This window comes from Hyperolius riggenbachi, chromosome 5 (genome assembly GCF_040937935.1).
Source record: "Hyperolius riggenbachi isolate aHypRig1 chromosome 5, aHypRig1.pri, whole genome shotgun sequence".
NCBI classification, from domain to species: domain Eukaryota; kingdom Metazoa; phylum Chordata; class Amphibia; order Anura; family Hyperoliidae; genus Hyperolius; species Hyperolius riggenbachi.
This window is the reverse complement of record NC_090650.1, coordinates 271,657,102-271,769,601: the sequence shown is the minus strand read 5'-3', so window position 1 is coordinate 271,769,601 and position 112,500 is coordinate 271,657,102. Positions and strand designations below refer to the sequence as shown.

The window sequence follows — 112,500 nt, the reverse complement described above, 5'->3', positions numbered from 1 at the left end:
CAACTGGGACAACACAGTTTTCAACCCGGGCACCTCCGAAAAATTAAACCTTTTTTTTTTTTTTAATGGTTTTTTGGTTTTGTTTGTACAACCAATTACACAGATATATAGCTATTGTTTGACGTAATAGCTGGTGGCAGAGTGGCAGCAGAATGTAATTCTGTGTACCCTGGCAGTGGGAAACACAGACCGACAGCAGCAGCAGCAGGAGGAATGGAGGAGTAATGTGAGCAGCTATTGTTTGACGTAATAGCTGGTGGCAGAGTGGCAGCAGAAGGTAATTCTGTGTACCCTGGCAGTGGGAAACACAGACAGACAGCAGCAGCAGGTGGAATGGAGGAGTAGTGTGAGTGTGGCAGCAGGCAGGCAGCGTGACATAATAGCCCTGGTACCTAGCGGTGATAACAGGGCTGTAAATAAACACAACAGGAGGTCCCAGACAGCGGTCGTGCAGCCCACATCGTGTCCAATACACAACTGGGACAACACAGTTTTCAACCCGGGCACCTCAGAAAAATTAAACCTTCTTTTTTTTTTTTTTTAATGGTTTTTTGGTTTTGTTTGTACAACCAATTACACAGATATATAGCTATTGTTTGACGTAATAGCTGGTGGCAGTGTGGCAGCAGAAGGTAATTCTGTGTACCCTGGCAGTGGGAAGCACAGACAGACAGCAGCAGCAGGAGGAATGGAGGAGTAGTGTGAGTGTGGCAGCAGGCAGGCAGCGTGACATAATAGCCCTGGTACCTAGCGGTGATAACAGGGCTGTAAATAAACACAACAGGAGGTCCCAGACAGCGGTCGTGCAGCCCACATCGTGTCCAATACACAACTGGGACAACACAGTTTTCAACCCGGGCACCTCAGAAAAATTAATTAAACCTTTTTTTTTTTTTTTTAATGGTTTTTTGGTTTTGTTTGTACAACCAATTACACAGATATATAGCTATTGTTTGACGTAATAGCTGGTGGCAGAGTGGCAGCAGAATGTAATTCTGTGTACCCTGGCAGTGGGAAACACAGACCGACAGCAGCAGCAGCAGGAGGAATGGAGGAGTAATGTGAGCAGCTATTGTTTGACGTAATAGCTGGTGGCAGAGTGGCAGCAGAAGGTAATTCTGTGTACCCTGGCAGTGGGAAACACAGACAGACAGCAGCAGCAGGTGGAATGGAGGAGTAGTGTGAGTGTGGCAGCAGGCAGGCAGCGTGACATAATAGCCCTGGTACCTAGCGGTGATAACAGGGCTGTAAATAAACACAACAGGAGGTCCCAGACAGCGGTCGTGCAGCCCACATCGTGTCCAATACACAACTGGGACAACACAGTTTTCAACCCGGGCACCTCAGAAAAATTAAACCTTTTTTTTTTTTTTTAATGGTTTTTTGGTTTTGTTTGTACAACCAATTACACAGATATATAGCTATTGTTTGACGTAATAGCTGGTAGCAGTGTGGCAGCAGAAGGTAATTCTGTGTACCCTGGCAGTGGGAAACACAGACAGACAGCAGCAGCAGGAGGAATGGAGGAGTAGTGTGAGTGTGGCAGCAGGCAGGCAGCCCTGGTACCTAGCCCTGGTACCTAGCGGTGATACCAAGGCTGTAAATAAACACAACAGGAGGTCCCAGACAGCGGTCGTGCAGCCCACATCGTGTCCAATACACAACTGGGACAACACAGTTTTCAACCCGGGCACCTCAGAAAAATTAAACCTTTTTTTTTTTTTATGGTTTTTTGGTTTTGTTTGTACAACCAATTACACAGATATATAGCTATTGTTTGACGTAATAGCTGGTGGCAGAGTGGAAGCAGAATGTAATTCTGTGTACCCTGGCAGTGGGAAACACAGACCGACAGCAGCAGGAGCAGGAGGAATGGAGGAGTAATGTGAGCAGCTATTGTTTGACGTAATAGCTGGTGGCAGAGTGGCAGCAGAAGGTAATTCTGTGTACCCTGGCAGTGGGAAACACAGACAGACAGCAGCAGCAGGAGGAATGGAGGAGTAGTGTGAGTGTGGCAGCAGGCAGGCAGCGTGACATAATAGCCCTGGTACCTAGCGGTGATAACAGGGCTGTAAATAAACACAACAGGAGGTCCCAGACAGCGGTCGTGCAGCCCACATCGTGTCCAATACACAACTGGGACAACACAGTTTTCAACCCGGGCACCTCAGAAAAATTGAAAAATTAAACCTTTTTTTTTTTTTTTTAATGGTTTTTTGGTTTTGTTTGTACAACCAATTACACAGATATATAGCTATTGTTTGACGTAATAGCTGGTGGCAGTGTGGCAGCAGAAGGTAATTCTGTGTACCCTGGCAGTGGGAAACACAGACAGACAGCAGAAGGGCAGTACACAGCAGCCCACTGTAGGTGAAAAATGTGTGGCTGCAGGCGACGTAATAGTCAAACTGAACCAGGCTGGCTTAGTGAGCAGGAGCCAGGAGGTGGTAAAGGGTGGTAAGGCACATTAACGATGGTTCTTAGCCAGTTCATGTCCCCCTCTCGCCGACAACAGGGGCCAGGAACTCGCCTTCCACCCACGCCTGGTTCATCTTGAGAAACGTCAGTCTGTCCACAGACTTGTGAGACAGACGTGAGCGTTTCTCGGTGACCACGCCACCAGCTGCACTGAAGCAGCGCTCGGACAGCACGCTGGAAGGGGGCAGGACAGCACTTCCAGGGCGTACTGCGCCAGCTCGCTCCAGATCTCCAGGCGCTTGACCCAATACTCCATGGGATCAACAGGGGCATCGCTGTCAAGCCCGCTGTAGGACCCCATGTAGTCAGCCACCATGCGGGTCAGGCGCTGGCTGTGACCGGAGGAGGATGCTGCTGCATCATGCACCTCCTCTCTAGTCACTGCTGCCGGAGCCTCTACAGTCCTGTAGAGCTCGTGGCTGAGAGACAGCAGGTCTGTGGGGCGCTTGCTGCTGGATGCAGGCACCTGCTGCTGCCTCTGTGCTGGCTGCTGGACAGTGGGGGTGGAAGGCTGGGGGAAGGCTTCCTCCAAGCGCTCAACAAGGGCCTGCTGCAAGCTCCTTATTTGTTGCGCTGGGTCTCCTCCTGCAGGCGGCAGGAACTGGCTCAACTTCCCCTTGAGGCGTGGGTCCAACACCATGCTGATCCAGATGTCCTCCCTCTGCTTCATCTGGATCACCCTGGGGTCCTTGCGCAGGCACGCCAGCATGTGCGCTGCCATTGGGAAGAGGCGGGCCATGTGTGCTGGCACATCGACGGCAGTGCTGTCCTCCTCATCCTCCTCCTCTGCCGCCTCATCCTCTCTCCACCCCCGCACCAACTCAGCTGCGCTGTGCTGATCCCCCTCATCAGCAGCAAGGTCAGGGACCTCCACCAAGTCCTCCTCCTCCTCCCCCTCAGAGGTGGACTGTGCAGCTGCTTGCCGCTCCTGCTGGTCCAAGGCTGCCGCTCCCTGTTCCAGCAAAGCATCGAGGGCCCTGTTCAGCAGACAAACCAGGGGCACCCACTCGCAGACCATAGCATGGTCCCTGCTCACCATGTTAGTGGCCTGCAGAAAGGGAGCCAGCACTAAGCAAACCTGCTGCATGTGCCTCCAGTCATCATCGGGGACGATGGACGGGATGTTGCTGGTCTTGTCCCTTCTCTGAGCGGCGGAAACAGTGGCCAGGGCAAGGTACTGGTTGACAGCGTGCTTCTGTTCAACCAGACGCTCCAACATCGCCAGGGTGGAGTTCCAGCGAGTCGGAACGTCAAGGATCAGCCGATGGCGTGGCAGCTCCAGCTCCTTTTGCACGTCTTCCAGGCTCGCACAGGCTGCAGCCGAGCGCCGGAAGTGACGCACAACGTTCCTTGCCGTTTCCAGAAGTTCGCCCATCCCCTGGTAGGTGCGCAAGAACTTTTGCACCACCAGGTTCAGCACGTGGGCAAGACAGGGGATGTGGGTCAGGTTTCCCCTGTCTATTGCGGCAACCAGATTGGCCCCATTGTCGGCCACCACCTCTCCGACTCTGAGGCCTCTGGGGGTCAGCCAAATCCTCTCCTGCTCCTGGAGTTTGGCCAACACATGGGTTGCCGTCAGCTTGGTCTTCCCAAGGCTGACCAAATGCAGCAGCGCTTGGCAGTGGCGGGCCTTCACGCTGCTGCTGAGGCGGGGGGTTTGGCCAGGTGTGCCGGAGGATGGCAGAGGATCGGAGGAACCTGATGCAGTTCCCCTGACCCTGCGGGGGGGGGGCACCACCCACTGTGTTGCTGCTGCTGTGCCCGCTGCTGCTCTCCCATCCTCACCCCCTTCCACCAAGCTGACCCAGTGGACAGTGAAAGACAGGTAGCGGCCTGTCCCGAAGCGGCTGCTCCAGGAGTCCATGGTGACGTGGACCCTTTCACCAACCGCGTGCTCCAGCCCTCGCTCCACATTGGCCATAACAAAGCGGTGCAGTGCAGGAATGGCCTTGCGGGCGAAGAAGTGTCTGCTGGGGAGCTGCCAGTCTGGGGCTGCACAAGCAAGCAGCGCACGCATGTCGCTCCCCTCCTGCACAAGCGTGTACGGCAGGAGTTGGGAGCACATGGCCCGTGCCAGCAAGCCGTTCAGCTGCCGCACGCGACGGCTGCTGGGAGGCAGAGCCCTAACCACCCCCTGGAAGGACTCGCTCAAAAGGCTCTGGCGTGGCCTTTTGCTGGCACGGGAATCAGCAGACACAGCAGAGGAGGCCACTGAGGACTGGCTGCCAGAACAGGCCTCAGTGTCGGCAGCAGGAGTTGCAGAGGGGGGAGGAGCAGTGCGTTTCCGCACTCCTGCTGGTGCTGCTGGAGGAGCAGGAGGGTGGGTGGCTGCTGTTGCTGCTGCTGCTGCTGCTGAAGGCTGTGCAGTGATGGGTGTGGTGCCACTGCCAGCACCAGATGCCTTCAGCCTCTGGAACTCCTCATGCTGGTGGATGCTCAGCAAGGTGGTTGATGAGCGAGCTGGTGCTGAACTTTAAGGGGTCTGCACCTCTGCTCAACTTCCGCTGACAGTGGTTGCAAGTGGCGTACTTGCTGTACACTGTGGGCATGGTGAAAAAACGCCAGATTGGTGACAAAAACGACCCCCTACGGCATGGAACCGCTGCTGCCTGTCTCCCTGTGGTGGTTGGGGGGGGGGGCTTGGGTGCGGCTGGTGGTGGTACTGGCAGATGCTGCTGCTGCTGCTGCTGAGCCTGAGACACCAGCAGGCTGTGGGACCTGCCTACTGCTGCCAATGCTTGCAATGATGCGCCTCCTTGCAAGGCCCACAAGCGCATCCTCCTCCTCCTCCTCAGAGCTGCTGAGGACGACATCCCCTGGAGGTGGTGGCACCCAGTCTCTGTCTGTCACCGTGTCATCATCAGCCTCCCCCTCCTGAAACATGTCCTGCTGGGATGATGACCCCCCAAACTCCTCTCCTGATGCATGGATGGGCTGCTTGACTGTCGCCACAGTCTTGCTGTCCAATCCCTCATCCCCCAAAGTGCCCATCAGCATCTCCTCCTTCAAATCGCCAACAACAGCAGACAATTGACGCATCATGCCTGGGGTCAAAAGAGTGCTGAGTGACAGGTCGGCGACTGACGGTGAACTGGCCTCCTCCCCAGGCCCTGCTGGGCGGCTGCTGCGAACAGGGGTGGTGGTGGTGGTGGTGAGGGTGGAGGCCTCGGATGCAGAGCTGATGGCGGGCTGCTCATCCTCCGTCATCAGTTGCACCACAGTGTCTGCATCCTTTTCCTCAATGGGACGTTTCCGACCCGGCTGGAGGAAAATCAGAGCAGGTGCTACACGCTGCTGCTGCTGCTGTGTCTCTGCAGCGTGAGTTGCAGATGCTCCTGCTGGGCGGCGCCCAAGGCGTCCACGGCCAGTGTCTATGGGAGGAATGTTAGCCACTGACGCTGCTGCTGCTGCTTCGGAACTGTGCATGGTGGCGCGGCCGCGCCCGCGGCTTGCCACAATGCTGCTCCCTCTCCTCCTGATTCCCTTGCTGCCCTTCCCCTTGCCCAAACCGCGCTGGCTGCCACTTCCAGACATCTTCGATGTTTTGGGTGTAAACACAAAAGTTTCTGAAAAGGGCGGGTGAAAAGTGGGGTACTTTAATGGAGTGGGTTGGTGGGTGAGGTGACTGAGTGAGTGTCCCGACTCCCTAGTACAGTAAGTAAGTAGTAACAGTCAGGAAGTACAACTAGCAGTTACAATAATCAGTAGTAATCACAAGGAAATAGAGTGTGTGTACACTACAGACAGTGAGTGCACGCATGCGCAAACACGCGCAGGAGCTGGCCTATGAACAGAGAGTGAGTGAGTGTCCCTAGTACAGTAAGTAAGTAGTAACAGTCAGGAAGTACAACTAGAAGTTACAATTATCAGTAGTAATCACAAGGAAATAGAGTGTGTGTACACTACAGACAGTGAGTGCACGCACGCGCAAACACGCGCAGGAGCTGGCCTATGAACAGAGAGTGAGTGAGTGTCCCTAGTACAGTAAGTAAGTAGTAACAGTCAGGAAGTACAACTAGAAGTTACAATAATCAGTAGTAATCACAAGGAAATAGAGTGTGTGTACACTACAGACAGTGAGTGCACGCACGCGCACACACGTGCAGGAGCTAGCCTATGAACAGTGACTGAGTGAGTGTCCCTACTACAGTAAGTAAGTAGTAACTGTCAGGAAGTAGAATTTACAATAATCAATCAGTAATCAGAAGGAAATAGAGTGTGTGTACAGTACACAGACAGTGAGTGAGTGCACGCACACGCAGGAGCTAGCCTATGAACAGTGACAGTCAGTGAGTGTCCTAGTACAGTTACAGTATATAACTATTCAGAAGGAAATAGAGTGTGTGTACAGTACACAGACAGTGAGTGCACGCACACGCAGGAGCTAGCCTATGAACAGTGACAGTCAGTGAGTGTCCTAGTACAGTTACAGTATATAACTATTCAGAAGGAAATAGAGTGTGTGTACAGTACACAGACAGTGAGTGAGTGCACGCACACGCAGGAGCTAGCCTATGAACAGTGACAGTCAGTGAGTGTCCTAGTACAGTTACAGTATATAACTATTCAGAAGGAGAGTGTGTGTACAGTACACAGACAGTGAGTGAGTGCACGCACACGCAGGAGCTAGCCTATGAACAGTGACAGTCAGTGAGTGTCCTAGTACAGTTACAGTATATAACTATTCAGAAGGAAATAGAGTGTGTGTACAGTACACAGACAGTGAGTGCACGCACACGCAGGAGCTAGTAGCCTATGAACAGTGACAGTCAGTGAGTGTCCTAGTACAGTTACAGTATATAACTATTCAGAAGGAAATAGAGTGTGTGTACAGTACACAGACAGTGAGTGAGTGCACGCACACGCAGGAGCTAGCCTATGAACAGTGACAGTCAGTGAGTGTCCTAGTACAGTTACAGTATATAACTATTCAGAAGGAAATAGAGTGTGTGTACAGTACACAGACAGTGAGTGAGTGCACGCACACGCAGGAGCTAGCCTATGAACAGTGACAGTCAGTGAGTGTCCTAGTACAGTTACAGTATATAACTATTCAGAAGGAAATAGAGTGTGTGTACAGTACACAGACAGTGAGTGCACGCACACGCAGGAGCTAGTAGCCTATGAACAGTGACAGTCAGTGAGTGTCCTAGTACAGTTACAGTATATAACTATTCAGAAGGAAATAGAGTGTGTGTACACAGACAGTGAGTGCAAGCACACGCAGGAGCTAGTAGCCTATGAACAGTGACAGTGAGTGTCCTAGTACAGTTACAGTATATAACTATTCAGAAGGAAATAGAGTGTGTGTACACAGACAGTGAGTGCAAGCACACGCAGGAGCTAGTAGCCTATGAACAGTGACAGTGAGTGTCCTAGTACAGTTACAGTATATAACTACAATACAAAATACAATCACTAAGTAGTAAAGGACAGCAGAAATACTGTCTAATACTATCTAATACTGTCTAATACTGTCTAATACTAATGAGAAATAAACTAACAGAGGACAGGAGGACAGCTGCCCACACAGGCAGGCCCTGAGGCCTAAAGCTGTAAGCTTGCCTGCAGCAGCTGGCCTGTCTCTATGTAACACAAAAGCTACTAACTAAAATACAACGTCTATCTAAGTAACAACAATATAGGTGTGTATAGGAGGTGTATGTGAGCAAAAACGCTAGGTAAATGACCACAATAGAGCTCTTGCTAAGCCAAAGCACAAAGGAGCAACTCTCTCTCTATGCAAGTCTCAGGCAAGGACGGAGAAACGGAACATGGCGGCCGCTATTTATAGGGTAGGGGCTGGCCAGGGTCCCCCTCTGTGATTGGCTGCCATCAGAGGGCCTGGGAGCCCTCTGATTGGCTCTAAGGACATCAATCTGGGCTATGACGCTATTCGAGCTCGGTATTCGAGCTCGAATAGCGCCGTTTGCTCGAATAGCTCGAATAGTGAATGGGCTATTCGCGTTTACTCGAATAGCCCATTCGAATAGCTGCAGCTATTCGGAGCTCGAATACCGAGCTCGAATAGCTGAAAAAGAGCTCGAATATTCGAGCTACTCGAATATTCGAGCTCTGCTGAGCACCACTGATTGTATATAAAACAGCCAAGCCAGATCCTGTTTAAGTGCTCTGGGAATAAACTGACAGGATCAGCTGTGCCATTGAGTCCAAGATGGGTACATAACGTGAAGATGGACGGTACAGTAAGATTAGCGTGAGTTGTGTACGCTGATAATAGAAGGCTGCTATTCTTGTTTGTCTGTCAGGTAAGCACAGCTAGGTGTGTGCCAGATTTTTCTCACCCTTCTGTCTATTAAACAAAGATGTTCTAGAACAGGAAGTACATGGAAGTCTATTCTGCTATGATTTGGGTGAATGTTCTGTATTCAGCAGCAACACATTATTGATTAACGTGTCCCAGGTACAGTACATTTACAGGTGCAGGAGGCAAGGCCCTAGGTTCTATAAAAATAAACTCATTTGTGTTTATTCTTAACACATTGTGCTTCCGCACTACAAATATAGGATCATTAGCATCATAATTACTGGTATGCACAAGGAGTCTGCCCTGTCTGTAATTATTGTTTGCATTATCGCGACTGCGTAATGTAAATTAAAAGCAGGTTATTTTTAGTGCTCACTTTGTGCCTCTTACAGAATAATATGACATTCTAAATGCTAAATTATTTAATAAGTATGAATCATATCCTATTGCATAATAAGACATATTAATATAACGGAAAAGTGCACATATGCTACAATAAGCATGTGGTGGTGTCATTTCAGTAGATATTATATTTAGTTTTCCCTCTAGGTTTCTTTATTGATGTTAATGGGAATGAATTACATTTAACTTAAAAGTGTTGCCTGAATAACCCTTTTAAGTTTGAATTGCTATTTAAAAGTAAGTATGAAGAATAGAAAGTTTAATTGTCTGCAGTGTGGACATGAATTTAACTACTTTCCAGTTAGTAGGCCCTGGTGCAGCAATACTGTTATCAAGCCTGCAGCTATCATTATACAGCACATAGCGACGTGCTTCTGTGCTATGTATGCTATGGATAGCTCATATTCTGTGACCTCTCTGTGGATGTAAAACAAATTAGAGAGGGGAATATTTTAACCTTGATAAAAAGTGAGTCAGAGCCCATAACATTTCTTCAGGATCAGTAACAATTTCTATAAATGGTTCACAGAATACAATAAAGTTTCAAGAATGTGCTAATAAGTACTGGTACTAATACAGTAATGATGCTTTCTTTTGGTGCAAACAAGGGAAAATAAACAAACCTGGCTGAATTGGGTTAGTGCTGACAGATGGGTCATTCAAGAGGGATATATAGTGAAACAATGGCAGTGCAGGACCTGCTCATGGCATTATGGGTTATAGAACTATAGTTATGGATTTATCCAGTAAGATTTGTTTTGATACTTTTAGGAAGGTCAAGGCAGAAGATTAGTGTTATGGTAAACAAGGGTTAAGATTAGTATTAAGGTAGCCAAACACAATACTTTTTTTTGTCCAATTAGACATTCAATTAGACAAAACGTGAAATCAATCTTAAATGGAAGTGGATATTGGGAATGCTGTAGATGTGATATACTTGGACTTTGCAAAGGCCTTCGATACTGTTCCCCACAGAAGTCTGGTGCAAAAGTTGAGGATGCAAGGACTGGGGAAGAGTTTGTGTGCATGGATAGGGAACTGGCTAATGGACAGAAAACAAAGAGTTGTGGTCAATGGATCGTACTCAAAATGGGAGACTGTTAGCAGTGGGGTCCCACAGGGGTCTGTACTGGGTCCAGTGCTCTTCAATTTATTTATTAATGACCTAGTAGATGCAGTAGTGAGCAATGTTGCTATTTTTGCAGATGATACAAAATTGTGCAGAATCATCAACTCTCAGGAAGATAGTGTCATATTGCAACAGGATCTGGATAGGATGGCTATATGGGCACATACATGGCAGATGAAATTCAATGTTGACAAATGTAAAGTCATGCATTTTGGTCGTACCAATGGTCTAGCACCATACAAAATAAATGGGATACAGTTGGGAACATCAAACTTGGAGAAGGACTTAGGAGTACTCATCGACAACAAGTTAAATAATCATACTCAATGCCAAGCCGCTGCAGCTAAAGCGAACAAAATTTTGGGATGCATTAAAAGGGAAATAAAAACTCGAGATGCTAGCATAATATTGCCCCTGTTTAACTCTCTAGTAAGGCCACATCTGGAATATGGAATTCAGTTCTGGGCACCACATTACAAAAAAGATATTGCAGTTTTAGAGCAGGTACAGAGACGAGCTACAAAATTGATACGTGGGATGGAAGGTCTCGCTTACCAAGAAAGGTTATATAAACTGGGTTTATTTAGTCTAGAGAAAAGACACCTTAGAGGAGATCTAATTAACATGTATAAATACATCAGAGGGCAATATAATAGCTTGGCGGATGAGCTTTTTGTCCCTAGGCCTTCTCAAAGGACTAGAGGACATGAGATGCGCATGGAGGAAAAACGTTTTAGCCATTTATTTAGGAAAGGGTTCTTTACAGTAAGAGTGATTAAGATGTGGAATGCATTGCCACAGGAAGTCGTTATGGCAAACTCTATACCTGCATTTAAAGGGGGCTTAGATGCTTTCCTTGCGTTGAAAGACATCCATGGCTACAATTACTAGGTTATGCCTAATGATGTTGATCCAGGGATTTTATCTGATTGCCATCTGGAGTCAGGAAGGAATTTTTCCCTTTTGGGGCTAATTGGACCATGCCTTGTGGGGTTTTTTCGCCTTCCTCTGGATCAACAGGGGTATGTGGGGGACGGGCTGGAGATGTACTTTGTACTGGTTGAACTCGATGGACGTATGTCTTTTTTCAACCAAAATAACTATGTAACTATGTAACTATGGATTTAAATATATGTGATTGGTAATACAATGATATTAAGGGTTCATATCGATCGAATGATTGATAGACAAAGTTGGTCTTTAGATGGTCGTAAAGTAATCAGTTTATGAACTGCCCAAACCCAGTGAAACAGAGTGCTGTGCTCATCTTCCTTCTTTTGTGCTCAAGCGATTCCTGTTACTGGTCATGCACAGTCCGGAACTCACACATGGACAGTCCAGATTCGCTTGTGCACGGCCACAGACACTTCCTGCAGATTATTAGACTGACAAACCTACTGAATATTGAAAAGTCATGAGCAGAATGAGGGTGTCAGGATTAAGTTATTTAAAAATATATCTGCCCAATATATAACGTCACTGTTATTCATACAATAGAAAAAAAAGGCTCCAGTTAAGGAAAAGCAAGGAAACAAGGTTACTATTGGAGTAGGTAAAGAGTTCAGGGTCATGGCAGGAGATTAATAGAAGATTTTTAGATTTATTTATTTTTTAAGATAGGTTCAGATGGGTAGTTGGGGAGCACTGCATCATTTAATTTCTAACGACTGGAGCCCACCCACTGGAACTGGGTATGTGACTGTATAGTCTACAGCAAGCATTTATCAAAAACCTGGTGTAAGCACATAACATATTGAGCACGCCACAACCACCCACACATTAAAGTGGACCCAAATTAAAAATACAAGATTTCAAAAATAAAATATATTTTCTAAATTATAATAATAAATAGCAGCTTTTTTTCAGCTGCATGATGACAAATATAAAATATTTTATATTTATTGGAGGAACCCCTCCCTTCCTTTCAAATTGCCAGGACAGAATCCGGCAGACTGGTGGAGAAGGAGGTGTCCAGCAAAGGAGGAATTGCTAATGGCTGCCACCTGTATAACCCTAGTTATGAAAAGAGAAGGGTGAAAAGCATACACTGAAATGCTCATAGGCTTGAAGGAGTGTTTATTTATCTTTGTATGTGTCAGAGTGGTGCAACTAAATATTTTGAATTAAAAAAATGTTTGGTTTGGGTCCGCTTTAATTTAATTCACCATTTTTCCAGCATTCCAGTGCAAGTCTAATAAGATGTTCAAAGACATCCAAACAAAAATAGAGGGCTATCAGAAGTGGTACACTGCATCTGCCTAATGCACCTTACTTTGGTGTCCATGTGTCACCACAGTTACATGGGTACAGATATAGACTTCTGACTTTATATTCGAAAAAGCTACTTGTATGGCTGGTGATTCACTAAAGTAGTTAGCATGAGTAACCTCCTGTTACTCACTTGACAGGCAGCCCATTGGGCCAATGTTAGTGCGGGGATCACGTCCTTTAAAGCCACTGGACCCGAAGGGGCTCAGGGCGGGATGAATGGAGCGCCCGTTATTGGCAAGGAGCAGGCAGAACTACCACATCATAGTGTGCACTGAGCATGCACTCCTCTGATTGAGCTTAATTACACACGCTACACTGCCACTAGCGCGAGTAGCGTGCAGCGACTAAAATGTAAGGCGTGCTGCTGTAATAGCACGTGTAACAGGAGGTTACTAGTGCTAATTACCGGTACTTTAGCGAATCAACCACCAAGTGTTCTACATATACAAGCTCTACGCTTGTTGCAGTTTAAAAATTGTGAAAACAAAATAGTTTATGTCAGGAATATAGCAGCTAGTTATGAGGCTGATGATGTTAGGAATACAGGAACATATTTCGTTCATTTTCCCATTTTTATATCTGCTATGTTATGTCAAAGGTGTAGATATGCCATGCTAGATTCATGGACTGTTCATGTGATTGTGTGTGTGGGTCAATAGACCTACATTTGCATCTAAAGATGACTTCAGTAAATAGAGCTGGGGTAATCAGACAATGGCAGAAGTGAAGTGTTGAAGTCATTGACACTTGAAACATTTACACTTCTGTTGAGGAAGGCTGGTAAAGCATTGTGAAGAACTCTAGACTAGTCAGGAAGAGTCTCTTCACCAAAAGTTGACATGTGTGTTAAACACTATTTCATTGTGAGGAAATTAAATTATTGGTGGAGGTGCAAACTATACCCTGTAAATTACATCTATTGGAAGGGGTTGGAAATCTCTGCAGACTTTAAAAACGGAGACAGGACAAAGCCCTAATCAAGTTTTCACCTGGAGTTGAAAAGCCTCACTTCACAATCTTTTGATGTATAGACTTTTACCTGGAAATGGAATTATGTCTGAGATTTAATTAAAAACTAGTTCCTCCCCTCCCCAAGGAAGTTGCAGCCTCCAGGCGTATCTCACAGTATAAAACAGCAGCTAGGATAGCCACAACTGGTAATTCTTGGAGACAGCACACACGGCTAGAACTAACCTGGTTCCTGACCAGAAAGTGCATACTCCCGCAACAACGCCAGATCGATACACTGGTACGTTTATTTCCCCGTTTATTTTGGTAAGCAAATCGCTTTGTGTGTATTTTTGTAACTTTTATCTTTGTAACTTTTTACTTTGTTCTATTGTAATCTTTTGTATATATTCTGTTCTGCATTGTTCCACTTTTTGCCCTGGAATATTAAATGATTAAGCTTGACTTCTGCTGTACTAAACTAACACTCATAGCCTAGAAGAGATTGAAGTGCAACTGTGTATAAATCCATGCCTAATTGTATGCTTGAGCAACACTACCATATAAGATTGTAATTGCATTGTGTGTGGGGCGTTTGTCATACGTTGGCCTAAAGCGCGCAGCTGACCCAACGTACGAAAACGCCAGTGCGAGTAGCTCAACAGCTGAGTGGCTAACAGTATCGTTCGGAACGACTGTTAGTGGTTTTGCTTCACTACAGTGTCAGATTGCAACTGTGTGTGTGTGTGGGTGCGTGGCGTTCCCGTATTCGGCCTAAGCGCAAAGCTGACCCGAATATGAAAACGCAGATTGCGCACTGAGGACTCGACAGCAGAGTGGAAGTGTCTAGCGAACCACTAGTGGTGGCAGTGAGAGGTGTTCTGAGGGGTCCCAGCCTTGTTTTAGCTCGAATAAGGCTGCTCCCTGCTTGATCTGGTCAAACCCGCAGTCGGGAACCGTATACACAGGCGTGCCGCGGGCCAGTTCTTGACATAATTGGCTGGCAGTGGTGGGATCGTTTGGTACATTAGTATGCAGTTTAGCTCGCTATTCTGAGTACTAAAGGCTGGAAGCTTGCTAGAAGCAACTAGCCTACAGAAGTCTACTCAGTGCAGAATCTATATACGTTTTTTTTTGTTCAAAGATACACACTTGGCATTTTGCTTCCCTTCCCCCCTTTTTTCTTTTTCTTTTTGCAACACGATGGCTCAAAAAGCATCCAGCTATGCAAGGCAAAGCAAAGAGATACTACTCAACCTGTGTGAGCACAAAGGCATCGAGACGGTGAGCGGCCAGACTAAGGAGCAGTTAGTTTGTGCCCTCGAGGAGTATGATGAGGCAGAGCAAGCCCGTGCTTCAACGTCAGCAGATGCAGCTCATGACACGCCAAAGGAGGAATCGCTCCTGCTGCAGAATGCGAGTGGAGACGATGTCCTGGACGATCCACTGAGCAGGGAGATGCCATCTCTGGAAGCTGATCTACAGCTACTGAACTCGGCTGATCCGGAACTGCGCCTAAAGCTGATCCTACTGCACCGACAAGCAGAGGAGGGAAGAGCTGAACAGCGACACCAGGCCGAGAGGGAACAAGCTGCCCAGTGACTCCAGGCAGAGGAGGGAAGAGCTGAACAGCAACACCAGCTGGAGCTGGCTAAACTTCAGCAGCAGAACCGGCCTCCTGGACCCGCAGAACGCGAAGGTGAGCGAGTCCACAGAATCCCCCTGGATAAGTTCCCCGCTATGGACAAGGACTCTGACATAGACACTTTCCTACAGGGGTTTGAAAGGACTTGTCGGCAGTATGGGGTGCCCCGTGAGCAGTGGGCAAGATACCTCACACCAGGGCTGAGAGGCAAGGCCCTGGAGGCGTTTGTGAGTCTCCCCCAGGAGGAAGAAACAGACTTTGAGGCGATTTAGAAAGCCATCATTGCGCGATACCACCACCTCATGCCAGAGGTATATCGAAAACGTTTCAGGACAGTGCAGCGGGGTCCTAATGACAGTTACCTGGATCATGCGTGCAACCTGCGCACTGCCTTCCAGCAGTGGGTAAAAGGACTGGCTGTTGAAACCTTTGATGCCCTGCAGGAACTGATAATAATGACCAGTTCCTCCACACTTGTCCTGTTGAGGTCCGGCAGTTTGTACGGGACCGAGAGCCGAAGACCGTGTATGAGGCCGCGAAAGTTGTTGATGCCTACACGTCCAATCGAGCATCTGATTTTCGGAGTACTACGGCGCCCAGCTGGAAGGGAGAAAATACTGCGAGACCTTCTTCTCTGAGCACCCAGCGAAGCCAAGTCCTGCAGCCGCCTGGAGGTAGAACAGCCACCGTTGACACTCGGAGATGTTTTGCCTGTAACAAACCGGGTCACATCAGTGCTACGTGCCCAGAAAAGAAGAAGGAAGCCCCAAACTCTGGCGGGGCCCGAAATGCGTTGTGTGCCACCAGGAATGCAGGTAGCTATGCAGAGAATCTGCAACCTGTCACGGTTGGGGATACAGTTACCACCGGTCTGAGAGACACTGGAGCAGAGGTGACTCTAGTGCACCCCCAGCTTGTGAACCCCGAGGAGTACATTCCTGGCAAGACTATGGCTGTCAAAGGAGTTGGGGGTGTCACCCCCGCCATACCCACCGCCTTGGTCCACCTGGATTGGGGGGGCCGGCAGCGGAATGAAAGAAGTGGGGGTAACGGACGCCATCCCCATGAACGTTTTGTTGGGTACTGACCTGGGACGGTTAGTGGCCCGGGATGAGCCTACTCCAAACCCTGTGGAGCCTGCATCCCCAGCAGAAGTTCAGGACTCTTGCAAGGTACTGTGTGATAATGCTGTGCAAGTGGGGAGTGCTGGCGAGGCCCCAGGGGCTACGGACTGTGTACTAGGAGCCAGCCCTAGTGATTCTCCAGGGCCTAGGCCTGGAGTGGGACATGTTGATACAAAGAATGCAGAAACTGATGATGTCATTTATGACGCACGGACTATCGAGGCGATCGATGCAAGAACTGTTGATGCTACTTGTGAAGTGCTGAGTAGCACTGTGTATAATGCTTCAGATAATGTTGATGGGGGATGTGATGTTCTCAATGTCAATATGTGTAAGACGGATAATGCTGATGTCATATGTGTTGTGCTACATAATGCTGTGTGTCATGTGGACACTCCATCAGCTGCAGGAGTAACCAGCAGTGCTCGCTGGGCTGCAGCAGATGGATTGCCCACTGAAGGGGCAGACGGCACCAGGCCAGATCTTCCCCCTTCAGATGTTTTTAAGACCAAATGTGACGTGATTTATGATGTGTGTAATGTGGGCGCTCCCTCAGCTGCCGTGGTAACCCGCAGCGCTAGCGAGTCTACAGCAGAGGGACTGTCCACTGAAGTGATAAATGTTGCTGGGTCAGCAACATCCACTTCGGAACCTGGCCCTGAGGGCACAGGAGCCTCTCTCCGTCTGCAGCCTTCCTGGAATGTGTGACAGGCAGCACTGAGCTCTCTGGGGCTGTTCGATTTGACAGCAGCCTGGAAGAGCTCAGGGGGCTAGCCAGCAGGTCACCAGCTGGGAGGGGCGGGCTGAGAGGGTTCTGGGAAGTTATTCCCTCGGAGCTGTCCGAAGGGGAAGAGGCAGACGAGCAGATAATCGTTCCCCAAAGGGACCGAGAGATAGCTCCTGCCACTATAGAGAAAGTGCGTGTAGCAACGGTTGGAACCCTTCCCTAGCTGCAGCACTGTCTCTATGGTCGCGAATTCACGGTTGTCACTGACTCGCATTCCCCTGGTTGGTTACGTCAGGTTGCCAAGGGCAACGACATCGCAGAAACCTGACCTAGCTTTCCATTCGTGTAGCTTGGAGCTAACTGACAGGTGGGGAACCCTCCTAAGGATGCGAAGGGGTTATCCCACCCGGCCAGGCCGACAATGTAGGCTTTGGCAGGACGATTAGTTAGAATCATCTGCCAGCGCCATCTGGAAGAGGGGGCGTGTCAGGAATATAGCAGCTAGTTATAAGGCTGATGATGTTAGGAATACAGGAACATATTTCTTTCATTTTCCCATTTTTATATCTGCTATGTTATGTCAAAGGATTCATAGACTGTTCATGTGATTGTGTGTGTGGGTCAATAGACCTACATTTGCATCTAAAGAGGACTTCAGTGAATAGAGCTGGGGTAATCAGACAATGGCAGAAGTGAAGTGTTGAAGTCATTGACACTTGAAACATTTACACTTCTGTTGAGGAAGGCTGGTAAAGTATTGTGAAGAACTCTAGACTAGTCAGGAAGAGTCTCTTCACCAAAAGTTGACATGTGTGTTAAACACTATTTCATTGTGAGGAAATTAAATTATTGGTGGAGGTGCAAACTATACCCTGTAAATTACATCTATTGGAAGGGGTTGGAAATCTCTGCAGACTTTAAAAACGGAGACAGGACAAAGCCCTAATCAAGTTTTCACCTGGAGTTGAAAAGCCTCACTTCACAATCTTTTGATGTATAGACTTTTACCTGGAAATGGAATTATGTCTGAGATTTAATTAAAAACTAGTTCCTCTCCTCCCCAAGGAAGTTGCAGCCTCCAGGCGTATCTCACAGTATAAAACAGCAGCTAGGATAGCCACAACTGGTAGTTCTTGAAGATAGCACACACAGCTAGAACTAACCTGGTTCCTGACCAGAAAGTGCGTACTCCCGCAACAACGCCAGATCGATACACTGGTACGTTTATTTCCCCGTTTATTTTGGTAAGCAAATCGCTTTGTGTGTACTTTTGTAACTTTTATCTTTGTAACTTTTTACTTTGTTTTTTTGTAATCTTTTGTATATATTCTGTTCTGCATTGTTCCACTTTTTTCCCTGGAATATTAAATTATTAGCAACACTACCATATAAGATTGTAATTGCATTGTGTGTAGGGCGTTTGTCATACGTTGGCCTAAAGCGCGCAGCTGACCCAACGTACGAAAACACCAGTGCGAGTAGCTCAACAGCTGTGTGGCTAACAGTATCGTTCGGAACGACTGTTAGTGGTTTTGCTTCACTACAGTGTAAGATTGCAACTGTGTGTGTGTGTGTGGGTGCGTGGCGTTCCCGTATTCGGCCTAAGCGCAAAGCTGACCCGAATACGAAAACGCGGATTGCGCGCTGAGGACTCGACAGCAGAGTGGAAGTGTCTAGCGAACCGCTATTGGTGGCAGTGAGAGGTGTTCTGAGGGGTCCCAGTCTTGTTTTAGCTCGAATAAGGCTGCTCCCCGCTTGATCTTGTCAAACCCGCAGTCGGGAACCGTATACGCAGGCGTGCCGCGGGCCGGTTCTTGACAGTTTGCATTGAAAATTTTTGAACAGGCCCCTAGCAAGACACTGGTCCATTGAGAATGCTTGTTTGTTTACTGTTCTCCAATCCAGAAAGGTTTGTTTAATGCCAGAGTTAGTTTCACAAAGTGTCACTTAATGTAAACAATAATTTGCAAAAAAGCTAACATCAATAAGGGTAACATTAATATGTCTAAACTTTGCATAGTGTTTTCAGATCTCTTTAGTCAATGAACTACAAAGCAACTATTCTTTTTAACTACATTTATTGACCAGTATCAGTAAGCGGTAGGGGGTGATTGGCTGTGTAGTCCAGCAGAAAAGTGCCATATACTTTTTTAACAAAAAATAAGTCACAAAACTAAGTGTTTCCACTATTATGTATACGCCATCCATGTCTATATCAGGACAGAAGCCTCTTTCTGATAATTGTGGAGAGGCCACTGTAGTAAGGCGCTGGGTCATGCTCTTGTTGGATGGTAGCCTGCCAAACAGAACCTTTGTCTGCATTAGTGGCTAGTCAGAGGTTTTCTGTATCTCTGATTCAAAAATCAATTTATTGGGTAGACAACGTGTAATTGATTGCACTACTCAATTCCAGGAGAGACTTTGGTAACCTAGACACCTACACAAAACCATATAAAACCTCCGTCTCTACATCTGCTTGTACAAAATTATTTCTTAATGGCATACAAAATAATCCAGCAGCTGAAAAAAACGTCAACCCTCCCTTTTAAAACCATTGAAAACCCTGGTCACAAACTGAGAGCGCTATGCTTATTACTGTATATCCCACTGTCACAGCGATGGTAATAACCAAGTCAGATTGCCCTGTTAGCTGGGCAATATGATTTGGTTATTACCATCGCAGTGACAATGGGATATAATAAGCATAGCGCTCTCAGTTTGTGACCAGGGTTTTTGAATGGTTTTAAAAGAGAGAGTTGATTTTTTTTTTCAGCTGCTGGATTATTTTGTATGCCATCAATAAAGAATTTTGTACAAGCACGTGTCTCTGTATCTCTGATTGGCCATTTCTGGATAAAAAGGAGATCTGATTCTGTTAGTACCACTGAGGGGGTGGCTAGAGTAACAGTGATTATTGCAATAGTCCTGCGAATGCCTTTGCAGAAATTGATACAGGACCTCAAAATCACCATGGAAGGTGCCAACTTCTGGGTCCACAGTAATAGGAGGCATTCATAAAATACTATGTATACCCCTTAGGAGGCATACGTATTATAACGTTGCCAGTGAGCTGGGTGCAGGGTGAGTGGAATGACGGCTCACCCTGCTGCCACTCAAATCCCTGGCGGTGTTAAATATTATTCCCCCTCCCAGTGGCAGCTACTTGGAGGGAGAAGAAATTCTGGGTCTGGCGATTGCCGATACCCCAAATTACCTTTGCGCGGGGCACGACTATAGCATTAGTTTAACCGACCTGCTTTACTTTGGTGTCCCTCAAAAAAAAATGCAAAAATTGAAATGGCAGGACTTTTGGCAGTTGGCAAAGCAGATTTCACGTTGCCTTTAAAACAATTTCAGTCAGTCAGATCTCAAGAGATGTGTCTGATTCAACAGATGCCGAAACAAAATTCACATTTTTTTTTGCTCAGCAATACTAACAAGCTATCTGTCTGTAACTACCGCGCCATCTTTGTGTACCACAGCATCTCCGTAATTACATTTATAAACTACATAACACACATCAATGGTAAAATGATTTGAGAATAGAGAAAATACACAGTCGTGAGAATGAACAAATTCCATGTTTTTTAGCTGAGCTCAAAAATCAATATGAGAACTTTGATACAATACAGCTTCCCTGCTGTCTCCATAAATGTGTGTACTGCTTGTACCTGGTGATAAGCCTCTATCAGCAGCAGCACAACATACTTATACAGCATCACATCTAATCTGCGGTGTCTAACACCATGGTACACACTGGCCTCAGATACATACCTTTGTAAAGTATTATCTTTAGTTCTTTGCATCTTAGGTAAAGATAATTTAGTTATCGGTTTCAAAATTTGACATATTTCTTTTGTACAGGGCCTATTTTGTAATTGAATGTTATGAAAAAAAACTACCTTCCTGTCATAGGCCTAGTGCAGACCAAAAACCTCTAGCAGATCCGCAAAACGCTAGGTTTTTAAAGCAGATTTCAGAGCGATTCTAGGCATGTTTAGAGAGGTTGTCTAAACATGCCTAGTGTTTTTTGGAGCGTTTTTGTGTAGCAGATTTCAAATATTGTTACAGTAAAGCTGTTAATGAACAGCTTCTGTAACAAAAGCGCCTAGAAAACCGCTCTGATCTAGCATTTTTCAGAGCTGTTTTACACTTTCCTATACTTTAACATTGAGGCAGAAACACCTTAGAATTGAAATCTAAAAAATGCTGCAGCCCCCGAGTTTGCGTTTGTGGAAAAAACGAACCGCTCTGGTGTGTACCATCCCATTCACTTTCATTAGCCAAGCGGTTTTCCCCCTGCAAGCATTTTAAAAAGCGCACCAGAACCGCTCTGGTGTGCCCAAGCCCTTACTTTGTAGCCTTCCTCGAAGTGTAGGTTGCAGAGTGTGGTTCCGGGCATTGTAAGCACCCTGGACCCTGCCCATTCTGGACCTCATAATGCTGAAAGGGTCTAGTACTGACTACTGAATGCCTTTGCATGCAAACCATTTTGGAAGCGAATATCCTCTGTTAGTGCAACTGAATGCAAACTTATGCAAATAGTGCAATTAACTTTCATATTGTTTTTATCATTACTAGAGATATACCTATTATGCGTCGTTGAGGGTCTCCATTTATTTTGAGGCCACAGTGGGGTCAGCTTAGCCCTTGCATAGTTTTGTACTGCAGTTTGAATGCACATAGTGTGCCTTTCATTTTATGGTGGGCATCTACAGACAATTTATAAGGCAGGTGCTGCTTTGAAGTGAGGTCTTACCTATCCAGTGCTTATTGTATGCCTGTGGGAGGAGATTTTGTAGGACATCCCCTAAGGCCTCTTTTCCACGGACTGTTGATAGCCAGCGAAATGCCTCTTAAACTGCTCACTGCTGCCTGGTAACTACTTGTTGCTGCCTGGTTACTACTCACTGTTGCCTGGTAACTACTTGCTGAGCACACAGTTCAACAGTCTGTGGAAAAGAGGCCTAATGCTGGGTACACACGATTAGATTTCCCGTTCGATTCCCGGATCGATTCGATTAAATCAAACATGTTCGATTGGATTTCGATCGTTTTTCCCGTCGATTTTGCATACCTATCATGAAAAAATCGATCGAAATCCAATCGAACATGTTTGATTTAATCGAATCGATCCGGGAATCGAACGGGAAATCTCATCGTGTGTACCCAGCATTAGTGGTGGGAGCAGTTGTGGATGGTCCCCTCAGGCGGTGAGAGCAGGTTTTGTGGGTATTTTTGTACAGTTTCTCCCCCTTCGAAGTGTAGCTTGCAGAGTTCATTTAGTCAATGCAAAAAAGAACAAATTTGGACAGAGGCGCCAGGCAGGTTAAAATGATCTAAAAACAACTAAAAAGGAGGAGTACAGGTGGACTCTGACAGAGGCGCATTGCTACTATTGGACCTTTTTGAGCTTGCACTCCTTGCCTGATGAAGCGGGTTATACCTGCGAAACGCGTTGCGGAGTGCCAAAATAAATTGTTATTTGTGATTTGAACAATCTCGATTGTCCATCATTTCAGGAGGTAAGTCCACCTGTACTCCTCCTTTGTAGTTGTTTTTAGATAATTTTAACCTGCCTGGCGCCTCTGTCCAAATTTGCACAGTATATAGTCCACCTTGGGTGGAGGGGACTGTCCCCTTCTTTCTATCTACAGAGAGCGACTTCTTAAACCTGAGTGGGGTCAGGTTCTAATGCTCCCCACCTGCATTTCAAGTGGTTGCCTATGTGGTAACCCGTGTTTGTGAGTATATCCACATCTGTTAATTATTTCGCCAACAATTGTTAGACTTACTGCACTTTATTGGGCTCTCGGTTTTTCTTTTTGTTTCAAGTGCAAAAAAAAGGAGGCACTGTGGATTGCAATACTAGTACCTTTAATCACAGTGAACATCGGGGTATTCAGTGGGGGTGCAGGAGGCCTGACTGCTGTTTCGCTTAACAAAAACTTTCCTCAGAGGCCAAAAGGATATACAACATAAACCAAGTATACCTGGCTTTAAATAGTTTCACTTACCTCCATTACACGGTTCAGACAGCCCATACACGCTATCCACGGCATCCCATCACCTGAGCTTTGCCCCCGGAAGTGATCTGAGTGCTGCTCAAACCAATCGGTGAGTGGCAGATCTCTCCGCGATCAACTTCCCTCAGGGGATATCATCGTGCGCCCGCCTATTAGGTTACAGTGTAGGTTGGTTTCCATAGTGATCATCAACACAAGCCAGTATATACAAGGGGACACTATCTTCTGCGATACACCTGACAACAATGGAGAATCATAAACTATTACATTAAATAAAGAATACACATTTAAAACTATATTAGAGAGGCAAGTGAGTCAGATCAATACTTTGAAAGGAAACAATGAAGTTCATTCCTCTCATTAACCACTTGCCGACCGCGCACTCATACCGCGCGTCGGCAAAGTGGCAGCTGCAGGACCAGCGGCAGCAGTTCTGCGTCTCCGGCTGCAGGCTAATTAATCAGGAAGCAGCCGCTTGCGCAAGCGGCTGCTTCCTGTCAATTCACGGCGGGGGGCTCCGTGAATAGCCTGCGGGCCGCCGATCGCGGCTCGCAGGCTAAATGTAAACACAAGTGGAAATAATCCGCTTTGTTTACATTGTACGGCGCTGCTGCTGCGCAGCGCCGTAAGGCAGATCGGCGATCCCTGGCCAATCAGCGGCCGGGGATCGCCGCCATGTGACAGGGGACAGCCTGTCACTGGCTGCACAGGATGGATAGCGTCCTGTGCAGCCCAGATCACCAGGGGGGACAGGGAGGAGAGGGAGGGGGGGAATCTCACCGCGGAGGGGGGGCTTTGAGGTGCCCCCCACCGCAACACCCAACAGGCAGGAGCGATCAGACCCCCCCAGCACATCATCCCCCTTGTGGGGAAAAAAGGGGGGCGATCTGGTCGCTCTGCCTGCACCCTGATCTGTGCTGGGGGCTGTAGAGCCCACCCAGCACAGATCAGCTAAAACAGCGCTGGTCCTTAAGGGGGGGTAAAGGGTGGGTCCTCAAGAGGTTAAAGTGAACCTCCGGACTAAAAATCGACTCAGCAGCACTGAAAAGGCCTGGTGTTTAACAGTTTCACAGCATCAGAACTTTGTTTCTTTTATCCAAGCCTCATTTTTAGCTGCACAGAAGAAAACTGCCTGGGCCTTTTTCCCCTGATGCTGTGCAAAGCATGATGGGATTTCTGATGTTGTTGCTCTCGTTCTGCTGTTTTGGTGCAAAAAAATTTTTTTACATTTTGAATTTGACATTTGAAGCCTAGCATGTGCAGCTGGGAGGGGTAATCAGGAGACCGGACAGTTGGAACTGTCTCCTGCTCCTTGTCACCTCCTTTCAACCAAAAAGATGGCTGCCCCCATGACAAAGATGGCAGCCCCCATGAATCATAAACATTTGCCTGTTCTTTTAAAACAGGGTGGGTAAGAGATTATATTACCTATCTATTCTAATTAACATAACTAATATAACTTAATGACTGTATGTTTGTTTAGGCTGAAGTTCCCCTTTAAGTCCTAATAAGCCACACACTTTAGGCCTGGAACCCACTACAAAGCGCTATCACTAATCGGAATCACTAGCGTTTTTAATAAGCATCTTGTAAGCGATTTCATAAGCGTTTACTGGGAATTTTGGTAGCGATTTTAAAAAGTGTAAGCTTTTAGTCAGCGATTGTGTATTTGCGATTAGCATTTTTAATTCTAATCGGTCCTTTCAATTATTTTTTTTTACAACGTACAATAATTTAAAAACGCTAGCGAATCGCTCTCTATAGTGAATCATGAGTAATTACGCCACAGTTATATACTTTACATTGCAGAAACACGAACGCTCAAAAATGCTGCATGTCCCGCATTTGCGATTTTGGTAATCGCAATCGCCCCAGTGGAATTTGGCCCATCAATTAACATTAGCTGAGCGTTTAGGGAAATCACTAGCGTTTTAAAAAAACCTCCCTAAACGCTCAAAAAAAATCGCTCTAGTGGGTTCCAGCCCTTAGTCTCAGAAATTAATCTGGCCTCATGTTGTAACAAAACCTGTTCATGGTTATCTCCCGTGTGGAATTGGAATTTGTGTCAAGCCCATAAACATCTAATTTCGTGCATTCCCGATATGACAGTCTTTTACTCCATTAATCTGCGCTATTAATCTGCCTGCCCATATGCCTGTCTCTAATGATTTTACGTGTTCCTGAAATCTGGTACAAATCATGCGAGTAGTCTGACCTATGTAAAAATGATTACACAAGCAGATTATCGCATACACAGTATACTTAGAGTGGCAATGCAAGAACTGATTAAAATGAAATGTTTTTGCGCCTTTTTCCAGTCTTAAATTGATGACAGCGGTTGCAATTCCCGCATCTAAAATTACCAACTGGTATGTGTTTCTGCAACCAGTTCTGCTCATGTATCATTCTGAATTCACTACTCGTCACCATATCGCCAATTGTTTGTGCTCTCCTAAAGGATATAAGGGGTTTGTTATTGGCAAGACTCAATGATCCCACATTCTCCTGAAATTCCCACCAGTGTTTATAAATTATGGCTTTGATTTTATCCGCCATTGGAGAAAAGTAAAAAACACAAGTAAGGGCATGTCTTTTTTGCCCCTGATCCCGTCTAGCCCTGCTTCTATTGATCATCAAATCATTACGTTCTAGGGCATCCGCCCTTTTGAATGCATGATTTAGGTCATTCATAGAATACCCCTAAAGGACAGTCTGACAGCAAGTTCTCTACTCTGAAGGACAAAGTCCTCCCTTTTAGAGTTGTTGCGCTTGAGACAAACTGCCCATAGGGGATGGCTTGAATGGCTCCAGGTCAAACTGTCAAAAATATAAAGAAAAATCCACTTTTTGTATTAAAAAAAAATTGTATCTATATATATTGCATTTCAGACCAAAATTAAGAATTGCAGAGTGGCTGCATCATTAAAGAATACCGGGTCCTTGTAATTGCTGGAGGAGATATCCAGCACCACCGCCGTCAATACTGAGATGGAGGCTTTCAGCAAAGAAGTCTAGATCGGCCCGTCACGGGAGGAGCTGCGCTGCCTGTATGGATGCTGGTGACAGCACCAGATCACTGGTGCAAATGGAGGAGCTCCACATACAGGGCAGTAGCAGAGCAGGGGAAGATACATTTAAAGCATGTGTTGGTAAAATTAAGATCGAATTCTCAATTTACCAACATGCTTTAACAGCGACAGAGTACTCAGCGAATTAGCGGTACTTAATGTACTGAACACAGTGCAGTAGATTTGGGAACAGCCGGCGCCACCATAGAACGTAATCGGGATTACGGCTATAGCGGCGCACAGAGTGCAACTTCGGAGCCGTCAGAAGACGGAGCTGATCAGGGGAAGCACACTGTAACAAGGGTTCTATAGGCTGTATTCCCCTGTGATCGATCAGAGTTAGTTTATTTTCAGCTCCACTATCATTACTATTGTTTTGTACATCGCAGGTTTCAGACTTTTAGTAACGTTTATTAAGATGGTACTTACCCCCATCTTGATGGGTGCAGCCGGGCGGCGGACTAAGCTCCTGGCATACGTCCCTTACAGAGACAACAGCTAATTCAGTTTGTTGTTTGGGGTCTCTGTTTCTTTAGATTTAAGTTAGGGTGCAGACACCTTAAAGAGAATCTGTATTGTTAAAATCGCACAAAAGTAAACATACCAGTGCGTTAGGGGACATCTCCTATTACCCTCTGTCACAATTTTGCCGCACCTCGCCGCATTAAAAGTGGTTAAAAACAGTTTTAAAAAGTTTGTTTATAAACAAACAAAATGGCCACCAAAACAGGAAGTAGGTTGATGTACTTTATGTCCACACATAGAAAATACAACCATACACAAGCAGGCTGTATACAGCCTTCCTTTTGAATCTCAAGAGATCATTTGTGTGTTTCTTTCTCCCTGCAGTTCTCATGCACTGTAGTTTCAGGCTGCTCTTTTTTCTCCTGCAAACAGCTTTGCCGTTGTCTGTAATTCTTCAGTATGTGAAAGCCCAGCCAGCTCAGAGGACGATTTATCCAGCTTGTAAAAGATAAGAGAGAAGAGAGAAGCTGCTCTAATCTAAATAATACACAGGCAGTGTGCATAGAGGGGCCTGGAAGGGGGAATTCATAGCAGAACCACAACACTGAAGAACTTGGCAGCCTTCCAGACACAGGCTGACAAGTCTGACAGGGGAAAGATACATTGATTTATTACAGAGACTGTGATAGCAGAAAGTGCTGCAGTAAGCCAGAACACATTAGAATAGCTTTTGGAACTTGTAGGATAATAAAAAACAGGATGCAATTTTTGTGACGGAGTCTCTTTAAGCATCCTTATGATGTATGGTGTAGGGTGGGGGGTTGGGATGTTTGTTTTTTTCTTGTTGGTGGTTAACTTTTCTTTTACAGCTACCCCACGGCTCCTGCAGGACCCTCTAATGCCGGATCACTATACCTTCCTTCTCTGTCTTCTGCCCTCTTCTCTCTTTTCTTCCTTCCTTACAAACCTCTCTTCCAGTGCTTACCTCCAACCAAAAACTACACGGGCCTCATTTGGTAAATATTATCGCTACCTTACTCATGTCGACACTTAAATGTATCTCTTGGAACGTGAGGGGTCTAGGGTCTAAAATTAAAAGAACATTGGTATTAAACTATCTTAAAAAATACCCCCCACATATTTGTGTTTTACTAGAAACTCACTTAACTGGGAACAAGGTTATGGAATTAAAACGCCCTTGGGTAGCTCATCATTTCCATGCTACATTCTCTACATACCTCAGAGGTGTTTCGGTCCTCATACACAAGTCCCTCCCAATCACAATTTTGCACAATTTTTGTGATGACAAGGGCAGGTATGTACTACTTCATTTTCAGCTATATGGCACTGATTATGCCCTGGCGGGCCTATACCTTCCTCCCCCTGCTGATAAGCAAATACTCTATCAAATTCTTAGCAAATTAGCCCAATGGCAATGTGACAAACTAATCCTAATGGGCGACTTTAATATGACAATGAATCCACTGGTGGACCGAACCAATACTTCTACTAGAGAGGGTAGAGATCTTGCTACGTGGGCTGACTGCTACCAACTACAGGACTTATGGCGATGGAAATATCAGGCGGTTACTAGTTTCACATGCTACTCAGCGGCTCATAAATCAATGTCTAGAATTGATATGGCCTTTGGGTCTCCTGCGCTACTTCCAATGTTACAATCTGTAGAGACACTCCCCTTGGGTATTTCCGATCATGCACCTATACTTCTGACACTTATGGCTCATCAAGCTCCAAAGGATCGCTTGTGGCATATCTCTAGGTTTTATATACAGGAACCTCAAATTCATGCTAAAATAACAAGTCACATTACAGATTACTGGGAGTTAAATCTAAATTCCTCTTCGTCTAGTATAGTATGGGATGCGGGCAAGGCAGTTGTCAGGGGCTGCTATATGTCAGCTATCAAAGAGTGTTAGGCCAATCTTTGTAAACACATTGCCGATTTGGAACAAAAAACTATAGAGACTGAACATATTTTTAACCAAACTCGCACAATAGAATAGAAACATGGCGTTCATGGCAAGCGGCCCTTAGACAGTGGAAATTGGCTCTGGTGGATGAGACTAAAAACACATTACTCCACCAATCGCAAAGAATTTTTGAATTTGGAGAGAAAAATAGTAAATTACTGGCTTGGTTATCTAAAGAAGGCAACGGCTCTCCAGCTATAGCATCTATTATGAATGGTGAATTATTAGTGGACCCCGTGACAATCAACCAAACTTTTGTCTCCTTTTATACACAACTATATGCCTCTAAAGCCACATACTCTAATGATGATCTTCTTGACTATTTACATAATATTAATATTCCAAACTTTTAAGAAGAGACTACCACTGAGCTAGACAAGGCTATTTCTGTAGAAGAGATCCAACAGGCTATTTTTGAACTAAAACCGAACAAGTCCCCGGGCCCCGACGGACTCCCCGCTGAATTTTATCAATCCTATTCCACTCTACTAGTAGAGAAGCTATGTACAATATTTAACCTCCCTGGCTGAGCTCGGGCTATGCCGCGCAGGGGGAGATCTCAGCCCCTGGTGGGGCGATTTGTGTGCTGTAAATTGCTGTGCGCGCAGTCAGCACTTTGCTAGCCGCGCGCACAGCTTGATCGCCGCCGCTCTGCGGCGATCGGCCGCACGCAGCGGCTGAAGAGGGCCCCCCCCGCCAGAGCCCTGCGCTGCCCGGATCAATGAGTTCCGGGCAGCGCTATGGGCTGGATCGGGTGTGCCTGACGTCAGGACGTCGGCTGACGTCCATGACATCATCCCGGTCGTCGCCATGGCGACAGGAGAAGCCAAACAGGGGAACGCGTTATATACGCGTTCCCCTGTTTACTATAGATGCCGGCGACGATCGGACTAGAGGGCCACATACGCCCTCTAGTGGTGTTTCATGTAGCTACCACTCTGGTAGCTTTACATGAAACAAAAAAAATATTTTTTTTTAAAAAAAGGATTTTTTCAATTAGGAAAAAAAAAATTAACCGCCAGGGAGGTTAATGAGGTTCTGGAAGGTAGTACTTTGCCAAATACATTTAATGAAGCAAGAATTATAGTACTTTTAAAACACAATAAGGATCCTAATCAGTGCGGTTCCTATAGACCTATATCATTACTTAACTCAGATGCAAAAATACTTGCAAGAATTTTAGCTAATAGATTAAAAAGGGTCATCACTGATGTGATACACTGCGACCAGACTGGTTTTATGCCAGGGCGCAGCACTGACATTAACATATGTAGACTTTTCACTAATATTTCCCTGCCAGTACAGGACAAAGGTAGACGCACTGTTGCCTCCTTGGATACAGAAAAAGCTTTCGATTCCGTAGAATGGTCATACCTCTGGCAATTACTAAATTTATATGGGTTTGGAACTAATTTTACATCATGGGTTAAAGCCTTATATCACTCTCCAATAGCTGGGATAAAATCCGGCAGCTCCATCTCTCCTCCTTTTCCACTGTCTCGGGGTACGCCCCAGGGATACCCATTATCGCCCTATCTTTTTGCGTTAGCCATTGAACCACTGGCAATTTTGTTGAGAGAATCAGATGATGTTGAGGGCATACAGGTTGGCTCCCTTACTGAGAAAGTCTCCTTGTATGCAGACGACACTTTGCTGTACTTGGGGGACCCGGAGGCTTCCCTACAAACAGCACTCCATATTATTGACTGTTTTGGGAGGTTCTCGGGCCTCAGAGTCAACTGGGGAAAATCAGTTTTGATGCCATTAGACAACTTTGATACCAATTGCTATCCTAGCCCGCTACAGTGGGTCAAACAATTGAAATACCTGGGGATCCAAGTAACTACGCAATTATCTGACTTTCACAAACTAAATATACAGCCAACAGTTGATAAATTTCAACAAAAATCCTTAATATGGAAGACTCTCCCCCTTTCTCTAATTGGTAAAATTAATATATTTAAAATGATATTCTTGCCTAAATTTCTTTATATTTTTCGCCAAACTCCAATACTTATACCTAAGGCATTTTTTAAGAAATTACATTCACTGATTTCAAGTTTTATCTGGGGAAGCTGTGTACTGAGGATTGGTCTTGCCACTCTACAGCTCCCAGAAGACCAGGGAGGTCTAGCACTTCCAAATATGTACCTCTATTACTGTGCTGCTGTCTTGGTCACCATAAGATGGTGGTTTTCTCAAGACAAATGCAACGCCGCAGTTGCAGTGGAGGCAGCGAGGTTGGGCTCTTACGAGAGAGACTAACCCTGCTGGCGTTCAGGGGCACCAGGGGAGATCCTAGATGCACGATTCCTATGTCCACCACAACTAAAATATGGAAAGACATGCTCGCCTAAACAGGTAACGCGGGTAAACTCTCTCCTCACACACCACTCTGGGACAACCCCTCTCTGCTTCATTTTTCACAAATACCAGATCCAGGCTTGTGGGCCCGCCAGGGTATAAAAGCCATCCAACATATAATGGGGAATGATGGACTTTTACCTTTTAATTCCCTTAAAAGTGCCTTTGATCTACCTAATAAAATGTTCTTCAGATATCTACAACTTCGCCACGCTTATAATGCTCAATTTAAGGACAGTAGGCCACTTTTAGTCTCCTGTGATATAGAGCAAACACTAATGGTAGAGGACCTGGAAAAACCTCTTTCGGTAATATATTTTGGTCTTATGAATAATAATACTCATAGTCTTTCAAGATGCCAATCCATATGGAAAGAGGAAGTTCCGGGATTGGATGACAAGGACTGGGAGGAAATCTTAGAAAACTTTGTTAAAGTACCGATATCTGCTAGAGACAGATTAATACAATTTAAATTTCTCCATCGTACTTATCTTACTCCTGTACGTATGCACAAAATCTCTACCTCCAATACTCCCAATTGTCCTAGGTGCAACGTCAATCCTGGAACTTTCTTCCATCTGTTTTGGGACTGCCCTCATATATATTCATTTTGGTCTAAAATTAATAACTTAATTAATGAAATTCTGCAAACACAACTAATACTTACTCCCCGGGCATTTCTGCTGGGATTGTTAGACGATACCCCACCAGGTAAACACCCCCAATACTTAATTAGAATCCTATGTTTCTATGGTCGTAGGGAAATTCTCCGCACCTGGAAATCTGATAACCCTCCCTCCTTTAACTACTGGAAATGTACTATCATGAAGGCCCTGCCTTTATATCGTTTAACGTATAAAAGCCGCAACTGTCCCAGTAGATTTGACAAAATCTGGGCCCCCTGGTATAACAATGTGGAAGCCCTCCCCTCTGCTCTGGCCCAGAGGAATGACCTCACTAGCAAATTGGTATTCTTCTTGTTCTTCTCCCCCCCCCCTTTTTTTTTCTCCTCTTTCTCTCCCTAATTCCTCTCAACTTTTTATACAGTTGGCATAGCTCAAGCAACTCTGACCAACTCAGGAGATGTAATAATGCTGGATATCCGTGCATATGTCTCAAAGACCTTAATATGTAATCCTGTTTTGTTCATACTGTATTGAATATATGTATATACTGCATAAGATGCTCACAGCTTTCCTTCCTTTATGCTTTACTTCCCATGTAATTTCTTATTGTATATTACTGTATAATTACTGTCCTTTTGGGTACCTGCGTGTACTTGTTTGTACGTGTTTTCTTGAAACTCAAAATTGAATTGTTAAAAAAAAAAAAAAAAAAGAAGACGGAGCTGAAGTTACATTTATAAAACTGTAATTCGGCCGCCAGCAATAGCTGGAAGCCGAATTACATCATTCCCCCACTATCCACGTGGACCTAGAGGGGGAATAGTATTTAACGCGTCCAGGGCTTGTGCAGCAGCAGGATAAGCCATATACCGGCTGTATCCTGCGCCCAAGTCTCCCGGCAGCCAGTTATCTCATACGCCAATGTACATGGTATCGTTAAACCATGAACGGAAAAACGATATTAGCCAGAATTACTGATAGATACAGAATCACATTCATGTCAGTACTTTGTGGAACCACCTTTTGCTTGAGTTTTTTGGGATACTTTTCTACCAATTTTGAAAATCTATACTGTACAATATTTGCCACCACTTCTTAACTACTTAAGGACCAAGGTAATTAAAATCTACGCCCTGTTTTGATGGAACATATGACACTGGATGGCCCTGCATGTGCTTGAAAAACCTTTATTAATACAAAAAACTGTCAGACAACATAGCAGCCGGATGCCCCCTAATTAAAATGCTAAAACCATATACAGAACTGGTTAGTAGAAATAGTAGTCTGCAGCTATGCAGAAAGAACAAAGGTCTTTAGAAATGCAAAAAAAAAAAAAAACCTAAAACATATGAAATTAGGGACCTAATAACCTGTGCAATAGAACGGGTAGTTTACTGCATAGAGTGCCCCTGTGGCCTGTTGTATATTGGAAAGACAAAGAGAAAGCTAGGGAAACGTATTGGTGAGCACCTAACCAACATAGAGGAAGCTGACAAAGAGAGCCTGCTTGGGCAGCATTGGCATGGGGGAAAACCTACTGGACTCCGCTCTAAAGGCAGAATAAAGCAAAAAGTTCCAAACAGGGGTGGTGATGTGGAAAATGACCTCTTTAAAATAGAAACCACATGGATATATAGACTGGGCACAAGAATTCTGCATGGTGTAAATTCAGATTTAAATTTAGCATACTTTTTGTAGCCCCAGAAATAAGAAGAGTTGTGTTTCTCTAATACGATAGTGTGAAACAGGTCTCCCTTAAGTAAAATGGACCTTTTTCCCTTTAAGGCTTGCAAGTTTAAGGCAAATGCTCTCCTATAAGTGACAAAGTAAAAATGAGAAGTAATACTTTGGGTTGAAGAATAAAACTATTTTTTCTTGAATCTTTGAATGAGCTGATACCAATGAGAATGGTGCAGGCTGATGTACATTAAATGAAGAAGTGTTTGTCTTTCCTCCCCTTGAGATGATCCGGCCCCCGCAATATGGGAATAAAAGGACTAGCGTGGCCGTAAGGCACAACCCTACATAGCTTTAAGAAAGCCCTGCGGGTGGGGTAAAACGCGTCAGCAGGAGGAGCCAGTACTGGAGTGAGCGCTCACGTGACACCAAGACGCCGGAGTTGATTTTACAGTCACCGTCGCAAGCCGCAACTGGCGGAGTACGGAAGCTAGACGCTGAAGCTGGGTTAAGTGACAGCAGAATCTCGCTCTCACAAGCTGGAGCTCTGCGAACAAGCCAGCAAGCGATCCCGCAAAGGGCCGCGGCTGAGAGACGGGGAGACACTGCCGGAGGCATTTCTAACAAGGAGCCGTGTGTTTTACACATGCCTTATGGGGAACTGAGACGCAGTACAACAAGCCTAAATGTTATGCACAGGTTACCTGGTTTGCACTCCATGTTTGCACAGCTTGCGATCCACCTGTCCAGAGGACATTTGTCCACAACAGAGTAACTATTTACTGCATGGAGTTGAGCTATCAGTGCAGTTTCAAGCAGCATTCATTTTAGGGCTCAAGTTCATGGCCATTTAAACATTGCTCATAACGCAGCTAAGTGGCTGTAAGTGGCTGACTCAGTCCTGACTCAGACAGGAAGTGACTACAGTGTGACAGTCACTGATAAGAAATTCCAACTATAAGACACTTTCCTAGCAGAAAATGGTTTCTGAGAGCAAGAAAGAGGAAAAAAAGGGAGAATTTCTTATCAGTGAGGGTCACACTGTAGTCACTTCCTGTCTGAGTCAGGACCGAGTCAGCCACTTACATACCTGATATTTAACTTTTTCAGGCAGAGAAAGATAAAAAAGGAACACAGCATAGTTATGTGTGTGCTTGGCACTGTACATGTCTATCTCATCATGTCACTTCAGATATCTTTTAACATTGAGGCTGAACCGCCTCAGAAAAGTGCAGAAATGCTGCAGGACCCATGTTTGCATTTGGGAGAAAATCACATCGCTCTGGTGTGATCCATCCCATTAAAATACATTAGCCAACCACTTTTCAAAGTGCTAGGGTTTTTAAGCACTCAGAAGCGCTCTTGGTGTGCACCAGCCCATAATCAAATGACAAGATTACCTTTGATCAGCTGTAGAAAGAAGCAAAGCTAGAAAACAATTATTTTTGCCTCAGCAGTGTGGCTGAGCTAAGGACAGGCTCATTACAACTGAAGCGAGAAGAATATGGAGGCTGCCATTTATTTCCTATTAAACAATATCAGTTGCCTGGCAGCCCTGCTGATCTATTTGGCTGCAGTAGTGGCTGAACAACACCAGAAGCAAGCATACAGCTGATCTTGTCACATCTGACAATGTCAGAAACACCTGATCTGCATATGCCTGTTCAGGGTCTATGGCTAAAAAGTATTAGAGGTAGAGGATCCGCAGGACAAAAAGAAACAAAAAAAAAAAGAAACAAGGGAAAAAAAAAAAAAAAAAGGATCAGCAGGACAGCCAGCCAACTGGTATTGCTTAAAAGGAAATAAACATGGCAGCCTCCATATACAACTCTCACTTCATTTGTCCTTGAATTAAATGAAGATCATAAATAATAAACAATGTTATGTATTATCTTCTCTACAGTTCCTCTTTAAGAAATTAGAATAAAAAAATAATTGTTAGGTAAAATACCAAAGCATAACGTCTCTGGTCACCATTTTCCTCTCATATAAAAACATACTTGTAGTTTATTTGGCCTCTGTCCAAGTTAGCCTAATGCTGGGCATACATGGTAAGTTTTTGCGCCGGAATCGAGATGCTGGCTTAATGCCGGCGCGTCACTGTTTGTCCACGCGGATCGATTCCTGTTCGTCCCCGTGGGCGCTGCTCATCAGCCGCTTATTTTTTTTCTGTTGTCTGCCCGCGGGGATCAAGCACAGAATCGATCCGCCGCGGTGATCGGACACGTCAGATATTATCAATTAAGCCATCAGCGGCTCGATTGATAACAAGAAACTTACCATGTATGCCCAGCATAATGCTTGGAATACACCATGCAATTTCCCGTCAAATAGATAATTTCTACAGATCCGATCTGATTTTGTTTTTCTGATCGCTTCTATATAAATTGATCAGAAAAATCAGATCAGACCTGTCTGAAATTATCTGATGGAAAATTGCATGATGTATTCCCAGCATTAGACAAAGTCTATGATAGGGATTGCATTGTGAGCTCCCCAAAGGGACAGTCAGTGACAGGACTATGTACTTTGTAAAGTGTTGCTCAGAAAGGTCAGCTCTATATAAATGCATAGTAGTAATAATATTTTAATTGCATTCAACTGTCTGCATGGAGAGCTCAACAATTTGTCTATTTTCTATTTATCCTGTCACTTGGAATATAGTTGTTTAAGCCCCATCTACACGATACGATTCTTTGTGCGATTCGATTAATATTCTATTTACGATCCGATTAAATCCGGCAGGTCCGATCGGGACTCGATTTGATTCAATTCGATTTGCCATTGTTTTGCAATTTGAATCGAATCCCGATCAGACGTTGGATTTAATCAGATCGTAAATAGAATCGTAATCAAATCGCACAAAGAATCGTATAGTGTAGATTGGGCTTAAGACTACTTGCATAATTCGATTCCAATTTACAATGAAGGAGCTGAATTCCAGGAGTCATTACTTTGCAGAACTGCAGATATTCTTACATGATTGTAGAACTTATCTCTGCTATGTGTCTTCCAAAGGTCATGGTCAGAGTTCCAGGTAAATCACTGCAAACTGGAAATTAACTTGAGTGAAGAAAATAATGATTTCTGGTTTTAGAACTGTAATGGGAAGCATGTCCAAGACCACTCTGCCATTCCCGCGCAAGGCAATTTTGTAAATAAAAATGAAACCCCCTTTTTGCACCATTTTTTCCCTCCTTTTTTTAAAAGTTAAACCCCAATTCAGACTTGGATTATATTTAAGCAAATATCCCTATCTTCCTTCTCCTACACATACACTATTCATGAAACATAACACTTAAAAAAAAAAAAGTTCCAATTACTATTAATCACCAATATATAATCTTCCAGATGAGTAGGGCTGAGCTCTCGGAATTGGAACAGTTCCAAATTTCGCATCAGAATTCAGCAGTCCCAAGCAAAAAATTGCTCTGCTCCGAGTACCATGTTCCGTTCTGCGATTGAAGTCAATAGCACTGACTTCCACTATTAATAGCAAAGCCTACGTACAACGTACATGCCATTGTCACCAAATTGCCACACATGTTCGAGAGTTTAGTAAGAGCAACAAAACAAACAAAAAAAAAAAAAAAAAAAAAAAAAAAAGGGGGAAGAGACCATGTATTTTTTGAGAAAAGTTTTTTATATTTTCATAGGAATTTTTTTTCTCTAAAAAAAAAAAAAAAAAAAAGGAACCCGAGGTGTGAGACCTATGGAGACTGTCATATTTATTTCCTTTTAAACAATACCAGAAGTCTGGCTGTCTTGCTGATCTTTCTGGTCAGTAGTGTCTAATGCTGGGCATACACGGGTCGATCCGGCGGCTAATTAGCCGCCGGATCGACTCCCGCCGCGTCCCCGCTCGTCCGTGCGGATCGAGGCGCGGACTCTATCCGGCAGGTCATCGGACCTGTTGGACATCAATCGAGCCATCAGCAGCTCGATTGATAACAGCACACCTCGCCGTGTATGCCCAGCATAAATCATGCACCTCAAACAAGCATGCAGCTAATCTTGTCAGGTTTGTCAGACATCTGATCTGGAAGCTTGTTCAGTGTCTACCACCTGCATGTGGTAATAGACTTGCATTTTATTCTACAGAGCTTCCACCTCGGGAGAGCAATCCCATCCTGTACTGTATTTTTCTTAAAAGCAGAAGCATTGTAATCTTCGTCACAGAAAATTCCTTTCTTGCCTCACTCATCCCATTTAACATACATGAAATCAAATGAACATTGGTTCTGCTTGTTTAACAAGCTTACTACATAGATGGGAATGTTGTAGGTACAGTAACAAAAACATCAGCAGAAGCTGGTCAACATTCTTTAGTGTATCATGTTAGTACAAGTCATGAGCTACCTTACTATGATCATATTATAGTTTTAGGTGGCATGGGAAAGAGTTTAAGTTTCAGTATTTTTGTTGCTTTTCTGCTTATGTTGAGAGTCACCAGTACAAAAGTAAATGGAAAAAAATCCAGAGATACAGACAGCTGTAAAACTATTATACGCTAATCAATTCCTAAACTAGGAATGGTCAGAGGCAAATACTGAGCGGATGCAGGATTATTCAGCTTGAAAATGGACCAAATCAAGTGAAGCAGAAGTCACTTGGTCAATTTTCAAGCTATATATATTTGCATAGTCCTCCAACTCATTCTTCATACCTTCCCTAAACTACTATTTTCCCCCACGTTTATCTCTCTAGAGATTTCACTTCCAACTTTGTAAAGTAGAGTACACACTTACGATAACGATCGTTCGAAAACAAACGATAACGACAATCAGACCGATAATCGTGCGCTCCAAATTTTCCAACGATCTTTTTTTGGACGATAACGACCGTTATCGTTCAATCCGGGCCGATCCAACCCGGCGGATTTTTTCGAAAGACAATCGTTCAATCGTTGCAGTGTGTACAAAGATCGTCCGATAATGATTATCTGTGGAGTAGTACGCATGTTCTTATTGCCTGTCATGACGTCACTTCCTTTTGCGCACGCATTTTTTTATCATTTGTCGTTCAGTACTTTATACTTATATCGTTCACGTGTGTACACAATCGTTCATTACGAACGATCTTTTCGGTCTAATTTGAATATCGTGTAAACGTCACAAATCGTTCGTAACGAACGATCTTTATCGGACGTGTATACGAACCTTAAGTATCTCACTAGAACAGGAATAAAGATGAAGTGAACCTGAGGTGAGTGATAGAGGCTGCCATATTATTCCCTTTTAAGCAATACCAGTTGCCTGGCTGTCCTGATGAATCCTCTGCCTCTAATACTTTCAGCCATAAACCCTGAACAAGTATATGCAGATGGGGTGTTTGACAATAATTGTCAGAACTGATAAGATTAGCTGCATGCTTGTTTCTGGGATAATTGAGGGTAAGTGCACACATAACAGGTTGCGTTTTATGTCGTGTGCATATTTTTTTTTTGTGTGCGCTTGTGTTTTTTTTTTTTTTTTACCGCACATGCATTTTAATGCATTTGTGGTTCGCATATACAAAACGCATACACGTTTTACAATTGCATTTTATGCAAATGAATAGGAAGACAACAGGAAGCGGAAATGCATCACAAAATATTTAACAAAAAAAAATAAAAATAGAAAAAACGCATACCATTGCGTTTCCATTGACTTTCATTATATGAGTTTTTGCATATTATGCAACAAAACCAGTTTTTGAAAACGCATATGCATTTTTACTATGAGTTTTTTTCCTGTGACCCATAGACTTCCATTAGCGGCAAAAACGCAACATTTTCTGCAACGCTAGTGTTTCTGCCAAGTGTGCACCTAGCCTCAGACACTACTGCAGCCAAATAGATCAGCAGGGCTGCCAGGAAACTGGTATGGTTTTAAAAGGAAATAAATATGGCAGTTTCCATATCACTCACCTCAGGTTCACTTTAAGCTCTACCTACATAAAACTAAGGTATTCAATCTGCCAGATATTCAAAACTTTCAATCATGAAGGAAACTAAAATTGGAAGCCCAGTTTAACCTTACTGTGGTTAAGTTTAGCACAATAAAAAAAAAAAAAAAAAAAAGTATTACTTTATAAATTCTCTAACCTCCCTGGCGGTATGATTATTTCCAAATTTATAGTCCAAAAGCGGTGCAATTCTCCCTCAAGCTTTTAGACCCCCCCCCCCCCCCCCAAAAAAAAACATACAAAAAAAAAAAAAAAGTGCGGCAGCCCTGCACATTCCACACCTCTGATGGATCCAATTCAGGATTATCACTCTGAGCTGTGCTTTCCTTCCCGAGCCTGACTCGGGGTTACTGCTAAGGAGGTTAAGTGCATGAGCACACATGTAAGATGTACATTTCTCACTATAAACTTTTTTTTTCCTCTTTCAAAGATCTGTCACTTAAAGAAGATCTGAAATAAACGCCATTTCAGGTTCTATACTTACCTGGGGCTTCCTTAAGCCTCCTTGAGGCCGCTCAGTCCCTCGCTGTCTCCCAGGGAGGCTCCTGTCACCCGCAATACTGTCCGAAAGCCTGACAGAATTGCATTTCTTCACACATGTGTGGCCCGGCACGCTTCAGTCACTGGGAACGTGACAGGGAGCACATCTGGCCAGGCCACGCATGCGCAATGAAGCCCGACTAGGCCAGGCTTTTTCGGGCAGTATTGTGGATGACAGGAGCCATCCAGGGACACAGCGAGGGACTGAGCAGCCTCAGGAGGGCTAAAGGAAGCCCCAGGTAAGTATGGTATCTGAGATAGCTTTCATCTCAGGTATACTAAAGTAGTACAAATCTGAAAGGTTTTGGACTAGTCCAAATCCTCCTGGGAAATTCTAATTTCCTCTTATTTACAAATGCACATTCTGGAAAGGGTATATACGAAGATGCTGGCCAGCATCCCTACTCACTTGCACACCATTTTGTCAGTTGGACTGCATAGTTGCCCTTCTTGTTGGAAACCATAGGCAAGAGTTCTTAGAATGGCGTGCATCATTGGTTTGGTGTTTAAGCAGACTGATGCGGCAAAGTAAAATTTCACGCATTCCAGGGTCTATGTTTAAACGCAATTATCCTTTAATATCAAAGGGAAGTAGTGAACATGCCCATTTGGTATGTTTTCTACCCCTCTGCTCAAACCAAGAAGCAGAGGGGGAAAAAAAAAACAAAACAAAACAAAAAAACACACACACACCTAACGGAAGCAGAGTGTCTACCTGCTGCATTTTTTCACAATGGACCACAAACCACTAGGTGCACGAACACAACGAAAGCCTATGTTAACAGATAGTGTCAGTTCTCAGTGTTCACCGCATTCAAAATACAATACTTTCGTGTCCTTGTTCCACCGCCGACTCATCCGCTCAGGCTCCAATCTGTTTACCAGTTTCGGGACCAACAGAAGCATGCGGCTCCCCGCTGTTTTGCAAATGACCAATGGGAAATAATCAACAGGGAGGATTCTCATTAGTTCGTGGTGGACAAATGAAAATATTCCCTGTTGCTATGGAGAATTGGTCTATTGTAGAGCAATGTGGGCTGTACCGGCTATTTCCTGGACCAAGCAGAGGTGTTGTGACGGTGGAGAGCAGCGGGCAAAATGGAGGCAAAATGGCAGGTAATTTGAATTATGGGGCGGACGTGTGAGAGCGCAGCACACCCTTAAGTGGAAGCACTTTTACCATGCCATTTTGCATCCACTTAAGTGGGAAATGAGCCAGACACAGTAATCACAATAGTTCTGGAAAAGGTATCCACTATATTACAGTCATCTACAGATGATACAAATGTCCAACAACTTGTGAAAATTCTTGCCATGTATACAACCAAGAGTTAGCAAGAGTGCAGATACTAAATAAGGAACACTTCTGCTTAATTTTCGTGTCTAGGTAGATTTCCTACAAATTTTCTGCAATCATTCTGCAGATTGGCTATGCAATAATATGTGCAACACTGCAAGTCCTTCCTACAGATTGTGAATGGACCCCCAGCTTTCTGCAAACATTTGTGCTGTTCACATTAAGGGAGAGAAGAAGCAAACATCTAAAATTTGGACAGAAAGAGCAATTCTCAGCATGCAGATTTGCAGGATCTGGATTGGCCACCTGAATGGATTAGCAAGTAACCAGGATATTCAAGATGGCATAATCCGTTACCTTTTTGGCTTGTACCTAAACTCTGGAGGCAGTTTCTACAACTCATAGCTTGTCCAAAAACTCTACAGGAAATTCCTGAATACAGTGTTACAATGTCTCAGTGTAAAAACATAACTATAAAAATTAACTCATACAATACAATATTTTCAGAAATACTTTATTTCACTATATAAAAAGATATTGTCTACCACACTATACAGGAAATCGTCCCAGTGCTGAATGTGGAAGCAAAATCCATTTTTTTTTTAAATTTTATTATTTTTTTACAAGTGAAAAAATAAATACCTCTTTGAAACTGAGGATGTACAATGTGCCATAAAAAAGTAGAGTAATCTAATCAGTTTAGACAATAGGTCTGTGCAAAGAAACAAAATGCATAAGGAACAAATCACTGCTACATTAAGGCAATAAGAAAGGTATATAAAGAACATTTCCATAAAGTGACAGTGTACATTTCTTTCCAGCTTTTTTGAGGTGGCTGGGTATTGCACCAAAATGGCCATCTAGGGTTTACTATACAGCAGAATTGCTTTTACCTTATGGCAAGAGTCTGGCTCATTACAGTGTCAGGCCCTACATGGGCTATTTTACAAAGCACATCCATACTGCACAATACCTAGATAGCCATAATGCCCAAGAAGGGAAATGAGGGGTGAGGGGAACAGACAAACATAGTAGCAGACAGAAGAAAAGCATGAACAAACAAGTTGTCTCAATACTATTGTATAAACTTTTCAATGAATTCATTCAAAACAAGTAGAACGCATACTAGGTTACCAAATTGTTCAGTAAAAAGTGGCATTTGAAAGGAGTGGTCAGTATCTACACTGTAGACTTGAAGTCACACCCATAAGATCTGCACAATTTGACCTGTACTATATATCTGCTGTATATAGTTTATAGAAGATGGAGTTGTAAAGGTTTACCTAAAGCCATTAACTCTTAAAAACAAACATTATCACTCAAAATAATGTTTCCCCTACAGCTATAGGAATATTTTCTAATACTGTTTAAGAGTAGATTATGAGAAACTATGAAATAAATAAGACAGCTAAATGCAATAAAATCATTTTTACATAAAATATTCTACCATAAAACACCCCCCAAAAAAGTAGGCGTAAGGTGGCCCATAGTAGGGAGTACTGAACCTCCATGCTAAAAACTAGGAACTTTTTTGGCTTCTTTTGCTTCAATCCTAACAGTTAAAAACTTAGACAATATTTATAATTGTGCAAGGGAAATCTTAAAGGATATCAAAGGTAAACAACCCCTCCAAAAGAGTATATACATGAAGAACAGAGCATCAATACCAGAGGTCCCCAAATGTCTTCGGTCAAGGGCCGGGTCAACATACGTCAGACTACCGGGGGCCCGGAACATGCATAAAATGGATGCTGAAAATCTAGGTATATATTTCCCCCAATTATACCCAGAGGAGAACTCCCGGCAGCAGCCAGTCATGAGGCGCCCAAAAAACCGTCTTTGTGCACCAGACAGTGAAGCACACTCAAGTGACAGCCTGCCATCCAGTTGGACAGCAGTGTCACCTGATGCAGAATTGGATTGGAAGCCAGAAAATGACTGCTTACTGGCTTCTACAGTATGTGGATGGGTGAAAACCAACACTGCTATTCTATATTTTGGCAGCCAATATTTAAAGGTAAAGTGGTTTACATCTATAAGTCATACATTTTGTGTTTGGGGGGCCAGTGAAAAAGCCTCGGTGGGTCGCACTCAGCCCGCCGGCCTTAGTTTGAGGACCACTGATCAATACCAACCTTTGCCCCCCCCCCCCCCCCCATTATCCACCAGCTGTCCCGTACTATGCCCTGACTAGGAGTTGTAGGGACCTTTGAATCTGATGTTCGACTTGCACATGCCCAGTTGGCTCCTTGTGGCCACTGTGTTCCCACACGGCTGAAAGTGCTGTGAGCATGCGCCGCAATAAGGTAGACGCTGGGAGCACAGTATATACTTTTACCTTGGATATCCTTTAGTGTTATCTGAAATTTATATTACCTAGCCAATTCAGATAAAAATAAAGCACTTTTAACCTTATTTTTGTAAATGTAGCTTTTAACGCATAATTGTCAGATAGAATATAAGGTGGCAATAGCTGGCGCCAACACTGAGCATTTCAGCTCAAAGGCTTTGAGACATGGGAATTCTTAAATCCATTACACAGTATTCGTCCTACATTTCCTAAGCCTTCTACGTTTGGTTCAATAAAATGGCCATATTCTTGTCATGTGCAAACATGGTTATATATGCAAATAAACTTAAAATCAATAATTAAAATTGAACTTTAAAAAAAAAACGGATTTAAAACTATATAGTCCTAAATATTTGGAGTATAACCATGGGATAGGTGCCATTTTTAGCTTAAATATTAGAAAGGAGTAGAAAATGGGAACATGACAATTTACAAGGCAAAATTAATTGGGCAAAGAAAAAAAAAAAAGGAAAAAAAAGAATCCACCCATTCTGTAAAGTCTGTATTTCTGCAGAAAGTTGGTCTCTTTCTTCATCTTTAGTTGCAGCAAAGTCAATGGTTGTAGCACTTGTAGTGAAGTCCATGATACTGTACATAAATACAGTTCTTAAAGTGTCAATTATTTCTTCTCAAATGACAGTCAAATTTAACAAGCTTGTGTGGGTTGGTAAATAGACATGCTGTACATGATCCACGGATGCCCTGCATACTGGACATGACTGTGGAGAAAGGAGAGAAGGCCGTTAGAACACACTTAGTCTGCACTTGTTTTTTACTCCTACTGCACAGCCTCAGGACAAACAGCCTTTAAAGAATGCAAATTTTTCATATGTCTGCACATGAATGTCTCATCTGTTACTTCACTGCTTTACAAAAAACATTTTCTTATAGTACAAACTACTACTTTTTTTGCTTGCTACAAAAGAAAAACAGGCAGGCAAGCACCCAACCCAAATGTGGTGGGTTCTGCGTTTTACAGGGAAAAAAAAAAAATAAAAAAAATAGATACAAGTACACACCACGGCCCATATGCAATTAACATTTTTTCCTGAGTTTCCTCCTAAGTGATAATTTTTCATCTTTCGATTTAGAATAACTATTTAGCACTTAGCAATGGAAAAAAGTATGTTGGCTGCCCGATCCAGTAGGACGCTTATGTAATCACGCATCATACAGGAAACAGGAAGGAGGATGCCTTCTGGTATATCTGGTACATGCTTGGCAGGGAAAGAGTTAAAATGAACTTTATTGAAGTTTGAAAATGTCACGTAGGAGAAAACTAAGAAAAAAAGTTAACTGCATATGGGCCCATGTAATTTTAACCACTTTACCCCCGCCCGTACGGATTTCTCCGTCCCTTTTTCCATCCTTTAACCCCCAGGGATGGAGAAATCCGTCCTTTGCGCACTCCCGCCGCTGCCCGCGATCCCAAACACCCCGCCCGCCGCTAGTAAACACGCCGCCGCCCGCTCGCCCGGAGATCAATGAACGGGAAAATCCATTCCCGTTCGTTGATCTAAGCCCCACAATGATCCGCTGCTCTCCTATGGGCAGCGCGATCATTGTGAGAAAAAACAAACACTCACAGCCTCCTTGTACTTCCTGCGAGCGTCCGGAAGGACGCTCGCAGGTCGCAATAAACAAAAAGTTACTGTTGCCATCTTGTGGCCAAACAGTAAAACTACACCCTTAGCATTTTTTACATAGAAATAAATTAGTTTTACACTAAAAATTAACTCATTACCTCCCACACTCCATTTTTTTTTGTGTAATTAAAAAAAAAATTAAATTTACAATTAAAAAAAAATACATAAATAGTTACTTAAGGGACTGAACTTTTTAAATATTTACGTCAAGAGGGTATAACACTGTTACTTTATAAACTATGGGCTTGTAATTAGGGATGGACGCAAAACTGAAAAAAATGCACCTTTATTTCCAAATAAAATATTGGCGCCAAACATTGTGATAGGGACATAATTTAAACTGTTTTATAACCGGGACAAAAGGGCACATAAATTTCATGGGTTTTAATTACAGTAGCATGCATTATTTAAAAACTATAATGGCCGGAAACTGAAAAACTTTTCCCCACATATTTCCTATTTTCCCATTAAAACACATTTAGAATAAAATAATTCTTGGCATAATGTCCCACCTAAAGAAAGCCTAATTGGTGGCGGAAAAAACAAGATATAGTTCATTTCAATGTGATAAGTTATGATAAAGTTATAGACGAATGAATGGATGGAGCGCTGAAAGGTGAAAATTGCTCTGGTGGTCAGGGGGTAAAACCCCTCAGTGGTGAAGTGGTTAACATCAGATCCTACTTCTGCTGGAGGAAAAAAAAAAAAAAAAAAAAAAAAAAGAGAAGAAGAATTCCCAGCAACCAATCTCAAAATAGATATCTCTCGATCGGAAGCAGATCGGATATGCTGGAAAAGGACAATTGAAATACAGGCTTTTATTATGTGCTTTCAATTTTGAATTATTATTATTATTATTATTATTTAGTATTTATATAGCGCCGACATATTACGCAGCGCTGTACAGTGTATATATATATATATATATATATATATATATATATATATATATATATATATATATATATATATATATATATATATATATATATATATATATATATAGTCTTGTCACTAACTGTCCCTCAAAGGAGCTCACAATCTAATCCCTACCATTGCCATATGTCTATATTATGTAGTGTAAGTACTGTAGTCTACGGCCAATTTTTAGGGGGAGCCAATTAACTTATCTGTATGTTTTTGGAATGTGGGAGGAAACCGGAGTGCCCGGAGGAAACCCACGCAAACACGGAGAGAACATACAAACTCTTTGCAGATAGTGCCCTGGCTGAGATTCGAACCAGGGACCCAGCGCTGCAAGGCGAGAGAGCTAACCACTACGCCACCGTGCTGCCCCTGGATTGATGTCCATTCGGAAAAAAAGGTTTGAAAAGCCAATTGGAATTTAATAAAAGAAAAGAAGAAAAAAAAAAATGCTGCATACGTGTTTAACGGTATATTGGATCAATGTCAGATCTGAATAGGAATATCGATATCACTTCCTTGAATAGTTTGTGAAGTGAAAATTGCACCAGGCTTCATAGGAAAGTGTCAAACTACTGCACGCATGAGTTTTGAAAAGTAGGCTTTAGCAAACCACATCTCATAGGATTTAACACAATAATGCCAGCATGCACTTTAAAATGCAAAATGTATGTTTGGAATGGGCAGAAATGGATGACTAAGTTATTAGTAAATAGTTGTTCGCCACCAAACATACCAGTTCTGTATGGAAATACCCTTTATACAGCAGCACAAGGTGTTTTAAATGTGGGGAAAAAGCTAGGTGCTACTCTGGATGTTTCGGCTATAAAAAAAGAGGACTGGGCATTAAGAAGTTAAATGTAACTGCCTGTGAAAGGTTTCCAGGATGTTAATATTTGCAATAGCATGGTAGTTGGCTACATTTTTTCCCCAGAAACTATAGGATTGCCTCAAGTCAGGGTTTTATTTCAACTTACCTGTAATTGGTTAGCGCATCCCTCGCAGCAGACCATATGCCCACATGGGCAGAAGGCAGAATTTATTTCCTCCTCACAGCACACCATGCACAGCATGGCTTCCTTCAGTTTCCTCAGCTTCTCCTGCAGAGTCTTTGTTTGCTGACAGCTGAGGCTCTCACAGCTGTTACAGTTCAGAGAACTTTCAGACGTCTTCAGCGGAGAACTCGGCTCACTATGGTCACTTCTTGGCACCAGATCCATAATACCGGCATTGTACAAGGCTCGCCTTGCGTGGTCGTAAACTTCCTTTGATGTCCTTTTGATGTCAAACACATACTTTTTGCCAACATTGATATTGTCATTTAAGAAAAGTGATGCCAAGTGACCTTTAAGATCTCTGCTGTACTGCATCATAACAGCGCTGGTGACCGTGTCACATCTTAAATAGAAGAGAAGGATACGCATTAAATTTCATCCATTCATACAGAATCAACACCACATAGTAAGTGAATGGGCCTGCTTATTTCTCCAAGTCACACAGCAGCTTTCTGCTGTTACTATAACTATTTCCCCATTTAATGCAGAGCTGTGCAAAAAGTAAATACAGAATATCATTGCAATAAGTATGACTGAACTCTTAACAGTTGAGGGTGTGTTTTTTTCCCCCACACAGAATGTGACAATTTTGTCAAGCTTCAAACTAACTACAGCCAGAGCAAAAGGAACAGCAGGTGTCAGCACGGCAAGTCAGGGGGCGCGGGGGGGGACAAAAGAGATCAACTCACCTCTGGGATCCAGGGCTGCAATTCTCCCTCTGTCCTCCGGATGGCGCTTAAACCCTGTAGTGAGATTAGCATGACTACAAACTGATCTCACCAGAGGGAATGCAGAGTCTCTGAAGACAGGAAAGAGAATGGCTTCCTGTGTCTTAAAAACGCCCGCTGCGCATAAGGCTCCTGATGGCTACCCAGAGTCAGGCTCAAGATTACCGCTCCTGGCTGCTTTTCTCCACCCCAAGCCTGACTCAGGGATACTGCCAGGGAGTTTTAATCAGGCTTATTATGCAGTAGCCTAACAATACTTCTAACAATACTCCAGCTTATTAAAGCGTGTGAACATCACCCATGCTTTCTTGTAGAGATTGCGAAGGTGATGCATACAATTCTGGCTTCCTGAGATCGTATGCAACTTTTATTTGAAACAATCCAATGCACTACCAGTAAATTTTGAGTGGCCCACTTGCAAGCTGCATACAATTTGCATGAACTTTGAATACAAGTCTTATTAGCTGCATCACATTTACCATCTCTACCAACAATTCCACAGCTTACAAAATGCATATAAAGATTGCCTGTGCTTTGTAGAGTTGGACAAGGCCATGCAAATTTCATGAAAATCGTATGCAATTTGCATTTGGCTAGTCAAGTGGCCTTTGAAATTTGGTGCAGTCAGAACCAAAACAATCTGCATGGAAATTACATGCAAGCCAGAATTATTTGCATCTTTAAAAAGGTCAGCCACAGTGGACATTAAATTTACACTAGCTTGTTTTCTCTATTCTGAATTGCAAACATTGAGTGAACATGAAAGAAGAGAGGATTTCAGACACTGTCACAAACATGGTCTGGCAGGACGGGGAAATAAAAAAAAAAAAAAAAAAAAAAAAAAGAGATCCCATAGCTGGGGTGCACTAGCCTGCAGGTATGACTTACTGTAGGACCATGGTGGTCCGAAATATGTAAGCTGTTGGAGTCTGATTTGCAGTCTACTATTTTCGACAGTGGACTGGCTGTCTGGTCGGGCACTTTCCAGAGCCTATGAGTTACAGCGGTACACATTGATCTACCTATTGCCTGCAGGTAGGACTGTAGTGGCACTGGCCACCTGACTATCTACTGCCAATTCCACTGAGCATCAGCTAAAAAAACTATTTGGTGGCATTATTTCAGTACACAAAAACTTGTACGAGGATTTTGGTGAAGTGAAAGCAAAACTCAATTTATCACTGGGACCAACATAATGCTTTCCCAGCACTCTATTGAAGTTATCTGGGTCACATGGCCATTTTTTGACTGATAAATATTATATGTGCTGGGGATAGTCAGTTGAGCAAAGCAGATGTGTGGATGCCTAACAAAAAAAAAAAACTAAAAAAAAAAACAAACCACCTGACATACCATGGATCATCTGATAAGAGTTAGAACAGTTTAAAAATATTGGTAGTTTATATTTTTAAAAGGAGTCATTTCATTTGTACCAACCTGTAAAATGCATGCGTTTCAGTTATTGCTCTGTACAGTCCACTAGCTGCTCTGGTGCTGACCACTTTAAAGAGAAGAACCAAACTATTTGCAGACTCCTTTGTTATAGTCAAGTAAACATTCTTTCCAGACTGCGTCGCCATTTGGATCACTGGGTACGTAATCCTGTGGGTGAAAATTTTAGGAATGTAATTGTGAATACTATTAGATCATGAATACTTTTAGGGATTAGCATGAATAAATTATACTTTATGAAGTACTGATTAATACAATTGACTGCTGCATAAAATCTGTACACCACCCAGGAATAAATGTTTTTTCATGCATTTTAAGACATTTTGGCACATATGCAATTTTCTTCTGAGTTTTCTCCTTGGTGACATTTTTACACCGTAAATAAAATGCCTTTTAAACCAGTAAGCAAGAAAATACTCAAAATCATTTGATAGTACTTTTTCACCTACTTTTGGGTATTCTTTTTTAATTGTAAAATACTGAAGCTATTTTAAAGAAAAGGTAAAAATTATCTCCTAGGAGATAACTCAGGAGAAAAGGTTAACTGCATATGGCCCCTTGTCAGTTATACTGCATTTAGAAAGTTTTACTCAGTTAGCTCAGGTCTGAGCCAATTCATTTTGGCCCACTTCACACTGGCACAATTGAAAAAATTATCTGTGTAAAAACTGATCCATGGCACAGGACCAATGTGATCCATTGGCTAACATTCGATCAGTTTGCATCAGCTAAACCTTCTGTTTTAGGCTAAAACTTGGGCCTATTGTGCTCCCCCACATCCCATATCGATACAGTGGCAGATTTGAGGACACATTTTCCTCATACGCAGATGCCAACTGTTGCAATTTTCAGGGACAAAACAAAACAAAACAAAAAAAAAGAAGAAGAAGAAGAAGAAGAAGAAGAAGAAGAAGAAGAAGAAGCACACACACACACACACACACACAGAGTCTAGAAAACCTCACCAGACTTTAAATCTTGTGAAACATACAGAGCGAAGGTTTTCTGAATTAAAACAGGAAACAGCTGTAGAAATACCATTACATGTTAGTCTACCCTTGATAATTTAATACCATTATATGTTGTGCATAGACAATTTTTTAGCCCACTATAGTCTTGCAGGTAGGAGACCGTATGTTTACCTGTTGATTAGGGTGAAGTCTTCTTTGCAGATGGAAACCCCTTCAGGCCCAATGCCTACTATAAGCTTTTGTCCTTCAGCATCTCTCACAGAATGCCACTCTACTCCATAATTTTCCAATGTAGATACGATCTGCAGAACCTGGTACTCTCCAGACGCCTGGCTTAAGCCTTCTAAACTTTTATGCTTCTCAATAATACTGAAAAAATTAGAACAAACAAAAATCAGGTTAAAGTTTGTTCTGACTTGGACATATACACTAAACAAAATTTGGCAAGTTCGTCATTAAGCATTTGGCATGTTAGTTCCCCACAGCAGACATTTCCTATATATAAAAAAAAAAAGCAAAAAAAAAAAAAGCAGTGAATTGTGACCATGGACCTGCAACAGATGGTGGAAAGATATGCTGATCTGTTACTGTTCATAAACCTTTTGTAGCTTCAGTTTTCATCAGTCCCTCCACCCCCTTCTTTAACTTAGATACAAAATGAATGAACATAACTAAACAATACAAGACATAAAAACACACCTATGTAGTACAGGTAGCCCCCAAATGAACATCCCACTGATATGAACAGCCCAATGTGAAGACATAACGTTTTTCTCTAAAGACCTTGTAGTTTGAGAGAAATGATTTAAAGAAAATTCAAGAATACATTATTTTTTTTTACATTTTGCTGTGGTACATTGAGGGCATGGGGAATGCGCACTGAAGGCAAAGGGGACAGTGATGACAGTGTTTCCACTTATGAACAGATTCAGGTTAAAAATGGACCTACAGTACCCATCTCGGTTAACCAGGGACTACCTGTATGTACATTAGTGCACAGAGACAAGACTAGTTTTTACAATCTAGTCTTATGGAAAAAGTGTATGGGGGAACAGTTCCCATCGCACCACATCTGTTCAGGGTGAACAATTTCTCAAGATAAAAGGTTCTCTAAAAATAACAGCCTCTGCATGCAATGCCTTACAGCAGCTGAACATTATGTAATGTGTAACAGAGCAGCTATTCTATTCATTTAAAAGTTTACTGACTACATGCTAGTCATTTCTTCAGGGCCAAATTAACATCTGCTTTATAATTTACAGACATAATAATTGCAGCCTGCAGTGGCAAGCGTTTACCCTTAAACACGCCTACCCTCTGTTCTATTTACAAAAATAAAATGAAGTCCTTGCAAGAGAACAAGGTCAGGTAGTAAACAGACAAGTAGACTGAAAAGAACAGAGGGGCATATTTAGCAAAACCAGTGAAAGGAGAATGGAGCAAAACCGGTTCAAAACAGGTGTAGGTGGTGGAGCAGTTTCTGGACCTAACAATCAGAATCCTTGATCTAGACATTTTTTGCAGCAGTTGTGATCCAGTTTTCCTTGGTTTAGATAAACCTGCCTCATTAGCTCATGGGGTAAAAATGTCCTGTAATACTGATAACAGAAATAAACTCAAGAGGGTTAAGAGACCAAGCACTGGCAGACTATGCCTTATTCAACACTGAGGCCCCAGCAGAGAAGCAGCAGCCGGTCTCACCTCCCAACACTGCTCCACTGGGGCCCTAATCACAGTAGCGGCAGCCAGCACCTGGTGCCCCCCCCAAATCCAAACTGATTTCTGCGGACCCTGCAAAGTATAACCGCAAAAGGAGCACTCACCTCTTCAGTTGAGTGCTCCATCTTGTGTCCTATCTCCTAGCTTGTACAGTTGTAATACGTGGTATCTTATACATCCCATAAGACCTCTCCCCCCCCCACCCCTATGGAGCACAAAATATGGTATTTCAACACAGGACTAATCTAGTCATTGCTTACAAAGGAACATGAGAAAGCCCAATTTGTACCTACAAGAAAATATTAACTGAAAAGTTGAAACAAGGTTCCCCTTTAAACCATTGAAGGCAAAAAAGGTGAACTATATTATTATATCAACCTAGGTGAGGAAGCAATTTGCCATTTAAAAAGTTATTAGCAAAAAAATAAAGGAATGTTAGGGAAAGTAATATATACCTTTCTAAAGTGGCAGTTTCAGGCTCTTTAGAACACAAACTCTGGTAGTTGTATCTGGCAGTGTTCTGATTATAATCGCTGAACTCCAGCTGGGCCAATAGTGCACTCAGTTCTACGGCCTGCTCTGGGGAACACTGGAGACGACCCGCCAAAAGATCATCTTTTATGTGCAAGAAGAACATGTGCCTAAAGGGGAGAGAAGATAGCTATTACAAAAAAAAAAAAGTCTATTTTACAGTGAAATGCATAATTTTTTCTGCATGGATTAAAAAAAATACACAGTGTATTGTATGCTGGTAGTCATCAGTTAAAAGCAAGACAGCAGTACAGATCATTAATTAACCAAAGCACATTATGAAACTCTTGTGATCCTTTTACACTTGGTGCAGTGCGAATTTGAACCACAGCTGAAAAGTCGCACTACACATTATAGCCGCGGTGCAAAAAAAAACAACAAAAAAAACAACTGCAAACCCCATAGGGGCAGGGCTATCACTACTTTGAAGACAGGATGTGTGGGTGATAAGACTGCCTCAGGAGAGAGTCCAGCATGTGAAGGGGACGCCTGCCCACGTGCGCGCCACCCCCCCCCCCCTCCCCCAACAGATTGTAGATCCACAGAAACATATAGCCATGGTTCAGTCTCTTATCTAATTATTTTCGTGACAACATATCAACCTATTACACATTTCTCTAGCTTATATCCTGTTAGTTAACAGGATATAAGGCCGACGAAGGCTGCAAGGCCGAAAGCTTGCTTATTTTTATTCATTTTTAGTAAGCCAATAAATGGTATCATCCTAATTTATAACTTTAGAGGGGGGAAAAAAAAAAAAGTCTTTTATAACGTTCCATGATGTTAGCATACAAATAGTCATATTTTATCAGTGAGAAAAACATAAACAACATTGGTCTGTTTCAATATGGGTTAATCATATAAGTTTTCATGTATCCTGTTACAAAGGGAGGGAAAAAAAAAAGAAATTAAAAAAAAAAAAAAAAAAAAAAAAAAAAAGGGGGAGGCGAGCTGTGTCCATGCCAGCATTTTTCAACATTGTATTCAAAGTGAAACGGATAAGTACATGACTAACGCCAGCAAGAAACTGGATTAGCAACTGAAATTCAATGTGCTCTATTTTGTCTGGCTTGTACAATTTTTCGAGACACATTGCCCGCAATAATGTTTGTTACGGAGACATTTTTCTTTGTCTTGCTCCTCTGCTTCTGTAAAATTTTCAAGTGGACCTGAACTCTTGCACAGGACAGAAGGAAAACAGAGAAATGCACCCTGTATGTATTTAGAGAGTTTAGCCTGTCTAATTCACCCTCATTTGTGTGTAATCTTTTCTCTCCTCATGTGTCACATGACTGCAGAGATGGCAGATAAGCTCATTTGAAAGCACAGGCTGTTAACAATATGCCTGCTTCCATTAATCAGGAAGTAGACACTGCAGATTTAGTGCAGGGTTAATCAGTTGTAACAAAGAAAGGTTTGTTTAAAATGTATTATACTGTTGCGTATCTTTTAAAGCAGAGAGGACGTTCTGAGTTCAGGTCCACTTTAAATCAAACAATCCTGATATAATTAAAGTGCACATTCTAGATTTTGCAGTTCCAGCATATACATATTTTAGTTTCACTCTGCAGACATTACAACAGTTTCTATACATAGCACCATCATGCTTGGGACAAAGTAATGGCAGGTATTTTTCTGCATTTCCCATGCATGCAATGCTTGCTTTACTTCTGCGATTCAAAGACTCATAGATAAGTGCTGAGTATCTGGTGATGCTCTGCCAAGCCTCCACTGCAGACAAGTTCAGCTCCTGCTTCTTTCAGGGGCATGTCCCTTTACGTTTCTTCTATAGCATTCAAAAGGCAGGCTTAAATGGGATTAAATCTAGTGACAAGCTTTGAAATCTAAGAAATGGAAAATTCTTGATTTCAGAGACTCCATTGTTGCCTTAGCAGTATAAATGCAAGATGAAGAGCTGTCCAATGAGTATGGAGGCATTTACTGGAACTTGCACAGAAAAGAGGTCTCTATACAGTATTCATTATGGAACTGTCATCAGCAGTAACGTCTGTGAGGATAAATGTGTCAATATCTGTGGCAGCCATATATGCCTAGGCTGCCTGTTCACCAGTGCGGCAGAAGGGCTATGGGAAAGCTGGCATCTGAAACCCAGCACTGGAGTCCATCTGTGTCATTGTGGAGTCTGCGGTCCAAAGCGGAGGGCCACTTCGCAAGCACCCGTGCACCTCCTTGTTCGTGCTCCAGTCAGGGAGAGCTATGCACCAACTCAGTTAAGACTTATAACTGCACAAGTGCAGAACGCTCCCAGCCAAAGGAGCATGACCGAGGCGGTTCGCAACCATAGCTGCGCATATGCAGTAGCCCAGCCATAGTCTCAGGCAGGGACTTCACCAGGGCTGACAGCAGCAAAACAGAGAGGCCATCATTTCATCTTTTAACCTAGTAGATAGTTCAAAAGCCTTAGATGCATAAATCCCTCAGCTTCCAATAGTTTACCTCCACTGAAACTGACTTAAGCATTGCCATTAGCTCATAACTGCTGCAGCCTATTGTTCTTTGTACTATGGTCACAATGAGCTGAAAGATATGATAAGTGCAAACAGAGTATAAAAAAGAAAGTAAGTAATACACCTTGGCTGCTCTAGAGCTGAAAAGTCATTTCAGTGCAAATGCTGTGAATGTACAGTTGTGACTTGAAAAACAAGCCTCCTGGAAATATTGCAGTTGTCAAACAAGCAGGCAGACATCCTGTTCGGACAACTGGTTTACATAAATATTTATTAGAAAAACAGAACCTCCCAGGGGGAGGATCTAAAAAAAAAAGGGCCATATGCTGTGCCAAAACAGAAATGATTGCACTTCCATACGATTCAAAGAAGGTGGTGTAAATGTTACATAAAACAAAAAAACAAAAACACAAACTGGTCTCTTTTAGAAGCAAAAGATGCAGCAGCTTTAACACGGTTAACTGTCATAAATAAGTGTGGTATCAAGATTTAAAGTAAGGTTTTGCCCGGTTAACGCACAGCATGCTGTGTGTTACTGTGTCAGAAGCTGCTGAAACCCAGGTGATGTGAAAGCCCCATAGGATTATCATTACATAGCAATGATCTAGTCCATTGCAACATAATGGTCTTCATGTGAAGGGCCCTTGTACTTCGTGCTTAGGCCACATACACACATCAGACTATAGTCTTTGGAAAATGAAAGATCACAGACCAATCTTACCACCCTTCATGTAGTATGAGAGCCATACCTTCCCAGTCTTTTCTATGGAGCTGAACTTCCCATCAGAAAAAATCTTTGCAAGATGCTGCACACACAGATGCTGTACAGACACAAAAAATCAGTATCTGCAAAAGATTTGTTCCTGCCAAAAATCCATTCCTACAAATTGCAATGATAGTCTATGAGATCTGCAGATCATCATACACACATGATTTAACTGACATTCATCTGCAGATCAGATCCACCAGGATGGATTTTCAGATCTGCAGATGAATGTCAGTTAAATCATGTGTGTATGATGTTTTGCAGATCTCATAGACTATCATTGCAATTTGCAGGAATGGATTTTTGGCAGGAACAGATCTTTTGCAGATACTGATCTTTTGTGTCTGTACAGCATCTGTGTGTGCAGCATCTTGCAAAGATTTTTTCCTGATGTGGATTTCAGCTCCATAGAATAGACTGTGTAAAGTATGGCTCTCATACTACATGAAGGGTGGTAAGATTGGTCTGTGATCTTTCATTTTCCAAAGACTATGGTCTGAAGTGTGTATGTGGCCTTAGACTGGGACCTGTGACTGCCTTTTCCAATGGGAATTTATCTGGCACAGCTGCATCAGATAACATTTTGTGAGTAATCAAACATTCCTCTATTCATCTTCACGAACAATGAATAATCCAAATGAGTGGACCAGGACTTTAATTTTATACCTTCCCACTGAATCATTTTCATTGCCTAGTCAAGGAGGATACCATATTAGAAGCAAGACATGCTTAATTGGAATTTATAATCTAGCACCGTATGGCAAGTTATAATAGATTACTGAAAGACAACTAAACGCAAAATGTCTACTGTAAGATGCCTCAAAGAAAAAAATAAAAATAAATAAAATTCAGTGACTATAGGGCAGGGGTCTCAAACTCACGGCCAATTTGCAGCCCTCGATACAATATTTTGTGGCCCTCGCCGGCAAAAGCTTACTTATAGTTCGCTTTTTTTTTTTTTTCAAACTCAGCACACAGACCCAAATTCATGAGTAATCAGTTACATGTGGCATTAGCAATACTATTTTATTGCCGTACCCCTGAACTGAATTGTGTGATCATCATGGTTTGGTAGAAGCTACATACAAGTCTTTTTCACACCCTACCTCATCATTAGACGACTGTTGCTGAGCCTGGTATTTGGCTATCCTTCTCAAAAACACAACCTTCACCCATACAACCACACCCTCTTACACATGCCCTTTTCTCCCATGCCCTTCTCCCCTCCCCAGCCACCCCTTCAGATGACCTAACTAAGGTTAGTTGTGAGGCTTCTCCACACTTCTTCACATCTGGCTGCATGTCCCCGCCCCTCATTCATACATAATTCATCCATCCCAACAAACCATTCCCTTGTATCCAAAGTGGCCGGATTTTTCCAATTATTAGCAATAATGCTTTTAGCCACTATTGTGCCATATTCTTTGATCAGTTGGCATCCAGGGCTTTCTTTTTTTTTTTTTTTCCATATCTGTATAACTAAAGATTGCTTCTTTTGGTGTAAGCTCAAATTTTTCTTTTAGCAGTTTCCCAGCCAGGAGGCAAATATCCCAGAATTTTTTGACAATCGGGCACCCCCACCACATGTGCAGAGTATCTCCATCCCCCTGTCCACATCTCCAGCACATCACCCTGCGCCTTGCAAACTTGCTAACACAAAGTGGTGTCATATACCATCTACCAATTGTTTTAAATTGTATCAATTGTAACCTTGGGTCCTGAATTTTAAAATTATTTGCCCATATTTGTGGCCAAGCTACTTCCAGACTGACCCCCAGCTCTCTTTCCCATTTCTTACAGTATGCCGGGAGGTCCCAGCCATAATCTGCAGCACAGATATCTGAGTATAAACTAGAAATTGATTTGTTCATTTTTTTCCCCAGATAAAGATGTTTCTCAAAATTATTCAGTTCCACCCTCTGGACAAACCGTGAAATCCATTTTTGAGTAAAACTGTGTATCTGAGAAGAACCCCATAAGCTAACCTCATTATTACTTTCAAAAATCGACTTAATTCCCAGAACACGGCTACCTCTAACATCAATGAAGCGAGTTTCCCGACTTATATTATGTTTGCCAAACCAAGCTGGGTCAAGACCTGGGGGAAAGTCTGGGTTATCTCGTAAAGTTGTCAAGGGAGAGAACCCCCTTATTCTCTTGCCATTTTTTAATTATCCCGAGCAATGATTTTAGGGTTGGTTTGATCAATGGATGGGACGATAAATTGTAGACCCTATTAATATTTTTAGGAATCCAAGTAAAAACAAGGTCCAGATCGGATTCCTCCTCCTCCAGCCGTGGCCATATCTTATAGTTCGCTTTTATGCTCCCAAGTAATCCGCCGCTAAACGAGGGCTGCAGAGCCCCCAAATCGCCCGGGGGGGGTAATCTGCCGGCATTTCCTGGAACGGGCAGAGCTTTCAGCTTCATCTCTGCCCCTCCTGACGTCAATCGTGGCACATCGCCACCTCTGCCCGCCCCTCTCTGTGAAGGAAGAGTGAGAGGGGCGGGCAGAGGCGGCGATGCGCCACGATTGACGTCAGGAGGGGCAGAGATGAAGCTGAAAGCTCCGCCCCTTCCAGGAAATGCCGGCGGATTGCCCCTCGGGCGATTTGGGGGCTCTGCAGCCCTCGTTTTGCGGCGGGGACGCGGCAGATTACTTGTAATGGGAGCACTGAAGTGAACTATAAGGTAAAATGGGCAAAATAGTTCGCTTCAGTGTGAATTTGATTTTGAAATAAAAATCAATGCAAGTAATGGGGCGGGGAATTTGCGCGGGAGCTACTGATTGATTGATTGATTGATTCTCTTATGTGGCCCAGCCTCATCCTGACTTTGCCTCCTGCGGCCCCCAGGTAAATTGAGTTTGAGACCCCTGCTATAGGGCAATTATGCAAAAGGGTTAAGTGGGATAATACGCCCCAAAACTTAACTTTCAGTTACTAATTTTAGTTCCGTAAAAGAACATTTTAAAGCATTCCCTGTGTGTAAAAAGGCTGGCTGAAGCTCTCTGCCCTCCTCTTTCTCTGCTGATGGGACTCAGCTGTTGCCAGGGCAATGTGTCTATTTGGCAGAAGAAGGGGGGCAGAGAAGACAGTCAGGGAGATTTTTGCAGGCAATGATTATATTTGCCTATGAACCAGACATAAGCAAGCTTCTGATGCTCTCTGCAGTGAGAATAAAATGTCCTTACACACAGGAAATGCTTGATAATGTTCTCAAATTTAACGAAGTAGTTTCTGAAATTTTAGTTTTGGGCGTATAATCCCACTTTTAGGTAACTGCTGCCTTCATAAAAACTAGTGTCCATTTAAGGCATTCTAGTATAGTAGAACATATGCAAAACCTTGGAGCCCTATTGTTATAAAATCTGGAAATAACCAACATAAGCTTAAAGAGGAACTTCAACCCAGGATTGAACTTCCCACAAAAAAAAGGGCACAGGAAATTTTGGTGCACCAGGCCCAACCATAGGCTGCAATTTGGACGCCATCAAAAAATAAATAAATTTAAAAAAACAGCAGAATCCATCCACCAGTGCTAGCTGGCAGACAAATTACATCTTACCCCACAGTCCACAGCGGCCTGGAAGGGGGAACGGTAATTAACGCTGCTGTTTTTTTTTGCAGGAGGGTGAGCCGTTTATTGGCTTCACGCTGAGCTAAAGACATTTCCTGGCACTTTAAATTACATGCACACAGTTGATACCCCTTTTCCCTGAAGAAATCTTTACTTTTTCTCAAATACATCAGGGGGGACTGTGTGGCTGATATTGTGGTGAAAACCCGCTCATAGTGTGACAGGACCATGGTCCTGATAGTTTGCTGTCTATGAACCTCATTGCAGACTGAAAGTTTAATAGTTTCTTTCCTTAATCATCTCCACAGCTCATCTTCCTGAAGCTACAGCAATAGTGTCTGTAAACTGCTGCAGCTCTGGGTGGGCGAGTCTTGAGTCTCAGTAACACTCCACATTGTGAAGTGATTCATCGCTACATAAAGATGTGTTCACACTTGTCTCATCTAGCAAGTTAAAAGTTTAACTCTTGCCTCAGTAGAAAATTAGCTGAGAGATTCAGCTAGGCATTTACAGGAAAACGAAAATACATTCCCCAATCAAGGCTGCTTTGTACGCTGGTGAAAACCGGCTCACAATATAGATTGGTGCAGATACGTTTTAATGCCTAGTTATCCTTACCCTAACAGGACAGAATATAAGAGCCACTATTCTTTTAGAAGAATACAAGCATGTACAATTTCACTATTCCTTTTACCCTGGGAAATTTAAGGCAGAAAGCTGGTAGCCATGCTAACCACTTCTGAAGATTTCCAGGTCTTTACTCATGCAGGGCCAGATACTAAGACTTCCATTATAAAAAAAAAAAAAAAGTTTATATTCTAGAAAGATGTACCTGACTGAGATTTGTATCTTTAATAAAAGATTTAGTAAACTGTTACCATACAGGGACACAGGGCATCAAGAAAGCTCACTTCTAAACCAGGTAACAAACAAGGATACATTATCCGCCATGCACTGCACAATCTCCGAAACTACTGACTATGATTGATCAATTGAATACCGCTAATGGCACCGCTCGACGAACGACTGACCCATCGAAACACTGCTTGTTTATTTTTTTGCCTTCTGTTGATGGACCTGAACGAAAGTTTCCGACTGATCACAACGATCGGATAGTTGAGCTTTGGGAAACTGGATCCTTAATGGGCATCATTAAACCTCATCCTGCTGTCAGTTGCTTTCTGCTACATCTCTTAGGGCCCTTTCCCACGAGCAGTTAATAGGCAGTGAAAAGCCTGTCAAACTCTCACAACTGCTTGCTGCTGCCTGGTAAATGCTAGTTGCTGCTTGGTTACTGCTCATTGCTGATTGGTAACTGCTGGCTGAGCACACAGTTCAACTGCCCACATGACTGACCTCAATATATATTATGGGGTGTCTTCTGGGGAGAAGGGACCCTGCATCTTTGGTATTGTCCATTGCTCATCTGTGGAACTTGGGACTAAGAGCTGCAGCAATAGTTGGTGCGAGGTTCAGTACAGTGAAAATATATAATAGTTACAGTGCAGGTATATTTCACATACATTATGGAGTGCTTACAAAAGGGCTTTTTAGCATTATAACATGAAGTATCATTGAATGACAATGGTTCAAGCTAAAGCTAGCAAGAGCTGCTGCAAGTGGTGAAATGTCCATGGCACGCTTCAGCCAGGGCCGGCCCGCTCATGAGGCGGGGTGAAACTTTTGCCTCAGGCGGCACCTTTCTAGGGGCGGCACCCGCCCGTCCGTGGGTGCAGAGAGCTGGCCGCCGAGCTGGAGGGGTAGCGGGCAGGATGGGGTTATTGGGCCTAGAGGCGGGGAGGGGGGTCAGACCCCCCTCCCTCGCCTGGGTCCCCCGATCTGCGCTCCCCTCCAGCCTTAAATAGTTAAGAAGCAGCCGCTACTCGTAAGAGGCACGGGCGGGGAGGACTCACCTCTTACTCGCTCCAGCATGCGCTCCACTGACGTCACTTCCTGCAACGCTGCAATTTTTTCAAAATTTGCCTCAGGCGGCAAAAAGTCTAGGGCTGGCCCTGGCTTCAGCTGCAGTCTTTGGCAGTGTCAGCCACAGCTGCTTATTGCCATATCACTGGTGAATTACTGTCATCCAGAGCATTAAGTCAGCAAAAGGTAAACAAGCTCCTTTGTTGGTAATGTGGCCATAGGCAACTTGCCCCTGTGCAATGCAGTGGATTATAAAATACTGTTTAATGCTGGGGATACACGGGTCGACCCCAGCCGCGTCCGCACGGATCGATTGCCGCTAGTCCCCGCCGGCGCTTCCTAATCAGCGCTCGATTCCCTGCCATTGTCCGCCGGCGCGGGTCGAGCGGCATGATCGGGCCAGCTGAATATTATCAGCTGGCCGGATCAGCTGGTCAATACATGGTACAGAAACGTTATTTCCACTTGAAGTGTACATGGAAACAATGCCTCAGATCCCCAAGTGTTCAGCACAACTGCAGTCAGATAAACCACCAATGAGTTCCACATGTAATTGGCTTGTATTTGAACGAAGAAATACACAAAAGGAAATGCTGCCTTTAGAGGATACATGAGAAGCCGCCACAATAAAGGGAGGAGTGAGGCTCTGTGCACCTGGTGCTCTCCAGTTACATGCGTGTTTGTGTGTACTATAGTAACCTTTCCCCCACATTACAGAGGCACGTTCTAATCACACAGTCTCTATCCAGACACTGGCAGCCAAGCGCAACTTTTACTGCCATGGCTTCAAAGCAGCTGTGCCAGCCCACAAAACAATCATGTCATTTCTTGGTCAGAGGATAGGGTGTAGCTTATTGTACATCTGGTAAATACAAACTGGATAGCAGAATTGTCTACATACGTTCAATAGCCTGTATCACAAAGATTCTGATAGTTAACCCGCTTTTGAAGAAGAGAAAATTCCTAGGCAGTTTATGTAGAATTATAATTTAGTATTTATATAGCGCCAACATCTTCTGCAGCGCTGTACAGATTATATTGTCATGTTACTTAAAGAGAGTCTGAAGCGAGAATAAATCTCACACACATGCCCCTGCTAACTATGAGCTCTGAAGAGAGATTTATTCTCGCTTCAGAGTCTCTTTAACTGTCCCTCTGAGGAGCTCACAATCTAATCCCTTCCATAGTCATGTGTCTGTCTGGTGCCAATTTAGGGGGTAGACAATTCACTTATCTGTAAGAAAACCGGAGTACCCAGAGGAAACCCGTGCAGACACGAGAACATACAAACTCTGTGCAGATAGAACATACAAACTCCGTGCAGATAGTGTCCTGGCTGGTATTCAAACCAGGGAACTAGCTTGGCAAGGGTGCTAATTTTGGGTACCTGGAGTCGGTTGTTTCAACAAACTGAGGAGTTGGATGATTTTTGAACCAAATCCATAACCACTGTAAAAATAAGACTAAGGAGTCTGAGTCGAGGAGTCGGAGCAATTTTGGGTACCTGGAGTCTGAGGTTTCATAAACTGAGGAGTCGGATGATTTCTGTACCGCCTCCACAGCCCTGCCAACCGCTATGCCACTGTAATTCAATTTGATGGCTCGCAATCGTTTTGTACTACAATAAGCAGTATAGAACCCATACAGCAGCAATTGCGCAAAAGGTGGATCAGCGCAACACCAGGCCGCCTCCGAATGGCCTCCAGAGATGTGCTGAGCCCCCCCAGGAACTACAAACGCACCTTGAACCCAAACAGAAGCTCTGCATACACACCAAAAGCATGGCTGTTAAGTGGGAGTAGCTGACCAAAAACGAATTAAATTAGTACATAGCAAGGAAATGAGCAGCGCTACTTAAAAAACAGACTAGTGCCTACCTGCAAAAGAGTGCAAGCCCCACTTGTGGGGTCAAATACACACCGAGCATACACATGACCTGTCTACCACTGGAGGATGTTGGTTTCCTGTAACAGCTTGCATGCAACCTATTAAGTACTCTTCCCTCCCACTGCGAAGAAGTCAATCCTCCATTGGAGGGGCCTAACACTAACTAAATCCTAACCTATGTATATGCATAGCCTGGGTGCGCTACCAAGTTACTTGGTAGCGCACCCAGGCTATGCATATACATAGGTTAGGATTTAGTTAGTTAGTGTTAGGCCCCTCCCATGGAGGATTGACTTCTTCGCAGTGGGAGGGACGAGTACTTAATAGGTTGCATGCAAGCTGTTACAGTTAACCAACATCCTCCAGTGGTAGACAGGTCATGTGTATGCAGCCAGGGCTGTGGAGTCAGTACAAAAATCTTCCAACTCCAACGTTTATGAAACCATGACTCCAACTCCAACTAAGACTCCAGGTACCCAAAATGGCTCAGACTCCGACTCCCCAAAATTGCCCCGACTCCGAAGCCTTGCAATATACGTTCACTTTTTCCACAAGGGAAAAAAAACAAACAAAAAAAAATTTAAATGGAAACAGCCCATTGACTGAACGAGGGCTGTCAGATCAAACACATTTTTCCACTACAAGTTTTACAAAGCTCCATGGAAAAGTTATGCTGCAATCTAAGTAAAGAAGGTCAATAAGATGGTCTCCCATGCTACAAATTGGTTGGAGTTCTACTTTAAATCTCAGTATATTCTGATTGAACACACATCTGTGTAAGTGTCACACTGGGTCATCAATTAGGATCACCCTGCAGTCAGCACTCTTTCTACCACTGGTGGGGATTGCACTGTGTTGATTTTGTATTTTTTTTATTATGGCTTCTATAAGTAATATTTACGGGTTGCTGAATGAAAATGTTAAAAATGAACTTTGTTTTATGTTTTAGAGCTGTGCTGCCAGAATTTTAGTTCTTGCCAAGCACACCACTAGCCAGAGTAAAAAAAAAAAAAAAAAAAAAAAAAAAAAAAAAAAAAAGGGGGAAGACGTTGCTGATTCTGCATAGAAACAAGAGCTGCCGTCCAACTGAAAGGGTTTCCAGTTACAGCAATCTATATTCTACATCTCCAGCAAGCAGTTATTACAGGAGGTTACTCGGAGTCAATGACCTGTAGTTACACCAGCATTACACAGTGAAGTCATGCGACTTCCTGCAGAGAACACTTGCACAAGTAAAGCTTCATACAGATTTAGCTATACACAAAATGAAGTAGCTTATCGTAGTGAAAACTTCACAGCTAAAAGAAATGTTATAATTAAAAGCACTAATGTTGAAATGTGGGGCTGCATACAAAAACCAATATAGCTCTATCTATTGCCAGTCACATTAAAGTTGAATTGCCTTCAGCTGTGGTAGTACCCCTTTTAAAAGGAACTCGTGGTGAGAGAGTGATATGTTGGCTTGCATATTTCTTTTTTAAAGGGAACCAGAGCCCCCCCCCCCCCCCCCCAAAAAAAGCTTTTATACATACCTGGGGCTTCCTCCAGCCCCATACGCACGGATCGCTCCCACACTGCCGTCCTCTGCTGCCTGGATCCGCCGGTACCGGGTCCCGTCATGACCGCCAGACGCGGCCAATTGTCCGCATCACACAGGGCTCCCTCCATGTACGCGTGAGGCTGCCTACCGCGCAGCCTCACGCGTACATACATGGAGGGAGCCCCTGTGATGCGGACAATTGGCCGTGTCCGCCGGAATTGACGGGACCCGGTACCGTCGATCCAGGAAGCAGAAGGATGGCGGCGTGGGAGCAATCCAGGCTTATGGGGCTGGAAGAAGCCCCAGGTATGTATAAAAGCTTTTTCTTTTTTCGTTCCTCTCTGGTTCCCTTTAAACAATCCCAGTTGCCTGGCAGTCCTGCTGATCTTTCTGGCATCAGTAGTTTGAGAATCGCACACACAAACATGTAGCTAATCTTGTCAAACTTCAGTCAGAGCTCCTGATCTACATACTTGTTCAGGGTCTAGGTAAAAAAGGGACACAGGATCAAGAGGACAGCCAGACAAATTGCACTTTTTTTTTAAAGGGCAGCCTCCAAAATCACTCACCTCTGGTTCCCTTAAAGCAGGTATGTCCTCAGACATTTTTGATAAAGCTCAAATTGATGCGTTTGAATCAGGAAAGGTGTGGTCCATCAGGTAGAACACATTCCTTTCTTTCTCAGTCCATCCTAAACACTGGCATGGATCTTGCCCTCCAGGCCTGGAGTTCGACACATGTGCCTTAACCACTTAACGACCGCCTAACGCCCATAGGCGTCGGCGGGTCGTTAGTGGTATAGCATGGAAACATGCCAGTTCACGGAGGCTGTCTCCGTGAACAGGCGGAGAGCCGCCGATCGCGGCTCTCCAGCGAACTGTAAACAGGCGGGGAAGAAATCCCCGCTGTTTACATCACACGGCGCTGCTGCGCAGCAGCGCCGTGACGTAGATCGGAGATCCCCGGCCTCTGATTGGCTGGGGATTGCCGGCATATAATAGGCTGAAGCCTATACTTCAATGCGCAGGACGGAAATCAGTCCTGCGCAGCCCATGGAGGGAGAGGGAGGTAAGGGGAAGGAGGGAGCGCTAAAAACGCTGCAGAGGGGGGCTTTGAAGAGCCCCCCCCCCCCCGCAGATCACAAACAGCCGGCGGCGATCAGACCCCTCCAGCAGGACATCCCTCTAGTGGGGGGAAAAAAAAAAAAAAAAAAAAAAAAAAAAAAAGGGGGGGTTGTCTGATCGCCCTGGCTCAATCCTGATCGGTGCTGGAGAGCCCACGCGGCACCGATCACTGCAGAAAGCCCTGGTCCTTAAGTGGTTAAAGGATACCAGAGCTGAAACTTATTAAAAATAGGGAGAGCAGGCATGTATTGGATATATACCAGTTCTCTTCATCCCGCTCCTTTCTCACCTAAATTGCCATTGCCGCCCATTCCTGGTTGCCAGGAAGTGCTCAGGGGCCTGCGGCCAGAAGCGCTCTGCGCACGACATATGCTGTTGCGCTCCTAGCCACAGGCCCCTGCATTATTCCTGACAACAAGCTGCAATTTAGGTGAGAAAGGAGGAGGGGGGGGGGGGGGGGAGGAGGAGAACGGGGGGAGCGGTCGGTATGCATTCAATACATGCCAGCTCTCCCGGTTTCAGCTCTGGTATCCTTTAAGGCAGTGATGGCTAACCTTGGCACTCCAGCTGTGAAGTGCCAAGGACTGTACCTGCAAGGAAGGGAGTAGGCCCCTACTTTAACCTGTGGTTAGGCAAGATGCCATCCAGCTAAATGACAGAAAAAAAAGGGGTATACAAATTTTTATTGTATATATGCCCTTTCTTTAAAAGAAATGCACCTCATTTAGGCCTCTTTTCCATGGACGACTGAACTGTTGGTCGAGCAGTTTAGCAGTCGACGACAAGTGCCATTCATGGAGTGTCACGTGCTGAAAAGGTAGGCAGAGGATGTGGCTGTTACAAGTTACTTGCATCACTGCTCACTTCATATTTGTAAATCCACTCAAGCTCTCACTTATTCATGCACGATAAAGACACACTTTAACCTACCGTTTTCCCTGTATACCATTCTAAAACAAACAGCTTACAGCAAAGACCTGTAATTTAGGGTCCTAAATATATACAGTGACAAAAAAAACATAACCTAACACAAAAGTTGAACAGAAAGAAGTTTCAGGCATGTATAACGCAACTTACTTCCTGAAAAAGAAAAAAGTGCCTTATCTGGCGCCCAGCGCTGGAAAAAGCTGAGCTGGTTTAATGGGAGGGGAGTTTCCTGCTCTGCTGTACTGTGTGGTTGTGGATGACCTCTAATAACAGTCTGCTATGCGAGGTTACTACAGGGCACATCGCTCAGCTGCAACTAGTGTAATGTTACTGGTAAAATAAAGTTTTTGCTTTATTGTACTTGGGTTACAAAACAAAGCACACATGTTGAACAAAGCTAACTGCATTATTTTCAGCTGTACTGAAACATTTCTGCTAGTGCCAGGAACATGTACTGTACAAGACAGCTGTACTCGTTTTACCAGAAAATCTTAATACAAGACTTACCTCATTTGTTTTGTTCCAATAACAGCCAGAAACTTGCACGGACTTTGCCGCAGCACTGGACTATTGTCAGTTTTCAGACCCTTTCAGGTGGCGGTTTCATATCTTTCTAAACAATCTGAACCATTCCAGCCTCCTCAGACGGGAAATTCCCAATACATTTTTTTTTCTTAATACAGAGCTAGACATTGTTGAATCGGAGTTAATATTTGACTCAGATATAAGTGTCCAGTCCTGTTAGTTTTGACCGTTGGCATCAGTTTTATATGCGATTCTATGCATGTGTCCACGCATAAATCTGTACATTTCCGGTACAGTCCAGTCAGTTTTGTAACAGTTTGCGCATTTATGGTCCAGTCAGGTAAAACTGATGGAAAACTGATACAAAACTGAAAGGACCAGATAGGACTGTACTGGAAATGTCCAGATTTATCTCTGAACCAATTAAAGAGAAAAAACAAAAGGGGGTTCTAGGTGCATTACAGTTGCTCTTTGCACGATCTAAACAAGAGATTGGTCAGACTTCTACTATAAAAACATCAGAAATCATACCATGTCTTACACAAAAAGCAGCAAGAAGAAACAGTCAGCAGTGCATACATATTAAAACAGCTAAGCTGGCACCTTCTACAGCAATATTTCAGTACCAGTAACAAATACCTGGTCTGCTCTTGAAGAATAAGATGGGCTTCCACAAAGAACTTGACTCGTAGCTTCATTCTAAATGGTGCTAAGCCGTCCATCTGCTGGGATATTCGGTTTCGCAGATTCAGCCATAAGTTCTCCCCTTTGTTGCCACTGAACTGTAAGCCAAAGTAATCCACTTCAATTATGCCTAGCCGCTGGCAGACCTGTTAGACAAGGAACATTTTGAAGAAAATAAGACCTTATAGTATTTAGGCACATTATCTTAGCAGAATTAAGATGTCCTTATTTGCATTGGAAAAGTTTAAAAACCATGTATACAAACCTCATAATGTCCATTAAACACCCTGAACAGTTATGCCAAATAGGATTTTTATAATGGAGCAAATGGTGGGCTTAACTTTTTTTTGGCATCACCTGGGGCAGACATATCTCTGTTGAAGCTGGTGGAGTGATCCACTTATGGAGAATCAGTTATTTATCTTAATGCTGACCCAAAGCTTAGAAAAAAACAAAACACACACACACACACACACACACACACACACACACACACACACACACACACACACACGTGTGTTAGTGCTGACTAGCTCAGCACTCACTTGTATTACTCACTGCAGGTTTCCATAGATCGTGAGTCAGCGCTGCGTAATATGTTGGCGCTTTATAAATACAATAAATAAATAAGCAGCATTCTCTTAACTTAGGGACCGTTTCTACTAGATGCAAATTTGTGTGGATATGATGCACACAAATTCGCATAGCAAGGCATTTCAAATGGGGAAGTTTCCATTAGATGCAAAATTTGCATCTAGGAAAAGTCTGGGCAGCAGTACCAACATTTTTTGGATGCCGCATGCGATCTTCACACCATTTTTTGCATGATCAATAGAAATACATTCTGACATTGCAATGCTCTGAAAGGCATCAGCGGAAATGTCCAATACTGCTTTCTATACAATTTCTAGTATCCCATTGTATCAGACACTAAATACATGAGTACACCTGTGAACAAATCCATTTTCATAAGCTTTAGATTATATCTTTTAAATACCATGGATTTACAAAGACGCAGACACTTTCTCCATGCAGTCACCTGCCATGTTTTGACATGTTGGCACATGTTCAACCCATTCCGTGTGTGTGCAAATATGCTCTCAAACAAATTCTTGCAGTACGGTGTTAGCACAAATGGATGAATTACTAAGCTATCCCAGGGCAATAACCTTCATTATGTACCCAGCTGATTTGTTTAAAGATTGTGGTTGATAATCTTCTGTCCTGGACAGATTCATCTGCCTCAGGATACTCTCACTGCACAACTATCCCAAAGACACAGGTGTTATGCTGGATACACACGGTGCGTTCCCGCATCGAATGCGCCGCTCGATTCCCGTCGATTATTTCCGAGCGCATTTCAATGATTTTTAGGTAGATTGCCATGTAAAGTATGGCGAATCGACCTAACGATTCATTGAACCGCAAATCGAACATGTCGGAAATAAACGAATCAACGGGAATCGAGCGGCGCATCGGGTGCGGGAACGCACTGTGTGTATCCAGCATTACTTCCAAAAGGTGGCTATATTTGTGGCCAGGACAGCCTCTGTCATTGCTTATATAAAATATACTGTTCAAAGAGTTCTAGATATATACTCGAACTATCACTATAGATCTGCCACAGCCAGGAGCATTCTGCACAATAGTGCTGCGCAGGTGTAGTACGCCCCCGGGTGCGGAGTGTGTGCATGCGCACTACACCAGACTGGCTCAAGTACCTGGACTCATAGCAGAAGATCCAGGTGGAGGAGGACACCGAGGGACTGATTACCCTGAAGGGGGCTGGAGGAAGCCCCAGGTATGTATAAAACTACTTTCATCTGTCTCAGGTTTACTTTGGTACACAGTAGTACTATACTCTACATATGCACTCCCCACAGAGCTACAGGGAATCCACTGAGAATGTTGTGCACATTGAACAGAGGTGTTGTCTGTCACCCATAAACCTTGTTCAGATTGTGCATGAAGAATGTGTAATAGAGGAAGAATCTCCTCATTCCCCTGCAGAGTACCTGCACATCACTCTTACATGTACCCACAGTTACATTGCCTAGGGCCTGATAGACGTTCTTTGTTCCGGTCTGTACCTTTGACAAGTACTCTTACCAAGGACTAATTTTAGTCTAAAGAGAATAAATATAGTAGTCTCCATATCCTTCTCACTTCAGTTGTCTTGTAAAATTCCTAAGCGTTGGCAGTTAAGAGACGAATTTCACGTTACATACTGTTAGTCAACAAAATTGTTATATGCAAATTAGAGGAGTCGGAGTCGGATGGAATCCTAAAACTGAGGAGTCGGAGTTGGTGGATTTTTGGACCGACTCCACAGCCCTGGATTTTAACACTATTTACAAAATCTCCATCCTACCAATTGGGACCAGCGTGTCCTTCAAAATGTATGCACTATATATTAATGTCACCTAAGGTAATATTTAATGACCTCTGCAAATCAGTGCAATCACATTGTTAATTTACATAAATTCAGTTTCTACCCAAACTACCTGTTATACCTGTTTTGACACAACTTGTGTGGGCATGAGTACTGCAATTCGCAATGCAAACAAGGTGAGAAGCAGACACTTATCTGTACACTATGTGCAGGAGGGGTAGCAACCAGCACAGTTCTGAAGCATGTAAAATATACTGTAGTGCAAAAAGACTTCAAAAATGGCAGCCTGCAGGAGTATTCATGTTATTTTACAATGAATCTTAAGGCAACATACTGAAGGGCTGCCATAGCTCACTCTTGCTGCATTGGGCCCAGATACAAGCTGAAAAAAGAAATCCAAGCCTTGCAGTATTCAAAGGTTTTTTTTAGTATACTGTAAAGGCAGTGGTTGTCTTAATTTGCTTTCAATAGAGAAGTGTGGAGTATAGTACATTAGTTAGGCCTAGCTGAATATGAACGCTCAACTAGAAAACTATTATTTATCTGGCATCTCCCAATCCTCATAGGTGCAGGATAAGGCTAGATTCAAGCTGACACATTGTGGTGCATTGCGTAGGACAATATAATCACATGGCAATTATAATAATAGAAAGTTCACAACAGCACTTTAGCACTGCGAATACATTGGCAGAACATGAAGCATGCTGTGCTCTACTGGACATCATGCATGTTTACAATGAAGAATGCTTTTTCATGTACTGTATGCGTTGCATCAAGCGCTCGTAATGCGCAAAGCGGTTTATCTTATCTTTTTCAGTGCCTTGCAATGCAACCTCCCTGTGAACCTTCCCAATCATGGATTCTGTTTTGCCTTGGTATATAGTAATTTTTCCTAGTTACTAATGCTCCTGCCTTGAAGCACTAGAGACCAAAATTCTACCTTCAGATCAAATTTCCCTGATATAAGGTAGTTTAACAATCCACCGTGATAGATGCCCAATCTACACAATACGTTTCTTTGTGCGACTCAATTAAGATTCTGTTTACGATCCAATTAAATAAGGCATGTCCGAACGGGATTCGATTTGATTCAATTCGATTTGCCATGGCAAAGCAAATAGAATTGAATCAAATCCTGATCGGACATGTCAAATTTAATCGGATCGTAAATCGAATCGTAATCAAATCTCACAAAGAATTGTATTGTAGATGAGGCTTAAAGACCAATGATGAATAAGAGGTACAGGTCTATTATAGTACTCTTTGCAGTGGGATGCCTCAGTCATAGTCATCCCTCCCATCTCTCTAGGACAAAACAGGCTGTTTGCCTGTAGCAAAGCAGCATCTATACAGCTATATTCCATTAAAGAGAAGAAGAAGGAAGAAAAAAAAACAAACAAAAAAAAAAAACCCAACAAAAAAAACCCAACAAGCACTTGACAGTCATTTCAGCTGACTGTTATGGAGCAACTGTACAGGCCATTCCTCAATAAGGACACTTTGTGACAAACTATTCAATGTAGGTACTTTAAACTGCTGCAGAAAAGGTTGACACCAACAAACAAAATATGTCTACAGGTAGTCCCCAGTTAAAGGCTCATACACACATCAGACCATAGTCTTTGGAAAATGAAAGATCACAGACCAATCTTACCACCTTTCATGTAGTATGAGAGCCATACCTTCACAGTCTTTTCTATGGAGCTGAACTCCCCATCAGAAAAAAAAAAAAATCTTTGCAAGATGCTGCACACACAGATGCTGTACAGACACAAAAGATCAGTATCTGCAAAAGATCTGTTCCTGCCAAAAATCCATTCCTGCAAATTGCAATGATAGTCTATGAGATTTGCAGATCATACTACACACATGATTTAACTGACATTCATCTGCAGATCAGATCCACCAGGATGGATTTTCAGATCTGCAGATGATTGCTTGATCTGCAGATGAAGGTCAGTTAAATCATGTGTGTATGATGATCTGCAGATCTCATAGACTATTTGGCAGGAACAGATCTTTTGCAGATACTGATCTGTTGCATGTGTACAGCATCTGTGTGTGCAGCATCTTGCAAAGATTGTTTTCTGATGTGGAGTTCAGCTCCATAGAAAAGACTGTGTAGAGTATGGCTCTCATACTACATGAAGGGTGGTAAGATTGGTCTGTGATCTTTCATTTTCCAAAGACTATAGTCTGATGTGTGTATGAGCCTTAAGGAACGTGATGGGGATTGTAGGTTCTTCTTAAACCTGAATCTGTCCCACAGGTCGAAACTGTGCCAGCTGTGTTCCCTGCACCTCCAGTAAACCTATATACCCTAATACTGCAGCAAAAATTCTACCAGTTTAAAAAAACATTCAAAGAAAAAAAAATGTTTTTTTTAAACTCACTCTCAAAACCTACAAGTTTTAAAACTTTTTTTTTTTTTTTTTTTTTAAACACACTTGTTCCCACAGAACAGGCTGCTTGTATCGGCGGGTCGTTTGTAAGTCAGGAACTACCTGTACTCCTTCCTGAGACAGTTTATATATTTTTTTTAATACAGAAGTTACATCGATTGTCAAACTACAGGTGTTTTTGCAGCATTTGTCAGTTAAAGTAAATACACAAGGAGGAAAAAAAAAAAAAAAAACACATTTAACCACTTCTGTACCACGCTATGGGTTTTGCTGATCGGTGCTGCGTGGGCTCTCCAGCCCGCAGCACCGATCAGATAGCAGCCAGGCCGATCAGACTTCCCCCCCCTTTTTTCCCCACTAGGGGGATGTCCTGCTGGGGGGGGGGGGTCTGATCGCCGCCGGCTGCTTGCGCTTGCGGGGGGGGGGGGGCTCTTCAAAGCCCCCCTCCGCAGCGCTTCCTGGCCTCCTTCCCCTTCCCTCCCTCTCCCTCCCCCTGTGAGCTAGTGTTGTCCGGATCATGAACGATTCGGATCTTTGATCCGAATCTATTTTGTGAGTCGAATCATCCGAATCATCAAAATGAGTGATTCGGATCGCAAAAAGGGGCGGGGCCAGGAATGACACACCCCCCCTCTCAGCGGGCAGCGGGATCCTGGAAGCAGAGCAGAGATAGATCGCTCTGTTGGATGGGACTCAGGGGAGGCAGCCTTGCAGGGACAGGTAGAGGGGACATCGGTGCCACTGCCAGATGTGTAGAGCACACATACTGGCTGCAATATGCTGCTCATTATAGGCTGTCTGTTCCGTAGTTGTGCTGCACAGTGAACACATGGGAAACTTTTGGCTCAGCACAGCTCAGTAACTTTGCAGGCACTGTGATTGCAGGGCAATATGATCCTCCTGCACTCGGCACTAAACGGCTGCACTTATCTTCTGGGAATGCTTTCTTTCACTGTGCGACAGAGATGAACATATAGGTGAAATATATGTAAAGCATAATGATTGCAGCATGTGAGTATTGTGTGCACACAAACATTTCTGCTCTCTGCTCGTCCCTCCTCCCTTCTCTGTCCACTCCCTGCCCATCTTCTCCCCTTCTCTGTGTGTCCACCCCCCTCCCCTTCTCCTGTCCTGCTAGTCATTTCACCCCCGAATGCTTCCCTTGTAAAATGATCCGAGATTCGGATCAAAGATCCGGATCTTTTCAATGATCCGATTCGAATCATCCGGATCATTGAAAAGATCCGAACTTCCCATCTCTACTGTGAGCGGCGCAGGACGGATTTCCGTCCTGCGCCTGATGGGATAGGCTTTAGCCTATCAGATGCCGGCGATCCCCGGCCAGAGGCCGGGGATCGCCGATCTCCTCTACGGTGCTGCTGCGCAGCAGCGCCGTATACATGTAAACACCGGGGAAGATCTTCCCCGTGTGTTTACATTTACCCTGCGAGCCGCCGATCGGCTCACAGGGTGTTCACGGAGACACCCTCCGTGAACTGACATGGAACGGCCGCTCATACGAGCGGCCGTTTCCATGGAATACACTTCAGGATTCAGGGGCGTACATATACGCACCGAGAATCCAGAAGTGGTTAAAAAGGTCAATGGAAATTTCATCAGAAGAGTCAGTTTCAGTTTCTGACTGGGTGAGTGACGACCAGGTAGCTTTGTACAGCACTGATTGGTACACAAGGCTACAGGTGATGCATTTCAATCAATTTTTGAACAACATTTCTGATGAACCTGCAGATGCAGGGAGCTCTCAATTGTTTGCTACATCAGCAGCACATTGAAAGGTGTATGACCAGCTTTAAACAATGTTATAAGCAGGGCTGTGGAGTCGGAGTCGTGGAGTCGGGCAATTTTGGGTGCCTGGAGTCGGAGTCGGGAAAAAATGCACCTAATGAATTTGTAACTGTAATTAAAATAGAAAATATGATAAAATGTTCTATTTCTCAGATAATAGTCATTAAAAATAATGTATATATACAGTATATATACAGTAATAAGTGTGTGGACACTTCTTCCTGCTCTGCATGGAAACTGTCGGTCTTCTCACAAAAATCTTTCTTGGTCTTGTTGTTGGTCTTGTTGGTCTCTTGCAGTCCACGTCAGACATGGAATAGTTGGTGAACGCAGCTTCTATTTAGACTACAGATTGCGAGTACACTTGTCTGGATTCATTTTTGATGTTTGTATACAGTGTGCCTCTGAGGAAGCGGCTATTGGCCATGAAACACGTGTCAGGCAGTCTTTTTGTGAAATGGAACTCTGAATTTGTATCCATAGGTCTTATCCACAATCCTTGAAGATATTTGCGAATGAATAAATAAATAGAGAAACTGTTCACAAAAAGCCCCACCTTGTGATAATTGTGTGTTTGTACTTCTCACAAAAATGTCACTTTATTTCAAGTAGCACTGACTGGAGATGTGTGGAAAACACAGACAGCCTCTGGTAACCTTGTCAAAAACACTGTTCAACAACTTTATAGCGTCAACTGGAGTCAACAGTGAAGTGGAATGTGGAAGTTGAACAAACCTGAAAGAGGGATGAATCACTGGAGCAAATAGCAATGTGACTGCTCTATAAAAGTGAGATCACTGCACACAAACAAGACTGCCAGTGCAGAGTCCAGCTGTTTATACACCCAGACCAGACCCACAACAACCTGGGCTTTAATTTTCAAGTTTGAAAACAGTGGATAACACTGGAGAGCACAAGTCAATAAAACTGCAGAATCCTTATGCTGGGAATACACGTCTTGATTCTGAGCCATTTAGATGGCTCGATAGATAATTTCCGACATGTCCGATCTCCGGCCTGATCGTTTCGCCGCTCGATTCCACATTGAGGACAATGCAGAAAGATAAGAAAAACGAGCGGAAGATGAGAATCGCCTGCGGAATCGAGCGTCAAATTCAAGTTGTGTATGCCCAGCATTAGTGACAACTTTGCCAAGCCAACATGGTACAATAACTCACCCATACACTAAAGCACAAAGGCAACTTTTTTTTTTTTTTTTTTTTTACAATCCACATTCAGATTGCTTAGAGAGAGCAGCATAGCTGGCTGTGTAATGCTGGGCATACACGGGTCGACCCAGCGGCCGATTAGCCGCCGGATCGACTCCCGCTGCGTCCGCCCGGATCGATTCCCGATGCGTCCGGATCGATTCCCGCTTGTCCCCGCTGGTGCTTCTTATCTTCCGATCGATTTGCCGCTATTGTCCGCCCGCGGAATCGATCCACGAGGTCATCGGACACGTCGGATATTATTAATCGAGCCATTAGCGGCTTGATAAGCCTGCGTTGAGCCGTGTAAGCCCAGCATTAGTGGTATTAGGTCAGATCTAGCATTAGCAGGTGGCTACGATGTATGTAAGAATATGGAACATGGCATGGAGTGCATAGGAAGGAAGGCGGTGGCTTAGGCAAGTTATCCCAAGCATCCAGAGTCCACGTTTCATGCACACAATATTGCTTTTAGCCAAATAGTTCTTACTCGTCCTTACATAGAAGTAGTAAGATTGCACAACCAAGACTGTATCAATAGTGGGCACCTGAAAAGGAACCTAAACTGAGAAGGATATGGATTTTTCCTTTTAAAATAATACCAGTTGCCTGACTCTCCTGCTGATCCTGTATCTAATACTTTTAGCCACAGCCCCCTAACAAGCATGCAGATCAGGTGCTCTGACTGAAGTCAGACTAGACTAGATTAGCTGCATGCTTGTTTCAGGTGTGCGATTCAGCCACTACTGCAGCCAAAGAGTTCAGCAGAACTGCCAGCACCTGGTATTGTTTAAAAGGAAAACATCCATACATCTGAGTTTAGGTTCCCTTTAAGTATATGTCTACTATCTTAGCTCACTAATCGAATCTGCCCCCCCCCCCCCCCAAATAAATAAAATCTATGTCTAAACATGGCAGATAAATCAATTTCCATCCATTTGCATTGAAAAATTGTTCAAAATTATCAGTCTGATGGAACATCCGAATCTAAAAAGGATGAAAACACTGGTAGATCAACAGCCTACAGCGCTGCATTGCATGGAGCAGTGCATCACGGGAGTTCCGATAGATATTTAGTAGGTTTTGCTGGGCATTGCTGAAAACGTGACTCTAGTCGCAGAGATGGAAACAAGGCTCTAGTGTACTGAAGTCCGGTGGTCACTTGAGCCTTCAATACTGAACACTGCTTTTTTTTTTCTTCTTAAAATTGTGACATTACTAGTCTTCCCAAGCTCTAAAGCTATTTACACACATACGACAACGACCGTTCGTACCTAACGACAAATCGTTTAATTGAATGGTGAACGACACAAGCTAACGACGGCTCAAAATGTGTGTAACGATCATCAACGAACGATACGGAAACAGAGGGATTAAGCGTACAGGAAAGTGCGTGGGTCAAGCGACGGATATGACGATAACGAACGTTACAATATTCCATGACGCTAATTTATACTGTACATGCTGTATAGATCTACTTAAATATTTGATATTGTCTAGTAAATTTAACCTTCACTATCCCAACACAATGGCCTCGATTCATAAAGCATTACCTCATGCGGTAATGCTGAAAACAGCAGACTTTACCGACCACTTAGCAAAATGTCAATTCATAAAGGCTGTTACCGCATGAAAAGCTGACATTACCGACCAGGGAGATAAATTACCGACTTGGCTGCAGTTACCGACAACACATGTCAGTAAATTGTCAGCAAATGTCAATTCATAAACCCTTCAACAAGCGGTAAGCCTGGCGGTAGTTACAGACACCTCTAGTGAGGCGATAAGTTACCGACAGCTCTGATGAATGCAAAAGTGCAGAGAGCCGAAGTCTGTTTGAGTCATCAATGGAGAGAGCCGTCTGTGTGATTCATTTCTGCAGGGCAAAGAGAGGATCGAGACACTGCTCTACTCTACCGCTCAATGGGCTGCGGTAATTTACCGTCCTCCAAGGGCAGCTGGGGAAATCTTTATGAATTAGCACACAGACCGGGAAAATACAGAGTGCGGTATTTTCCCGACAAGATTTTTTTTTATCGCACTGCTGTTTATGAATCGAGGCCATTGAATTAAACAGTGTCATATTACTATGAGAATTATGGGGGGAGAAAATACATTATGTGACAAAAAAAAAATAAAAAAAAAAATATTCATTTCGGAAACGTTACATCGCTGAAACGTTCCAACACGGGAAACATGTCAACTACGCATGCCTATTTTTAAACGAACCACCGTTTTATAACGGTGTACAACTTTTGCAAACGATCGTCGCTTAAAAAAATCCGCCAGGACAGAACTTTGTTTTGTAGCGATTTGCCTCGTTCGTCGTTTGTCTTAAGTGTCGTTGGCTCTTTTTTTGTAATGGTCGTTGGTAATTATCGGGGGAACGATCGTTTCAAACGACTATAGTCGCATGTGTGAACGCACCTTTATAAATCATATTAAAACAAACAGCTGAACTTTATTAAGAAGCCAACACTGCCTCAACAGGGGGGTTCCCATGCTTCAGAGACCACCCTTTTCAGACGAAGGGCTTTTTTTTTTGCACTAAGAGCGATTTTGCCCTTTAATGCTGTCGATGATTAAAAAAAAAAAAAAAAATCACCTTAAAAGCTCTAGTGCAATGATGCTCAATGTGAGTGTTCTCACATCAGCGATGCGCTATTGAATCGCAAACGTGGCTCCTGCACCATTTTCTGAGTTTTTGATTCAATAGAAAGTATAGGGAAATCGCAAAGAGCTTGAAAAAGCGATTTCCTGAGCGCTTTTATGAATACATACATTGAATTTTTTAATTTACAGGTCCGAGTAAGTGTGAAAAAAAAAATTGCTCAGCAACTGCGCTACCGATTTGTAATGCGAACAATGTGTAAGAGATGCGTCTAAAATGGATGTCACCTGTTGGGGATCAGGACCTGATCCCCTTGGGCGACATATGTGTGGCATCATGCGGTAGGTGGGGGAGCTGCATGCACAAAGACATAACTCATCACTGGGACTGAGATAATCCACCGGATGGATCGCTTGCACATCAGGCTGTACACAAGCCTGATTATCGGCAGTCGTTATTGGCCGCCTCAGCCGACTCTAGCCAAGTGTGTGTATGAGGCTTGAGAGGTCAATAAACATTTTATACAGCAATTTGTATAACGCAAAAACATGTCAGAAGTGTTTGCCCATAAGATTAAATCATGGTGAAAGATTTCTGGGGATAGAGACTTCTATTTTACAGGTGCCAGACTTCCTCTATAATGTTTCAGAAATCCTAAAGAAAAGCTATCATAGTTCTCCATACTACATATTCCCCTGCAAGCTGCAGCACGAGAAGAAAGCCAGGCGAAAAGCAATATACACAAAGATGGAAAACTGACACCAGAACTGAACACATCCCAGGAGCCAAGATGCTGAAGCACTCAATAAAAGAGCAGCAAATTTCAGCTCATTTGCCCATTTGTGGCCAATGGCTCCTCAAATAACTTCTAAATCACACAGACTGGTTCCTGAACTGCTCATTATTTAGCCCATCCCAGACATCTGAATGCATAACATTCATGCTATCAAGAAAAATCAGTTATACTTTTAGAAAACAATGTTACCGGCAGGTTTTTGGGCTAGTCCATCTCTCCATAGGGGATTCTCAGCATGGCCTTTATTCTTTATAAACACACGGCCTAAAAAAGATTTATACAAAGATCAGTGTTCTCCCCTGAAATTTTTTCCAGCCAGGTGGCATGAAAAAGTAGCCGGGTGGGGCAAGATAAGCGAACGCAGGGCAGGTTCTTCTGTGTGCAACTCTGCTTACAGAATAGGAGAAGGTGAGCCAATGATAGCCGGGTGCTCACCAAAACTAGCCAGGTGGAGCACCCGGCTAAAAGAGCCTGGGGAGAACACTGAAGATGCTGGCCAGCCTCCCTGCTTATTGACACTTTTTGGGGCAGTTGGACAGAGCAACTGCCATTCACTAAGCGCTTTTGAAAGTAAAGAAATCCATGAGAATCCCCCATGAGATGTGCTAGTCCAAAAAATGTCAGTTCTATCAGCCGGGCGGATCACTCAGAAGCAGCCTTATCAGTTCGCCGACAGACTGTACACACGCCAGACTGTCTGCTGAAAACCCGCCCAGCGGGAGGTGACGACGGACCCGTCGTTGCCTGCAGTCAGGCGTGTGTACGGGCCTTTATTAGACTGACAGAAACCCACATAATGAGAATGAGCCCCTAGAACTAATTTTTTAGTTAGTTGACACTAGATGATCAAGGGCTTATTTTCAGTCATGACACACTGCACATAATGAGAGATACACATGGTATGACGACAATATACTCTGTACAGCGCAGCGGAAGATGTCGGCGCTATATAAATACTAAATCATAATAATAATAATAATAATAATAATAATAATAATAATAATAATAATAATAATAGTATCTGCCTACAGTCTGCCAAACCATTCTTTTAAGATGCCCATTAAGGGCACAATCTCCCAAACATTGAATTGGGTGCCATTAACCACCCTGGCGTTCTGATTAAATCGCCAGGGTGGCTGCGGGAGGGTTTTTTTTAAATAAAAAAAAAACTATTTCATGCAGCCAACTGAAAGTTGGCTGCATGAAAGCCCACTAGAGGGCGCTCCGGAGGCGATCTTCCGATCGCCTCCGGCGCCCAGAATAAACAAGGAAGGCCGCAATGAGCGGCCTTCCTTGTTTTGCTTATATCGTCGCCATAGCGACGAGCGGAGTGACGTCATCGACGTCAGCCGACATCCTGACGTCAGCCGCCTCCGATCCAGCCCTTAGCGCTGGCCGGAACTTTTTGTTCCGGCTACGCTGGGCTCAGGCGGCTGGGGGGACCCTCTTTCGCCGCTGCTCGCGGCGGATCGCCGCAGAGCGGCGGCGATCAGGCAGCACACGCGGCTGGCAAAGTGCCGGCTGCGTGTGCTGCTTTTTATTTGATGAAAATCGGCCCAGCAGGGCCTGAGCGGCGACCTCCGGCGGTGTTGGACGAGCTGAGCTCGTCCAGACCGCTCAGGTGGTTAGCGCCAGTCACTGATAAGTGTTCTTTCAATCATTCCATCGATACAGATTTCAGAACGATTCTGATCAGATTGCTCATCATCCCCTCAGTTGGTGGGCCTGACCGATTGTTTCCAATCGTTCTGATAGAAGCAATCTAGGCATCTAATGTCTCCAAGCTGCCAGGGAAAACAACATTCAATTTTGCATAGTCCATTCAAAAGGGTGAGCAGGTATGTAGGGAAAAGCCCTTGTCAAGGAGGCAGAGGACAAACAGCCTTATAACACTGCATAAGTGATGTAACACTAAAGGTGCGTACACACATGCGACTATAGTCGTTTGTAACGATCGTTCCCCGATCTTTACCAACGACGATCGTTACAAAAAACGAACCACCGACTATTAAGGCAAACGACGAACGAGCCAAATCGCTACAAAAGAAAGTTCTGTCTCGGCGGATTTTAACCAACGATGATCGTTTGCAAAAGTAGTACATCGTTGGAAACGGTCGTTCGTACTAGGCTTGACATGCGCATTTCACTATTTCTCTGTGAAACTTCTCATTTTTATGCGCAGGCGCAATAGTTGCTTTACGTGATGTAACGTTCGTTCTAACGATCAGATCGTTACACACCTTTTAAAACTATCTTTACTTAGGTCGTTCTTCATCAATTAAAAGTTCGTTCGTCGTTCTCAACGAACGATCGTCGTCGCATGTGTGTACGTAGCATAGCAGTTCAGTCAAATCCTAATTACATGTCTAATTAAATCTAATCGAATTTGAATTTGATTGGTAATTTGAATGGTAGCACCACTACAACTTGATTGATTTGATCAATCATATAACGGATTGGACTGTTTTTGAGCAGTGCGTGGCTAGCATTGCTCTAAACACTTGATGACACTTCTGAAAAAAATAGCAGGATCCCGGATCTCTGTACCTGTGAACAGGTAAACAGGCACACATTGGCAAGATTAACTGAACACAGGTGAACAGTTGTAGGGTACCTGACCTCTATACCTATGCAGTCTCACAGTGGCAGGGTCCCTCAGCACAGGTGCACAGGTGAACAGGCGCACAGTGGCAGGGTCCCCAAGCACAGGTGCACAGGCACACAGTGGCAGGGTCCCCAAGCACAGGTGCACAGGCACACAGTGGCAGGGTCCCCCAGCACAGGCGCACAGTGGCAGGGTCCCCCAGCACAGGCGCACAGTGGCAGGGTCCCCCAGCACAGGCGCACAGTGGCAGGGTCCCCCAGCACAGGCGCACAGTGGCAGGGTCCCCCAGCACAGGTGCAGTGGCAGGGTCCCCCAGCACAGGTGCACAGTGGCAGGGTCCCCCAGCACAGGTGCACAGTGGCAGGGTCCCCCAGCACAGGTGCACAGTGGCAGGGTCCCCCAGCACAGGTGCACAGTGGCAGGGTCCCCCAGCACAGGTGCACAGTGGCAGGGTCCCCCAGCACAGGTGCACAGTGGCAGGGTCCCCCAGCACAGGTGCACAGTGGCAGGGTCCCCCAGCACAGGTGAACAGCAGGCGCACAGTGGCAGGGTCCCCCAGCACAGGTGAACAGCAGGCGCACAGTGGCAGGGTCCCCCAGCACAGGTGAACAGCAGGCGCACAGTGGCAGGGTCCCCCAGCACAGGTGAACAGCAGGCGCACAGTGGCAGGGTCCCCCAGCACAGGTGAACAGCAGGCGCACAGTGGCAGGGTCCCCCAGCACAGGTGAACAGCAGGCGCACAGTGGCAGGGTCCCCCAGCACAGGTGAACAGCAGGCGCACAGTGGCAGGGTCCCCCAGCACAGGTGAACAGCAGGCGCACAGTGGCAGGGTCCCCCAGCACAGGTGAACAGCAGGCGCACAGTGGCAGGGTCCCCCAGCACAGGTGAACAGCAGGCGCACAGTGGCAGGGTCCCCCAGCACAGGTGAACAGCAGGCGCACAGTGGCAGGGTCCCCCAGCACAGGTGAACAGCAGGCGCACAGTGGCAGGGTCCCCCAGCACAGGTGAACAGCAGGCGCACAGTGGCAGGGTCCCCCAGCACAGGTGAACAGCAGGCGCACAGTGGCAGGGTCCCCCAGCACAGGTGAACAGCAGGCGCACAGTGGCAGGGTCCCCCAGCACAGGTGAACAGCAGGCACACAGTGGCAGGGCCCCCCAGCACAGGTGAACAGCAGGCACACAGTGGCAGGGCCCCCCAGCACAGGTGAACAGCAGGCACACAGTGGCAGGGTCCCCCAGCACAGGTGAACAGCAGGCACACAGTGGCAGGGTCCCCCAGCACAGGTGAACAGCAGGCACACAGTGGCAGGGTCCCCCAGCACAGGTGAACAGGCATAGTGGCAGGGTCCCTTCCCTCTGTACCTGTAGGAGTGAACAGACACACAGGATCCCCATGCCGCGCAGACCACTGTACCAGAGGTTACATTTGCAGTCCCGCAGACTGAGTCCAATCAGAAAGAAGTCAACAAAACAGATGATGTAGAATGAACATTAGGAAAGACCACTAACGCATTGGCCAATAGCCCTGCAAGCGAAAGCTAGGGAGTGCATTCAACTGGCTCCAGGTCCTAAGTGAGGAGAGTTACCTGGTTGAGACAGTCTTCTCCATTAGCCTTGGCATCCACCTCTACCTCCATGACCACCGCATCCGGCCTCGTCACATAGCACAGCATGGCAGCACAGGAAGGCGCTCTCTGTCCTCACCGGGGAAATGTACTGCAGAGCCCGTTATGTAGAAGCCACACCAGCGCAGCTCTCCCTGGCCGTCCGCCTCCCGCGGCCAGAAACATTTACCGGAGGAAGCAAGTGAAGGCGACTGCTAGCAGCTGCCTCTACACTGGGGAATGGACGGAGAGGTTCCAGTCTCGCATTCCCCGTCTGCCAGGCATATGAGCCCTCCTACATGCTATGCACTCCCACACTCGCTCATTGGTGCGCTCTGCAAGTGAATCCCTGTAGAGGCCGCCTCCCACAGACAATCCACTCACCCTCCAACCTGCCTGGCAGCGCGGTACAATGGCACAGGTTCTAAATACTGCAATACACTGTCCAGAGCGAAGGGCACATTCAGAATTGAGGGGGTGAATTGCAGCCATAGCTATCAGATAGTCCTGATTCCTTAGTGCAATCATAAGGCATGAAGATGTACCCAGGAAATGGCATGTCCTTCAAAAGCCTCAGTTGCTATTAATGTTACTAATCCCATAATCTCTAAATCACTGCATAAAGATTGCCATTGACATACATCTCTTGTCTCAACTGTTAACTTTTTAAACTAATTTTGAAAGGATTGTTTTTGGTCAAATATTGTACCTCTAAACTTTGAGACAAGAAAAGGGGACACTTTCTAGGGCAAACGCCTCTATTTAGGCACACCATGAAGACTATCAGCAAAAGATATGTTTTCATTTTCACATGTTCATGCCTTTATTATTAATCTTTTAATATATTACTGTTTGAAGAGGAACTCTAGTGAAAATAAAATAAGGAATACAATTGTTTTATTTATTTATTCTTTACAAAGTTTGTTTATAGATTATTTAGCTGTTTAGGTGTTTGCCCTTGTAAAAATCTTTCCTCTCCCTGATTTACTGTACATTCTGAAATTTATCACTGGTGGTGACGACATCTTTAGTTCTGCCAGGTGATCCGTAGGGAATGTTTGTTACGGAGAGTTCTATGCAGTTTTAAAAATGCGTTATTTCCCACAATGCAATGAGGTTCACGGACAGCAAACTGTCAGGACCATGGTCAATGACATCACACTGTGGGAGGGGTTTCACCACAATATCAGCCATACAGAGCCCCCTGATGATCTATTCCATAAAAGGTAAAGATTTCTCATGGGAAAGGGGTTATCAGCTACTGATTGGAATGAAGTTCAATCCATGGCTAAAGTTCCTCTTTAAGTCTAAGGCAATACATTAGAGATTGGACATATTATTAGCACACTAACTAGGTAAATACATTTATTTATACCAGGGCTGCAATTTTTACAGACCACTGAGCCCAACGGAACAGAAACGAATACTGAAGAACTGCATTGGGGGCAGCGAGAAAGCGGAATGTTTCTTTACACTAGTGAAGAAACGGACCTTTCTAAGGAGAAAAATCCACTTTGGGGTGGGGGAATGTGGGGAAATGGAACGGTAGCAGCTGGACAGCAACGGAGTGAAAACAGATCTGATCGATCGGTAATCAGATCCGTTTTCACAGATCCATTTGCCACTAAATTGCCAGTGTGAACCAGGCCTGAGTCAAAAGCAGTTATTCTGCAAAACTTTACAACACCTATTACATTTAAAACAAACTGAAAAATACAGAATTTTAAAATGTTCTATTTCAAAGATAAGTCATAAACAAAAGTATTTATTATAAGAATTATTATTATTATACTGTATATGCTATACGAATAAAGCCCAGTGCAGAACTGTCCCTCTACCCTTAACTCACAGCAAAATCACGCTAATGGATACAAGAAAGAAACACGATTGCATTCTTAGTGGAAAAGAGCCTGAGGCCTGGAACCTACTAGAGCGTTTTTTTTTTATCGTTTAGGGAGCATTATCAATCGCTAGTGATCGCATTTGCAGAACATGCAGCATTTTGGGAGCATTTCCATTGTAATGTATTGTATAGGAGCAGGGAAATCGCTCCCAAAATAGCTTGCAAAACACTATCACAAATTGCTAGCGATTGCGATAGCGTTTTGCGCTTTCTAGTGGGTTCCAGGCTTGAACAGTATCCTCATTTATATTAGCAGTGACAGGCTTGGATGTTCAATAGGGTAGTAGTGTGAGTTTTAGCTCATAGTGCTTGGTTTTTTTTTTTCCTGTAGGAAACATTATCAGGCCAAGACTTGGTTCACGTGGCAGGGAAGGCTGGCTGAAGTAAAAATGCAGAAGCCCCTTGATTATCACTGGCACATAGAGAGGTGAGATACTACTACTACCCCACATGCTTCTTAATAGGGCGGCTCAAATCCGGATCCGGGAGATCCTGTGCGGGGTGGCCGGGTGGTCAATCTTACCTGTCTGACGTCTTCTTCGTCCATCCCTCTGCGCCTCCCACGATGCACTCCACATGCGTCACGTGATTACAAACACTTCCTCCTTCAACCCGGAAGGAGGAAGTGTTTGTAATCACGTGACCGCCGCTTGGACCGCATCGTGAGAGGCGCCGAGGGATGGACGGAAGAAGACGTCAGACAGGTAAGATTGACCCCACCCCGCACAGGTAACTGGGAGATATCCGGATAGCAACTATCCGGATGTCTCCCGGATTGGATTTGAGCAGCCCTGCTTCTTAAAGAGACTCTGTAACATTAAAAAGATCCCCTGGGGGGTACTCACCTCGGGTGGGGGAAGCCTCCGGATCCTAATGAGGCTTCCCACGCCGTCCTCTGTCCCACGGGGGTCTCGCCGCAGCCCTCCGAACAGCCGGCGACTGTGCCGATTGTCAGTTCAATATTTACCTTTGCTGGCTCCAGCGGGGGCGCTGTGGCGACTTTCTGCACGGAAATAGACGGAAATACCCGATCTCCGTCGGGTCCGCTCTACTGCGCAGGCGCCGGAAACTTGCGCCTGCGCAGTAGAGCAGACCCGACGGTGATCGGGTATTTCCGCCTACTTCGGCGCCGAGAGGCATCAGAGCGCCTGCGCAGGAGCCAGGAAGGTAAATATTGCGTCACAGCTGTACGGAGGGCTACAGCGAGACCCCCGAGGGACGCAGGACGGCGTGGGAAGCCTCATTAGGATCCTGAGGCTTCCCCCACCCGAGGTGAGTACCCCCCAGGGGCCGTTTTGTCGTTACAGTTCCTCTTTAAGCCTGACATACATTGTCAGACTGTTACCTGATGAGCCCAAAAGATAAATCCCTCTCTGATTGACAAACTGCACATCATAAAATGTATTAGAAATGAGTACGCTTCTCCCCAAGAGCTGGTGACAGGCCCCTCCCCAGGTCTCTTCAAGCTATCTTCACCCCTGGGGCTCCATGCAGAGTATTAAGTAGAGTGGGGCACCCTTACTGCTCACCTGTTCTGCCAGCGCACTCCTTCCTGAGTTATTCAGCCATCTCTCAGTGCCCATACTCCATGACCCTGGAGTGCTACCTGAGTACAGACAGGTGAGCAGTGAGCTAATACTCTGCAGGGGCCCCAGTGGAGAAGTACAGCTGGTGGAGTCCTGGGGGCAGGGCCAAGGCAGAGGCGAGAGAGGCTCCAGCCTCAGGGTGCAGTGTAGGAGGGGGGCGCACAACTTACTCAGTTATCATTCCCCTAATGAGTTTGAAGCAGAGAGGAATAAGAAAAGGGGATACATGGCAGTGACTGCAAGCCAGATATCTAGAGATTAAGGTGTTGGGGGCCCTGGAGCGCCTCTTAGTCTAATAGCAATCGGTGTGTGACGGCTGGGGTGGGAGGGATGGAGGGGCGCACTTTGGTGTCTCAGCCTTCGGTGCTGGAGAACCTTGTCCCGGCTCTGCCTGGGGAGAACTAGATACCCAACATATATAATATCAAGTCCCCACCTCATGTAAATCATGTTCGGGTGTTATATTGGACAAACGATCTTAGGCAGATTCAATCACAGTGATTGAATCTGCCAGAGAAAATTGCATAGTGTATGGGCACTTTAAAGCGGAATATAACCCAGCATTTCATCTCTGCTCTAAAACATTATTTACAGCATATTATATGCAACCAGCATTTTTTTTTTACTAGACTAGCATTCGAAGGGTTACACACAAAGCTTGAAAGTTCAGTGCAGTGAAATGTGGACGCATCCGAACTTGTAGATTATGTTATCTTGTGTTTACTTAAATGTATCAAGTGAGGAATGTGACACATTCTCTGACTGTGGAGAAGCTGCTCATTACAGACAGAGAGTCAAAGCATGTCTGCCTGAATGAATGAATGAATAAAAGAAGTTATTAAAGAGTAACTGTCAGGCTGCAGAAGCTAATTTAAACCTCTATTCTCCTGTGTTAAACAGTTTGGAAGGAAGCCCAAAAGCAATTAGTGAAGATAAAAATCTCAGTTACCTTTGATGTGTGCTTATCAGCAAGTCTGTTATTCTTAAGAAGACGCAAGCCGCATACCATACTGCAAAGCATTCTGGGGCTCTCCCCTCGGCTGCTAATGAGACGTTACAGCAGCTTGTAATCGCGTAGCACTGATAAATCTCGGGCAGACTACACTGCAGGAGTCAGCTATTGTTCCTAGCCACATGGCTCATTAATATTCACTGCACACTGTGTTGTTCAAGTAGGAGCTTATCTGTGATCAGGAAGCAGACAGGACATGACGACACATTTGACAGAAAAACATGGAGCCTGCCATGAGCTGTCAGGAGCATCTATCTCTGCATATACTATATACAAATTCTGTGAAATCCAAACGTGGACAGTGAAATGCATATGTAATGTAAGTACAGCCAATCTTTAGCTACTGATATATGTGTTTATTTTCTCTGAGACCTTATACCTAACAGCTCCTCTTTAATAAAATGCAAAGTCAGCTCACAAAGCAAAAAACTGTACTTTTGGAAATCTATAACTTCTAAATGAATAATAATACTTATGCACAAATGCAAATATGATAACCGTATGGCATATAAAAAGTAGGAAAACATATTTTTATTGAATATTATGTCAGGGTTTTAAACCGCTTTAAGGCACATTCATGGATGATTTTTCCCAGCCGTGCTTTTCACACTGGCTTTGAATAGCTGCTGTGAGAGTGTTACTCTTTTACATGGGAAGCAGTTTTATATTATGAGTGCCGATGCCGAGCGTCCTTTTTCTGGTGACAGAAGCAGTCTGCAATGACGCATATACGCTAATTACACCCACCGTGGAGTCGGCGCCCGACTACTGCGCCTGCAAGAGACGCCAACAAGCCCTTGTCAGCAGACTTCCAGGGGTCCCACTGCTGGAAAAGGGCTGCAGAGGAGGGCAAGGGAAGCCTCTTCAGGATTCAGAGGCTTCCCCTCCCGAGGTAAGTACCCCCTAGGGGCACTTTTTTTTTCCTTTAGGTTCACTTAAAGCAGATTAATTTAAAGAAACACAGAAACAATCATTATGCCTAAAGTAGATTTTAATCCTGTTACCTGTGACTCAAGAGACAATAGTGTGATGATAACATGATGCACCACAGGCCTCACCGAACTTGTCACCGATGTATTGGTAGCCCATATACTGTATCTAATCATAAGTAAGTGAATAGTGAGGAGCAGTGGTAGTCTTAAGGTGGCCACACACCATACAATAAAATGATCCGATTTTACAGTAATTCGATAAAAACGATCGTATCTCTCGAAAAAATCGAAAGCTTTTTTTCCATTAGACTGAAAAATCAGATCGGATTTCCCGTTTTTTTCGATTTAAATCGATCCGGAATGCCAGATATTTATTTTCAATCTCTACTAAAGATTGTATGGTGTGTGTTGGATTGTTAATTTATTAATATACACACTCTATCAATTTTCTCTAAGTTTCCAATCAGTTTTATCATAATTGAGGAAAAAATTGAACATACGTGTGTGGTACATTGGTCATATTTTTGAAATGTTACAATCAGTCAGAAAAATGTATTGTAATTCTTAAATTGAACAGATATTTAAAAAAATTGTATGGTGTGTGGCCACCTTTAGACAAGGTGTCAGGTTACCACACAGCTGAGAGTTTGCAATCCTGGCAGTGTATATGCACTGAACTAATCAACTGTAGACTGTGAAGTGTAATTCAGTTCACTACTGCAGCCAAATAGATCAGCAGGGCTGCCAGGCAAGTAGAATTGTTTAAGGGCCCGTTTCCACTATTGTGGTGCGGAATCGCCGCATATCACCGCTGATGAAATCGCATGCGGATGTGATTCCGCATGCGGATTTTGCTGCGATTTCGCATGCGATTTCGCATAGGCAGGGTATATGCGATTTTAACCATGTCACTGCCTGTGTCAATTTACATTACTTTTAATGCGAAATCGCACACGAAATCGCGGGAAAAAACGCATGCAAAAAACGCATGCAATTTCCCTATTAGGGCTCGTTTCCACTATCGCGAATCTGCATGCGTCCAACGCATGCAGATCCGCACATGTAATGCAAGTGGATGGGCCTGTTTCCACTGTAGCGTTGTTGAGGTGCGTTTTTTTCAGCGTTAAAAAAAAGCACAAAAGAGCCAACGATTTCGCCTGCGTCGGGAATCCGTGCGAATCGCCGCTAATGTATTTAATAGTAAAAACGCATGCGTTTGTTACATGCGTTTTTACCCGCGATTTCGCGTGCGATTTCGCACCTTTTTCAATTTTATTTAGCCCTGGCAGTGTCATGGTTAATTTCGCATGGCACCCTGCCATGCGAAATCGCAGGCGAAATCGCGGGTAAAAACGCATGTGGAAACGCATCCGCATGCGTTTTTACAAGCGTCGGAATGCGGCCGAAATCGCGTCGCAACAGTGGAAACAAGCCCTTAAATACATTGTCTGCGATTCGCCTGCGTGTGGAATTCTGCAGGGTCTACCATGCAGAAAAATCCTGCACAGAAAAACGCAAATGAAAACTGACAAGTGGAAACAGTCCCATCCACTTGTATTGCCTATGCAAATCCGCATGCCTTGTCTGCATGCGGATTCAGCGCTAGTGGAAACGGGCCCTTAAAGGAAATAAATATGGCAGCCTCCATATCACTATCACCCTGGGTTCACGTTAAATTACAGTTAGCCCCGCCCTCATCCGGTCTTGATCACGCCCATTTTTTCGCCACGGAGCGCTTCGCGCGCCGCAGGTTGTAGCCACATCCATTTTTTGCTGCGGCGCGCGAAAGCAGGTCATCAGCTACCCTGGAAATTGGTCCAGCACCTGCATAGCAAACCAAAACCACTGGTAAATGGTTTACTGATCATGATATTACTGTGCTCAATTGGCCTGCCAACTCTCCTGACCTGAACCCCATAGAGAATCTGTGGGATATTGTGAAGAGAAAGTTGAGAGACGCAAGACCCAACACTTTGGATGAGCTTAAGGCCGCTATCGAAGCATCCTGGGCCTCCATAACACCTGAGCAATGCCACAGACTGATTGCCTTCATGCCACGCCGCACTGAAGCAGTCATTTCTGCAAAAGGATTCCCGGCCAAGTATTGAGTGCATAGCTGAACATAATTATTTGAAGGTTGACTTTTTTTGTTTTAAAAACACTTTTCTTTTATTGGTCGGATGAAATATGCTAATTTTTTGAGATAGGAATTTGGTGTTTTCATGAGCTGTATGCCAAAATCATCAATATTAAAACAATAAAAGGCATGAACTACTTCAGTTGTGTGCAATGAAACTAAAATATATGAAAGTCTAATGTTTATTAGTACATTACAGAAAATAATGAACAATATACACATTTTTTGAGAAGATCCTGTAATTGATGTGCCTCTTTATTATTCCCCCCCCCCCACCCCCACCTTGTAGTTAGCCAGATGTGCTCCTTTATCTCCCCTAGAGTTATCCAGATGCTCCTCTTTATTCCTTCTCCCTCCCCCATAGTTAGCTAGATGTGCCTCTGTACCCCCCTCCAATAGTTAGCCAGATGTGTCGCTGTATCTCTCTCCCCAAGTTAGCCAGATGTGCCTCCTTATCTTTCTCCATCCCCTTTAGACACCCCCCCCCCCAAATGCCAGTTGTGCAGGGTTGTCCCCCCTCCCCCTATGCAGAGATCGGTACAGGGAAGCTGTACAAAGTAAAGATCTCTCTCCTGACCTAGTTCCAACAACAATCGCAATCCCCTCCCTGCAGTACCACTGTCAGCCTCATGGATTGGGTACCAGCTTGATGATGTCATCAAGCCAGGAGCAGATCAATTCGGCATAGTGAGGCTGACAGTGGTACTGGAGGGGAGCCGATCGCCACCTGAACAGGTCAGGCGAGAGATTATTACTTTGTAACCCTCCATGCCGCCCAATCGCAGCACGGGGGGGTTAATTACAGGGGATCGGGCGGAGGTGGGGGGATTGGACACCCTGGAGGGATTCCTTTATTAGTGTAGTTAGGGGAAAGGGGGTTATGAGTCAGGCTCGTGCTAGCATGCGCTGTGCTCATTGGATTGAAGTTACTTATATTCACATGTGTGGCTTCCAAGAGCCACTTACAACAATGTGAATATACTGCAGTTAAATTTCAGACTGGTTAAAAGGAAATAAATATGGCAGCCTCCAAATCCCTCTTGTTACAGTTGTCCTTTGAACTTCAGTGTTTACTGTATGGGAGGAAAGCCTGAGTAGTGCTCCTGCAGTCTATTCACAGCTACTGATAAGAACTAATCAGACACTTTGATCTGGCTAAACTGAACACAGCAGTGGATTTTTTCAGCAACTTCTTGTGGAATAAAAACTATTCATTGTGTGCTGTGTAAGGGCCCATTCACACCAGAGCGCTTTTCAGGCGATTTCAGCATCGCTGGAAATCGCTGGTGTTTTGAAAAGCGCTTGGTCATTGTTAATTATATGTGGCTGTTCTCATTTAAGCGTTTTGTGTTTTTCAGCGATTAGCGTAAACTGCACCATTTCTGCGCGATTTTGAGCGATTAGCGCTTCAATGTTAAAGATAGGAGTGCTTCAAAATCGCCCCAGAAGCGCTGGGCTGCTCATAGTAATCAGCGTTTTTCCTGTGCTTTTACTCAGTAAATATTGCACATTACCCATAAAACACTGCAGTTTACCCATAAACCACCTCTGTTTCCTGTGTAGTGGCCATTTCCTGTATGGGAGAGCGACACACTTGCAGTAAAATCGCTAAACGCAAAACGCTGGAAAACGCAGAAAAACGCTATCCCATAAGGTTAAAAAACGCTCAAAATACTATTGAGGAAAATACCAGAAAAACGCTTAGCGTTTGCATTTAGTGATTTGTAGTGTGAACAAAGCCTAATTGTTTGGTTCCACTTTAGAGCTCTCTACCTATATTTTCAAAGCTCCCCCATAAAGACAATCATTTATATACACATTTACAAAATAGACCCAATATATTCTGTTAGCAAATAAGTGCACCTGGTATCATCATGTGATTGAGCTGTGTATATGGTTCATTGGATCACAAATCCTAGAGTTTGCACATTGAACTACCTAAGTGGAAAACTTGCTCTCAGAAGCAGCTGTGCTAGACTACTCAGGCAAACATATGGTCTTATGGAAACTGCCTATTTCATACACTCAGCTGGAAAACGGAAACAATACAAGATAAAGAAAACAAAATTAATGGTCAGTTACTGTACTTTGCTAATAAAATAAGTCAAATAGTGAGTCATTTTTTGCAGTGTTTTTTTTTGAGCATCAAGGTATATGCAAATATTACGAGTATGTCACACAAAAAAACAGAACAAAGGACAACTGCGTAGTCTTTACTTCCTAACAAAGAATGAACACTTTGCAGCTATATTTCCTGTTTTCTATTACCATTGTTTCATTTCAATTTGTAATTCAATAGTTCCAGTTTTTGTACATACTGTACTCTGCTATGCACCGATTACACAGAAAACACTGCAGGGCATCTGATTTCTCATATCTGTTCTGTTTAAATCATGTCCTGTTGCTTGAATATTATGTCTCGAGAACAGCGGGAAACATGCACAAAGTAACCAGAATCTAGTGCAAACATCACAACTGCAGGTGAAACTCGAAAAATCTGAATATCCTGCAAAAGTTCATTTATTTCAGTAATTCAACTTAAAAGGTGAAACTAATATATGAAATTATCACATGCAAAGCAAAATATTGCAAGCCTTTATTTGTTATAATTTTGATGATTATGGCTTCCAGCTTATGAAAAGCCTAATGCTGGATACACACGGTTCGTTCCCGCACTCGATTCCCCTCTATGCGCCGCTCGATTTGTTTATTTCTGACATGTCCGATTCGCGGTTCGATGGTTCGTTAGGTCGATTTGCCATACTTTACAATGACAATCGACCTAAAAATCATTGAAATGCGCTCAGAAATGTTCGGGAATGATCGATTCGTCGGGAATCGAGCGGCGCATTCGATGCGGGAACGAACCGTGTGTATTCAGCATAAGACAGGGAACACACTACACACAGCAAAACTCGCACAATTCTACAAGCTATTGAAGTCAATAGCCTTGTGTAAGAAACGCATGTGTTGCGCCCATTTGTGGTTTTTTTTTGCGTTTTCCAAACGCTCAGTTTTCAGCTTTTTCCTGCATGGTCGCATATAGTACATGCCACCGCAAATGTGTAAACGCGGAAACGTACGCAGAAAATGTACGCATTAAACGCGAACACAAAAACCCAACAGAAACCTCGGAATCGCAAGGCAAAACGGATCTGTAAGTGTGTTCCCTGCTTTAAATCATATAGGTAGAAAAAAACAAAGTCTTACCTTTTAATGGCTGACTGATAAAGTTAAATTATGCAAGCTTTCTAGGTCCCCTTCTTCAGGCATATTTCCAATGTTAGCTGAAGTAAAACACTGATGCAGCTAAAAAGTAAACACTTAGATGGCAGTTGTGCTGGTTACTACTGCTTAGCAGTTAGATGTCAGGTGATCAGCAGGCTGGAGCCAGTGAGTTATTGCAAGCAAACATGAAATCTAGCAGGTCTCTGAAGATAGAGTGACCAGATTTTTGTCGGTTTAACCTGGGGCGGGGGGATGCGGCACGCTGCGCACGCCAAACAACTGGGGGCGTGCCGAAAAATGGGCGTGGCCATGACATCATATAGGCGGAGCTAACATAATGATGTAACAGCGAGGCATAAGAAAGCAGTGTATACGCCATGATGTGGTCAAATGAGGTTTCGCATCATGGGTGTGCAGAAACTGTGTGATGCTATTTAATAGTATACCGTAACCCCAAAGCAGCAAACATAGCCAACTATGACCATTAAATAATAAATGCAGCAACAGTTACCCCAGACACCAGAAAATAAACGCAATGGCCTCAATTCATAAAAATGAGTGTGGTAGTTCAGAGACGGGCGGGAAATTACCGCTAGCGGTAAATGAGGGTTTTTGCAGTGAAATCATAAAAAAAAAATTCCAAGTGCGATAGCAGTCGGTAAGTGTGCGGTAAGTGTGCGGTGTGGTGCGGAAAGCTGTCGGTAAAATTTGCTGAGTGCGGTAGTTTGCCGCTGACTTCCTAATGACAAGGTGCATGCGGGGTAGAAGTGGGCAGTTTTAGACACGTGACTTATTTTTTACAAATTATATATTTTACAAATTATTATATTTTTTATAAATTATTATATCCTTAAAAATTCATAACATTAAGTTGAAAGGGCTCCATTTGTCACCTAAAATGCTACTGTGTAGAGCAAACTCGCCAGGACTTTGCTGGCGATAACAAGCTGTTACTTATCGCTTCCTCACTCCCCCCTTTTTTTTCCATGAATACACTTCATTCACTTTACCGACACAAACAATGTTTACATTACCGAACCATTACCACACTAATACCGCACTATTACCACATGCAGTAAAACATGCTGTAAACATGCTTTAAATTTTATGAATCCACTAACAAAGACATACCATGCGGTAATTTACCGCTTGGGCTATAACGCATGCGGTAATGCTTTATGAATTGAGGCCATTGTGGGCAAAATTTCAGCACAAAATAAATGCAATGGGCAACATGTTAGCGCAAAATAAACGCAATGGGGGCAATAGCTCAGCACAAAATAAACGCAATGGGCAACATGTCAGCACAAAATAAACGCATTGTGGGCAACATGTCAGCACAAAATAAACGCAATGGGCAACATGTCAGCACAAAATAAACGCAATGGGCAACATGTAGTACAAAATAAATGCATTGTGGGCAACATGTCAGTACAAAATAAACGCAATTTGGGCAACATGTCAGTACTAAATAAACGCAATGTGAGCAACATGTCAGTACAAAATAAATGCATTGTGTGCAACATGTCAGTTCAAAATAAACGCAATTTGGGCAACATGTCAGTACAAAATAAACGCATTGTGGGCAACATGTCAGTTCAAAATAAACACAATTTGGGCAACATGTCAGTACAAAATAAACGCAATTTGGGCAACATAACACCTGGGGGGGGGAAAGCATTTACTCACCTGGCAGAAGTCTCCTCTCGCTCATGGCCGGCCTCTGGCGCGCTGCTCCTGGGACCGTCTTGCTCCTCCTGCAGTCTCCCGCGCTGACAGGCAGAGCAGGGCTACGGCAAGATGGCGCCCGAAGCCCTGTACTGGAGACACAAATAGTCTCCAGTACAGGGCTTTGGCAGCCCTCTTCCCGTAGCCCTGCTTGCCTGCCGGTGTCGGAACACCGGAAGACTATGCAGGCTGAAACGGGGCTGCGGGCAATGAACTGGCATTCATGTAGATACAGTGGCCAGAGTCCCGAGGCCGGGACGTCCCGCTGCTAAAAGCGGGACGTTTCCCGAGACCTCATGCAGCCTGGGACAGGGGACCCCGAATCCGGGACCTGTCCCGGGTAATCCGGGGCGTCTGGTCACTCTACTGAAGATCATGGAGCAAAATCATTCATGTTACATAAGGATTCATGAATCCCATTCCACAATTTAAACCTTTTGTTAATGTCTTAAACATAATCATAAATTTGTACTCAGAAATCTTTCTTGCTTGTTCATTTTTGAAGTTAAGGAGTCATGAATCCCATTCCACAATTTAAACCTTCTGTTAATGTCTTAAACATTATCATAAATTTGTACTCGGAAATCTTTCTTGCTTGTTCATTTTTGAAGTTACTCTTAAGAATAAGTACTTTGAGATCTTGCATGTTGTGTCCTGGTTCACTGAAGTGTTGGCCCACTGGTATGTCCATTTTACCCTCATTAATTTTAAAGTGGTGATGGTTCATTCTTGTGCGCAGTTTTTGTCCTGTTTCTCCTATATACTGTAGATTCCTCTTGAGGAGCATTTCATGCATCGTATCATGTATACAACATTTGATGACTCACAGGAAAAATGGTGTGGTATTTGATGATATTTCTTTGAGTTTGATATTTGTATTTGTGCTTTCAGACAACCTCCCAATTTGAGACAAAGGATAATCAGAAGTGCCTTATCTACACCAGAAACTCCAGGCATGCATCCACGTCATCTGGCACATACAGCACCTGCGCAGAAGAGCCGACCCTTCCGGATAGCGGGGACTTTGAGGAGGACCAGAGCTGCGGCGAGTAACTGAAACGCCTGACGGGGCTAGAAGAAGCCACAGGTGAAAAAAAGGTTATGGTAGTTTGCCTCGGGAGTCCTTTAAGATTGGACTGGTTTAAAGTAAAACCTGAGATGGTGTAAAAGAAACAAAATATACATACCTGGGGCTTCCTTTAGCCCCCTCCAGGCTGATCACTCTCTCGCCATCCTTCTGTGCCACCTGGATCCTCTGCAATTTTCCCTGGAAAGGCCTCTGGTCTGGGGTGTGTTGTGCCCGCCCCTGTCACATTCCCGTGGCCAGTATGCTCCCAGCCAGCGGAGCGTGAAGGGTGGCGTGCGCGGCCAGACTGTACCTGCACTGACTGGCCCCAACTGGAGGATATTCCAAGGCCAATTGCGGACAATCCAGGAGGCGGAGGAGGATGCAAGGGAGCGATCGGCCTGGAGTGAGCTGGAGGAAGCCCCAGGTATATGGCTGGCCTCCCTTGGGCCTCTGCACAAAGTGTGGCTGCATTGTAATAACTCATCTGTCCCAGCATGCTGCTTTGTCTATGCTCTGTCTTCAGCCCTGCAGCCTGCCTCTTTTTTTATGCGGCGTATGTTATGCATAAGTAACCCGCAGGACAGGTTAGTTATTACAATGAAGCCACACATCATGCAGGGGTCCCAGGGTCTCAGGAGCAGTCAGGGGAAGCTACCTGGCGGGTCCAGCGGCTCAGTGGGACCTTGCTTAAGACCATGGATATCAGCATATCATTCTTTTTGTGCTGGGCTGGGAGAGAGTAAACTTAGCCTGAAACTAGACAATACTCATGGCTCTGGACAATCAGACGCTTCAGAGATGTTTTGCTCCACATACAATTTTATTATTATTATTTTTTTATAAAAAAAGTGCTCAGAACATGCTTAGCACACCTGGTAACCAGAAATATCCACCATTATCTTATTAACAGAGAAAACAGAAATGTGCTTTCTTGAAATAGAAGGTATTTGCGATTATTCGCATTGGCGTAAGTATTTGAGGTGTCCTACAATGCATCACTGCTGAAACGTTGTATTTAAACACTACTGCAGTCAAAGAAACCAGCAGAACTGCCAGGCAGCTGGTGTTGTTTAAAAGGAAATAAATATGGCAACCACCATAAACTTCTCACTCTATTGTACGTTCCCTTTAAAGTGGTGATCAACTCACTAACTATAGAAGGATGATCAACTAACTAGATATAGAAGATCTAATGGCAGACCTTGACATCCCCACAGAGCTGGACATTGAATTTTTAGCAACCCATTACTGGTCCCTTAACCCTATGATACCATTTTAACTATTTACCACCATTGGGCTCTTACATTTTCAAAAGAAAGCATATTCTAAACCTAAAGATGTACTTTGGTCAATTATAAGGTTTCTACAAATAGCAATTTACCCAGTATGGCTATTTTTTGTATTTTTGACTGTACCAGACAATCATCAAGACTGCTGATTGATTTTTATGAGAAAACCTTGTCAATTTTGGTAAAATGGTACTGGTGCTGTCTTTAATATCAGTCAAGTTATTTTATATTCTTTGTACTCATCTACTGTGCCTGCACGTGCCCAGCTGGTGATCCCGCTCACCTGGTCTGGAGCATTCTGTGCAGATGGGGCAGTGTCTAATAATGCAGTATACTTTCATTATTTACTTTACCTCCATTCAAGGTATAGACATGTCAGCTCACCCCTAATCAGGTGACCTGATTTTCACGTATAAATACTATGGATGGTCAATGAGAGGCAAATCAGTTCTGTATGTAAATATGTGCAGCTTGAAAATTGACCAATCAAATCCTGTGAAATTTGATTTCCATATTTTCAAGTTGTATACATTTGCATAAATAATTTGCATAAACCTACATCACTTTAGAAGTATTAAGTATTGCTTAAATACATTAAGGGCAATATAATAGCTTGGCAAATTAGCGTTTTATCCCTAAGTCCATACAATGGACAAGAGAACACGAACCACAAATGGAGGAAAGGAGATTTTAACATCTCTTTACAAAAGGCTGATTCACCATCAGGGTCGGACTGGGACACTAAGGGCCCACCAGGAAAGCTTTAGCCTGGGCCCCTTCCCCCCCCTCCCTCCCCCTGCCGATCCCTTACCCCCCCCCCCCCCCTCCCCCTGCCAGTCCCTTCTCCCCCCTCCCATTTTGGGCTCACATACGCATGTACTCTAGAAATTCGGCAAAATATATATATATATATATATATGTATATATATATATATATATATATATATATAATTTGGTAGGACATTAGATTATGGTAGGGAATAGATTGTAAGCACTTCTGAGGACAGTCCCAACAGGGACGTTGTCATGATGGGTCAAGGGCAGACTTAAAAATACACAAAATAACAAAAAAATACACAAAATAAGTATCGGTGTTATTCACAGAGAGTGGGTCTGACCAGATTCATTTTAGATAAAATAATCAAGTAGTTACATGCCTCATGATAATTCATCAGGTAGTTAAATGCCGCAAAATAAAAAATATTAAGTAGTCCAGCGCTGTCCAACTTTGCGGGCATGGAGGGCCATTTTTTTCCAGACCACATGGTGGAGGGCTGACCCTCCCAAAGAAAAAAAAATATTACAGCAGTTTCCCCACAGAATTCAATCAGATTGTCAGCAGATTTCCCCACAAAATGCAATCAGATTGGCAGCATATTTCCCACAAAATGCAATGAGATTGGCAGCATATTCCCCACAAAATGCAATGAGATTGGCAGCAGATTTCCCCACCAAATGCAATCAGATTGGCATCAGATTTCCCCACAAAATGCAATCAGATTGGCAGCAGATTTCCCCACAAAATGCAATGAGATTGTCAGCATATTTCTCCACAAAATGCAATAAAATTGTCTGCATATTCCCCACAAAATGCAATCAAATTGGCAGAAGATTTCCTCACAAAATGCAATAAGATTGGCAGAAGATTTCCCCACAAAATGCAATCAGATTGGCAGCAGATTTCCCCACAAAATGCAATCAAGTTGGCAGCAGATTTCCCCACAAAATGCAATCAGATTGGCAGAAGATTTCCCCACAAAATGCAATCAGAGTGATAGCATATTTCCATCAAATCTGCTGCCAATCTCATTGCATTTTGTGGGGAAATCTGCTGCCAATCTGATTGCATTTTGATGGAAATATGCTATCACTCTGATTGCATTTTGTGGGGAAATCTTCTGCCAATCTGATTGCATTTTGTGGGGAAATCTGCTGCCAACTTGATTGCATTTTGTGGGGAAATCTGCTGCCAATCTGATTGCATTTTGTGGGGAAATCTTCTGCCAATCTTATTGCATTTTGTGAGGAAATCTTCTGCCAATCTGATTGCATTTTGTGGGGAATATGCAGCCAATTTTATTGCATTTTGTGGAGAAATATGCTGACAATCTCATTGCATTTTGTGGAGAAATATGCTGACAATCTGATTGCATTTGGTGGGGAAATCTGCTGCCAATCTTTGCCAATCATTGCCAATCATTGTGTGTGGAAATCTGCTGCCAATCTGATTGTATTTTGTGGGGAAATCTGCTGGCAATCTGATTGCATTTTGTGGGGAAATCTGCTGCCAATCTGATTGCATTTTGTGGGGAAATCTGCTGCCAATCTGATTGGCAGCAGATTTCCCCACAAAATGCAATCAGATTGGCAGCAGATTTCCCCACAAAATGCAATCAAGTTGGCAGCAGATTTCCCCACAAAATGCAATAAGATTGGCAGAAGATTTCCCCACAAAATGCAATCAGATTGGCAGCAGATTTCCCCACAAAATGCAATCAAGTTGGCAGCAGATTTCCCCACAAAATGCAATCAGATTGGCAAAGATTTCCCCACAAAATGCAATCAGAGTGATAGCATATTTCCATTAAATCTGCTGCCAATCTCATTGCATTTTGTGGGGAAATCTGCTGCCAATCTGATTGCATTTTGATGGAAATATGCTATCACTCTGATTGCATTTTGTGGGGAAATCTTCTGCCAATCTGATTGCATTTTGTGGGGAAATCTGCTGCCAACTTGATTGCATTTTGTGGGGAAATCTGCTGCCAATCTGATTGCATTTTGTGGGGAAATCTTCTGCCAATCTTATTGCATTTTGTGAGGAAATCTTCTGCCAATCTGATTGCATTTTGTGGGGAATATGCAGCCAATTTTATTGCATTTTGTGGAGAAATATGCTGACAATCTCATTGCATTTTGTGGGGAAATATGCTGACAATCTGATTGCATTTGGTGGGGAAATCTGCTGCCAATCTTTGCCAATCATTGCCAATCATTGTGTGTGGAAATCTGCTGCCAATCTGATTGTATTTTGTGGGGAAATCTGCTGGCAATCTGATTGCATTTTGTGGGGAAATCTGCTGCCAATCTGATTGCATTTTGTGGGGAAATCTGCTGCCAATCAGATTGGCAGCAGATTTCCCCACAAAATGCAATCAGATTGGCAGCAGATTTCCCCACAAAATACAATCAGATGGGCAGCAGATTTTCACACACAATGATTGGCAATGATTGTCAAAGATTGGCAGCAGATTTCTCCACCAAATGCAATCAGATTGGCATCAGATTTCCCCACAAAATGCAATCAGATTGTCAGCAGATTTCCCCACAAAATGCAATCAGATTGGCGGCAGATTTCCCCACAAAATGAAATCAGATTGGCAGCAGATTCCCCACAAAATGCAATCAGATTGGCAGCAGATTTCCCCACAAAATGCAATCAGATTGGCAGCAGATTTCCCCACAAAATGCAATCAGATTGCAGATCAGTATAGTTAACAGGTCTATAGGTGTCCCCAGTTTAGGTAGGCAGGTATATAAGTGTCCCCAGTTTAGGTAGGCAGGTATATAGGTGTCCCCAGTTTAGGTAGGCAGGTCTATAAGTGTCCCCAGTATGGTGCTGCCAGCCTGGAAGGGGGGGGCAGTGGGCACAGAGCGGCAGGGAGGGGGGGAAGCCTCCCCCCTCCCTCACCTGGAGCTCCCCCTTCCATGCTCCCCCCTCCAAAATTGCAGCCAACCAGCGTGGCAGCAAGCGGGAATCACTCACCGAGAGTCAGAGAACTCTGCGTGCCTCTGCTGGTCTGGTCTTCCGCACTGCACTGTCCAATCATGCTCTCACAGGAAGTACAGTGAGAGCATGATTGGACAGTGTCAGTGCAGAAGACCAGACCAGCGGCACGCAGAGCTATCGCTCTCGGTAAGCTGTTCCCCCGCTGCTGCTCGCTTTCAATCACTAGTGATATCCCTAAAAGCTCTGCCAATGTGATTGGATGGGATAGATTCCACTAGAGCAATTGCAATTAGGCAAATCACAATCACAAGACATGCAGCATTTTGGGAGTGTTTCCATTCTTGTATTGTATAGGAGCAGGGAAATCGCTCACAAAATCGCTTGCAACGTGCTACCACAAATTGCACTTTGCAGTGGATCCCAGGCCTAAGGTTGGTTAAGATATGGATTATCTTACCACAGGAAGCAGTTATGTCAAACTCTATACTTACATTTAAAAAGGGTTTAGAGACTTTCTTAAAGAGACACTGTAGAGAGCGGGATATGGAAGCTGCCATATTTATTTTCTTTTAAATACAGGGTGGGCTATTTATATGGATACACCTTAACAAAATGGGAATGGTTGGTGATATTAACTTCCTGTTTGTGGCACATTAGTATTTGTGAGGGGGGAAACTTTTCAAGATGGGTGGTGACCACAGCGGCCATTTTGAAGTCAGCCATTTTGAATCCAACTTTTGTTTTTTAATAGGAAGAGGGTCATGTGACACATCAAACTTATTGGGAATTTCACAAGAAAAACAATGGTGTGCTTGGTTTTAACGTAACTTTATTCTTTCATGAGTTATTTGCAAGTTTCTCTTTGTTTACAGCCATTGACATGTCGCCGAGGTTAAGACGTGAGGAGCGGATAGAAATTGTATTAATGTCTGGTGAACGCAGTAACCGGGTCATTGCAGCAGATTTCAATGCAAGACACCCTACGAGACCACCCATCTCCCATGCTACAGTTAGCAAACTGCTTGCTAAGTTTCATGAAACTGGTTCAGTGTTGGATTTGCCAAAATGTGGACGCATGAAATCTGTCAATAATGAAGAAACATCACTGGCTGTCATAGCTTCATTCAGCAAGAGCCCACAGAGTAGCACTCGCCGCATGTCACTGGAGAGTGGCATTATTCGAACATCCCTTCGGCGGATTTTAGCTACTCACAAATGGCACCCTTACAAACTCCAGCTACTGCAGCATCTCAACGAGGATGACCCAGATCAGCGCACTGAATTTGCAGAATGGGCAAAAAAATTGGAACAGGACCCTCAGTTTACGCTGAATATTTTGTTCAGTAAAAGGGACACTTTTATGTGATGGTATGGTGTGGTATATGGGGTACAAAGATAGTGGGGCCATTCTTCATCAATGGAAACCTCAAGCCCACTGGATATGCGAAATTGCTACATGATGATGTGTTTCCCTCTTTATGCACTGAAGCTGGCACGTTCCCTGTGTTTTTCCAGCAAGATTGTGCACCACCACATTATGGGTGTCAGGTCCGAGCATTCCTAGATGAACAGTTTCCTGGAAAGTGGATTGGTCGTTATGGGCCAGTTGAATGGCCCCCAAGGTCTCCCGATCTGACCCCCTTAGACTTTTATCTTTGGGGTCATCTGAAGACAATTGTCTATGCTGTGAAGATACGAGATGTGCAGCACCTGAAACTACGGATACTGGAAGCCTGTGCTAGCATTTCTCCTGCGGTGTTCTATCAGTGTGTGAAGAGTGGGAGAAGAGGGTTGCATTGACAATTCAACCCAATGGGCAGCACATTGAACACATTTTATATGTGTTTAAAAACTTGTAAATAACTCATGAAAGAAGAATAAAGTTACATTAAAACCAAGCACACCATTCTTTTTCTCGCAAAATTCCCAATAAGTTTGATGTGTCACATGACCCTCTTCCTACCGTCTTTCCCCGAATATAAGACACTGTCTTATATTCTTTTTGGGGAGGAAATGTCTGCTAGGGCTTATTTTCGGGGGTGGGAGGGGCTAGACGCTGTGTGTATGGGCAGGTGCGTGGTCTCTTACCGCACCTCCCTTGTGGCTGCGTCCCCCTCCGTTCCTGGTAATTCCTCCGGTGGCGGCGGCATAGTAATCCATCTGTGAGGGCGCCCTGTGACCCTCACGCAGTACGCTAGGCCGGCTCTGCGCTGGCGCTCTCTTCCTGTCATCATGTGCGCCCGGCAGATGCGTCCCAGGCGCACACTGATTAATCAATGTGCGCCTGGGACGCATCTGCCGGGCGCACATGATGACAGGAAGAGGGCGCCAGTGCAGAGCCGGCCTAGCGTACTGCGTGAGGGTCACAGGGCGCCCTCACAGATGGATTACTATGCCGCCGCCGCCACCGGAGGAATTACCAGGAACGGAGGGGGACGCAGCCACAAGGGAGGTGCGGTAAGAGACCACGCACCTCCCCATACACACAGCGCCCCGCCCCCAGCTAGGCCTTATTTTCGGGGTAGGCCTTATATTTCAAGCATGCTTGAAATATAAGGGAGGCCTTACTTTCGGGGTAGGTCTTACTTTAGGGGAAAGACGGTATTGAAAAAGTAAAAGTTGGATTCAAAATGGCCGACTTCAAAATGGCCGGCGTGGTCACCACCCATCATGAAAAGTTTTCCCCCTCACATATACTAATGTGCCACAAACAGGAAGTTAATATAACCAACCATTTCCATTTTATTAAGGTGTATCCATATAAATGGCCCACCCTGTAATGCAAATTGCCTTGCAGTCCTGCTGTTCTCCTCGGCTCTTCATACTTGTTCTAGGTCTGTGGCTGAAAAGTATGTTTACAGACACAAGATCAGCAGGGCAGCCAGGAAATTGGCATATTTTAAATGGAAAAAGGGTAGCCTTTTACATCCCACTCACTGCAGTGTTCCTTTAATTTTGAAGGGCATTCACAATTGTGATATGTTAGATGTATGAAGATGATACCTGATACCTTGATATACCCAAGGAGATGATTTGTGAGGCTGAACTTGATGGACACATGTTTTTTCAACCTAGCCAGCGGCGGCGCCACGCTGGGGCTTACCCAGGCTTCAGCCCCAGCTGGCAACTAATTAGCCCACCTCAAAGCCCCCCCACCGGCTGCCGCAAGTGTCCGACCCGACCTCGGCTCGTCATCTGTCTGCACTGCAGTGGAGCCGAGCCAGGCTGCCTGGGAGGAGGGCGAGGGCTTGGGCTGGCACCCACCCACCCCAGCGATCAGTCCCACGGACTCCCACCCACCCTGGCGACATGTCCGCTTCCACCCTGGGCCGGGCGCAGGCTCAGCTCAGCCTCAGTCACGCAGAGCGGCCCGCCCCAGGGGGAGGTACGTGGTGGTGGCGTCTCGCCGTGTCTAGCGGCGTTATAAAAGTGTGTCACGTGACAACATCCGGCGTCACGTGACACTTGCCCGCCGCGCAGCCAGCTAGTTGCCGCCAGCGCCGACATGAGAGTGTCTGCGTCACTCTCCAGACTCTCTCTGCGGCACGCCAGTCACGCTGTGTGACACACACCCAGGCCAGGCACCGACCCACGGACAGCGCACGGGACTGGAGGAGCTGACAGCCAGGCCAGCAGGACTTGGAAGTCGGAACTCCGACAAGGTGGGTGCGGTCACTGCGGTGGCTGTCCTCTCCAGCCAGCCAGTCAACTGCCAAATTGTTTTTCTGCCCCAGGCCCCCCCAGGCCTCCTGAGCCTAGCACCAGGCAGCAGGCACACCACCAGTCCACCACTAGCCCCAGCCACCCAGGCCTGAGCTGACCCCCTGACTGAGCTGAACACCACCAACAACCCACAGGCCTGACTCTGGGGCCCCAGCCCACCTACCAGTCCACCAGCCAGGCCTGAGCTGCCCTGGGGCCCACCATCACCAGCCAGGCCTGAGCTGCCCTGGGGCCCCCCATCCCACCACCACCAGCCAGGCCTGAGCTGCCCTGGGGCCCCCCATCCCACCACCACCAGCCAGGCCTGAGCTGCCCTGGGGCCCACCACCACCAGCCAGGCCTGAGGCCTTCCCACCAGGCCTGAGCTGCCCTGGGACCCCAATCCCACCACCACCAGCCAGGCCTGAGGTGCCCTGGGCCCCCCATCCCACCACCACCAGCCAGGCCTTAGCTGCCCTGGGGCCCCCAGCCTCCCACCACCAGCCAGGCCTTATCTGCCCTGAGGCCCCCAGCCTACCTACCACCACCAGCCAGGCCTTAGCTGCCCTAGGGCCCCCAGCCTGCCACCGCACCAGCCAGGCCTTAGCTGCCCTGGGGCCCCCAGCCTACCTACCACCACCAGCCAGGCCTTAGCTGCCCTGGGGCCCCCAGCCTGCCACCAGCCAGGCCTTAGCTGCCCTGGGGCCCCCAGCCTACCTACCACCACCAGCCAGGCCTTAGCTGCCCTGGGGCCCCCAGCCTGCCACCAGCCAGGCCTTAGCTGCCCTGGGGCCCCCAGCCTACCTACCACCACCAGCCAGGCCTTAGCTACCCTGGGACCCCCAGCCTACCACCGCACCAGCCAGGCCTGAGCTGCCCTGGGGCCCCCAGCCCACCACCACCAGCCAGGCCTGAGCTGCCCTGGGGCCCCCAGCCCACCACCACCAGCCAGGCCTGAGCTGCCCCCAGCCTACCTACCACCACCAGCCAGACCTTAGCTACCCTGGGACCCCCAGCCTACCACCGCACCAGCCAGGCCTGAGCTGCCCTGGGGCCCCCAGCCCACCACCACTAGCCAGGCCTGAACTGCCCTAGGGCCCCCAGCCCACCACCACCAGCCAGGCCTGAGCTGCCCTGGGGCCCCCAGCCCACCACCACCAGCCAGGCCTGAGCTGCCCTGGGGCCCCCAGCCCACCACCACCAGCCAGGCCTGAGCTGCCCTGGGGCCCCCAGCCCACCACCACTAGCCAGGCCTGAGCTGCCCTGGGGCCCCCAGCCCACCACCACCAGCCAGGTCTGAGCTGCTCTGGGGCCCCTAGACCACCACCACCAGCCACGCAGGCCTGAGGCCTCCAGCCCACCACCAGTCAGGATTGAGGTGCCCTTGGGCCCCCAGCCCACCACCACCAGCCTGACTACATATACTGGGGAGAGCTATACGCCTGGCTACATATACTGGGGACAGCTATACACCTGGCTACCTATGCTGGGGACACTGGCTGTCTGTCATTATGTCATTTACTGGTGAAAAGTTGTCTCTTATGTGCATTTACTGGGGAAATGCTGTCTGTCATTATGTGCATGAACTGGTGAAAAGTTGTCTCTTATGTGCATTTACTGGGGAAATGCAGTCTGTCATTACATGCATTAACTGGTGAAAAGTTGTCTCTTATGTGCATTTACTGGGGAAACGCTGTCTGTCATTATGTGCATTTACTGGTGAAAAGTTGTCTCTTATGTGCATTTACTGGGGAAATGCTGTCTGTCTCTTATGTGCATTTACTGGGGAAATGCTGTCTGTCATTATGTGCATTTAGTGGTGAAAAGTTGTCTCTTATGTGCATTTACTGCGGAAATGCAGTCTGTCATTACGTGCATTAACTGGTGAAAAGTTGTCTCTTATGTGCATTTACTGGGGAAACGCTGTCTGTCATTATGTGCATTTACTGGTGAAAAGCTGACTCTTATGTGCATTTACTGGTGAAAGGCTATCTGTCATTATGTGCGTTTACTTCAATTTTTTAATGTAACTACATTAGCTGGTACAACTACATTACAGTTAGCCCCACCCACATGACGTCATGACCACGCCCATTTCCCCATAACGCCAAGCTCGGCCTGCCAGCCCTTGTGCCCCCTTTGAGCCCCTCAAAAAATCTGAAGCTGGAGCCGCCACTGAACCTAGCTAACTATGTAACCCCAGCACCTACAGTATAAGTTGTCAACCTGTGTATGTACTGGTAGTAAATTAGCTAGTAGCTAAAGTGTGTGCTGATCTCTGAAACATGTACTTTGAAAAATGTACCATACCTTCGAACAGGAGTGCGCTGCATGCTGGTGATGATTCATTTTTGTGATGTAAGCAATGGCAGTGGCATGCTTCTGTTTTTATAATAAAATTAAAATCAGTAATGTCAGTGCAGTGCATTATTATTAAAAGCCTCATTTGAAGTCATTGAACTCTATAAACTATGTATACAAAACCAGTTCTGGACTGCCTCTCTCCACCTTAGCTTACCAGAAGAACCAAAATGGGGCACCAAATCTACTACCTTACTTAGGGCCCCATTACATCTTAACCCATCTCTGAATTGTGTTCACTGTGCTGTGGCAGAAAGTCCAGAGAAACGGGGAAGTGCTGAAGATAAGGGGACAGCGCTCACCAACAATGCTTTGAGTGCGTGAGCAGCACGATGTCTAATCTTAACAGACAGGCTCACTCCCTGCTAATAATGCTTGCTCTGTCTATCGCTGTTGTACATAGGAGGAGTTCACTTCACCACCAATGTTTATTAGCTGATGACGAGCGTTCTACAAACAATCCATCTTCCGGATTGCGGGTACAGGCATCGTTACACAACATTACACGAAGGGCGCAAACGGGAAGTCAAGTGATCGCGGTACTTTGAACTGAGTCATCAAAGATCTTAGAGATCCGATCCGCTGTTACGTTCTTTATAGGCGTGTGTTGCTAAATGTAATTTGCGTGATCGTGCACATGTACCCATGTCACGAGATCACAAAAACGATGGCTCATTGCTCAAAAAATCGATAGTTGTCAGAAAAATCGTTGGGAAAAACGTGGAGGATGATACCCCAGGAGCAGAGGCGGCCTTTGGGGGTGGCAAGTGGGGCGATCGCCCCAGGTCCCGCACATGAAGAGGGCCCGCATGTCATGCCCGCCATACCATGCTCATTTTGGTGGTGGTGAAGGAAAGGTCTACAGAAGTCTAGCTGTTTGTGTTCTGAGCAGTGTGTCATTTACAAATACTCAGATTTTCCTATTTTGGTTTACACACCTTATATTTTGCCTTTTATTGCTTAGGTTTCTGTCTTCAGCATGCTTTACTGTACTATGCCGTTTGCATTTTTGTAATGAATTTCTGCACTGACATGAAGCTTGCCAAATGTTAGATTAAGGTAACGTGCAAGAGCCTCAGCCTGAGGGCCCCGGGGCATTTAGGTCAGTCAAGCGTGGACTGGAGCTAGAGGGGGCTCAGGCTGGAGCTTCTAGACAGACTGGGGATTGGTGCTAGGTTTCATTGGGAGCTAGGGATAGGTACAGTTTGATTACATTACGTATTGTAATTGTTCCTGTATTGGTTGGCTTAGGGGTCTTTAACAAGTTTTTAAACAATAATAAGGCATACTGCTTTAGAGGTGGACAGGCCCGTGACTGTGGTGGTACGGTACATGGCCTTCACTTATGCCTCTAGGCCCCGCATATGACACTCGCCTCAGGCCCCCCGTACTCTAAGGCCGGCTCTGCCCAGGAGCTAACCCCAGTCATAGTTGTGACCTCTACCATCACTATTCCTACGTCAATGGCCAAATCTTTCAGAGGATGCTTTAGAAATATAACATATTTACCTTCAAAAAATGTGCATTCTATTGTAAAATGAACGTGGCTGGGGACTATGGCTGTAGATGTTTAGAATCTCTGAATGGATTTGAACCAGGGCCCAAGGTAATCTGCAAATACATTTTTTTTTAAGTAGACTTTGTCTGGACAATGGCAAATGGACCATGTGCCCTCTTGTGGCCAAGTGATGAAAGTGATTTCAGTAAGTAATAATTTCACCATTTATATGGCAAATATTTAATGTAATACTGATTAGCCCAAACATCTAAATCACCAACAGGAACTGGGAGTACATAAGGCATCACATTATCAGTTAGTTCTTAAAGGTGATGTATTGGAAGCAGGAAATGAAGCACAAGCAGATTTAAGTATCTGACTTAAATTTGCCGAATTGAGGTTACTAGGAAACTCTATCAGAGCATCTCCACAAAAGCAGGCCTTGTGAGATGTTTCCGGTGATCAGCAGCTTGTACCTACCTAAAATGGTCCAAAGAAGGACAACCAGTGAGCTGACATTAGGGTTCATGGTCACCCAAGGCTCATTGATGTATGTGACAAGCAAAGGCTAGCCTGCCAGATACCACAGAATAGATACTAGTGCACCAATTGTAAAAAATAATAATAATAATAATAATAATGCTTGCTGTGAGAGATAGATTGCTACGTAGGAAACTGCTTAGCTGCTAGTAGTCAGTGTGCACATACCCCATCCACCGCCAAAAATGCTTGCTATGGGCATGAGTGTCACAACTGGACCACAGAGAATCGAAGATGGCTTCCTGATCTGATAAATCATGTTCTCCTTTAGAACTTACAGGTGCACATGTGTTAAGCCTCGTACTCACCACCCGATGGGTCCAACAACATCCCCTTGACGACAGTCTTTAAGAAACGCCTCTTCCACAACGAACGTAACGTTACATAACAGGTGTGAACAGGAAGTCAATCAATCGGGGTACTTTGCGCAGAGTCGTTGAAGATCTTGAAGATCCAATCAGTCGTGAAGGTCGTTATCGTCATGTGATTCTAAGCGTCACGACCGCTGGTGGCTCAAAAAAATCACCGGTCATCGGGAAAATCGCAACGTGGGTACATAGCTTTAGTTATCTGTGGAATGTGCTTAAGAAACTGCAGCTAATGTGCCAGACACCACAGAACACCTTCAAGGTCTCTTAGAGTCCATGCTTCAATGGGTGGGAGATGTTTAGCAGCACAATCGGCACAGTATTGGGCAGGTGGTTTTAATGTTTTGGCTACCTATACTGAGGGAAGGATCTGCCTATAAAGAGGTTGGGTTCTCTGGCTACCTATGTTGTGGGGGGGAGGGAGTGTCTGGCCACCTATCCTGCGGAACTCTCTGGCCACCTATACTGAGGGCTGTATTTGGTTACTTTATACTATGGCTCCTTTGGATACATACACAGGGGAGAGGCTGCATCTTACTTCTTTGGCAAACCCATCACTACATTGTGCTCGGATCTAGGCGGGGGGGGAGTTGGGGTTGACGGAGATCTCTTTCATCTGTGCTGTCATTTTGATTCCTCAATGAGAAAGGTGCTCAGGTATGCAAAGGAATCTACTCCAGAATTTGCTGAGAGGATTGTTTGGCTGGAAAATAAAAGCCCAATCAACCCAGCATAGTGCAGCCTGAATCTGCAAGGGCACGCAGGTTGTGTTCTACGCTGCAAAGGTATTGTAATTGCAGCTGCAAAAAAACTGATATATTGGAGTTTGTTTGGCCCAAGATAATTATTAGACTTGTCTTGTAAAAGAGAGAATTTCTCAGTGTACATTTAGTAAGGCTTTATATTTAGTGAATAAAAATAAGACCTTACTAACTAAATGTACACTGAGAAATCCTCTTTTTACAAGACAGGTCTAATAATTATCTTGGACCAAACAAACTCCAATGTATCAGTTTTTTTGCAGCTGAAATTACATTATGTGCATATTGACTGTCTCTCCAGACTTGTTTCAATCTCTACCTGTCCCAGAAGGCCCAGAAACCATTGTGTTACAATACCTGATCATTAGAGATGGCCCAAACTGTTCGCATGTGGACAGTCCCCAGCGAAGAATGCATGTTTGTGTTCGTGTCGGCAGGCGAACACATGACGCGTTCGACCCGCCCCCATACATCATCATGGAGCCAAATTTTGACCCCTCATCCCAGAGTCAGCAGGCACATGGCAGCCAATCAGCTACCCCATCCTCCTGGACCACACCACCCCCTATAAAAAATGCTAGCACGGCAGCCATTTTATACTCTGTCTGTGACTGCTGTGAAGGAGTGCAGGCAGAGAGCTGTGCTGCTAAAAGTGAAAGCGTTAGTTAGGCCTCTGTTCTGTGTCCCTAGTCGAGTTTCTTGCTGCTAGTACAGCGTCCTGAGCATCCAAGAGCCCTTATAAGGGCTGGTACATTGGTTCTCTTGCTATTGTTATAGTGCACTTCTGTGTGTCTATTGCACAGTGCACTGACTTAAGCTGTTGGACACAGGTGTACTTATTGCTGCTAGTGGTACAGTACCTTCCATAACAGCCCTTAAAGGGAACCTGAAGCAAGTAAAAATATTTCAAATAAACACATAACATAGCTGCAAATGAATATTACATACTAACCTCACCTGCAAGGCCGGTCCACCCATGAGGTGGGGTGAAACTTTTGCCTCAGGCGGCACTTCTGGGGGGGCGGCACCCGCCTGTCCGTGGGGAGCCGCCCGAGCTAGAGGGGATAGCGGGCAGGAAGGGGGCATTGGGCCTTGTGGCGGGGAGGGGGGTTGGACACCTCCCCCCCCCTCCCTCACCTGGGTCCCCCGTCCTCCGCTCCCCTCCAGCGTTAAAAAGTTTAGTTGCTGCCGCTATTGTAAGAGGCATGGGCGGGGATCACTCACCTCTTCCGCGTTCCAGCGTGCGCTCCACTGACGCCACTTCCTGCTACGCCGCCCACTGTATTGTAAGTGGACGGCGTTACAGGAAGTGACGTCAGTGGAGCGCACGTTGGAACACGGAAAAGGTGAGTGATCCCTGCCCGTGCCTCTTACAATAGCTGCAGCAACTTAACTTTTTAAAGCTGGAGGGGAGCAGAGGACAGGGGACCCAGGCGAGGGG

At 44.6% G+C, this 112,500-nt stretch overlaps 1 protein-coding gene across 1 annotated transcript; it reads right to left on the bottom strand.

Annotated features, from left to right (window-relative positions):
• Positions 1–41,488: 41,488 nt before the first annotated feature.
• Positions 41,489–83,526, bottom strand: MYLIP (myosin regulatory light chain interacting protein). The gene is made up of 7 exons (XM_068236932.1): positions 83,198–83,526; positions 67,747–67,937; positions 52,293–52,478; positions 50,290–50,487; positions 49,133–49,297; positions 46,890–47,310; positions 41,489–44,061 (listed from the first exon to the last, which is right to left on the bottom strand). Exons 1-7 carry the CDS (start codon positions 83,282–83,284, stop codon positions 43,972–43,974), a joined length of 1,338 nt encoding a protein of 445 aa, XP_068093033.1. The 5' UTR covers positions 83,285–83,526; the 3' UTR covers positions 41,489–43,971.
• Between the last annotated feature and the right edge of the window lie 28,974 nt (positions 83,527–112,500).

Coding starts and splice junctions, on each gene's coding strand:
- MYLIP (XM_068236932.1), bottom strand. CDS start 83,284: ATGCTGTGCTATGTGACGAGGCCGGATGCGGTGGTCATGGAGGTAGAG. Junction 52,479..67,746: donor ATTCTTCAAGAGCAGACCAG/GTATTTGTTACT, acceptor TCTCCCCTTTAG/GCACATGTTCTTCTTGCACA. Junction 50,488..52,292: donor GAAACTGCCACTTTAGAAAG/GTATATATTACT, acceptor TAATTTTTTCAG/TATTATTGAGAAGCATAAAA.